Source organism: Salvelinus sp. IW2-2015, linkage group LG9 (genome assembly GCF_002910315.2).
Source record: "Salvelinus sp. IW2-2015 linkage group LG9, ASM291031v2, whole genome shotgun sequence".
Taxonomy (NCBI): domain Eukaryota; kingdom Metazoa; phylum Chordata; class Actinopteri; order Salmoniformes; family Salmonidae; genus Salvelinus; species Salvelinus sp. IW2-2015.
The window spans coordinates 2713182-2856247 of NC_036849.1; the positions used below are offsets into that span (position 1 = coordinate 2713182).

The window sequence follows — 143066 nt, forward strand, 5'->3', positions numbered from 1 at the left end:
TTCTGGTATGCCCCTGTACAAGGCTTATCATCAAGGTGTGTGTGGTGCAGATACTGTACTCAAACGGCTGACATCTGGTGGAGTGTACAGAGTTAAGTCATTGAGATTGATCATGAAGATAGTTGCATGATTTATAGGCTATGAGTGTTCCCTGAACCCTAGAACTCTGCCCCAGCTTGCTACAGCACGTACGAGTGCATTCCACCCTCCTTTAGTGGGGTCCAGGAAGTGATCACGCTTGAGTGGATTCCACTTCTCATGCATATCTGTGATTTCCACTAGAATGTATGTTTACAGGTCATCAATCCAGCCAGCCCATTCAACCAGATCATTAATGTAGGGCAGCTTTTGTTACTGCTCTTGACGCTTACAGGACAACTCACAATGGAACAAAGACCCTAATATACATGAACAACCAATTAAATGTTCTTTAAAAAAAAATGCTATTGTCGTCTGGATGTTGAAAATGCTATTGTATTCCATGATTCCATCAGTAGTATTTTTCAGAAAGTTTTACAGTACAAAATTACTTTCAATATGTTTATTGTCATCATAAACTAGTGTGCATTAAACAAACGATTCTTATGGTTTGAAACATATTTCACGATGTTATAAACAGTGTTTGAAAGACAAAAGTGTTTCTTTTTTTGCTCTTCTCTTCCTCCTACTGTACATGTTGCTTCTCTTCCTCCCAAGCCTCACTGAGTAACAGATAGCAATATGTAAGTCTATAAATGAGTGTAATACTGTGTGAAATGTACACAAATATATTAAATAGATTACATGATGTAGTCCTTTCTGTTGGAGTCTTTTTCCTTTCAAGACTTTTCTTTTTTGTGTTTTGTTTGTATCTCCTCCTGGTAACGCAAAATGGGCATATTAAGCGACTAAGGCATAAACATAAACTAACACAACCATTTAAGTTCTCCACGTCTTCTATGGTCTCAGGCAAATTGATGCCTGTCATCTCTGGTAATATCATGACCAGTCCATTGTACAGCACAGACATGACACCTACAGATACACATGGTGCAGTATTATCAAGCAGTGTAGCCGACAGTTCTGAGATGCAGAAATATGAGCTGAATATACACTGAGTATACAAAACATTAAAAACACCTGCTCTTTCCATGACACAGACTGACCGGGTGAATGCGGTTTCGACACCTTTTAGTGTTCATGCGACTCAAAATTAGGAAGGTGTTCCTAATGTCTGGTATACTCAGTGTAAACTGCCATGAGATGTCACAGTAAAATTGCCATGAAATATCAATAATTAGAAAACGTTACTGAATATGAGTCTCGATATAGAGTATACTACATCATATCAATATGAAGGAAACAAAAACATTAGTTTTTTGAACATATGTTTACACAATGTATGCAGTATAATACCTTATTATTGTATGTTACTGCGTGTATTACTACCAGTATGTAATCCAGGTTGTGAAAACAGAATTAAGCAGCATTAATGAGTTTCATTTTATTATTAGCTGAGAGGTGTTGGATACAGCTTAGTTCAGTCTCGATTCCAATGGCAACAGATAGCGTGACCAATGATCGCTATGGTTTTCATCAGCCACAGCCTACATAGTCTGTAGGGAGATGAAAAGAAAAGGTTGAATAGATTTTTATTTATTTAACCATGTAAGTTGACTGAGAACACATTCTCATTTACAGCAACAACCTGGGGAATAGTTACAGGGGAGAAATGAGACAATTGTAAGCTGGGGATGATTAGGTGACCATGATGGTATGAGGGACAGCTTGGAAATTTAGCCAGGACACCAGGGTTAACACCCCTACTCTTACAATAAGTGCCATGGGATCTTTAATGACCTCAGAGAGTCAGGACACCCATTTAACATCCCATCCAAAAGACAGCACCCTACACAGAGCAGTGTCCCCAATCACTGCCCTGGGGTATTGGGATATTTTTTTAGACTAGAGTGCCTCCTACTGGCCCTCCAACACCATCTGGCCTCCCATCCAGGGACTGACCAGGACCAACCCTGCTTAGCTTCAGAAGCAAGCCAGCAGTGGGATGCAGGGTGGTAAACTACATAATATATTTTTAACGGCCAAATGAAGCAGAATGGTCATCCCAGCATTTTTTATGATGGGATTACAACAGACAATCTCAAAATTAAAGTAAAAGATCAAAAAGAAAGAGTGAAAAACGATCATCCATAAACGGGGAAAAAGCAGCTCTCATTTCAACATGAATTTCTTCTTATCAGCTTTCCCATGTCAGTTATCATCGGGAATGGGTAACTGAGTTAAATTGGTTAACCTCACTATTCAGTTTGAATTGCCACCACCAAGAGCAAAGTGGAACCCCAGCCACGTTCTCCATTCTGCTACTGTACCCATACATCTACATTATGAGCTGTTCTAAATAAAATAGAAAAATACGGAAAAAGAATTCTCCAGTTAAACAAATAAAAAGACTTACACCTACTCACCTACTGAAACAAAGGGGACTATGAGGCAGGCGACTCCTCATATGAAGTTAGAGACAGCCATGAGGGGTCTCCGTCCCACCCTGTCCACCAGCAGTTGAAGATGAGACCAGTGGGCAGCTCCACCGCTGCAGAGATAAATACATTCAGGAAGATATTGTATCCTGTGATCCCCAGGCGTAGAACCAGCCCTTGAAAATCAACAGTGCTCTTGAACCTTAGAGAGAGAGCAGGGGAATAAAGAGAAAACAATTCATTCAAAATCCATTAGTGTATCATATCTACACCGTGTACAAAACATTAGGAACACCTTCTCTTTTCGTGACAGACTGACCAGGTGAAAGCTATGATCCCTTATTGATGTCACCTGTTATATCCTGTTCTATCCACTTCAATCGGTTTAGATGAAGGGGAGGAGGCAGATTAAAGAAGGATTTTTAACCTTGGTTTACAATGGTCGCGCCCCGCGGAAATCGAATTAACGTAATGAAAAACAACAACATCAAAATCCATCTGTTTAAGCTAGAGATATGTTTTTTTGCTTTTTCGCAATCCACCGCACCCGCCGATATCGCCCTTCCGCATCTGCGGTGAAAGGTGGCAGAGCTAGAGCGGTGTTTGTCAGACCATGAGACATCCTGAAAATCGGTCTTCTCACGAAAACATCTGTAGCGTCTGAACGGTTTGGACTACAGCTCCATTTTGGGGGTATTGTGTGAAGATTGATGAGGGGAATTTTTTTTAATAATCAATTTTAGAATAAGGCTGTAAATTGACAACATGTGGAAATAGTCAGGGGTTCTGAATAGTTCGGGAATGTACTTTATGTGCTGGTGGTGCGTAGCCTAAGCTTTAGGGCCTAACTGTAGTGCACCAAGCAGACCTAAAATTGACAAACGCTTTTGAGAACTTCGGAAGAAAAAGTTAACGTCGATCCACTAAGGCAAAAATGACAATGTCGGAGTTTAATTCAATAGGAGAAAATATGCGAAATGGAGAGTTGAAAATAAATAGAAGGGAGGGCCAGAACAGTATTCTAATGTTTTGGAAAGAGTGGTAAAAGAAGGATTATAGCAGTGCCGGCTATGTTGTGTGATGATTGTGCTATACAAATTGGGTGGGTATAATTTGTGGAACGTTCCAACAGGAATCTGTTCCAAAAACTTCATAACAAGGTTGCCAACAAACAAAGCATACAAAGTTGTAGGGAGTGGGCTATTTAATTACGTTTTTCGGCAGCTAATTAGCTAGGTGAACTGATCATGCTACTTTGTATGCTTTGCTTGTTGGCAAACCATGTACTTTCCAAAGTTTTTGGAACAGATTCCTGTTGAAACGTTCCACAAATTACACCCACCCATACAAATTCGACAGTCATGTCGTGGAAATGACCACCAGGGACGCCTGAAGTCAATATTAAATGAATAAGCTGGAGAGGTTCCAACAAATTAAATATTTACACTAGTGTTCTATTCATACAGCACATTCATTAATAGTACTCTCCTTTCATATCTGCACATACACAGATTCCCTATGTAATGTTATAAATCAAAGTCCACTGGTGAGACATGTTATCCTCTGTTGAGACATGTTATCCTCTAGTGAGACATGTGATCCTCTAGTGAGACATGTGATCCTCTCGTGAGACATGTTATCCTCTATTGAGATATGTTATCCTCTGTTGAGACATGTTATCCTCTGTTGAGACATGTTATCCTCTGTTGAGACATGTTATCCTCTAGTGAGACATGTTATCCTCTGAGACATAAAGCTGCTACATTTATCAAATTAAATCAAATCCAATTTTATTTGTCACATGCGCCGAATACAACAGGTATTTCACCTTACAGTGAAATGTTTACCTATAAGCCCTTAACCAACAATGCAGTTTTAAGAAAACTACCTACAAAAAATAAGAAATAAAAGTAACAAATAATTAAAGAGCAACAGTAAAATAACAATAGCGAGGCTATATACAGGGGGTACCGGTACAGAGTCAATGTGCGGGGGCACCGGGGTCGAGGTAATTGAGGTAATCAGCAACATTAAAGCTGATAGTATTTCAACCACATCAAATATCCATCCAAGTCAACTAAAATCTTATCAAAAGCATGTTGGGTCGTTTTAACCGCTGTTAATTTCAGTTTAAAAAAAAAGTTATTGCATTTTCTCCTCAGTCCCTAAATGTCTCTGCTGCATGAGAGAAGCAGAGATGAAAGAGGAAAGAGAAAACAAACATGACCAATGTCAACTAGGTTGAAGCATTCATACTATCGATTATTCTGGTAAGCAAGTTTTTTTTTTTTGTCTTCTAGGACAACAAGTAATGACAGAAGAGAAGCTGCATCTAATTATAGACAAGTTGACTAACAAATAGCCTACCAAAATGTCAGAAATGATAATCAGAAACATAGGCCTATCTAAAAAGGCCTGTCAGGAAATTGTTCCTCCATCTCTGACTGTACAGCACATTTTCTATATTAGAGGGTTAGGGTCAGGTGCGGGCATCAGAGTTTCACTTTATCACATATAGTCTGGCAGTTGTGTATAGGTTATTAGCAATGGCGGGCAGGTGAACAAACAGCTGACCCATGCACTAGTAGCGTCCACATCACTAAGGACTTAACATAGTCCACACACACACCCGCTCAGTCGTGAAGAGGGCATGACAGCGTCTCTTCCCCCTCAGGAGGCTGAGAAGATTTTGCACGGGCCCTGGAATCCTCAAAAGGTTCTACAGCTGCACCATCAAGAGCATCTTGACTGGCTGCGTCACCGTTTAGTATGGCAAATGCAACGCCCTCGACCGCAAAGCACCAAAAACTCCAGCCACCCAAGCCATAGACTGTTCACTCTGCTACTGTCCGGCAACCGCTGCCGGAGCATTGGCTCTCGGACCGAGACAGCTTCTACCCCCAAGTCAAAATACTGCTAAATAGCCATAAGACTACTAAATAGTTCATTAAATGGTGACCCGGATTATCTGCATGGACCCTATCTTGCACTGACTATATGTAAACGCACAGGACTAAATGCAGTACTTTAAGAAAGTATTCACATACTTAGAAAGTATTCACATATTTCCACATTTTGTTGTGTTACAACCTGAATTTAAAATGGGTTAAATTGAGATTTTGTGTCACTGGCCTACGCATAAACACCCCATAATGTCAAAGTGGAATTATGTTTAGAAATTCTTACAAATTAAATAAAAAATGAAAATATGAAATGTCATGAGTCAATAAGTATTCAACCCCTTTTTCATGGCAAGCCTAAATAAGTTCAGGAGTAAGAATTTGCTTAACAAGTCACATAATACACTACATGACCAAAAGTATGTGGACATGTGCTTGTCGAACGACTCATTCCAAAATCATGGTCATTAATATGGAGTTGGTCCCCTCATTTCTGCTTTAATAGCCTCCACTCTTCTGGGAAGGCTTTCCACTAGATCTTGGAACATTGCTGCGGGGACAAGAGTATTAGTGAGGTCGGGCACTGATTCTTAGCAATTAGGCCTGGCTCGCAGTCGGCGTTCCAATTCATCCCAAAGGTGCAGGCAAGTCAAGTTCTTCCACATAATCTCGACAAACCATTTCTTTATGGACCTCACTTTGTGCACGGGGACATTGTCATGCTGAAACAGTAAAGGGCCTTCCCCAAACTGTTGCCACAAAGTTGGAAGCACAGAACCATCTAGAATGTCATTGTATGCTGTAGCATTAAGATTTCCCTTCATTGCAACTAAGGTGCCTAGCCCGAACCATGAAAAACAGCCCCAGATCCTTATTCCTCCTCTACCAAACTTTACAGTTGACATTATGCATTGGGGCAGGTAGCGTTCTCCTTGCATCCGCCAAACCCAGATTAGTCCTTCAGACTGCCAGATGGTGAAGCGTGATTCATCACTCCAGAGAACGCATTTCCACTGCTCCAGAGTCCAATTGCGGCGAGCTTTACACCAGCCGACGCTTGCCATTGCGCATGTTGATCTTAACCTTGTGTGCAGCTGCTTGGCAATAGAAACTCATTTCATGAAGCTCCCGACGAAACACTTATTGTACTGACGTTGCTTCCGGAGGCAGTTTGGAACGCAGTAGTGAGTGTTGCCACCGAGGACAGGCGATTTTTACGCACTATGCACTTCTGTGGTCAGTCACATTCTGTGAGCTTGTGTGGCCTACCACTTCGCGGCTGAGCCGTTGTTGCTCCTAGATGTTTCCACTTCACAATAATAGCACTTACAGTTGACCGCGAAAGCTCTAGCAGGGCAGACATTTGACAAACGGACTTGTTGGAAAGTTGGCATCCTGTAACGGTGCCACGTTGAAAGTCACTGAGCTCTTCAGTAAGGCCATTATACTGCCAATGTTTGTCTATGGAGATTGCATTTATGTGTGTTTAATTTTATACACCTGTCAGCAACGAGTGTGGCTGAAATAGCCGAATCCACTAATTTGAAGGGGTGTCCACATACTTTTGTATTGCATTCCAGTATATTGTGGCTCTAACAGAGAAGGCCGATTGACCGAATTTACTGTGTTGAAAAGGGACAGCGCAATCCTCTCTAGTTACTGCCCTTGTTTTCCTGGAGGTGCTTTCCTTGAGCATGATATGGGGTGGAGGGGCAAGACCATGCAGGATCTTAAAGACAAGGCTTTCATCTGCATACTGCTTAAAACAATCCAGACTGAACAAAGTATGTTTGTGAATGAAGTGACAATGGTGGTAACTGTTTGGTTTGTTATCAAAAATCTTAAGTGTTTGTTCGTAGAGTTATTCAATTGGTTTCAGAATAGTAGCTCCTGGTTGTGACCAGCAAGTGAGGCAATATCTCAGATGTGAGCAGATTATAGCATGCATAGTAATTGTCTCTGGCCCCCTCCCAGTTAGGGGGAGTGATGAGCTCTACAGCGGAGTCTCACAACTCAATCGCTGGTTGAAAACTGTTTTCTGCCCCTCCCAAAAGATAGAGTTTGTAGATAATTGGCTCTCTTTCTGGAACTCACCCACAAACAGGACCAAGCCTGGCCTGCTGAGGAGTGACGGACTCCATCCTAGCTGGAGGGGTGCTCCCATCTTATCTACGAACATAGACAGGGCTCTAACTCCCCTAGCTCCACAATGAGATAGGGTGCAGGCCAGGCAGCAGGCTGTTAGCCAGCCTGCCACTAGCACAGTCAGTGTAGTCAGCTCAGCTATCCCCATTGAGACCGTGTCTGTGCCTCGATCTAGGTTGGGCAAAACTAAACATGGCGGTGTTCGCCTTAGAAATCTCACTGGAATAAAGACCTCCTCCATTCCAGTCATTATTGAAAGAGATTGTGATATCTTACATCTCAAAATAGGGCTACATAATGTTAGATCCCTCACTTCCAAGGCAGTTATAGTCAATGAACTAATCACTGATCATAATCTTGATGTTTTTGGCCTGACTGAAACATGAGGAATTTACTGTGTTAAATGAGGCCTGGTTACACTAGTGACCATATCCCCCGCGCATCCCGCAAAGGCGGAGGTGTTGCTAACATTCACGATAGCAAATTTCAATTTACAAAAAAAAGACTACGTTTTCGTCTTTTGAGCTTCTAGTCATGAAATCTACGCAGCCTACTCAATAATTTTTCATAGCTACTGTTTACGGGCCTTCCGGGCCATATACAGCGTTCCTCACTGAGTTCCCTGAATTCCTATCGGACCTTGTAGTCATAGCAGATAATATTCAAATTTTTGGTGACTTTAATATTCACATGGAAAAGTCCACAGACCCACTCCAAAGGCTTTCGGAGCCATCATCGACTCAGTGGGTTTTGTCCAACATGTCTCTGGACCTACTCACTGCCACAGTCATAATCTGGACCTAGTTTTGTCCCGTGTTATAAATGTTGTGGATCTTAATGTTTTTCCTCATAATCCTGGACTATCGGACCACCATTTTATTACATTTGCAATCGCAACAAATAATCTGCTCAGACCCCAACCAAGGATCATCAAAAGGCGTCCTATAAATTCTCGGACAATCCAAAGATTCCTAGATATCCTTCTAGACTCCCTCCACCTACCCAAGGACGTCAGAGTACAAAAATCAGTAAACCACCAAACTGAGGGACTCAGTTTAAACTTGCGCAATACCCAAGATGCAGTCACACCCCTGAAAACAAAAAACCTTTGTCATAAGAAAATAGCTCCCTGGTATACAGAAAATACCCGAGCTCTGAAGCAAGCCTCCAGAAAATTGGAACAGAAATGGAGCTACACCAAACTGGAAGTCTTCCGACTAGCTTGGAAAGACAGTACCGTGCAGTATCGAAGAGCCTTCACTGCTGCTCGATCATCCTATTTTTCCAACTTATTTGAGGAAAATAAGAAAAATCCAACATTTATTTTTGATACTGTCGCAAAGTTAACTGAAAAACAGCATTGCCCAAGAGAGGAGGGCTTTCACTTCAGCAGTGATAAATTCATGAACTTCTTTGACGAAAAGATCATGATCATTAGAAAGCAAATTACGGACTCCTCTTTAAATCTGCCTATTCCTCCAAAGCTCAGTTGTCCTGAGTCTGCACAACACTGCCAGGACATATGATCAATGGAGACACTCAAGTTTTTTAATATTATATCTCTTGACACATTGATGAAAATAATCATGGCCTCTAAACCTTCAAGCTGCATACTGGACCCTATTCCAACTAAACTACTGAAAGAGCTGCTTCCTGTAATTGGCCCTCCTACGTTGAACATAATAAACGGCTCTCTATCCACCGGATGTGTACCAAACTCACTAAAAGTGGCATTAATAAAGCCTCTTGAAAAAGCCAAAACTTGACCCAGAAAACATAAAAAACTATCGGCCGATATCAAATCTCCCATTCTTCTAAAACATTTCTGAAAAAGCTGTTGCGCAGCAACTCACTGCCTTCCTGAAGACAAACAATGTATATGAAACGCTTCAGTCTGGTTTTAGACCCCATCATAGCACAGAGACTGCATTTGTGAAGGTGGTAGATGACCTTTTAATGGCGTCAGACCGAGGCTCTGCATCTGTCCTCGTCCTAGACCTTAGTGCTGCTTTTGATACCATCGATCACCACATTCTTTTGGACAGATTGGAAACCCAAATTGGTCTACACGGACAAGTTCTTGCATGGTTTAGATCTTATCTGTCAGAAAGATATCAGTTTGTCTCTGTAGATGGTTTGTCCTCTGACAAATCAACTGTACATTTCGGTGTTCCTCAAGGCTCCGTTTTAGGACCACTATTGTTTTCACTATATATTTTACCTCTTGGTGATGTCATTCGGAAACATAATGTTAACTTTCACTGCTATGCGGACGACACACAGCTGTACATTTCTATGAAATATGGTGAAGCCCCAAAATTGCCCTCCCTGGAAGCCTGTGTTTCAGACATAAGGAAGTGGATGGCGGCAAATGTTCTACTTTTAAACTCGGACAAAACAGAGATGCTAGTTCTAGGTCCCAAGAAACAAAGAGATCTTCTGTTGAATCTAACACTTAATCTTGATGGTTGTACAGTCGTCTCAAATAAAACTGTGAAGGACCTCGGCGTTACTCTGGTCCCTGATCTCTCTTTTGACGAACATATCAAGACTTTTTCAAGGACAGCTTTTTTCTATCTATGTAACATTGCAAAAATCTGAAACTTTCTGTCCAAAAAATTATGCAGGAAAATGTATCCACGCTTTTGTCACTTCTAGGTTAGACTACTGCAATGCTCTAATTTCCGGCTACCTGGATAAAGCACTAAATAAACTTCAGTTAATACTAAACACGGCTGCTAGAATCTTGACTAGAACCAACAAATTTGATCATATTACTCCAGTGCTAGCCTCTCTACACTGGCTTCCTCTTAAGGCAAGGGCTGATTTCAAGGTTTTACTGCTAACCTACAAAGCATTACATGGGCTTGCTCCTACCTATCTTTCCGATTTGGTCCTGCCGTACATACCTACATGTACGCTACGGTCACAAGACGCAGGCCTCCTTACTGTCCCTAGAATTTCTAAGCAAACAGCTGGAGGCAGGGCTTTCTTCTATAGAGATCCATTTTTTATGGAATGGTCTGCCTATCCATGTGAGAGACGCAGACTCGGTCTCGACCTTTAAGTCTTTATTGAAGACTCATCTCTTCAGTAGGTCCTATGATTGAGTGTAGTCTGGCCCAGGAGTGTGAAGGTGAACGGAAAGTCCCTGGAGCAACGAACCGCCCTTGCTGTCTCTGCCTGGCCGGTTCCCCTCTCTCCACTGGGATTCTCTGCCTCAAACCCTATTACAGGGGCTGAGTCACTGGCTTACTGGTGCTCTTCCATGCCGTCCCTAGGAGGGGTGCGCCACTTGAATGGGTTGAGTCACTGACGTGATCTTCCTGTCCGGGTTGGCGCCCCCCCTTGGGTTCGTGCCGTGGGTGAGATCTTCATGGGCAATACTCGGCCTTGTCTCGGGATAGTAAGTTGGTGGTTGAAGATATCCCTCTAGTGGTGTGGGGGCTGTGCTTTGGCAAAGTGGGTGGGGTTAAATCCTGCCTGTTTGGCCCTGTCCGGGGGTATTGTCGGATTGGGCCACAGTGTCTCCCGACCCCCCTTGTCTCTGCCTACAGTATTTATGCTGCAATAGTTTATGTGTCTGGGGGCAAGGGTCAGTCTGTTATATCTGAAGTATTTCTCCTGTCTTATCCGGTGTCCTGTGTGAATTTAAGTATTCTCTCTCTCTCTCTCTCTCTCTCTCTCTCAGGACCTGAGACCTAGGACCATGCCTCAGGACTACATGGCCTGATGACTCCTTGCTGTCCCCAGTCCACCTGGTCATGCTGCTGCTCCAGTTTCAACTGTTCTGCCTGCAGCTATGGAACTCTGACCTGTTCACCGGACATGCTACCTTGTCCCAGACCTGCTGTTTTCAACTCTCTAGAGACAGCAGGAGCGGTAGAGATACTCTGAATGATCAGCTATGAAAAGCCAATTGATATTTTCTCCTGAGGTGCTGACCTGTTGCACCCTCAACAACCACTGTGATTATTATTATTTGACCCTGCTGGTCATCTATGAACATTTGAACATCTTGGCCATGTTCTGCTATAATCTCCACCCGGCACAGCCAGAAGAGGACTGGCCACCCCTCATAGCCTGGTTTCTTCCTAGGTTCTGGCCTTTCTATGGAGTTAGCCACCGTGCTTCTGCATTGCTTGCTGTTTGGGGTTTTAGGCTGAGTTTCTTTACAGCACCTTGTGACATCAGCTGATGTAAGAAGGGCTTTATAAAAAAAATTGATTGATCATAAATTTAGATATCAGATGTTGGTGGATGACATAATCAAATCCAATAACAGTGGGAGACATATGAGGGGAAAGGAAAACATTCAGCCCCATACATTCAAGGTCATTGGCATATTTCCATATGATACGATTGCATTTAAAGTTATCTTTAATGTACAGTGCCTTCGGAAAGTATTTCTTGACTTTCCCCACATTTTGTTACGTTACAGCCTTATTCTAAAATAGATTTTTTTTAAATCCTCAGCAATCTACACACAATACCCCATAATGAAAAACCGAAACATTTATGAAATATAAAAAACAGATATACCTTATTTACATTCGTATACATTCCCTTTGCTATGAGACTAGAAATTGAGGTCAGGTGCATCCTGTTTCCATTGATCATCCTTGAGATGTTTCTACAACTTGATTGGAGTCCACCTGTGGTAAATTCAATTGATTGGACATGATTTGACCCTGCTGGCCACTTCATTTTTTGCATTTTCCCTCTTATTCTTATTCTTTTTCTAGGAATGAGAGGTCATTGTTGTAGATTCTGGCTCACCAGGTACCAACTCAAATTACTCATTCACTCTGCCTTTTGCTCTTCAACCTCTGTCTCACTTTCTGTCATTTCAGCTGGGATATGTGATACGTCTGCCCTACTCATGGGGACAGGATTGTTGTCCTGCACATACTGTCGTGTGAACAACTTTCCTCTATGCACCTGATGTTGTCCAGTGTAGTAGGACTGTACACTACCGTCTCCTGACACCCTCTAGAGTGGGATTGTGTCTGCCAGTCTTGTCTACGCGCAAGGCCTTGTCCATCATAAAACACTTTGTTCCAGTGAGGACCCGTCTTTACAGACTGTGTTATGGGAGTGATGGGTGATGTTTCAACATATACAAAACGATCTCCATTGGAGCTGTTTGTGAATTGACGCTTGTATCTTATCATGTGCCTCACAACACTATCATCTGCTGATTCAGGTAGTTCTTTATTTGTAACTTGAATTGATTTCTGGTCAACCATGCGTGACTTCAAACTGAACGGATTATTCTCTTTGAACACAACATGTTTTCCTCTGACTGTTATTCCTTTGATCAGAAGCTTTACTCTTGATTCCTTACTGAGAAGATATATATGCCAGAGTGCACTTACTTTGGAGGAATTTCATGTATGAGACTGGTAGTGCTCCTCCTCCTTAATGGGGTTGGCTATGGCCTCCTCCTTTGGACTGGAAAACCCACCACCGGCCCAGGTGACAGGCCCGATAGTGGTCAAGTTCCTGAGGTTCAAGGACAAGGTAGCTGTTCTGGAAAGAGCCAAGAACTTGAGAGGAACGTATATCTTCCTCAACGAGGACTATCCTGAAGCTGTGTGCCAGAAGAGGAAAGAACTGATCACAGCCATGAAAGCTGCCAGAGCGAGTGGAGTCATTGCTTACATCCGCTACGACAGGCTCATGTAGTGTTAATGTTTAAAGTAATTTGTTTAACATTGAAATGTATCACCAAGACTATTCACCATTATACAGTGAAGATACTTCTTACTCAAGTATTGATGGACGGTTAATCCTCAAATAGACATTTGCTGGATTCAGTGTTCTCCAGCAATTGAAGCTTCTGAGTTGGGCTGAATACTTAGACAAAAGGAGATTTCAAAACATAACAAAAAATATGGATATATCTTTCCGGACCTTTCGGAGGTCAATAAATCCCCCCCACCCTAAAAAAAATTTCCTTGCTCCACGAGAGAAGCAGAAATGAAAGAAAAACTACAAATGTCAACTAGATTGTTGATGATGCATTGATCATTCTATCAATTTAAGGCATTTCTGGTGAATAAGGCTTTATTTAGTATTCTAGACGAGCATCAAGTAATGACAGAAGAGAAGCTGCATGTATCTAATTAAAGACAAGTTTACTAACAAGTAGCTTACCAAATGTTTGAAATTATAAGCAGAAAATATCTAAATGAGGCTTAAAGACAATCTTTTTCTGCACCCCCTGTCGTTCAGCAGTCCCTGAGTAACGTGTGCCGGTAGCCTACATGAGCCTTTTGAAGTAATTGTTTGACAAACAGATGAAAACATCAGGGGCGCAACTTTGGTTTTAGAAGTTTTTTTATCCAGTCGGATAAACACTCTAAACAGCCGACCCGACTGCTCGGAGGCGTCTGCATGGTCCTAAAGCACACCGTTGCCTCGTTTTGTATCACATTCATATGATAAAACTGGGGGGGGGGGGGCAAGAATACAATTTCAGAATGTGGGGGGGGATGTCCCCCTGTCCCCAGTGAAAGTTGCACCCCTGGAAAATATCATGACTGGTTGTGTTAATGCCACATTAAAAGGTAGGCTAATACATTTTAAAAGTTAAAGAACACATCTTTACTATTAGGCCCATAGAGATCCTATATGTTATTCTATGATTAGGCCCATAAAAAAAGTGTGTGCAGACATAAGAGGTCCCCTACCGGCAAGAAATGAAATCTACTTTCACCCCTGATTAGAAGTGTGATGGCTATATGGTGTGATAAAAGTGTCTGCTAAGTGACCAAAATGTGAAAATTAATACTTGCAAAGCAAACTCTAATGATCACCGTCCCCAAACAAGGCCAAGTTTAATTACATTGCGAATTATTTGGGACACCGTTCATTATAGAAATACCCAGTGTGCTTTGCAAATGTTTAGTTTTACCTTCATATTTTGGCCATTTAGCATACGCTCTTATTCAGAGCGACTTAAGGCGTCCTCATGCTTCCAAGTTCATGCATATATTATGATGACATTTTGTGAAGTTATTTCGGCTGTTCAGGCACACACATTTCTTTCTTGATGCAATCCGAAGTCCGTAGTCGAAGTCTACGCCCCTTCATTGGTGATTGGTCAAGAGTAGGGATTCTTCAATAAAGTCTTTGTTGTCATGCAACGAGAGACGACTCATTTTCATGCACATGTTTTCATTGAGAAACACTGCACCAAACATCTTAGTTAGATGTAAAATTGTGTGACTAAGATCTCCTCAGCAAAAACTTTACAATGAATGAAAGATTTCTTGAGTTATCTTAGATTAATTCGGACTATTTTGGCTATGGCGTCTCAAAATGAACAAACATTACTATTGGTGCTTCTCTCTCGTTTTTCAAGCAAAGTTTTTTTTAAGTGAGTATGCACACTTCAGGTATCACCGGCACCAAACGAGGGGTGACAACATTCAGAGGAGGTGCTAGCGAAAGAACTGCAGAGCAAGAGTGACTACATGTTCGATGCTGAAATCCAAATACTTGAGTACTCGAGTTTCATGACAATGTGCAACCACCAGAGGCGGGAATGGTGAGCAGAAAGCGATTTTGACAAAGTGTTACAGCAGCGATGAGGCAGAAACCGACTGTACCAATAAAATAGGTTTACAATGCGGAATGTTTACAATGCGGCCGGCAGGCGCAGGGAGGAGGTGACCCACCACCAAAGTCTCAGTTTAAGGTCAATCATGCAAAAGCCATAGGGTCGAGGGAACATAGGTTCGAGGGAACATAGGGCTGAGGGAACATAGGTTGAGGGAACATAGGGCCCTGAGAACAGATACATAATGGTAAGTAAAATTACATAGCGTTCTGAGGTAAATAATGTTAAGGTTATGAAAATAATTAAGAAAGGATATTCAGCATCTCGTTACATTATTTTGTAATGGGATGTAATTGTGAATTGAACTGACTCATTTGGACAATGTCCCAGTATGCCAATTGCCTACTGTTAAACTGGGACTCCTATATATCATTTTAATGGAGAAATAGTTTTTTTTGGGGGGGGGGGTCAAATGTTCAATTTAATTTTACTCAAATCTGATATCAGCTACCTTGCTAGTGAAAGCTAGCATTGCTGCATTTTCAAATCAAAGTTTATTGGTCGCATATTTTTTTTATATATTTTTTTTATTTCACCTTTATTTAACCAGGTAGGCTAGTTGAGAACAAGTTCTCATTTGCAACTGCGACCTGGCCAAGATAAAGCATAGCAGTGTGAACAGACAACACAGAGTTACACATGGAGTAAACAATAAACAAGTCAATAACATGGTAGAAAAAAAGAGAATCTATAGACAAGCTGTGCAAAAGGCATGAGGTAGGCAATAAATCGAATAATTACAATTTAGCAGATTAACACTGGAGTGATAAATCATCAGATGATCATGTGCAAGAAGAGATACTGGTGTGCAAAAGAGCAGAAAAGTAAATAAATAAAAGCAGTATGGGGGTGAGGAGGTAAATTGGGTGGTAGTTTACAGATGGACTATGTACAGCTGCAGCGATCGGTTAGCTGCTCGAATAGCAGATTTTAAAGTTGTTGAGGGAGATAAAAGTCTCCAACTTCAGAGATTTTTGCAATTCGTTCCAGTCGCAGGCAGCAGAGAACTGGAAGGAAAGGCGTCCAAATGAGGTTTTGGCTTTAGGGATGATCAGTGAGATACACCTGCTGGAGCGCGTGTTGCGGGGTGGGTGAGCCATCGTGACCAGTGAACTGAGATAAGGCGGCACTTTACCTAGCATAGCCTTGTAGATGACCTGGAGCCAGTGGGTCTGACGACGAACATGTAGCGAGGGCCAGCCGACTAGGGCATACAGGTCGCAGTGGTGGGTCGTATAAGGTGCTTTAGTACAAAACGAATGGCACTGTGATAAACTGCATCCAGTTTGCTGAGTAGAGTATTGGAAGCTATTTTGTAGATGACATCGCCGAAGTCGAGGATCGGTAGGATAGTCAGTTTACTAGGGTAAGTTTGGCGGCGTGAGTGAAGGAGGCTTTGTTGCGGAATAGAAAGCCGATTCTTGCTTTGATTTTGGATTGGAGATGTTTGATATGAGTCTGGAAGGAGAGTTTGCAGTCTAGCCAGACACCTAGGTACTTATAGATGTCCACATATTCTAGGTCGGAACCGTCCAGGGTGGTGATGCTAGTCGGGCGTGCGGGTGCAGGCAGCGAACGGTTGAAAAGCATGCATTTGGTTTTACTAGCGTTTAAGAGCAGTTGGAGGCCACGGAAGGAGTGTTGTATGGCATTGAAGCTCGTTTGGAGGTTAGATAGCACAGTGTCCAAGGAAGGGCCGGAAGTATATAGAATGGTGTCGTCTGCGTAGAGGTGGATCAGGGAATCGCCGCAGCAAGAGAAACTCATTGATGTATACAGAGAAAAGAGTCGGCCCGAGAATTGAACCCTGTGGTACCCCCATAGAGACTGCCAGAGGACCGGACAACATGCCCTCCGATTTGACACACTGAACTCTGTCTGCAAAGTAGTTGGTGAACCAGGCAAGGCAGTCATTAGAAAAACCGAGGCTACTGAGTCTGCCGATAAGAATATGGTGATTGACAGAGTCGAAAGCCTTGGCCAGGTCGATGAAGACGGCTGCACAGTAATGTCTTTTATCGATGGCGGTTATGATATCGTTTAGTACCTTGAGCGTGGCTGAGGTGCACCCATGACCGGCTCGGAAACCGGATTGCACAGCGGAGAAGGTACGGTGGGATTCGAGATGGTCAGTGATCCGTTTGTTGACTTGCTTTCGAAGACCTTAGATAGGCAGGGCAGGATGGATATAGGTCGTGTAACAGTTTGGGTCCAGGGTGTCTCCCCCTTTGAAGAGGGGGATGACCGCGGCAGCTTTCCAATCCTTGGGGATCTCAGATGATACTAAGGAGAGGTGAACAGGCTGGTGATAGGGGGTGCGACAATGGCGGCGGACAGTTTCAGAAATAGGGGGTCCAGATTGTCAAGCCCAGCTGATTTGTATGGGTCCAGGTTTCCAGCTCTTTCAGAACATCTGCTATCTGGATTTGGGTAAAGGAGAAGCTGGGGAGGCTTGGACGAGTAGCAGCGGGGGGGCGGGGCTGTTGCCAAGGTTGGAGTCGCCAGGAGGAAGGCATGGCCAGCCATTGAGAAATGCTTGTTGAAGTCTTCGATTATCACGGACTTATCGGTGGTGACCGTGTTACTGCCTCAGTGCAGTGGGCAGCTGGGAGGAGTGCTCTTGTTCTCCATGGACTTTACAGTATCCCAGAACTTTTTGGAGTTAGAGCTACAGGATGCAAATTTCTGCTTGAAAAAGCTGGCCTTTGCTTTCCTGACTGACTGCGTGTATTGGTTCCTGACTTCCCTGAACAGTTGCATATCGCGGGGGCTCTTCGATGCTATTGCAGTTCGCCACAGGATGTTTTTGTGCTGGTCGAGGGCAGTCAGGTCTGGAGTGAACCAAGGGCTATATCTGTTCTTGGTTCTGCATTTTTTGAACGGAGCATGCTTGTCTAATATGGTGAGGAAGTAACATTTAAAGAATGACCAGGCATCCTCAACTGACGGGATGAGGTCAATATCCTTCCAGGGTACCGGCCAGGTCGATTAGAAAGGCCTGCTCGCAGAAGTGTTTTAGGGAGCGTTTGACAGTGATGAGGGGTGGTCGTTTGACCGCGGACCCGTGCGGATACAGGCAATGAGGCAGTGATCGCTGAGATCTTGATTGAAGACAGCAGAGGTGTATTTGGAGGGCAGGTTGGTCAGGATAATGTCTATTAGGGTGCCCATGTTTACGGATTTAGGGTTGTACCTGGTGGGTTCCTTGATGATTTGTGTGAGATTGAGGGCATCAAGCTTGGATTTGTAGGACTGCCGGGTGTTAAGCATATCCCAGTTTAGGTCACCTAACAGAACAAACTCTGAAGCTAGATGGGGAGCGATCAATTCACAGATGGTGTCCAGGGCACAGCTGGGAGCTGAGGGGGTCGGTAGCAGGCGGCAACAGTGAGAGACTTATTTCTGGAGAGATTAATTTTTAAAATTAGAAGTTCGAACTGTTTGGCATAGACCTGGAAAGTATGACAGAACTTTTGCAGGCTATCTCTGCAGTAGATTGAACTCCTCCCCTTTGGCAGTTCTATCTTGACGGAAAGTGTTATAGTTGGGATGGAAATCTCAGAATTTTGTGGCCTTCCTAAGCCAGGATTCGGACACGGCAAGACATTAGGTTGGCAGAGTGTGCTAAAGCGGTGAGTAAGGCAAACTTAGGGAGGAGGCTTCTGATGTTGACATGATGAGGCCAAGGCTTTTTCGATCACAGAAGTCAACAAATGAGGGTGACTGGGGACATGCAGGGCCTGGGTTTACCTCCACATCACCCGAAGAACAGAGGAGTAGTAGGATGAGGGTGCGGCTAAAGGCTATCAAAACTGGTCGCCTAGAGCGTTGGGACAAAGAATAAAAGGAGCAGATTATGGGCGTGGTAGAATAGATCTGGCATAATGTGCACGACAGGGGTATGGTGGGGCGTGGTACAGCGGAGGCAAGCCCAGCACTGGGTGATGATAAGAGAGGTTGTATCTCTGGACATGCTGGTCTCAATGGGTGAGGTCACCGCATGTGTGGGGGTGGGACCAAGGAGGTATCAGAGGTACGGAGAGTGGAACTACAGGTCATTGCAAACCAAAACAATGATAATGATAACTAGCCTGAACAACAGTATGCAAGGCAATTGATATTTGAGAGAGACATACAATAAGGCATAAAGTGATTGCAGGCTTGATTGGGAGAGCTAGCTAAACAACAGGTAAAATAACAGCAGCAATAACAGGGTGCTAGTCTAACACAGCAACAACAGGTAAAAATGGCGACGACTAGGCAGAGAGGGTCGGATTAACTACACCAGATCCTGAGTTAAAGCACAGAGCCGACAGATAAAACACAAATAAACAGAATGGAGTACCGTGAATTAATGGACAGTCAAGCATGCATCAGCTATGTAGCCAAGTGATCATAGTGTCCAGGGGGCAGCCGTAGATGGAGCAGGAGGCCTCCACTAAGCTAGCACGCGCGTTTAAAGTTAGTAGCCCGGGGGTGGTCTGCTCAGACGGAGGGGGTCTGCTCAGACGTGGTCGTGTCGACAGAGAATCCAAGCCAGATGGCGATGGCGAAAGAGAGGTTGTGAATTGTAGAATGTGTTTGCTAACTGGTGCTAGCTTCGTGGCAGTGGCGCTAGCTGCGCTAGCCGCAAGCTAGCTGTGAGGATCAGAAGCAGTGGCTCAGGGATTACGCAGGAATCCGGCTTGTTGTCGAGAGACAGTCCGATGCTGGTAATTGGTGAGTAATATCCAGGCTAATAACAGGGCTGGTGTCTGTGCAGAAGGTAAAAGCTACTAGCAGCGGCAAAAAAATGGCTAAATTAGCTTGTAGCTGGTATTGTAGCCCAAGAATTCGCTGGTAGACCTCTTCAGCTAGCCGGCAGATGGGCCTAGCTCGAGGCTAGCTCAAGGCTAACTGGTGCTTGCTTCGGGACAGAGGTGTTAGCCAGTAGTAGCCACTCGGTTGCAGCTAGCTAGCTGTGATGATACGGTGTAATTGTCCAGAGCTTGCGTCAGGAATCCGGTGATGTGGTAGAGAAAAAGCAGTCCTATATGCTCTGGGTTGATATCGCGCTTGCAGACTGGCAGGTATTGGCCCGGTATTGAAGCTGGCTGTGTCCGAGTTGAGGGTGAAGACCGCAGCAGTGGCTAACTGACTACTAGCTAGTAGCTAGTTATCTGGCTAGCTTCTGATTGGGGGTACGGTTCTAAAGTATAAAAAAATAGCAGGTCCGTACCACATTGGGTGAGGCGGAATGTAGGAATGTATATTCAGTTCCTAGGTGGAAAGTGAAATTAAAATATATACGAAATGTATACGAAAAATACGAAGACTATTTACACGGGACAGGACAAGGACAAAAGACACGTCCGACTGCTACGCCATCTTGGATACTTGGATATACAGATTTGCATATGTTTTTGCAGGTGCACAACAATATTCACATAATCCAAAAAATAGAAATTAAGACAGTATATTAATAGAAAAAGGTGTGTACAGCAGTAGTTATAAAGGATGGGCCATGACTAGAATACAGTATATACATATAAAGTGGGTAAGACAATTATTTTACTTAGAATGATATTACCTCACCAAAATTAAAAACGTTTATTTTGCTGTATTTGACTCTGTTGACAATAAAACAGTCATTGAAATTGAGGGTTGAGGGGTCTTTCTGGTTGCATTTGATAAAATGTCCATTCGACTGTAGTGTTGAGAATGTTGAGCTGATGGACCTAGGTCATTTTATCGTATGTATATACAATTACATATACATCATATAATCATAATTAAGCCACCCCCTTAAGTAGACAATGGTAAATGGCTTGAGTGAACATTTATCCACCATCTTTGCTGCAGTCTGCCCTTCTAAAAGTAAAGTTTATGGTCCTTAATAGTACACTATTTCTCTTAGTGTCTATTGCAATGACATGGGGTGCTTTCCAAGAATGTACATAAGGTGAACTCCTCTTCTGCAGTGCCTTTAATAATATATTAGTAACTGGTGCGGTAGGTTATGTGTAATCATGAATTTCAACAACAACAACAGTTCGTAGAAGAACTAAGCTCAACGTTAGCGCATATGGTTACATCACCGACATATACGCCAACCAAAACACTTTCAAAAAGGTCTACAACAGCGAGCAAATAATAAGAAATCTCATTGGAAACCAATACAAATCATAATTCACAAGAAATGAGGGAATGTCATATAAGGTTTCTCTCGATTGATCAGCTACTACCTGTTAGTGTTTAGCTAGTGTCTTGTAATAGACTGTTAGAGCATGTAAGATTTGCTTCAAATTCAAATCTGGAACTTGAAGACAGTTTTTTATTCTTCCCACTCTAATCAGGGACAGATTCTGACCTTGGACAGCAGGTGGGTGCAATTAGTAGAACAGAAAACCAGCAGTAACCTCATAGGGTAAGATTGAATACCCCTGGACTATAGTCTCCAGTGCTAGAGTTGTACAGCAGCTATTGAAAGAGGCTGGCTAATATAATCTCAGTCCAGGGGTATTCAAATCTTACCCTATGGTTAACCAAAGTACTGCTGGTTTTCTGTTCTACAACCTGATAAATAATTTCACCCACCTGGTGTCCCAGGTCTAAATCAGTCTCTGATCAGGGGGGGAAGAATTTGAGTGCAATAGTCTATAGTCTTTATCTCCCTGTGATAAAGCCATTTCTGTATCAGATGAGATGGGGTCTGCTTGTTGTTTTTTTACATAATGTTGAACCTGACAGGTTTGGGTATCCCTTCTGAATGGCACCCAGCATGTCCTCTACTGCAGGTCATTCTATAGGGCTTTCAGTATGTCCTCTACAGCAGGTCTGTCTATAGGGCTGTCACAGCAGTGAGAGAACAGCACCCTCCCCTGGTCATCCAGGACAAAGTCTCCTCCAAGCTGAGAATACATGGAAAACAGAATGAACGAAAAATAGAACCATACAAGTACACTCCTTAATGAATGCATTCTTTATGTATCTGATCATCTCACAACCACACCTGAAACATATCATCTTCAATAGACGGCAGACCTCTTGGGAACTCCAGGTTTGCCACAACGTATTCAGCGTAGAGTAACATGTTGTTGAAGTTCAACACTTTCTTTAGAGATGCTCTCAAGCCAAAAGTGCTGTACACCTGCAATCCCCCAACATAACACGACTGTTCATAGTGCATTGTAAATTAATAGTAGTAGTAAATACACTACATAGTATGTATAACATACATCATTTCAGTCAGATAAGTATCAGGAAGTGAGGGAATCAAATACAGTTGACACTGCGATGCCTCGTTCTAAATCAATCAATTTGCCTGGTAACTCTAACCTTCCTGTGTGGGTCTAACACCATGTCATACTGGCAACCTGTCTCCGCTAGCCAATGCAACGCCCCCTCTCTGCAGCCAAATGACACCACCACCACTTGCACTGAACATGCATCCAGGGCAATCTGCAACACAAGGCACAGTGCTCTGTGTAATGACCTCAACTTTAATAGGTTTTTTTCTGTCCGGCACCTGAATGTGGACGTGCATATTATTCCTTTATCACAGTTCTGTGTATCCATAAAGGTTATAGGCTATGCACAGAGAACTAATGTTGATGAGAAGAGTCGACTAGGTGTATCATAAACCTTAGCTGCAACTGTCAACACATGGCTCACCTTATGGGCCTCCAGATCTTTCAGATGGATTCGACAGAGGAGGCAGGAGAACTGACGGATCAACACAAGTAGAACTTTCTCACCTCTCCCAAGGTACTTCCCTAACGTCAGAGTTCTGAACAAATACAGAAAGGCAGAGAGACAGACGAAATACGTCACTTCTGACAGACAGAAGCTAATTCCCTGGTTTGAGCTATTATCTATCGCAAAGAAGAGGCCGTGTAAGACAAAGTCATCAAACTCACGCTCCAGTCTGGGCATCAATGAGGGGTATGTCAGGCGACAGGCATTTTACTTGTGCCTCTTGACCAAAGATTCTATCGCCCAGATGTAGCTCCTTGTCCAAGTACTCCAGAAAACTATCCCACTGCATCTATTACCAAGCACATCCAGTTGATGTCAGAGGAAGGAAGTGATAAGTTAATACAAGGTAGCTGCCTCCAGAACAAGAAAAAACGCTAACCTGCTAAGCTAATACACAAGAGTTTTTACACAGAATCATGCAAGTAATATCAAACACAGGCCTAGCAACAGACATATCAGCGTACTCCCAGCTGCAAGAAGTCCTCAACAGCGTCCTGCATTTCAGCACATCTAGAGAGAGAGAGAGAACAATAACTATGTAACTTCTGTATGAGCTGTTCAAAGGTTAATCTAATGAGGTAAACAGTTAATTATTACTAAAGGCATTGGCTCTAATAAAGTTGATCTCACAAAGGTGTTGACATTCAAAGTCAATGGTTTTGATTAGGAAACATGGCTTTGCTATATGTCTTACTGGTAGCTTCTCTTCCATAGTTCCTCAGCTTCCTTTTTCTTCTTCACTGACATGCTGGTGGTGTATAATAATCAACGTCTTTTGTTATTTGCAAACATATTTGGTAGTCATTTCCAATAATAATCATTGAATCTATATAGGGTAGATTTTGCATTATTTCCAGAGTATATTTTCAGTGCCTGAGAGACTGAGTCAGTTTGACAGCAAATACGTGCTTATAGACAGATTGTAAAGGGTTAATAACTTGTTCATGTAAAACAGAACCTTGTGAATAACCTTGCCCCTGCTGGAATAAGTCCCAGTAGCGATTGGTCCAGTTCAATACGGATCTTCTTCCTGATGTAGTCTTGCAGAAGTCCTATAAATGATATACGTTTATTTAATTAACTGTCATAGCCTCTTTTGAGGACATTGCTGACTTTAACTTACTGTTGCCATTTGCCAACAGCTCATTAGCCTTCTACATATTGTCCATGTTGAGCAGGAATGAATCATGAATCTTTAATAGATAGCGCTAGCTGTAGGCCTAGTACACAACCTACCCTCTTTGCTCTCCTGTTTAGCAAGTTCCAATAGTGCTTTTCCATTTTCAACAAAACTTGTCAAGGCTTTCGCATAAGTCTGCGCATCTGTCTCCTTCTCAGCCATGTTGTATGGTTAATGATTAATGATTAACTACCAGCAAAGATGTGTAATAAATACAAGATATACAACTCCTAATCAATCCAGTGTTAGGCTTCCCATTTATACAACTCCCCCTTCTCAGCTTCTCTTCTAACATGGAGTTATAGAAAGAAGACAACAAGAGCACGTTTTTATTGTTTATTCTTAAAAAATCCAGTCAAATAAGTTATGATCACTTCATGTTCTTCATCTCTGATTGTAACTTACTGTAACTACACCATAGTCTAGTCAACTGTCTCCAGTTCCCTATCTCTCTGCTCCTGGGCCTCGTCTCCTTCAGCTGCTGCAGGAGAAGAAGAAGAATAAGAAGAAAAAGAGCCAGTGGTCTCCTCTGTCATCTTGTCTCCATTACACCCCTCTATGTGATGTTCCTCTGGGGTCTTGCTGGCCTCGCTACTGGCCTCTGGGGCCTCAGTGTGTCCATGTGGCTCTGTGGTGGTCTCCTCCTCTTCCTCGTTGTCAAAGAACTCAGGTGGCACAACGTTGGAAAGGGTGAACGACATTTGAATCTCCTGCAGACGGGACTTCTGGGCCTTCAGGTTCTCCAGCTCGCTGGTCAGGTGTGTTGCAGGAGCAGGTTTTTCCGGAGCAGGAGTTACAACTGCGAGGGTTTCTGTAGCAACAGGTACTTTGAGAGTAGGGCTTTCATTAGAGAGGTTTTCAGAGGGTGTCTCAATGGGCTTCTCAGCAGCAGGTACCTCTGAGTTCTCCTTCTCCTTTGTCTCATTTTCTTTCATCTCCGCTACACTGGTGGCAGCCGCTGGATTTGCTTCCTGGAGCTTATGAGAGAGACTGTTCCTCTCCTCCTGCAGCGCCCGGCACAGTTTTTCCAGCTTCTGGGTCTTCAGGGTGAACAGCTCAAACTCCTTTTCCTTCAAGGTTTTCTGAACGGAGTAGAAATATACAGGTTGAAAATCAGTACAGATATTCATAAAGATCACTCATAGGTATCATTCCAAATGGTATCCTATTCACTATATAGTGCATAAAGTCAATAGGGCTATGGTCAAGCGTAGGGCACTAGGGAATAGGGTGCATTTGGTATGCAGCCACTATCTCCAACATGAGTCAAAGAGTCATATTTAACTCTTTGTTGCTTGTTTGTCTTTCATCATGTCTTTGACAGAGGGTGACCGTAAAAGTAACATTCAAAAAAATGGGTGAAAAGTGTACGCCATGTTTATGGTATCTTACGTCTGTGAGCATATCAATAAGAGCCTTGTTGCAGCCCTCAAAACGGCTTTTCCATTGAATAGACTCCTTCTCCAGCTTCCTCATTCTCTTGGTCATCTACAAGACAAAACCCATCACATTTTAAAGTGTGTCAGTTCAATCGAAGAGTAAACAAAGGGAATGTATTTGTGCCATGGCAACAAAATTGACCTCCTATAAGATTATAGATAAGGTCATCATAATAGGAGATAGTAATATACGGAGAACAAGACTTAGGCTACCTTATCCATGTCCTGTTTGAAGCTGGCGTACACTCCATTGCTCTTCGACACAGTCCCCTGGAACTGATCGAACTTCTCAGAGTACATGGACAACTGGAGGGAGAAATGGGAAAGTTAAGTTTGTAAAATATAGAGACAGACACAGAGAGAGAGAGAGAGAGAGAGAGAGAGAGAGAGAGACAGAGATTTTGATTGTATTTTATTAGGATCCCTATTAGCCGACGGCAATGTTGACAGCTCGTCTTACACGGTCCGACACATAACGAAAAATACATTACAGACAAAAATACGAGGGGGGGGGGCAGACAGACAGACAGAGACAGTCTCCATTTACCTGGGCCTGCATCCCTTCCTCTTGCTCTTTCAGAATCTGCACCTTCACCTGTGACTGTGCCGCCTTATTTATCAACTTTGGAGAAATACAATTTATAAAAAAGAAATCAGTTAATAATTATTTGCTTTGTCACAGAATGGAATTTCTCAAAAATATTTTATGTCAGTGTCTAACTTATTCCATGCACTGATATATATTTCATACAGTATAAAAAATTTACTTAACATGTGATTAAACTCTTACATAACAAATACATATGAATAAAATATCTTAAATTGTGTCAAGACTTGCTGAAAGATGCTAACTTACATGATCCCTCTCTCGCTTGTGCTTCTCCTCTCCCTCTTTAATGAACATGTTTGCCTGTTCAAGTTTAGTTTCCAACAACTGCTGCTGCAGGTCTCGATGTTTGAATACCTTTTCCAGGTTCTGCAAGGTAAGACGAGGGAGACTGGGTCACTTTTCACCGAGACGAACATCACACGTTTGGACGCAACATAGCCACAGTAAGACAGGAGGCAAGGGCTAGTATTTATCATTGGTATATTGCTAGTGGTTAACATTTTTGACTTGAAAGGAGATCTATGACATTTATGCAGAGGAGATGAACAGAGCCAAGCTTATCAGACACTAACAACACTGTGGGGGGAAAAAACAACTAAAAAAACAACTTCTTTGCACAAACACTCACACTTGTCTTTTCTTACTAGCACCGACGTTGCTGATAGCTATTTGATTGAGGAACATTTACCTTACTATGACTGTGATGTGTGGTTGTCTCACCTAGCTAGCTTAAGATTCATGCACTGCTAAATGACTAAAAAGGAAACGTAAAATGAGACAAATGAACCACTGAGCATGCTCTTGAGTCTTGACTCATGGAGGAGCACGCTTTCTTTTGTCACACCGTGACTCCTGGTGTTGCATGGGCCTGTTGTGGTCAATAATGAGGGGCTCTCTATCTCAGTTGAGTACTGAATGCCGTCGCTAAGGAAATCGCAATGTGTTTGTGACATACCGTATGTTCGAGAGACGCACATAGTAACATTTGTTTTATTGTTTTAAAGCATCTTTGAGATTCTCATTGTATTGAAAAACGCTACATAAAATAAATATATTATTATAGCATGCTGATATAAGTAAACACATTCAGTTTAAACTGCACTACAAACTCCAGTCCAGAGCATCTGTAACAAGGCCCCATACCGCTTCTCTTGCGTCGTACTGGGAGATGAGGCTCTTGAGTTTCTCTGCCAGGTCGCTGTTCTCCTGACAGAGTTTGGTGTTGCGGTTACTGTGCTCCTCGATCTGGACCTGGATGTCCGTTAGCGTGCTCTGGAAGTGAGTGGTGATGTCCTTCCTCTTCAGGTCATCCTCCCTGCACCTCTGGAGGGTCTCCTCCTGCATGATCACATTATACAGGATGATGCACAGTTAGTTGGGTGGCAGGTAGCCTAGCAATGGGTTGCCAGTTAGAATCCCGGGAAGTGAGCTAGCAACCGGAGCGTTCCTGGTATCAAATCCTAGATACCATTGCCTGTCGTTGTGCCCTTGAGCAAGGCACTAAACCCCCACAACAGCTCCCCGAGCGCCCAGTGTGGCAGCCCCCGCACCTCTCCAAAACATCTATATGTATGTGTGTCTTTCGGGGGGGTTGGGTTAAAAGCGGAAGTCAAATTTAGGTTGGACCGTGTGTGCAATTGACCAATAAAGTTATCTTAATCTTCATCTCACACTCACAGACACCTGATGCACAGTAAGTTACACTCACAGATATACTCATAATGCAAGGAAATATGTACTGTAATGTCGCTGCACATACAAGCAGACACACAGACCGTGTACGCACATACTAAGGGCTCTATTCAACCCGCATCCCGGAAGTTCAGCTTTACAGCATCATTTAAATTTAAAGGCAATGTTCCCGCTTGAGTGGAGACTGCATTCCGAGGAAATGTTGCATATGTCAGCTCAATCGGAAATGACCTTTACATTTCTAACAGCGGAATCTGTAACGCTTCAGCTTTACAAATTGAATAGAGCCCTAACTGTAGCCTAACCATACACATGCCACACAATTTGAACTTAGTGAGCGCCGCTGGTTGTTGCATCAGACCTGGGTCAGTATTTGAGCTTGGAGTTTGCACTGGATTTAGCTTGGGAGTTTGAACTTTCGGGACTATTCCATTGGTTCCACTGTATAGGGAATATGAAATCAAGCACAGTTTAGGTATTTAAAAGTACTATTTGATATATGCATTTGATTAAGTCTGGTTGGCTGTAAACAGTGAGAAGAGAGCCTCACCTAGGACGTTAGACAGAGCAGTCTGTGTACTACAGTATATGCTACAACGAGAGGCTCACCTTCAGTGTCTTGTTGTGTCTCTGCAGCTCCCTACACAGAGATTCCAGTTTGCTGCGGGCCAGAACCGCTCTGCTGTGTTCACTCTGAAGCTGGTCCTTCTCCTTCATCACCTGAAGAAGCTTCTTCTGCAGAACCTTCAGCTGCTTCTGGTCACCCCGGTGCTCCTCCAGCTACCAACACACACACACATCATTTTTGTTCTTCACAAATCAAATATATGTAGAATAAGCAAATACTGTGGGCATAGGTGTAGACTAATTATATGGTACTGGTTAGCAGCCAGTTAGATAAATATAACTATATGCTTCACTATGAATAATATAAAACATATTTAGCATGAACAGAAAATACAAATGTACATGGGCAAAGACCACATCTAGTTCCCTACTAGACACCACGGCATACTACCTCCGGTGTATAATTCGGCATGGTCCACTCACCAGCTCAGCGTGCTTCTTGATGATGGCCTCCAGTTTTTGCTCTGGAGTGCCGAGCTTGTTCAAGCTCTGCATCAATAGCATGGCCTCTCTGCCTGAATCGAGATCATGTCGCAGGACAGTTAATACCACTAAAACTATTGATACACTGTAACACAAACAACTATTGATGCTGAATAGATGCTAAATAGAACAGAAGAGGAAAGATGAGGAAGAACACACAACCCACCGAGGCTTTTCAGCATCTTCTTCTCTAGTTTCTGGTCCTTGGCGGAGCTCTTGGTGACCTGCTCTGTCAGAACCTCCTCCTCCACCTCTTCCTGCTCAGCAGGCTCCTCACTGGCCTCCTGGTAGGTACTGATGATGTCCTCTAGCTGCTTGCTCAGGTCCTCTGTCAGGTCCACCTGACCCTGACACTGGGCTGGATCCCCCTGGTCACTCACCTGACATGTCTCCATTCTGATAGGCTTGCACTAAGATACAATGATACAGCATAGAATTAGAATTACTTGAACTAATATGGACATATTCTTGTTCCAAGTTCAATGTTTCTGTGAAGGATGACAGTTAATGAGACGAATCTTATAGCCCTATTTCACACACTCACAAAGAAAACGCCCTGATTAGTTTCTCAAGCTTGGAAATTAAAAGCAGTGCTATGTACTAATAGTATTTGATATACTACTGTATAAGAAAAGCCAAGGTCAAACCAATCTTTATCAGAATAGCTGAAATAATATTTTCCAATTTTATTTCAACTGTTTTCTCTTGTTTATGTATTTTATTACCCTTAATGACATAGTCGATCAGATTAGCAATTTATAATCTGTCAACCTCCACTGTCTGTTTGACTATTGAAGTCTGGTAGTGCTTGACTGTGGCCTGTTTACGTGCATATAATTAGCCTGCTGCCTGGGTGCATACCCTCTACTCAGTCTCAACTCACAGGCAGAGCAGAGTAGTCAGAGCACATGGCACCTGTTCTGGGCCCATATGCTATTTTAGGAACTTCTTAATATGGGCATGTTTTTGTTTTTTTTACAATCTTACGCTTGTTGTTGTAAATTGTAGATAGATTAATGACACTTAAAAAGATCACTTTAAATATCCAGCAAAGTACTTAAGTGACTACTTAACTGAGTTTTAATTTCTTCTGAGTAAATGTAAATTCTGACATACTGTATCTCTTTCTATTGCCTAATACATTCCAAGAAAAACTTTGAACAGAACATTAATTTGATACAACGGGACATGTAAAAATGCATTTGGCCTATACTGTAGCTGACAACTTCTCATAAAACACCAAAGAACAAGAGGTTCCATCACGATAGAAACATTACACTGCTTCAACGAGTGTGACAAGTCACCCATTCCCCCCCAAAAGTAAGCTTATCCTAAATACATTCAAACGTACAATGCAAACTTACAATGCACAAGACAGAAAACACATACCCATGAATATATTTCATTCTACACCATCCAAAACTCAAATATCTGCAAATAAACGCATAGAAGATATTGAACTGCTTCTTACCAAAAGGTCCAGGATCTAGGAGAGGGGAAAGGAGACGTGAAGAGGGGGGTAAGAGAGAGAGGGGGAGCTCTAACTCTGGCCCCACAAATTTAACAGCTGTGAAGAAGACCTCAAAATAAACCACCGGGACATAACAGAGAGACAGGGGAACAAATTGACAGCAACACAGAAAGAGAGAGGCCATAGAGAAATAATAACATATAAATCGCATCCCCTGTTCAGAACGTCCCACAATGAAACCACACAAACCTTATGCCTCTAAGCTTGTAATGACCTACCGACAAGAGTTATGTTGATGTTTACCAAGAAACGTTAAGGACTTTGTAACAGTATTATCAGGGGTCGCGTTAACGCAGGATTCGCATTTGTCACGCAGAAAAGGAAAGACAGAACGCAGAAAATAGGCTACATCTTGTTGCGTTTTATAAAATGCTTCTTATTGTAAATTCTGCTCGGTTTTCAGTCAGGGTTCGCTCCAAATCGTTCATGTAAAAGGACTACTTTTTTGCTTTTTTTTTGTTGCACTTCTACACTCCGATGAAATGTTTTTGCTCTGACTGATGTGCAGACTATTGTAGACTACTTTTGTCCGGTACTTTCCTCCTGTTTAGTATTTCTCTGGTAGCTAGTTAAAATGCTAGATTCTTCAAGCAAAACATTAGGAAATGTATCTGGCTACATTCTTTCTACGATAAACATTGAGAAATATGATGGCCATGCATCGTTTAGTTATTGCACGCCCCAATCACTTCATTTATGCAAAACACCACTGTTGACTTTCAATATAAAACGCAGGTGAAATGGTTTAAAACGCATGTGTTTTATGGTCTGCGTTTTAAAAATGCTGATTTCTGAAAGCTATTGCGACCCATAGTACTATGTAGATTCATAAACTATACAACCAGCAATCATATTTTGCTCACCCTCCAGCATATTAGAACTGAATTAATAGACAGCGAATACATTTTATGACTAAACGACACACGAAATCCATTGTATAATTGATCATGGTATTCTTAGTAACAGTGCCTGGAATGTGAAGGATTGTGTTTATGTGCAATTGACGTTCTCCCCTTTCTCAAAGTAACAGTTGCCTGTACTGATCATTCATCACCAGAAGATGTCAGTAGAATATAAATCTCTATTCACTTCATTCTGGAGAGTTCTCCCGCCCAGGACAAATATGATATAATCTGAAACATCACTGTGTTTTCTCTATCCTGACTGTCCTGTAACGATGTCAATAACTAATCAAGGGAATTAGCGACTGCTTTAATAAGAGGTAAATAGTCTGTAACTTGGTGAGTTAACACTAACACTGCCTTTTAGTTAGTTAAATAGTTCTTCAAAGTTCTTGAAATGTTCCGGATTGACTGACCTTCATGTCTTAAAGTATTGATGGACTATCGTTTTTCTTTGCTTATTTGAGGTGTTCTTGCCATAATATGGACTTGGTCTTTTACCAAATATGGCTATCTTCTGTATACCACCCGTACCTTGTCACAACACAACTGATTGGCTCAAACACATTAAGAAGAAAATAAATTCCATAAATTAACTTTTAACAAGGCACACCTGTTAATTGAAATGCATTCCAGGTAACTACCTCATGAAGCTGGTTGAGAGAATGCCAAGAGTGTGTAAAGGTATCATCAAGATAGAGGGTGGCTGCTTTAAACAATCTAAAATCTATTTTGATTTGTTTAACACTTCCTTAGTTACTACATGATTCAATGTGTTATTTCATAGTTTTGATGTCTTCACTATTATCCTACAATGTAGAAAATAGTAAAAATAAAGAAAAACCCTTGAATGAGTAGGTGTGTCCAAACTTTTGACTGGTACTGTATGTATATATACAGTGGGGCAAAAAAGTATTTAGTCAGCCACCAACTGTGCAAGTTCTCCCACTTAAAAAGATGAGAGAGGCCTGTAATTTTCATCATAGGTACACTTCAAATATGACAGACAAAATGAGAAAAAAAAATCCAGAAAATCACATTGTAGGATTTTTAATGAATTTATTTGCAAATTATGGTGGAAAATAAGTATTTGGTCAATAACAAAAGTTTATCTCAATACTTTGTTATATACCCTTTTTTGGCAATGACAGAGGTCAAACGTTTTCTGTAAGTCTTCACAAGGTTTTCACACACTGTTGCTGGTATTTTGGCCCATTCCTCAATGCAGATCTCCTCTAGAGCAGTGATGTTTTGGGGCTGTTGCTGGGCAACACGGACTTTCAACTCCCTCCAAAGATTTTCTATGGGGTTGAGATCTGGAGACTGGCTAGGCCACTCCAGGACCTTGAAATGCTTCTTACGAAGCCACTCCTTCGTTGCCCGGGCGGTGTGTTTGGGATCATTGTCATGCTGACTAAATACTTTTTTGCCCCACTGTATATATATATCATTTGTAAGTCCAAAGATGGATGTAGCATCTACAGATTGCCCCTTTAAGTCTATCAAAAGTGTGCGAGTTTGAGCATGTGTCTATTAGGTCTATGGATATTTTTTTATCAGCATGAATTAGATTGAGCAATAAAAGACCCACTTTTATTCCATAGGCTGGGATCCATGCTATGCAGCTATTGCAAAAGCACAATTTCACTGGCTGTCAACTGGTTTCAAAAACAATGATTGATCGGCAGCTTAAACTTCTTGCATTCAACGATTATTGGGTTCAAATACACATTTAGATTTGTGAACAGCCATCCACTTCAATCCGTAAGGCGCAAATAGTTAAATGAGAGAGCAGCAGTGATTCACATCAATGCGCTATCTAGTTATCAATTATAAATTATATCCGTATCGCCGTAGGCTACACCACTGCAGTCATTCTTACCTCCAAGCGTTTATTCGAGTTGGATCATCTTTGGATGCCGACATTAGTCGCACCATTGGAAGACATAGCTTGGACTGTAGCCTGCAAAAGCCTATTCCTGCTCCTTTCCAGCAATCCATCAAACACATTTGGTGTGTCATCATAGTGGTCTCTGACTTGTGGTCAGACTCGCTCAGGTGGAACAAACTTATAATTGTGCCTTTTTTCAATGCTGATTTGAATGTCATTGAGTAAACAGAGAAGGGTTTTCCCAAGCATCCTTTCTGAATTTGAAAGTAATCCTCGAAGTAATCATCTAGTTTTTCAAAAGTATCTATAATCTGATTATAATATTTTTTGCTGGTAACGTCACGGATTACAGTTACAGTTTTTTTGTAATCCCTTACATGTAACGGATTACATGTAATCCGATACTCGCCAACCCTGCTCATGGGGACACTACGTCACTGCAAAATCTACTGGTAGAGCTCGAAACTTCAAGCCCCTTGGGTGCTGCCATAGAGTTACATTAGAACTGCCCATCCAAGAAGGCTCAAGATCATTGGCCATAGATAAAATGACATCATATTATATCTACCGTAGCTTTGATTGGAGTGATCATGTCAACATCATACTTTCAAAATCTTAGCTAGCAAGCTAGCAGTCATCATCATGAATCAAGTCAGCAGGGTGGCAGGTAGCCTAGTGGTTAGAGTGTTGGACTTGTAACCGAAAGTTTGCAAGATCGAATCCATGAGCTGATGAGGTAAAAATCTGTCGTTTTGCCCCTGAACAAGGCACTTAACCCACTGTTCCTAGGCCATCATTGAAATAAGAATTTGTTCTTAACTGACCTGCCTAGTTAAATAAAGGTAAAATAAAATAAAAAAGTCAACAATCTACTGGCAAATCCTTTTCAGATTAAGAGAAATTCTAGATAAAACATATCGGTGCTCATCAACCATTGGACATAAACATTACACAACAAGTTGGAAATCGCAAATTCAACAATGAGTGGTTTGGAAGGAATCAGTGGCTAACTGCAAGCATTGCAAAGCAATCACTATCCTGCTATTCAGTGGAGTGGGTGTGTGGTCCAAGTCTGGGTTTAATGGTCTCTTTTCCAAGCTTAAAAGGATAAACATTCAACACGATGGGCCAGAAAAGGTTGAATACATTGGCCATGCAGTCAATCCAGTATGATTTCTGCTCTGTTCAAAACAACTGGGAAGTGGGAAATCTCAGACTTCAGTGAGTTCAAGACAACTGGCAACTCTGAAAAAAACTTGCACCGACTGGAAAAATACGTTTTGAATGGTCATCCAATTCAGAATTCAAAGTCGGGGACTTGGGTCTTGTATGCTGCTACATAAATTATGTAATATGTCAGGGAGATATGTATACTGTAGCTAAGAACGTAATACTAAGTGTATGTTGTGTAGAAAGCTGTTAGTAGCCCATGTGCCTCACCCTAATAATTTGGTGCCTTTCCCCCTCCTAACTTAGCCTACTGTTCTGACTTGGTGGTGCACATGTAGCCAATAGCCTGTTTTAGAGAAATTGTACCATTGAATATTATAAGAACTTTGTCTGCTTATATGCACCCCTTTATTTATCCTACGGTTCTGACTTGGTATACAGGGAGAATACTGTAAGAATGGCCCATGTCTTAAATTCTGTCGCTGTACATTTAAAAAGTGCTGACCAAATAGTTATGTCCATCATAGCTCGCTCATTAATGTCTTAATCGAAATGACAGATTACCTCTTATCCGCTCGCCGTCACCTTATGCCATAGTTTGTTCATCTCAATTGTCAGTAGAAACGACATTTGTTTAAGCAAGTCAGCCATATCAGCTGTTTTTTTTAAAAGACAGTAAATCATTTCATGTTGTTTTGCTACCATGCTGTGTTGTCATGTGTTGCTGCCTTGCTATGTTGTCTTAGGTCTCTGATAATTGTAGTGTTGTGTTGTCTCTCTTGTCGTGATGTGTTTTGTCCTATATTTATTTATTTTAATCCCAGCCCCTATCCCCGCAGGAGACCTTTTGCCTTTTGGTAGGCCGCCATTGTAAATAAGAATTTGTTCTTAACTGACTTGCCTAGTTAATTAAAGGTTAATTCAATTTAAAAAAGAAATGAGGCTGTTTCGCTGCCAGGCAAGGCTCTGCTGATAGCCAGGTGTAGCAGTGGTAAGGATTCACTCTATGATGCTGAAAAGAAAGCTCAGCTTTATGTAGGCCCTAACAGTTTGTGGGCACCGCAAGTCACCATTATAGTGTAATTCATGTATAGTTTAGTGTTGTGTTGTGCAGTGGCTTTGCTGGCATGCATCTAAAAAAAAAAAATTGGGGGGAGTTTGCCCAACCAAGATTTACATGCTAAAATCGCCCCTGCCATACAGTATGACCTGTGATAGCATGTAAATGGAGTCGGTAAAGTGATAGCTACCCCAGACATCATGGTGAGAGTTAAAGCTGAGTATAACGTATTTTAAATCAATCTACACTCATGTCTCAGCTGTGAAACTGTAAATGTCAAGTCAATTTGCTAACGTCATGTTAACTTCAATATTTAAAATGCAGCCATTATTTTTTACCTCTTAAAAGATATCTACAATCCACATAAAAAGTTGTGAATTCAACACTGAAAATTCAACCCAGAAAAAAAACTGCACATTAAGGAAATATGAATTTCAGTGTACAAGTATTTACATTTGTAACGGAAACAAATGAATTAATCCACCCATCTTCTTCACCTAAAACCTAAAAGAACATTCACACTTAAAATTAAAGGGAAGAAAATTGTAAAACTTAAATGCACTGTACATGCATACCCCTTTACTTATTTCACATTTTGGTGTGTTACAGCCTGAATTCAAAATGGATTAGATAGATTTTTTTTCACCCATCTACACACAATACCCTATAATGACAAATTGAAAACATTTTTTTCATTTCTTTCTTCTAAATGTATTGAAAATTAAATACAGAAACATCTCATTTACATATCTATTCACACCCCTGAGTCAATACATGTTTGAATCACATTTGGCAGTGACTACAGCTTTGAATCTTTCTTGGTAAGTTTCTAAGAGCTTTGCACACCTGGATTGTACAATATTTGCACATGATTATTTTTTTAATTCTTCAAGCTCTGTCAAGTTGGTTGTTGATCATTGCTAGACAGCCATTTTAAAGTTTTACCATAGATTTTCCAGACAATTTAATTTAAAACTGTAACTAAGCCACTCAGGAACATTCAATATTGTCTTGCTAAGCAACTCCAGGTTATATTTCCCCTCGTGTTTTAGGACATTGTCCTGATGAAAGGGGAATTTGTCTCCCAGTGTCTGTTGGAAAGGAGACTGAACCAGGTTTTCCTCTAGGATCTTGCCTGTGCTTAGCTCAATTCCATTTATTTTATCCCCCAAAAAACTCCCTTGCCAATAACAAGCATACCCATAACATGATGCAGCCACCACCATGCTTGAAAATATGAAGAGTGGTACTCAGTGATGTGTTGTGTTGGATTTGCCCCAAACATAACGTATTCAGGATATAAAGTACATCTCTTTACCACATTTTTTGCAGTTTTACTTTATTTCCATATTGCAAACATGATGCATGTTTTGAAATATTTATATTCTGTACTCTGTCATTTAGGTTAGTACTGTGGAGTAAATACAATATTGTTGATCCATCCACAGTTTTCTCCTATCACAGCCATTAAACTCTGTAACTGTTTTAAAGTCACCATTGGCCTCACGGTGAAACCCCTGAGTGGTCTCCTACCACTCCGGCAACTGAGTTAGGAATGACACGTGTATCTTTGTAGTGACTGGGTGTATTGACACACCATTCAAAGTGTAATTAATAACTTCACCATGCTCAAATGGATATTCAATGTCTGCTTTTTTAAATTTTAACCCATCTACCAATAGGTGCCCTTCTTTGCGAGTCACCGGAAAAACTCCCTGGTCTTAGTGGTTGAATCTGTGTTTGAAATTCACTGCTCGACTGAGGGACCTTACAAATAATTAAGTGTGGGGTACAGAGATGAGGTAGTCATTTAAAAATCATGTTAAACACTATTATTGTTCACAGAGTCTATGCAACTTATTATATGGCTTGTTAAGCACATTTTTACTCCTGAACATACTTAGGCTTGCCATAATAAAGGGGTTGAATACTTATTGACTCAAGACTCATTTCAGCTTTTCATTTTAAATTAATTTGTAAACATTTCTAAAAACAGAATTCCTTTTTGACATTAATGGGGTATTGCGTGTAGGCCAGTGACACAACATCCAAATGTAATACATTTTGGCTGTAACACAACAAAATGTGGAAAAAGTCAAAGGGTGTGACTACTTTCTGAAGACACTGTAGATAAGGATCACTTAAAAGAAGTGGAATGTTTGAACTCACAATAGCTCACACGATTGTTTTTATTTCTCCTCACTAACCATCTCAGTCAGTTATCAAAGTTAGGATGAAAGTGCTTATTTCAATTCATAAAGGTTTCAAAGGCCAGAATAACAAAAACAAGTTTTTGATCAAGCCATAAGTTATAAAGCAATGACATGACATCATAAGGATCTCATAATTATCGGTCAGTGGGACACACTGTTGCATAAGTGGAGATAATATACAGCATATAAATAGTAGTCAAATATTTTCCATCATCAATAAGAGAGTACTTTTCTAATATATAAAGACATCTCGCAAGTATACATAATATTCACTTCTCTATTTGTGCAATAGCATAAAGATAAAAACACAACGTTGAGAATCTGCAACATAAAACATGTCAAATAGATACATTTACATTAAACGTAGCTGCACAAATCAGCAATTTAATTATTCCACAAAGTAAAAGCTATGTTTTAGTGCAATATTCATTGATGGTAAATAACACTGTCACGTCAGACAATTCTGATTAAAAGTTCCTTCAAAATGATATTCACTTTTCCCTTGCTTAATATGCTCGTTCAAAACATAGGTGGAAAGCAAAGAAAAGGCACGGACAGACCTTTGCTGTTCAATCAAAAGCACCAAACTGGACAAGAAGCAAGTCTACGCTAAATTTGGTCAGACTCAATTTTCAAATACTTTCATATTTCAGATACTTTTGTTGTTATTTCCCCTCCAATTTTTTCAATAATCAAACCCTTAACTATCATCACTCGATATGAATACAATAACAGCCTATATTCAAAGTAGTCAAATCAAATCAAATGTTATTGGTCACACACACACATATTTAGCAGATGTTATTGCGGTGGTAGCGAAATGCTTGTCCACGTATACATGTCCACATATACATGTGTATGCACATACTGTATGTGTTAAGAGTGGGTTATGGAGTATAATCAACATCAATAAGTATGTTTGTGTGCAAGTGTATGCAAGCTTAATTAATATATAAGCATTTACTTTGATACCATGTTTTGCACCTGTGGCCACCACTTCAACTGACTTCTTGCTTGTCCTTCGCTATGAATATTCATGCTGACCTACATGTTCAAAAACTCTTAATTCATAGAGAAATTCATAGAGAGCATGAAGTCTGTGTCGTTTCTGTATTTCAAGGTTTGTTCTTGGCTCAGATATAGATATAGTCTGTGGGAGGGAGACAGGAGGGAAGGGGCTTGTTAGATGATTGGCCTTTACACTACTTGCATGCAGAAACCTGAACCGACTGAGAGGAGAGCCTCCAACACCCAACCAAAAGGGCCTGGATGAAGTCATTTTGTATGTCTGACTGCCTGTCTGTCTGTCTAGAGGAAGGAGATTGAGAGGGACTGTGGGTGTATTCTGGTCCCAGATCTGCTTGTGCTGTCTTGCCAACTCCTATGTGACCATAGAAGTTGGCAAGACAGCATAAACAGATCTAGGACCAGGCAAGCTGGGGACTGGACGATGGATGAGAGGCTCAGCTGCTCCTGGAGGAAGCGCCAAGGTACACTATATGTACAAAAGTATGTGGACACCCCTTCAAATTATTCGGCTATTTCAACCACACCCGTTGCTGACAGGTGTATAAAATCGAGCACACAGCCATGCAATCTCCCTAGACAAACATTGGCAGTGGAATGGCCTTACTGAAGAGCTCAGTGACTTTCAACATGGCACCGTAATGGGATGCCACCTTTCCAACAAGTCAGTTCATCACATTTCTGCCCTGCTAGAGCTGCCCCGGTCAACTGAAAGTGCTGTTATTGTGAAGTGGAAACATCTAGGAGCAACAACGGCTCAGCCGCGAAGTGGTAGGCCACACAAGCTCACAGAACGGGACCGCCGAGTGCTGAAGTGCGTAAAAATCGTCTGTCCTCGGTTGCAACACTCACTACCGACTTCCAAACTGCCTCTGGAAGCAACGTCATCACAAGAACTGTTCGTCGGGAGCTTCATGAAATGGGTTTCCATGGCCGAGCAGCTGCACACAAGCCTAAGATCACGATGTGCAATGCCAAGCGTCAGTTGGAGTGGTGTAAATGTCACCGCCATTGTACTCTGGAACAGTGGAAATGCATTCTCCAGAGTGATGAATCACACTTTATCATCTGGCAGTCCGAAGGACAAATCTGGGGTTGGTGGATGCCAGGAGAACGCTACCTGCCCCAATGCATAGTGCCAACTGTAAAGTTTGGTGGAGGAGGATTAATGGTCTGGGGCCGTTTTTCATGGTTCAGGCTAGGCCCCTTAGTTCCAGTGAAGGGGAATCTTAATGCCACAGCATACAATGACATTCTAGACGATTCTGTGCTTCCAACTTTGTGGCAACAGTTTGGGGAAGACCCTTTCCTGTTTCAGTATGACAATGCCCCCGTGCACAAAGCGAGGTCCATACAGAAATGGTTTGTCGAGATCGGTGTTGAAGAACTTGACTGGCCTGCACAGAGCCCTGACCTCAACCCCATCGAACACCTTTGGGATGAATTGGAACGCCGACTGCGAACCAGGCCTAATCACCCAACATCAGTGGCCAACCTCACTAATGATCTTGTGGCTGAATGGAAGCAAGTCCAGTGGAGGCTGTTATAGCAGCAATGGGGGGACCAACTCCATATTAATGCTCATGATTTTGGAATGAGATGTTAGACGAGCAGGTGTCCACATACTTTTGGTCATGTAGTGTATGTCCCAAATGGTACCCTATTCCCTATAGAGTGCATTACTTTTGACCAGAGCCCTATGCAACCCCAGTCTATAGATGCTCCTCAGAAGTGATCCTGAGGGAGGCGATGGCCTTGGTGCAGGTCTGAAGACCCTCTTCCTGCTTAGGGTCCCTGACCGTGAGGACAGAGACAGGATCTTTCTCCTCCTCAGAGTCCCAGGGTGTCTGGTGGGGGGACGGCCTCTCCCTTTCCCGCTCCTTCTCCTGCTGCTGGGCTACTGTGTCCTCTGCACCTGGGCCCGCCACACAGGCAGATCCCTCCTTATTGCTGTCCTGGTGGAGCTCAGTCTTCTGATGGGACAGGGCTGACAGATGGGTCCGGTCAGAGCTGCAGGAGGGCAAAGAGCGCAGTACCTGGATCCCCCCGATAGGGACCATGGGGAGAAGAGTTCGAGCCTGCTGCTGGGAGTGTAGGGGAAGGTGGCTGAGGACGTTATGATGGGTACAACTGGAGCTGGAGGGACCAGGCAGGTTGGGGAGCGTGCTTCTCCTCTGATCCTAAAAACAAAAAGTTATAGTGACTACCAGAATAAACTTTTCTACAGTTTAATGCAGGGACTCCAGCGGTGGGAGAAAAAAAATGAATAAATGTTTTATATCAAGAAATGAAGTCAGTGTAACTAGTTTTGCATGGACAAGCATACTAGTCAATCTAAACATGTGTGTATAATATAGTGTATACAACTACATTACATACCAAATCCATTTCAATGGATCCTCCCTTGTGGACAAGTTCAGCCTTGGCTTGTTGCATGGATTTATCGCCAGACCCTCTGTGTTGCGAGCCCCCTCTACGTGGAGACACAGCCCTCAGCACCACCCTCTGTCTGCCCCGGGCCGATGGCTCCCTCCTCCCAGGCAGGTCCACTCCGCCTGGGGACATGGGCCTCTCCATGCAGGCCGGGGAGAGGTGCTGGATGGGGGTGACGTTGGGGGAGCTGGGCCTCAGCTGGGAGGTGTCCCATCGAGGTGAGGAGCGACCCCGGGGAGAGAGGTCTCTACGGGGTGATGGGTAGCGGAGCTGGGAGGGGGACGGTTCCCTCAGAGGGGACTCCCAGCCAGTGGACAGCAGACCGGTGAACAGACATCCCTGGTCAGGAGACAGCATGGCCAGGCTACAGTCCTCCTCCACAAGCCTCGCTCTCTCACTCTGCTCCTTGTCCAGGCTGGAGGCCAAGACAGTCCTCCGGTCTGGCCCTGTCCTCTTGCCTGAGATGGAGGTATGGGGATGGCACGATGGAGGCACGATGGAGTTGGTGAGGCAGCTGGGGAGAGAACGGAAGGTACTGAGGGTACAGCCATGGAGAGCTGACGACACAACCTGGGTGACGGTGGTAGCGGTGACCGACGGAGAGGCTATGTCACAGGGCTGAGGGCTGGTGCTCCGGGAGCGGATCTTTGGAGTGGAGCCACCGTCGTAATCATCATCGTCATCTTCGTCGATGTCATCTATCTCTTCATCCATGCCATCGGAGTCGTCTGCGTCTGAGAACTGGTGTTTGGCTGTGCTCAAGATCCCGGTCTTCGAGTCTTGCTGGATGTCATCTGTATTGTTTGAAAGAACAGAAAAAATTATGACAAATATAATATCAAATTCCTTTCTGTCATTAATTCAGTGTTACATATTTGAATAATTCATATTAGGGAGTAAAGTATAGTATACTGGTCATTGGACAATATTTTACCAGATTCCTGTGTGTCTGTATCATCCACTGTGACTGACACACCAAGCTCAAGACACTTCTTCATGTGAGCCTTTGACTTCATATGCTTGGTCAGGTTTCCTGTAGGACAACAAACATTTAAAGATGAATCTTGTTGAGCTTACTATATTCATTACCATTCAATTGTACATTTTGGAAATAAATGTTCCTATTGTCATCAATCAATCAAATGTATAAATCCCTTTTCAAATCATCAGTTGTCACAAAGTGCGTCCGTACCTCTCGTTTCATTCATTTCAATGGAATAAAAAGACGGGACACCCACCTTTCGTTTTGAAAGCGAAGTTGCAGACCCTGCAGACGTAGGGTCTGACGTCAGTGTGGGTGCGTATGTGTTTCTTCAGCATACTAGGTTTCTTACAGCGGATGCCACACTCCTCACAGATATACTTTCCCCGGCCTCTGCCCCTCACGTACACATAGTCCTCATTAGACTTGAACCTGAGGGAAGGGAAACAATCCTTCATGTGATGTTCTATAAAAAGCTTTAGACATGCAAGGTAAGTGAAAAAACATATATTTCATCTAATTCCAGGTCACCCTTGGGAAAGGGGTCTTCTGACCTCAATAGGACTACCGGGTTAAATAAATAAAGTTACAAATCGTTTGTACCACCAGGCGTCACCCCTATATAAAACATTACAAACTGACATTATAATGAACACTCTATTGCTTACTGATTAATGTGATAGTATCATAACTGACCCTCCTTCAAAGATTTTGATCTGGGTTGGCGTTGGTGTTAGCGCTGCTGTTTGTTTCGAGGAGACCTCCAGGTCTTTCCAGTCCTCCTTCGCTGCTTTTACCCTGCAGCTGGCATCCTTCACTTTCCTTCCATGGCAGATCACATCCAGCTCTTTGAGCTCCGGTTTGCTCTGTAGCTAAATGAGATAGATACATAAACATTCATACGAAGAAAGAATAAAAAATAAAAATGTAACCCCGTTTTCTCTCCCCACGATCTTGTCTCATCGCTGCAATTCCCCGATGGGTTCGGGAGAGGAGAAGGTCGAGTAATGCGTTCCCCAGAAACCGCCAAACCGTTTGCTTAACCCGGAAGCCAGCCGCACCAATGTTTCGGAGGAAACACCGTTCAACTGACGACCAAAGTCAGAGTGATGAGCCAAGTAAAGCCCCCCCGGCCAAACCCTCCCCTAACCCGGACGACGCTGGGCCAGCTGCGCTATGGGACTCCCGGTGGGATCGAACCACAGGCTGTAGTGACGCTGCCTTAGACCGCTGCGCCACTCGGGAGTTCAAGAATAAACATTCTGTTAACATGCAGTTTAGATATGTTTAGGTAATGGAGTGAGGTAATACAGGATATTAACAATGTAATATGGTTACAATATTATACAATATTAGATCGTTTATGATGTAACCTGAGTCAAGGATTGTATACATACATTCAATATGGAAATGTAAGGGTGATTTGGACTAAATCAAACACTAACAATAAAGGTTCTCACCAGCTCAAGCCTCTGCCTCCATAAGAGTGAGGAGGAGACCAGTTTCCCAGTCCCAGGTTGGTACATGGCAGCCATGGTGTACACCCATGTGTTAGTCTTCTGTTTGGAGCGGAGCAGAGCCAGGGTTGCACTGGTGTTGAGGTTAGGAGGGTTGGGGTTATGGGAACTGACGCACCACGTAGTGTACACAGAGGACATAGGAGAAGTGTCGGGAGTGCTGTTCGGCTTGGTGTAGTTCAGATAGCACCAACTCACAACTGTCGTTGTGCGAAGACTTGGAAACTGAGATATCAGTTTGGTGTTTTCACCGTCAGAGATGAGGATGCCCTGACCTTTGACTAACTGCACCATCATTTCCATCTGTGCCTTGCAGTCCATGCCAGACTCTTTGAAATCATTTAGAGACATCAGAGAGGGTGGATGTAGGCTTGTTTCGGTTGAGGAGTTGTCCATAGGGGAATCAGAACATTCTGACCCTTGTTGCTGAGGTGAGATGAAGCTTCCACTTGCTCGGGCGTCTTGAGAATGATGTGAGGATGACACAGACAAAGAGGATATAGAAGAAAGGCCTGACAGTGATGCTCCCTGGTTGGTGTCACTTTTAAACTCTGTCTTTAAACTGTACTTGCTCTCTTCGGTCACATTACAGTTCCCTAACTCCACAGCGCCCAACTCCTCCACTATCTCACCGTACATTTTCTCCTCTTTGACACGTTTCTGCTGTTTGACCTCCATTAACAGGTCCAAGCTGCTGGCCGGAGATAGCATGCGCTTGTTGGATCCACCACTGGATCCACAGTTGGTGGTGGAGATAGTCCTGGAGGTCAGGGTTAGAGGGATGCCTGTCTTAAACTTAGCTGGTGACAGATCTAGAACTTGAATCTGGGCTGGGTTGGTCAACAGTCCTCGGGGGTGTCCTAATAATGCATCTAAATTTGTGGATAAATGTGCAAAGTGAGAAGTGAGAGAGTTTTCGTATGGATCGTCTACAACCTGTGACACAGTGGTGTATGTAATGCTACCGTAAGACGGCACGTGAGCCTGTATTCTAACAGGAACTAAGAGACCGGAGTGTGGTGGCTGAGGGGCAAACATTGGCAGAGACTGCGAGAGCAGAGAAGTGGTTGAGAACGACAGGGCATTGCTGAGGTACTGAGGAAGAATATTTAGCGGAAGGACTGGATGTGTAAATTCAGGGTCAACATTCAAGGACGCCTGTCTTACCAAGTTACCCCGTCTGGGTTCTGAGTAACTGGCGCCGAGTTCTGCATGTCTAACTTTGGCCATTGGAGAGAGACTGCCGTAGTCAAATGATACGCTTCGGACCTCTGGGAGCTCTCTGCGCTGAGAGTTGCATGGTGCCTGTTCTGAAGAGGAGCGTCTCATTTCATGTTGTTGACGCTGGTTCAGGACAGAGAGGGAGTGGGCGCTTCCTGGCACCGCTAAGAACTCCAACGCTTTTCCAAACTCATCCTGTCTAGCTGCCAGGGAAGCTGGCTTGGGGATAAACTCTCGCTCTCTCTCTTCTCGGTCAAACGAGAAGCTGGAGCAGTAGGATAGGTTGCTATCCTGACTAGGGCTTCGGGAGAGGCTCGTACAGGCCGACTCGAAGCTAGACTCACCAGAAGAGTGCTCCAAGTCAGCTAAGCGGAGTCTCTTCTTCTTTGGAGGGAGTTTTTCTGGGGGGAACTGAGACAGGGTTTCACTCCTCTGAGGCCATTGGAACTCCTCTACATATCTATCGGGCTCCTTCGCCTTCACCTGTTTCACCTCAGCTGCTTTCTCTTTCTCTGGACTGTCAGGTTCTACAGTCACCCTGATCTCTGGGACCTGTATGTTGGACTGGCGGACTAGCTTAGGTGTCATTTGATATGATTGATCTAACAATCTACTGTCACTCAATTGGTGTGCAAAGATCTCAGTCCTTTTATCTCGAGTTTCGGTTTGCTCCACCACTTCCATTGAGGAAGGCTTTTCCCGTCTCTGGTAGTTGTAAGACTCGTCAGAGTGAGACTTGCTTAGGGAGTTTGTGTGTTGAATCACAGAGATGACATTACCTAAAGTTCTCTTCTCTGAGGTGTCTTCCAACATTTCCATGTGCAGTCTATCACACTGTACTCTATCCTGTGTATTCACGCTTTGGGCATGTACTTTCACTGAAGGAGTAGTGGTTAGAGCACCTTGAGAGGCTTGCTTTGAATCATAGTCCCTCATCTCTTCAGAGTGGTCGTAGTCTGTGTGATACTGGCTTGCTGCATCCTCCTCCTCCCTAATACATTTTTCCTTCCGCCGTTTCCTCGTCGCAAATTCCATCTCTACTCCAAGGTTGGAAATTTCAGAGATGTTTCCATAGTGGTCAGGAAGTTCTGTGTGTCCATCGTGTGCAGAGTGTTCAAAGGCAGCCTGTCGCCTAAGTCTCCTAATACCTCCAGGGGACGCCCTCTCATCAAAGGAGTGGCTGCCTCGCAGGCCTTGTGGCATGTCCAGACACGAAGCTGAGGACGTGGGCATCGAGTTGCTCCGCACCAGCTGCCCAGAATCAGAGAGCTCTAGTTGAGCCTCTTTCATTTCTTCCCTTGTAAATGAATGTGTGTTTATTCTGATCGATTCTATCATTGATTCCTTTTCTTGTGTGAACACGCGGGAAACACCTCGCTCTGAAGACTTACGATCACTTATTAAGTCTGTAGTGCAAGTCACAACAGTTATGGCCTGTTTCGGGTTCGGTTTGTAACACTTCCCAAACATAATCTCTTGATAGGACTTGGCATTTGTGTTGGGAGGACCACCCGTTTGGTGTTCTGCGCTCTCGGAGCGTGAGAAGTAGCCTGAGTCTGTGCTGCCTTTGCTTCCCTGGCTAGGCAGGGAGAGAGATGTGTCAGTGTCACTGCTCCTTTTCTCTGAGAGCCGGAGTGCCAGTCGCTGCTTGATGGCGCTGGATTGAATTGCACGACTGACCTGAGAAACGGCTGGAGCTTGAGCATCATTGATCTCCGGGAGCCTGGCTGAACGCTCCTCAGATAATGTCGATGTAACTCCCTGTTTCTGGGCAACGAGATGCAGTACTCTTACAGCAGTGGTGCTATCTGGTTCCTCGACTGAAACAGAGTCCAAGAACGATGAATAGTCATCATCCGTGTCAGAGCTCTGCTCAGCGTCAGAGTATAACTCTCCTTCTCCTTCTAAAGATCCCCGGTCCTCTGTGTTGGCATTGTAAGAACCCAGTTCTGAAATTGGCACTGTCCCAGCTTTGACAGAGTGAGCATGAGATTTTCTGTGTTTGTATAAATTGCTCTTGGTTTTGAAAGAGAAGCCGCAGGGAACGCAGGGGTAGGGTCGCTCCCCAGTATGTGAGCGAATATGCTTTTTAAGTACGCTGGGTTTGGCACATGCCCTCCCACAATAATCACACACATACTTCCCAGGCTTCTGCTGCTGCTTCTGCTCCATCTTACTACACACGTCCTTGGATAGCTCCTCTATCCCTGACTGGGAACAGTGTTGAAGAGACGCAGGTAAACTGGGGGAGCTCCTCTGAGGAGAGGGCCCTTCACAGTTGCCATGGGATAGCGGAAGTGCAGAAACCAAGCCATCTGCCGTTTTCTGTCTTGCAAAGGGAACTGTCTGTCTCTCCTGTGGTGGATATGATGTTAATACATTGTAATGAGGATGACTGCAGGCTTGATCCTGTAATTGGCGTAGTGATTTCCCTAATTGTCTTAGGTTCCCTGAGTCAGACTTTTCTGTTGAACCACATGTGGTTCTACTCTGGTCCTCCTCAGGTTGTGGGCATAGGTGCCACCCCTCCCCCTCCGAATCAGCCGAAGGGGGCATTTTAGTTTGGGCAGTTGTAGGCTCTGGTGCTGCCCACTTTTTCTGTGTAACTGTCTTTTTTAGACCCTCTTTAGAGCATTTCACCTCCACAGTAGTTTCTAGTGACTCCATGACGATTCCTCTTCAGGGTTGATATCCAACAGACAATAATGTCTGTTATGTAAATGTAGTAATATATGGAGATAAAGGGTCATCTGAAAGATATCAGAAAACTGAAATTATTATTCGTGAAATTGCATACCTCAAAATATTACCTCAAGGACACCCAAGTATTATCCCTACCAAAGACAGAATACACGATTCATCAGTAGATGCAAAGATAGCTTACTTACAAAAATACCGTACTTTATGTTCCTTCCTCAAATAAACGTGGTACATAATGACCAGTGTTCACAGCAGGAAATAAAAATCTGTCTCTTTACTAGACTCTCTCAAATACTGTTACCTCATAGTACCTCATATTACACACACACATTGTGCACCACAATCACAATGTGTGTGTGTGTGTGCGTACTGTATTTGTGTGCACTTGGACTCTAAACTCAAAGACATTGGATGTGCGTACTGTATATTATCCTGTCCTATATCTCAGCTCCATACCATGGGGCTATCTGGATCTTGGCACTATTACTATGCCTTCATCACAAATGGCACCCTATCCCTTACATAGTGCACTACTTTTGACCAGGGCCTGTAGAATGGGATGTAATCTTGTCCTATACCTCAGCTCTATACCATGGGGCTCCACAATATGCTGCGTCTCAGAGGGAACATCATTCTCATCTTCTCAGTATCAAAGGCTGTGTGCTCTTTAACGAGGTTATGTAAGATTATCTGGTTCAAACCCACTGAGCTACTCTTAATTAGGACATTCTATGAGTGACGCTCTCTCTTTTTGTTACTTCCTACCGCTCTCTTTCTTACAACCATCCTAGTATTCGCTCTCTCTCTCTCTCTCTCTCTCCCTCTCTCTCTCTGTCTCTCTCGGGGATGATACAAATCCAAGGTGACTCAAGATGCAGAGATAAAACATGCATTAAATCAAAGAGGCTGTGCTTATACTGCAAGTATGTCCAACTAATATTCAAATGAGAAGTGCTTTATCCTCCCACTTGACATATGGCTAAAGACTACAGTAATCAGATAGAGTTTTGCAACCCTCACTTAGACAGACAGACCAAAAAGGAGAATCCAGTATATACTGTGTACTGTAAAAGGTGGCTTTTTGGAACATTCTATGAGAGAAGGTTTCCAGAGGTATCGGGGCAGAGGTGACAACGTTGTAAGCCTTGAGAGGGAGGGGACAGGGGATCTATCTCTCCTCAAGGTCATTCTGACCTCATAGCTGGGTATTTTTCCATCCTTCCCAACTAAAGCAATGAGAGGAGGAACTACAAGTGCAGGGTGTCAGGGAGATAAGCCTGCCTCATTGAAACAATGCATACCTCGCCTCTGAACTGCACCACAGAGAGAGAGAGCGGGAAGGGAACAGACCCTTTAGTATGTACACTTCACAACCTCTTTTAAGTCTATTCCTCATGTAGGTAAAGCTAATGGTCGTGTCGCACGTTACAGTAATATATCTCATTCATGGTATATCAAAACTGTTCACAGAAAGATGCTACTGTACCACTGGTGTGCATAGCCAAAGAGCTCTATTTTGATTTAATCTGACCACATTTTTTTTTGTTACCTTTATTTAACTAGGCAAGTCAGTTAAGAACAAATTCTCATTTACAATGACGGCCTACCCGGCCAAACCCTAACAACACTGGGCCAATTGTGCGCCGCCCTGTGGGACTCCCAATCACAGCCGGTTGTGATACAGCCTGGAATCAAACCAGGGTCTGTAGTGACGCCTCTAGCACTGAGATGCAGTGCCTTAGACCGCTCCGCCACTTGGGAGCCCCTGGTAAATAGCATTGTCACTTGGATTGGAACCGGTGCTATGGTTAGATGACCTGAAGATAGAGCTCTTTGGCCACACACACACACACCAGTGGTGGGTTTGAAGTTGAAAAATGAAAGCAAATGCAGAAAAGTACTTCATACCTACGGTAAAATATGGTGGTGGATCTTTGCTGTTATGGGGCTATTTTGCTTCAACTGGTCTTGGCGCCCTTGCTAAGGTCAACGGCATCATGAACTTTAACAAGTACCAGGACATTTTAGACAAAAACCTGGTTGTCTCTACCAGGAGGCTGACACTTGGCCGCAAGTGGATCCAGCAAGACATTAACCCCAAGCACTAATCAAAATCCACAAAGAAATTGTTCATTTACCACAAAATCCACATTTTGCTATGACCATCTCAGTCTCTGGACTTGAACCCCATTAAAAACCTGTGGTTTGAATTGAATTGGGCAATCCATGCAGACGAAGGATATCAAGGATCTGTAAATATTCTGTTTGGAGGACTGGTCTAAGATCCCTCCCAATGTGTTCTCCAATCTCATAACACATTTAGAAAAAGGATCAGTGTGGTTATCCTTGCAAGTGGTGGGTGCTAGAGTATTTTTTTTGAATGTATTACTCATTAAACAAAATCTCTTTCTCTGAGCAATTGTATTAACATAATATAATCTACCCATTTTTTTTTTTTTGCATACAATATAGCTCAGTATTTGTATTATCTGTTTTATACAGCCTTTTTTGCAAATATTTATCAAGGATGCCAATCATTATGGATCTGACCGTACATGCTGATAAGACATGGATGATACAGCAGCTGAAGCATGTTGAATGGAGACATTGGGAAGTATACTGTATGTAGGTTATGGAAAACGACTTTATAATACCACTGCATCATATCACGTTCAAGCTATACAGAACATATCCCATAACAGGGATGACAGTCATGTAGGCCAAAACTTGCCCCTCATCCATACATCTTATAAGGACAATACATAGCGCCAGGGACACTGAGGCAGAAAGCCCATGGCATGACAGCACACAGCATGCAGAATGAACACCAATGCAAGATGAGACTGTTTTCTACTAAAGATGCATGCAGTTAAAGCACAAGATCTGTGGTAAGAAAATAGTATCTCCTTAAGCAACAGACAGACATGCAAATATAATCCTCATACAAACCTGACACTCGTATACTCCCTTCTTGTCCCATATCGCCAGTCACATGTGACATACCTCATTTTGCAAATTCCAGCGGTCCATTCTCCATCCCTGGGTTATAGTAATAACAACAATGATCAGATTTAGCGAGGAGTAAAATCTCATCAATCTTACGTTTCTGCCGCTGCTGTTGGCTGACTGAGTATTCATTCGAATATCTATTGACGTGAGCTAGTCAACAGAGAAAATACCCAAGCATGACGCGGACAGACCCAGGCACAAAAATAGCAAATGGGGCCCTGTGAGGGATTATACAACAGCCCACGTTTAAAGACATTTTCTCAAACACAGCATTTACACTTTTTTAGTGTGGGTCCAAAACACAGCAGATAGATACACTTTCTCAGTGTGGGGGCAAAACAATGTTTAAACCCTTCATATACCAAAACGCTGCTTTTACCAGCGACCTGAACACAACAGACAGCAACATTTTCTTAGCTAGAGGTTCATTTCTCAGCGGGTCCAGGAGGGAATAGAATAGAATATTCAGCTACACTTTCCCGGGGTGGGTCCTTTATACACCTAAAGGGATTCTACCAGGGTCTGGGATCCCTGATTACACTAGTCTGATAACCTGGGATGACCCAAATACACAGAAGACAGACCTAAGTAAAATCAGGGTACAATTCACTGTGATCACTGACAACTACAAACACATACAGTACCAGTCAAAAGTTTGAACACACCTACTCATTCAAGGGTTTTTCTTTATTTTGACAATTCTCTACATTGTAGAAGAATAGTGAAGACATCAAAATTATGAAATAACACATATGGAATCATGTAGTAACCCAAAAAAGTGTTAAATCAAAATATATTTTAGATTTTAGATTCTTCAAAGTAGCCACCTTTTGCCTTGATGACAGCTTTGCACACTCTTGACATTCTCTCATCCAGCATCACCTGGAATGTTTTTCCAACATTCTTGAAGGAGTTCCCACATATGCTGAGCATTTGTTGGCTGCTTTTCCTTCACTCTGTAGTCCAACTCATCCCAAACCATCTCAATTGGGTTGAGGTCGGGTGATTGTGACCAAGGCGCAGCGTGATTGAAGTTCCACATCTTTATTACAGTGAAACTTTAAACAAAAACAATAAACCAATAACGAAATGTGAAAGTAGTGGTGCGGGTCGTAGCCCCCCCCCCAGACCCCGGGTCCGACCATGGCGCCGGGCTGAACGCCGTGCCTGGACTGTGCACCGGAGCAGAGGAGGGCTCCGGCCCTTAAGCTGGGTTGGACGCCGTGCCTGGGCATCGGCGCAGAAGAAGGCTCCGGGCATGGAGCTGGGCTGGCCGCCGTGCCTGGACTGGGCACCGGCGCTGAGGAAGGCTCCGGCCATGGAGCTGGGCTGGCCGCCGTGCCTGGACTGGGCACCGGCGCTGAGGAAGGCTCCGGCCATGGAGCCGGGCTGAACGCCGTGCCTGGACTGGTCACCGGCGCAGAGGAAGGCTCCGGCCTTGGAGCTGGACTGGACACCGTGCCTGGACTGGGCACCGGCGCAGAGGAAGGCTCCGGCCTTGGAGCTGGACTGGACACCGTGCCTGGACTGGGCACCGGCGCAGATGGCACCGGACTGGTGACACACACTACAGGGCTAGTGCGGGGAGCTGGCACAGGACGTACCGGGCTGGGGAGACGCACTGGAGGCCTGGTGTGTGGAGCCGGCACAGGTGGTACCGGACTGGTGACACGCACTTCAGGGAAAGTGTGGGGAGCTGGCACAGGACGTACCGGACTGGGGAGACGCACTGGAGTCCAGATGTGGAGCCGGCACAGGTTTCACCAGACTGATAACCGGATTCTCTGGTCGAATGTTGAGCAGAACACACTTGCACAACATCTTTCTCCTCTCTCTCTACCAACTTCTCCATTGCCTCCCTGACGGTCTCTGGCTCTTTAGGGCGATTGCAGGGAACCGGCACATGACGTACCGGGCTGGGGAGGCGCACTGGAGATCTGATGTGTGGAGCCAGCACAGGTTTCACCAGACTGCTAACCGGATCTTCTGGTCAAATGTTGAGCAGAACACACTTGCACAACATCTCTTTCATCTCTCTCTCTCTCCCAACTTCTCCATTGCCTCCCTGACGGTCTCTGGCTCTTGCCTCGGCTCGACCGGCCACCCCTTGTGCTCCCCCCAAAAAATATTTTGGGGTTGTCCTTGGGCTTTCTGTGGCCGCAAACCCTGGCGTCGTCGCTGTCCTCAATTATTACCGTCCGTCTGCCGCCAAGGAAGGGTTTTGCATCCACCCATCACTTCTTCCCATGTCCAAAACTCCTTTATCTTGTGAACATGCTGCTTGGTCCTCTTGTGGTGGGATATTCTGTCACGATCGTCGTAATGAGCAGACCAAGGCGCAGCGTGATTGAAGTTCCACATCTTTATTACGGTGAAACTTTAAACAAAAACAATAAACCAGTAACGAAATGTGAAAGTAGTGGTGCACATGCACAAACACAAAACAATATCCCACAAACACAGGTGGGAAAAATAGCTACTTAAATATGATCCCCAATTAGAGGCAACGATTACCAGCTGCCTCTAATTGGGAACCACACCAAAACACCAACATAGAAATGTTAAACTAGAACACCCCCTAGTCACGCCTTGACCTACTACACCATAGAGAAACAAGGGCTCTCTATGGTCAGGGCGTGACAGGTTGGGTGATTGTGGAGGCCAGGTCATCTGATGCAGCACTCCATCCCTCTCCTTCTTGGTCAAATAGCCCTTACACAGCCTGGAGGTGTGTTGGGTCATTGTCCTGTTGAAAAACAAATGATAGTCCCACTAAGCACAAACTAGATGGGATGGTGTATCGCTGCAGAATGCTGTGGTAGGCATGCTGGTCAAGTGTGCCTTGAATTATAAATAAATCACAGACAGTGTCACTAGCAAAGCACCCCCACACCATCACACCTCCTCATCCATGCTTTACGGTGGGAACCACACATGCAGAGGTCATCCGTTTACCTACTCTGCGTCTCAAAAAGATACGGCGGTTGGAACCAAAAACACAAATCTGGACTCATCAGACCAAAGGACAGATTTCCACCGGTCTAATATCCATTGCTCATGTTTCTTGGCCCAAGCAAGTCTCTTCTTCTTATTGGTGTCCTTTAGTAGTGGTTTCTTTGCAGCAATTCGACCATAAAGGCCTGATTCACGCAGTCTTCTCTGAACAGTTGATGTTGAGATGTGTCTGTTACTTGAACTCCGTGAAGCATTTATTTGGGCTGCAATCTGAAGTGCAGTTAACTCTAATGAACTTATCCTCTGCAGGAGAGAACTCTGGATCTTCCATTTCTGTGGCGGTCCTCATGAGAGATAGTTTCATCACAGCGCTTGATGGTTTTTGCGACTGCACTTGAAGAAACTTAAAGTTCTTGAAATGTTCCAGATTGACTGACCTTCATGTCTTAAAGTATTGATGGACTGTCATTTCTCTTTGCTTATTTGAGCTGTTCTTGCCATAATATGGACTTGGTCTTTGACCAAATTTGACCAATCTTCTGTATACCACCCCTACCTTGTCACAACAACTGATTGGCTCAAACACATTAAGAAGGAAAGAAATTCCACAAATGAACTTTTAACAAGGCGCACTTGTTAATTGAAATGCATTCCAGGTGAATACATCATGAAGCTGGTTGAGAGGATTCCAAGAGTGTGGAAAGGGTGGCTACTTTGAAGAATCTCAAATAAAAAATATATTTAGATTTGTTTAACACTTTTTTGGTTACTACATGATTCCATGTGTGTTATTTCATAGTTTTGATGTTTTCACTGTATTCTACAATGTAGAAAATAGTAAAAATAAAGAAAAACCCTTGAATGAGTAGGTGTCCAAACATTTGACTGGTACTGTATATCCTCATCATATATAGGTATGCACTTGTACAGTATAAAGAGGGGGTTGCAATTTGAATGAGATTGAATCACTATAGCCTAACACCACTCTTCCACGGTCTGGTTAGCTCCTATGCCATGCTCTTTCTATCTTCCGAACCTGGTGGTTAAACTGTTTGAATTCAGAAGTGGACCAACGACGGTGAAAATGTCCCAAAGCATAATTTGTTGGCTAAAATTAGGACACCAACCGCAGGAGAGCAAACTGTCTTATTATATAGAAGTGCAGCATACAGCTTGTAAAGTGATGTCAAAGGAACTTTTCCATCCTTGGTTGGGCAATAAAGCTCTGTTCTGTTCTGTTCCCTTATCAATGCTTTGTTCAGTCTGAGCTGGCTGTATGCTGTGCAGCCTTTATACTACTGCAGTCACATCTACACCCACAGTCATTTTTAAGCATTAATTGTTTATCAACATAATTATAATTATTTCTTTCATCTTTTAAAAAAGTTCTAATTTAAACTGAATTTGATCTACACTAGATGACCAAAAGTATGTGGACGCCTTCTCATTGAACATCTTATTCCAAAATCATGGACATTAATATGGAGTTGGTCCCCCGTTTGCTGCTATAACAGCCTCCACTCTTCCAGGAAGGCTTTCCACTAGATGTTGGAACATTGCTGTGGGGACTTGCTTCCATTCAGCCACAAGAGTATTAGTGAAGTCGGGCAATGATGTTGGGCATTTAGGCCTGGCTCGCAGTCGGCGTTCCAATTCATCCCAAAAACGAGTTTGATGGGGTTGAGGTCAAGGCTCTGTGCAGGCCAGTCAAGTTCTTCCACACCAATCTCGACAAACCATTTCTGTATGGACCTAGCTTTGTGCACGGGGCATTGTCATGCTGAAACAGGAAAGGGCCTTTCCCAAACTGTTGGCACAAAGTTGGAAGCACAGAATAATCTAGAATGCTGTAGCATTAAGATTTCCCTTCACTGGAACTAAGGGGCTTAACCCGAACCATGATAAACAGCCCCAGACCATTAATCCTCCTCCACCAAACTTTACAGTTGGCACTATGCATTGGGGCAGGTATCATTCTCCTGGAATCTGCCAAACCCAGATCAGTCCGTTGGACTGCCAGATGGTGTTGCGTGATTCATCACTCCAGAGAGCGCGTTTCCACTGCTCCAGAGGCCAATGGCGGCGAGCTTTACACCACTCCAGCTGACGCTTGGCATTGCGCATGGTGATCTTAGGCTTGTGTGGAAAGGTGGCATCCTATAATGGTGCCACATTGAAAGTCACTGAGCTCTTCAATACGGCCACTCAACTGCCAGTGTTTGTCTATGGAGATTGCATGGTTGTGCGATCGATTTTGTACACTTGTCAGTAACAGGTGTGGCTGAAATAGCCCGAATCCACTTATTTGAATGGGTGTCCACATACTTTTGTATATATAGTATATTTGAACACTGTGCACAAATCATTACATGTACCATAACTATGGATACAATATGTGCATCTCTGTTATTTGTGTGAATCTTTGCCCTTTTAATACAATACAATTAACACAACTATGAATAACTGCCATGACTCCCCCTCTTCAGTTTCAGTAGGTGTTATTGGGTGAGAACAACTGGATGCTGCTATGAGAAGGAGTCCTTGGCAGGGTTTGCACCAGTTATGTACTGTAGTTAAAAACATTTTAGGAGAGGCTTAATTGTTAACATAAAACCTACACAGCATAGCAAAGGGTTGCTTACTAAACGTATGTAACAGTTTTATGAAAATAATATAAATGCCCTTATCTTGACACATAAACTTCACAGTTCTGTCCAGATATTAGACATTAAATTCCTCTTTTAAAACATACCCATAAAACAACTTACATTCACTCTAAATTATATTAATCCAAATGCAACATATCAAGAAGAAAAAACGTCGATATATATGGGACTGCTTTACTAAGTGTAGTACGAGTACAGCTAGGGATAATAATTTAGGCTTGAAGCTAAACATGAGTGCACTGCATTGCAGCTAAATCCATGATGCTACCTGTCGGTATTCAGTATCTGGAGGAGCGACACTAAAATGGCTGATACTGTGCAGTGAAGGTCAAGTTGCCAATCTATAAATATAATGCTCTGTCACAAATGGCACCCTACTCCCTATATTGTGCACTACTTTTGACCAGGACCCATATAGGGAATAGGGTACCAGTTGGGACGCACACATGGTCTGTCCCCTAGACCTTCCACACACACTGCTTGGCATTCCCAATATCTGTGCTCTGTGCACACAAACACACGTTTGTTTTACTATCCTTGTTGATTGATTCCCATTCAATTGATTCCCATTCAAAATCCTATTTTCCCTAAACCTTAACCTAACCCTAACCTTAACACCAAACGCCTAACCCTAATTTTAACCCAAACCCTAAGCCTAAAATAGCCTTTTTCCTTGTGGAGACCGGTAAAATGTCCCAATTTTCCTTGTTTTACAATCCTTGTGAGGATTTCTGGTCACCACAAGGATAGTAAAACCAAACACACACACAAATCCTCTAGTAGTGAGCCAATAATGATATAAGTAATACAGTGCATTTGTATTCAGACCCCTTGACTTTTTCCACATTTTGTTACGTTACGGCCTTATTCTAAAATTGATTCCAAAAAAATGTCCCCCTCATCAATCAACACACAATACCCCATAATGACATAGCAAAAACAGGTTTCTAGAAAATTGTACAAATGTATACTTTTTATTTTTAAGAAATATGACATTTACATAAGTATTCAGACCCCTTTACTCAGACTTTGCTGAAGCACCTTTGGCAGTGACTACAGCCACGAGGCTTCTTGGGTATGAAGCTACAATCTTGGCACACCTGTATTTGGGGAGTTTCTCCCATTCTTTGCAGATCCTCTCAAGCTCATTCAGGTTGGATGGGGAGAGTCGCTGTACAGCTACTTTCAGGACTCTCCAGACATGTTAGATCGGGTTCAAGTACGAGCACTGGCTAGGCCACTCAAGGACATTCAGAGACTTATCCCGAAGCCACTCCTGTGTTGTCTTGGCTGTGTGCTTAGGGTCGTTGTCCTGTTGAAGGGTGAACCTTTACCCCAGTCTCATGTCCTGAGCATTCTGGAGCTGATTTTCATTAAGGATCTCTCTGTACTTTGCTCCGTTACACTTTCCCTCAATCCTGACTAGTCTCCCAGTCCCTGCAGCTGAAAAACATCCCCACAACATGATGCTGTCACCACCATGCTTCACCGTAGGGATGGTCCCAGGTTTCCTCCAGACATGACGCTTTGCATTCAGGGTAAAGAGTTCAATCTTTGTTTCATCAGACCAGAGAATCTTGTTTCTCATGGTCTCAGAGTCCTTTAGGTGCCTTTTGGAAAACTCCAAGCAGGCTGTCATGTGCCTTTTACTGAGGAGTGGCTTCTGTCTGGCCACTCTACCATAAAGGCCTGATTGGTAGAGTGCTGCAGAGATGGTTGTCCTTCTGGAAGGTTCTCCCATCTCCACAGAGGAACTCTGGAGCTCTGTCAGAGTGACCATTGAGTTCTTGGTAACCTCCCTGACCAAGGCCCTTCTCCCCGATTGCTCAGTTTGGCTGGGCGGCCAGCTCTAGGAAGAGTCTTGGTGGTTCCAAACTTCTTCCATTTAAGAATGATGGAGGCCACTGTATTCTTGGGGACCTTCAATGCTGTAAAAAAATTTTGATACCCTTCCCAGATCTGTGCCTCGATACAATCCTGTCTGTCTCTGAGCTCTACAGACAATTCCTTCGACCTCATGGCTTGGTTTTTGCTCTGACATACACTGTCAACCTTGGAACCTTATCAAATCAAATTTTATTAGTCACATGGGCCGAATACAACAGGTTACACCTTACAGTGAAATGCTTACTTACGAGCCCCTAACCAACAATGCAGTTAAAAGAAATACGGATAAGAATAAGAGATAAAAGTAACAAGTAAAGAGCAGCAGTGAAATAACAATAGCAAGACTATATACAGGGGGGGGTACCGATACAGAGTCAATGTGCGGGGGCACCGGTTATTTGAGGTAGTATGTACATGTAGGTAGAGTTATTAAAGTGGCTATGCATAGATGACAACAAATAGTAGCAGTGGTGTAAAGAGGGGTGTGGGAGGGTGGGGCACTGCAAATAGTCTGGGTATCCATTTGACTAGATGTTCATGAGTCTTATGGTTTGGGGGTAGAAGCTGTTTAGAACCCTCTTGGACCTAGACTTGGCGCTCCGGTGCCGCTTGCCGTGCGGTAGCAGAGAGAACAGTTTATGACTAGGGTGGCTGGAGTATTTGACAATTTTTAGGGCCTTCCTCTGACACCGCCTCTGATACCTCTGTAGTGCCTTGCGGTTGCAGGCCGAGCAGTTGCCATACCAGGCAGTGATGAAACCAGTCAGGATCCTCTCGACGGTGCAGCTGTTGAACCTTTTGAGGATCTGAGGACCCATGCCAAATCTTTTCAGTCTCCTGAGGGGAATAGGTTTTGTTGTGCCCTCTTCACGACTGTCTTGATGTGCTTGGACCATGTTAGTTTGTTGGTGATGTGGACACCAAGGAACATGAAGCTCTCAGCCTGCTCCACTGTAACCCTGTCGATGCTCTGTCCTCTTTTTCCTGTAGTTCACAATCATCTCCTTTGTCTTGATCACGTTGAGGGAGAGGTTGTTGTCCTGGCACCACACGGTCAGGTCTCTGACCTCCTCCCTATAGGCTGTCTCATCGTTGTCGGTGATCAGGCCACAACCACTGTTGTGTCATTAGCAAATGTAATGATGGTGTTGGAGTCGTGCCTGGCCGTGCAGTCATGAGTGAACAAGGAGTACAGGAGGGGACTGAGCACACACCCCTGAGGGGTCCCTGTGTTTAGGATCAGCGTGCGGATGTGTTGTTACCTACCCTTACCACCTAGGGGCGTCCCGTCAGGAAGTCCAGGATCCAGTTGCAGAGGGAGGTGTTTAGTCCCAGGGTCCTTAGCTTATTGATGAGCTTTGAGGGCACTATGGTGTTGAACGCTGAGCTGTAGTCAATGAATAGCATTCTCACATAGGTGTTCCTTTTGTCCAGGTGTGAAAGGGCAGTGTGGAGTGCAATGGAGATTGCATCATCTGTGGATATGTTGGGGCGGTGTGAAAATTTGAGTGGGTCTAGGGTTTCTGGGATGGTGGTGTTGATGTGAGCCATGACCAGCCATGACCAGAACTTCATGGCTACAGACATGAGTGCTACGGGTCGGTAGTCATTTAGGCAGGTTACCTTAGTGTTCTTGGGCCCAGGGACTATGATGGTCTGCTTAAAACATGTTAGTATTACAGACTCAGACAGGGAGAGTTTGAAAATGTAATTGAAGACACTTGCCAGTTGGTCAGCGCATGCTCGCAGTACACGTCCTGGTAATCCATCTGGCCCTGCGGCCTTGTGAATGTTGACCTGTTTAAAGGTCTTACTCACATCGGCTGCGGAGAGCGTGATCACAGTCTTTCGGAACAGCTGGAGCGCTCATGCATATTTCAGTGTTATTTGCCTCGAAGCGAGCATAGAAGTAGTTTAGCTCGTCTGGTATGCTCGTGTCACTGGGCAGCTCTCGGCTGTGCTTCCCCTTGTAGTCTGTAATAGTTTGCAAGCCCTGCCACATCCGACGAGCGTCAGAGCCGGTGTAGTACAATTCGATCTTAGTCCTGTATTCACGCTTTGCCTGTTTGATTGTTCTTTGGAGGGCATAGCAGGATTTCTTATAAGCTTCCGGGTTAGAGTCCCTTATATAGACAGGTGTGTACCTTTCCAAATCATGTCCATCCATTGAATTTACCACAAGATGCACCTGAACTCAATTCCGAGTCTCATAGCAAAAGGGTCTGAATAGTTGTGAAAAGTGTTTTTTTTATTTTTAATACATTTGCTAAAAAGAAATCTAAACCTCTTTTCACTTTGTCATTATGGGGTATTGTGTGTAGATTGAGGAGGAACACTTATTTAATCCATACGTCTGCAATGGGAGAAATAGAATGAAAAAGGAAGGGGTCTGAAAGAGAGAAACGATGTGGGATTCCCATGGCAACAAAATGCTCATCTCTGCTAAGGTTCCTCATCTTCTTAACAATTTCTCCTAGCCTGGGAGCCAAGGTGTTTGTGCTCTGTTGCCGGTGTCACACCTGTAGGAGCAGGAAACAGAGCAGTGACAGCCAGGCTCTCAGGCTACTATTCTCCAAGTAAAGGTACAATGGGTTCTACATGTACAGTTGAAGTCAGAAGTTTACATACACCTTAGCCAAATAAACTGAGTGTAAATGTTTCTCAATTCCTGACATTTAATCCTCGTAAAAATTCCCTGTCTTAGGTCAGTTAGGATCACCACTTTATTTTAAGAATGTGAAATGTCAGAATAATAGTAGAGAAAATGATTTATTTCAGCTTTTATTTCTTTCATCACATTACCAGTGGGTCAGAAGTTTATATACACCCAATTAGTATTTGGTAGCATTGCCTTTAAATTGTTTAACTTGGGTCAAATGTTTCGGGTAGCCTTCCACAAGCTTCCCACAATAAGTTGGGTGAATTTTGGCCCATTCCTCCTGACAGAGCTGGTGTAACTGAGTCAGGTTTGTAGGCCTCCTTGTACGCACTCGGTTTTTCAGTTCTGCCCACAAATGTTCTATAGGCTTGAGGTCAGGGCTTTGTGATGGGCACTCCAATACCTTGACTTTGTTGTCCTTAAGCAATTTTGGAAGTATGCTTGGGGTCATTGTCCATTTGGAAGACCCATTTGCGACCAAGCTTTAACTTCCTGACTGATGTCTTGAGATGTTGCGTCAATATATCCACATAATTTTCCTCCTCATGATGCCATCTATTTTGTGAAGTGCACCAGTCCCTCCTGCAGCAAAGCACCCCCACAACATGATGCTGCCACCCCCTTGCTTCACGGTTGGGATGGTGTTCTTCGGCTTGCAAACCTCCACCTTCTTCCTCCAAACATAATGATGGTCATTATGGCCAAACAGTTCTATATTTGTTTCATCAGACCAGAGGACATTTTTCCAAAAAGTACAATCTTTGTCCCCATGTGCAGTGGCAAACCATAGTCTGGGTTTTTTATGGCGGTGACTTCTTCCTTGCTGAGCGGCCTTTCAGGTTATGTCGATATAGGACACATTTTACTGTTGATATAGATACTTCTGCTCCGGTTTCCTCCAGCATCTTCACAAGGTCCTTTGCTGTTGTTCTGGGATTGATTTGCACTTTTCGCACCAAAGTACATTCATCTCTAGGAGATAGAACGCGTCTCCTTCCTGAGCGGTATAACAGCTGTGTGGTCCCATGGTGTTTATACTTGCGTACTATTGTTTGTACAGATGAACGTGGTACCTTCAGGCATTTGGAAATTGCTCCCAAGGATGACCCAGACTTGTGGAGGTCTACAATTCTTTTTCTGAGGTCGTGGCTGATTTCTTTTGATTTTCCCATGATGTCAAGCAAAGAGGCACTGAGTTTGAAGGTAGGCCTTGAAATACATCCACAGGTACACCTCCAATTGACTCAAAGGAGGTCAATTAGCCTATCAGAAGCTTCTAAAGCCATGACATGATTTTCTGGGTTTTTCCAATTTGTTTAAAGACACAGTCAACTTAGTGTATGTAAACTTCTGGCCCACTGGAATTGTGATGCAGTGAATTATAAGTGAAATAATATGTCTGTAAACAATTGTTGTAAAAATGACTTGTGTCATGCACAAAGTAGCTGTCCTAACCGACTTGCCAAAACTATAGTTTGTTAACAAGAAATTTGTGGAGTGGTTGAAAAACGAGTTTTAATGACTCCAACCTAAGTGTATGTAAACTTCCGACTTCAACTGAAACATTCTCTGGTATAAAAAAAAAGTTCCTAAAAAGGATTCTACATAGATCCATAAGGGTTCTTCAATAGAAACAAGCCTTTTAAAAATATGAATGAATAAATATCTTCATGTCCACCTTCAAGATATGGCTTGATCAGAGAAAACCTTTCCTGTCTTGGCATCCTGGCTGGAATCAAATGCCCTCCTCTCGGTGATAAGAGAAAGAACAGATATGACCAGTCTAACATACATCAGCAGTGTGCTTTCTCTTGCGGAACTAGTGTCTCCTATGGTCTAAGTATCCTATCCTGAGAATTAGACCGATGGAACATGAGAACCCCTTGCTCACCCCCTATTTAACGTCATGGAACTTTTTCGTAACAATTCCGGAGCACCTCCCATCTCCTAAAGGCACAGGCCAAGCGCGTGCATTACAGATAGGAGTAGACAGACAACATTGAGACACGTTGCAATGCTCACAGACTGGACATATAGATATCGTTCACAATTGAAGGCTTAGAATTAAGAAATGTGCCTTTTTACTTCTGGACATTAAATTAAAATTAGGCTACAACGACTGACGGTTGAATTTAAGCGCATGCTGACCAACAAAAAAAGACCGCATAGCCTATACCGTAAATCGGAATACAGGACCTGTGTTGGAATCGTGTGCTTGACTCGTTCTACACTAGTTGTAATCGTATCCTATTCAAGGTTGCGTTTACAGTCGGAGAGAAATGCAGTGGATATTTGCCTCCATTCTCTATAGCTGAACGCGCTGGTGTGTCGAATTGTGACATGCATCGGTGCGTTAGACATGTTACCACATGTTGCTCAGCTAGTGGCTGACGTTAGGCTGTAGAGGGGGCTCGCGTACCGCTGATCGGCCAAGCATTTGACAGACGAGAAACTTTGTTCTCTCCCGAAACTGGAAGAGGCTATGCTATGTATCATTACTGTTTTACAATAACCTGTGGCATTTATGGATACAATTCTGTTGGCCAAAATATATGATAACAGTTAGAGGTTAATTCAATTCAAATGAATTTTATTTATATAATTTGTAAAGCCATACAACACAATTAAAACGTATCAAATGCATTCAATTCCTAATAAAATTACATATGGATTGGCATTAGTTTAAGAAGTTGCTGTGATGGTCAGTCACAATCCTGAAAACAAAAAACAAATCTGATAAAAGCCTTTGAAATTCACATGTTCAATTTCAGTGCATACAGTATCAATCCCTTATAGAAAAAGTGCAAAAATCATTATGAAAACACCCATCACAAGAATTATTCAAGTAATTTAAAATCAATTTCATTAGCCTTAACTAAAATAAAAAACAGATGAAACAATTTTGTTTACATTCAGGATCTATACTGGCCTCAGTTTCAGAATTACCATCGTTCTCCACAAAGAAAGGTCCTCCCCACACACACTTTTTTTTAAACTTGTGAACTTTTGGTTTAAACAATTGGTCTAAAATGACCAATTGGCTAGGTTGGGTTGATAAAAGCTAGCAGCTAGCCATTTTAGACCAATGGTTTAAACAATAGTCTAAGCAAAAGTATATCCCTTCTGTAAAGGAGTGGCACATGACCTGCAAGCTCTTTGACTTCCTCGCAATTATATAAACTGAGTGTGCTCATTTGAATTGACCGGTGCCCCAGGTGGGTGGAGGTTTCACTTCAGGACCATTGGAATGGTCTAAAATGTGCAAACTCACCAGGCAATGCAAAACAAATGCACCCATAGTTGAGAAGCAAGAAAAAACAGCTCATCCAACATTGATTGAAGCCCTCCCGCCAGGTCTGCAGTGGCCTTGCACTGCACCCCTCTGCTTAAAACTGGGTCATATTCAGTAGGCACAGAACAGAAGAAAAAGGACAAACAAACTATCTGAACTTGTTCAATAAGAAGCACTTGTTATTGTTTTCTGTTTGTAATTTGTTTTGCTAATAAACACGACCCTGCATTCTTTCCTATGCGGCACCTGTCAGGCGTAGGGTCCAGGCCCAGTGACATGGCATCTGACTGTAAGACAGTTGAGGCAGAAACACCTTCAGACCACGAGGCTTCACCGGCTCCCAGTACAGTGGCTTGTGACCAAGCAGCACCACCTGTGCAAATAACAGGTGATCAGAGTGGAAATGCAGATTTGGTAGCTGTTCTACCAGTCTGTCCTGTTTTCCAGATGTTAAAAAAGAAACTGGTGCATTGTTCACTTTCATCAACTGTAAACCAACACTACCTGGTTGTATATACTTAAATGGACATTCAGTCAGTATATCATACATTTTCTTTTCGCTAATAATAATACAATATTTTCAATCTAATTACACATTCTACATGTGAAAAGGTATACAAAAAGTAGCGGTGTGATCCTGTATCTTACCTGAGTCTTTCCTGTAGAAACAATAGGTTCATTCAGAACAACATATCCACTTGGAGGCCAGTCCAGGAGAACTGCATAGATGGCCTTGTCCTGTGGTTTAGCAGTGTACCTATTGGAACGCAGTCAAAAGCAATAATGAGCCGTTTATTAGTGAAAAGCTGTGCCTTTTTTTTTTAATAAGAAATGTTAACTTTGATTTAAACTAGAGGACAAACAAGTTTTGGAACATATGGTTCCTTTTGTGGGCTTATATCAAAAGCCTGTCATGAGAGTGTCTGGTAGGCATACTGTGCCCATAGAACATATAGGCCTATCCTTTCTGCCACACGAATCGGGGAACTAAATGACTTGCTAAGAACTAGACGCCAGGGGTGATGCTGTCATTCTGGTCTCCTGCTGTGGTGTTAATAATAATAAATTATTATTATTAGCTTTAGGAATCACACTTTAAATCTTGTATTTATTACTGACTTGAAATGCCATTCAAACGTTAAAAAACAGGCAGACTGGTCCGGACTAGGTTGCTTGTTTACAACTTTTTGGTAACATGTATACTTTTTACAGGAGTGAGTGATGGGATTTCCTCAACATTCTAAAGCTCCCATTGTTAAAAACTCCCCTTCTTAAGATGTGACTTCCAACATTCCATTCAGTGTAAACTGATTTGACACAAATCAGCTACTTTGACCATTCCCACCAAGCTAGGAAAAAAACTTTAAATGTAAGGGAAAACTTGGTATAGTTATATTCTCTGCTGTTCAAATCTTAAAATTAGAACAGAAATATATTCCACCAATCAAACGACACAGCTGTTTTAGTAAAGGCGTCAAACTACTTTTTATCTCAACTTTTAAACACAACTGAAAATGTGACCACTTTTCCAACAACTTAGACAGTATGACTTAGTCTACTTCTCTGCTTTACAAAATCAGCAATCATAATATAAATATATTCTACCAAATCAGGAGATACAGCTGTGTTAGTATTATTTCAGTAATCTATTCCTCTATTTTTATTAAACCTTTGTTTCCTCATATATCTCTCAAAACATGAATGTTTTTAACCCTTTCCACCTTGCATCGATTTTTGGGGGTTACATTTATCTGCGCACAGTGCTTCTGTTGGAAGTAAGCATCATGTGTTGAATTTGCCATCACGTTGAAAGAGCCTGCGTGCTGGCTGCTCTGATGAACTCTCCTTTTGCTACGGAGTAATTACTTAAGAACTACAGATGTGTCGCGTAAATCAAGTGCTATTTGCATGAGAAAAGGTCATAGAATGCATTTGCTCCATTGTTAACATTTTTGTTGGTGGCCCAGTCTGAGGGTATTGACAAATTAAGGAGTGTGGCTTTAAGCATCCTCATCACAAGCTCCACAAACACTGCTTGTTTGCCAACTTAACTCTAGAATCTACCCCTCTTGTTAATAAACATGTTTCCTCATATCTCTCAGAACCTTAAAAAGTATTTTAAGACTAAACATAACGTGGGGCTTTGGCCTTGTTCTTGGATCCTGAAATGCTGATAAAGCTTTGATTAAGGGTCCTAGCACATTTTACTAAACAGTATGTTGTAAATAGTATGTAGTACGATTAGTACACAGTATGTAGTTTTAGTAAGTAGTGGGCATGACAGATTTCAGACACAGTCTCTTTACTAGTCTGACAGTTTGTGACGGAATAGTCATTGCGGTCAAATTGCCACTCCATTTAGGGCAACAACGGCCATTTCCAATATGTCAAATTTGATAAAACTTGTCAGGATTGTAGAACCCACCAACAGTAACTGTCAGTAATATTACACTCAATCTACATACAGTAGACTGAGAAACCAAGATGGCAGCATGTCAGGCTTTGTCTGTGGTAGTGTTTGTAGTCCAATGTTCGTAAGTCAAATTGACCATTTTATCGTGCCGTGACCTATCCCAAAATGTAATTTTTTAAATGTATTGTTGTGCAGCAACACTGAAAAAGGCCTTTGCTGAACTGCAATGTGCCTTTACTATTGTCCAGGCTCAGCTCTGTCAGCTGAAGTCGCTTTGAAATGCTGATAAAAAAAAGTTGATGGTTTTCAGGAAATTTAAGATGAAACTTCCATGTATATTCACCATGCAGGGCAAGCACATAGAAAGGGTATCAACTTACAAATACCTGGGTTTCTTGTTACCTGTCTTACTTTTAGGTCTTGTGAAAAAGCTCAATCTCAAGTTGAGTTTTTATTTTCGAAATAAGTCATGTGTCATTACGTAAGCTGGACACTGTACCATGGGGCGCTGAGGCTTGTTACAAACGCCAAAGCTCTCACCCATTAAAAAAATTACTAAAATAGCCTCTAACTTCTAAACTTCTTCTACTAACATAAAACTACTTCTGGACAGCTGAAGAAAGTAAAAAAAAAATCTTAATGATAAAAAAGAAGAAGAATCTAGTTACTATTATCATTATGAACTTACCAGATGCCAGGTATGATGCTGTCGTTCTGGGCCCTCCATGCGGTGGTGTTGTAGATGGCCTCTCCATTGACCCCCAGCCACTGACCCATCTGCCTCAGACGCTCCTCAAAGATGGGGGCGATGCGTCCGTCGTGCGTAGGTCCGACGTTCAGCAGCAGATTCCCTCCACAGGACACAGTCTCCACCAACGTCTGAATCACGTAAGACACAAGTATGCACTCATAAAGCCTTTATGACAGCTATATGAAATATTATAACATCTTCCATAGGCAGGAATGCAGCCGACCCTGCACTGCTCCCAGCAACATTTTGTCGCGGAGTTTAGTTGTGTGGGGCTGGAAAAGTAACCACATTTCAGTCTATAACAAAATACATTTCTACTAGTTTCGTACATATTCTACTGTAGTGTACAATTATTAGTCTAGCAGAGAAGAATGAAGCCAAGCAAGTCATGCTGTAGAGTAGAGCATTTAGGTTACCCCCAAAAAACTGTTGTAAAGTGTTATACAAGAAACATTACAGGACCAGCAGCATTTCAAAAACAAGTCAAAAGACTTTAGACTGAGTGCACTTTACAGTTAAATTATGCTGTTTATGAGGTCATACTAAACAGGATTATGACCGATTCAGCTACAAAAAGTTTGTTATGGTATTGGAAGAAGTTTTATTGGGTAGTAAGAGATCTTAACGATCTGAATCTCCTGTTTACCATAAAATAAAGTGCTTTCAGAACCATTTCAAACTGACCGCCACAAGCTGCTCGATAGTGAAGTAGTCTTTAAGCTGGGCGTTTCTCCTGTAACCCCAGGAACCTTTGTCTATCGAAAAGCAGTTCTCCCATTTGTGTTTGAGCAGGTGTCCGGGCTGGTAGCGATCATCGCAGGTGTAGTAGCCTCCATGGGTGCAGATGCTTCCATAGCCCCAACGATCATTGGTCACCACGGTCTCTCGCACTGGGCTTTGGGGGGGGGCACATTCAATGAAATCATATCATGACGCATGTGATGTTTATACTGTTGGTGCATACATACATCATACTCCATAGCATTAACTGACACATTAAATAGACCTATAAACTTCTAAAAGACATTGGTGTAGATTTGTATACATTTACGGCCAGTTTCCCTGGACACTACTGTAATAATTTGTAGTTACAGTGTAATACCATGTAACTGGTGTTAAATGCAGTCTGTAATTACAGGAGTGTAACAACGAATGCTTGTTACAAATGTTAAAGTTTCTGATCCCAACGCACCATATTTCAGCCTGCGTAAAACACGTGAGAAGTGTAAGCCAATTGAAAACCGACCACCTCATTGACAACTCTGCAATTAAGATCTGGAGTCTGATGCCCAGGCCCAATGGCAAAAAATGGGTTCACATCAAACAAATAAAAAGTTATAATTTAGTGGTGCAATTGACAATGGGTCAATTACTTTAACCATCAATTAACCATTTTTAGACACATTAATAAAGAGCTATGGTTCAAACTGTGAGATAGGCTTACAATTTGGCAAGCACGAATGGCTATTAAGCGTGGTTGAATAATGGTTTATAAATGCATTTAAAAATGGTCATAAGACAAACTTTTATTCCATCATGTAACCTTGCAAGGGTTTCACTGATGAGGAGCACTCCCTTTGGATGGGATGCATTGGTGCAATTATTTATTTATACCAGGAATTATTGCATCATGTCAAGATCTGTCCATTTGCGCAACACGCTCAACATAACGACGACCTCGAACGTGCCTACATGTGTTGACACTGACATGTAACAGTGCGAAAAGAGAGGCGGTCGAGTAGATGGTCAGTGTGCAAAATCCAGACATGAAAGATTGCCGTGAAAGAAACATATGCGTTGTAGGTCAAAAACGTAAACACAGGAGAGAAAGTTTCCCATGCAATTTGTTTTGCTTTTTTGGATACAATAATTGTGCTAGACGATTTAACATTGGTAGTTAGCTACTCCTTAAAAAAACGTTCAAAACTGGTTCTATCAAACCCGATGGCATAAACAAACATTGCCCACTTTTTATTGTCGATATACATCTCGCACTATTTTAAATTATTTATTTACATTTTTACATTTCAATTGCTCCTTGGTCATGTGACCTACTGGACCCAAAGAAGGTTCAAAATGTCCACCGACTACCCTTCTATATTGCACACCCTTTAGTTTGTCCATTTTCATCTCACACGATTTTACATACATTTTTCAAACGTTATAATTTCAATAGCTCCTTGGTAATGAGACCTACTGACCTCAAACTACTTTCAGAATGTCCACGGACTGGCGGAGACGGGCGCCACGAGGCATCCAGTGAGGTAACGCAACTGGTCCCAAATAAGCTGGCGGGAGCCCCGGGGAGAGTTCTCTTTTCTTTGTGAAGGACAGGGCGCCCTGGAATGGGTTCGCCCCGAGAGAGGGGCCCAAGACCTGGAAATCATTGCGGTTTCGGTGGCGTCCGGTGAGCTTTCCCTGGCCCTTGAAATTCCGGGGGAGAGGGTGTAAATCTCATGCCGGGCCGTACCCATATCCGGAGCAGGTCTCCAAGGTGAACAGCCTCTGGCATGTTATAACAATGTAATTAAGGGAAGTTGGCAAAAAAGATCCGTAATTTCGGGATAAGGATTGGCTCTAAGGGCTGGGTCGGTCGGGCTGTGGTGCGAAGCGGGGCTGGGCTCGAGCCGCGGCTGTGGGAGCAGTCGCTCCATCATCCTCCGCTCGCAACCACTGGAAGTTCGTTGTGCGGCGCATCTCGCAGTCTCTCGTGCGTGGTCTCGCAAGGGGCTGCGTGCGGGGGTTCGTCGGGGTGGTGTCCGTCGGCGGGCCGAAGGCGGTGGGGGGGGGGTTGGGTCCGGCAACTCTGGACACGTGCCGGGCCCTTCTCGCGGATCTCCCCAGCTACGGCGCTCGCCGGGGAGGTCTCATCTACGCTCACTAGACTTGAGGCAGAGACTAAACCCATTGGCTCCGCAGTGATAGGGCATTGCATGGATCTGTCTCATGCCCTACGAAGTGGGGAGAGGTATCTCCAGCTTGTCTGGGGAGGGAGGCCTACATCTGATGTGGGTAGTACCATCCACGCTCATTGATTTGCTGCGGAACCATAAAACGGACGGAAGAAGCCTAGGTTCCCACTGGGCACGGATCACTGAATGTCAAATTTAACGGTGCGTGCCCACCTGCTGCGGTTGCACTCAAATCACCCGTGGGGTGACTGTGACCCCCTCATGTCAAGGTGAGGAAAGGGGATGATTATTTTCTGTTGCTTCTTCTGGCACCCGGTCGATGGTGCCGCTAGATACTGCATTGGGTATTTGGTTCTCAAGCCTATAAGTATTGCGCTGGCACTTGATTTTGATTGGGTGTAAGAACACCCAACTGATGTCCAGTTTGTAAGGCAGAAAAGCCTCTGATGAAACCACCTTCGGCGTGGCTGTGACCCCCCCCCCCCCATGTCAAAGCGAGGAAATTCGATGAAGCTGGGGTAAACGGCGGGAGATAATTAAGAGTCTCTTGAGGCATCCAAATTCATCGTAATCTAGTGACGAACATGAATGGATGAAAGAGACTACCACTGTCCCTACCTACCATCTGATGAAACCACAGCCAAGGGAACGGGCTTGACGGAATCAGCGGGGAAAGCAGACCCTGTTGAGCTTGCTGCCCCTCTCCTGATGCACACCGCATGTTTGTGGGTAACCTGGTGCTAAATCACTCATAGACAACCTGATTCTGGGTCAAGGTTTCGTACGTAGCAGCTCACTCGCTGCGATCTATTGAAAGTCAGCCCTTGATCCAAGCTTTTGTCGGGGACGGAAGGCATCTTCCTACAACATCCTCCTTCTTTACTTACGGGTTACCAGGTACACGGAGAAGGGCCAAGGGCCAGACACAGAGTGTGAGAGAGCCTAGGCAGGCAGGTAGAAGGCATAAGACGTTGGACTCTGGATAGTTAGGGGGCTAGGTGGTGGTCGTCCATCCGCCCGGGCCCGTCCTCTGGTGGGACTGAGTCAGGTTGGGACTCTGTGGAAGTCAAAAGGTCACCAGGTGCACAAGGAGGCCTCCCCCAAGGCGGGTGGCACTCAGAGTCCGAGCTGGGGCGGCCGGACTCAGGGGCTGGGGGCAACACTCAGGCTGTGGAGGTTGGGGACTTCGTTTCTGAGTGGATAAAAGCGGACGGGTCACCAGGTGCACAGAGCTTGTTTCAGGTTACCAGGTGTACAAGGAGGCCTCCATCAAGGTGGGGGGGCACTCCGAGTCCAAGCAGGGGCCGCCAAATTTGGGGGCTGGGGGCAGCACTCACGCCATGGAGGTTGGAGTGGGGACTTAGTCTGTGAGCAGTAAATAGGTGGGCGGGTCACCAGGAGCACAGTGCCTGTTTCGAATAAACAGGTTTACAGAGCCTGTTTCGGGTTACCGGGTGCACGTGGTTCCTGACAGCGGGACTATAGACGTTTTAGTAATTCCAGGGAGTAAGTTATACTCTAAGGCCAATGGAGAGGGGTGTTGACCATGTAGGGAGAGTAGGTCTGGAGGTCTGTAGTTCCAGGGAGTAAGCTACACACGCTCAGGGAGAGGGCAGGTAAGCGGGCAGGAAGTTTAGGCCTAGAGTTCAGGAGTCAGAGGTCAATGGGGTTCTATCTGGAGGTCAGGAAGGCCCCAGGGAGAAGGCCCAAGTGAATAGGTGTGTGAGTGACACTGTCCTTCAGGGGGGCATGGCAGGCAAATTCATTTTAAATCGTGGGAGATGAAAATGGACAAACTAAAGGGTGTGCAATATAGAAGGGTAGTCAGTGGACATTCTGAACCTTGTTTGAGGTCAGTAGGTCACATCACCAAGGAGATATTGAAATTCTAAACATTGAAAATTCATGTAAAAGTGAGTGAGATGAAAATGGACAAACTAAAGGGTGTGCAATGTGTAGGCCCACCGAGTGTACATTCTGAACCTTGTTTGAAGTCAGTGACCAAGGAGCTTTTGAAATTCAAATGTAAAAAAAAGTTTGTACTTTGTTTATGCTCCCTAACTAATTCAACTAGGAATATTTTTTTATTTTATTTATCCGTTATTTTACCAGGTAAGTTGACTGAGAACACGTTCTCATTTGCAGCAACGACCTGGGGAATAGTTACAGGGGAGAGGAGGGGGATGAATGAGCCAATTGTAAACTGGGGATGATTAGGTGACCGTGATGGTTGAGGGCCAGATTGGGAATTTAGCCAGGACACCGGGGTTAACACCCCTACTCTTACGATAAGTGCCATGGGATCTTTAATGACCTCAGAGAGTCAGGACACCCANTTTAATGACCTCAGAGAGTCAGGACACCCATTTAACGTCCCATCCGAAAGACGGCACCCTACACAGAGCAGTGTCCCCAATCACTGCCCTGGGGCATTGGGATCTTTTGTTTAGACCAGAGGAAAGAGTGCCTCCTACTGGCCCTCCAACACCACTTCCAGCAGCATCTGGTCTCCCATCCAGGGACTGACCAGGACCAACCCTGCTTAGCTTCAGAAGCAAGCCAGCAGTGGTATGCAGGGTGGTATGCTGCTGGCACAAAGAAATGCTGCTCACATTTCCACATGTTTATTAGCTTTGCAAAGCGAATGAATGTCCAAATCGTGAAAATAAGACCTGTGCAATGTTGTGCGCAATTTTTCCAACATCGTGACACTTATTTGGAGTCTGGTTCAAGTGGTTTGAAAGCGTGAATATCCGTCGAATATCCAACCTGAAACTGTCTTTACCTCAGTTAGTTAGCTAGGGTTTTCTAGCTAGCTAGCCTAGTGTTGGCTAGCTAAAGTTAGCTAAATGTAGCTAGCTAGCAAATGTTAGCTGCCGTTTTTGTTGGGCCTACCAACTAGACTAACTAGCTAATTACCATCCACAGAATAGACTTTCAATGCAATCTGTTGATTTTGGGGTGCTAACGTTAACTAGCTAGCTAGCCATGTGTCAAGACAAGCACTATTATTGCTAACTGAATAACACAACAACTAGCTAGGCCTAGCTAGCTATATGCCTCAACTATAAAATGTATAGTGCCTATGCTAAGTTGTCATACATTCTATTCTCTACCATAGATTCCCACAAGATCTCAGACTCCAGGATGGGAAAATGCTTACAAGAAAAAAAAACAGATGAAGATAGTCAGAGACGTTTGCGATTTCCATTGTTAAAAAGAAAAAGACAATCCCATTTTTCTAAATTAGCTAGCAATCTAGACTACTTGCCATACTATAGGCTACAAATTTGAGTCACCACTAGAATAGTTATTTTTATGTTATTGAGTAGGCACACACACATGCCTTTGTTTGATCTAATTATCAATCTAACAATAAAATTCCTTATTATTTTGTAAGAAGTGACAGGCATTTTTACATGTTGCAATTAAGTTGACTAAAGTTGAAGCTCATCTTTTGTTTCTAGGTATTTTCATATGGTAATGAGTAATTATATAGAAATTGCCCATAGGTAACTATAAAAAGTTACACTTCACTTTAAATAGCTAAATCCTGGTAAGAACTAACGAAAAACTTGTACTTATGCAGATATTACATATATGTATTCTGTGGTATATTATTGTGTTTATTTTTTCACTTGGATGGCGCTTTTAGAAGCTGATGATTAGATTGTCAGAATGGGTAACTTATTTTGTAGATACACAATAATTACAAGTAAGGACACCAAGTAATTACATTGTGTTGTACTAGTGAGTTTATTTTCTCACTTGGATGGTGCTTCAGGAAGCCTTAAAATAAGGGTCAGGATGGATAATGTACTATATAAGTACACATTAAGTACCCCTCAACATACACTTCATTTTAACTAGCTAAATCCTGTGTAACACCTAGTAATTACATTGTACTTTTGTAGATATTACATGCACTTTGTGGTGTACTAGTGTGTCTATCCTCCAACTTGGATGGCACTTCCGGAAGCCTTAAAATAAAGGCCAGGTTGTCAGGATGGGTAATGTACAATATAAGTACACATTAATGACAAGTAAGTATTCCTCAAGATACACAGGATTTAGCTTCTTAGAATGAAGTGTAACACCTAGTAATTACATTGTACTTATGCAGATATGACATGTACTCTGTGGTGTAGTTGTGGATCACTTGGATGGCAAGGAGGTACACGTTGTTATAATGGGTAACGTACACATTAAATATACGTTTTTTATTAATAGAATCTGGGATTACACCCATACGGTAGGCCCCAGTTAGTAATGTTGACCTATTTCTGATCTGTTATTGTAAACTCAACCAAGTTAACCCAGATGGTACACTTTTGGGGGGCAAGTCCTAGCAACAACATCTTGAAGAGTGCCCATTCACGGGTAGTTAATTAGAGCCCATTGAGCCTCCAACAGTTGTAATCTCGGACACCCAGTGCATCGGTCCACAAGAGATTTCAACATTGTGACAGTTATTACTGAATCTGATGCAACAATGAAGAAACTCAACACTAAATTGAAGAATTTAGTGGAAACTTGTCCATTTGTAACAAGCATTACAGACTGCAATTACCACCAATTACATGATAATACAGTGTAACTATGAGTTATTACAATTAACTACAATACTTGTTACAGTGTAATTACACTAATAAGGACCCCTTAAAATGAAGAGTTACCGAAATTTGCATCAACTGGAAGTGTGCAGATTTTTTCTGCTTTCTCCAGTTTTGCCTCTAGCACTTTCACAAATATGTTTTGGGAGTGTGGTAGATTCTGTCTATTATCTCTATGACTGTACCTCTCGTTGTATAGCCAAGCCAGGAATCCGGTGCTGTTCCAGTATTTATCAGGAGCATCCCCATCTCCATCGGACCACAGCAGCTCCGGCTTGTACTTGTTGATGATCTCATACAGCTCGGGCAGCGTCTTAGTGGTGGGGAAGAGGTTGGTAGTGTACAGGTTGGCAGCATCCTGCTTGTAAAGCGGGTTAAACCACTCAAACAGAGAGTGGTACAGTCCCAGACGCAGGTCGCTGTTGGCTCTGAGTGCTCCAGCCATTTCTCCGACAAGGTCACGTTTTGGACCCACGTCCACTGCGTTCCAGTTCCAGGAGTTCTCCGAACCCCACAGAGTGAAGCCTGCAGATAGAACAATAACAATAAACCACAAATACATTTTTATAGGCCTAATCTAGTGGAATCATATGTATTACTTTATTAAGATGGCTACAGCTTATCAGTGGATAATGCATCACACACACACACACACACAACACCACACACACACCACACCACACACACACACACACACCACCACACACACACAACCTACCTACCTACACACATACCTACACACACCTACTACCTACACACACCTACCTACACACACACCTACCTACACACACACACACCTACACACACACCTACCTACACACACACCTACCTTCATGGTGTTTCGTGGTGAGGACAATATATTTTGCCCCGGATGAGGCAAAGATGTCAGTCCATTCTTTGGCATCAAAGAACTCAGCTGTAAACTGTGGTGCAAAGTCTTGGTACTTGAAGTCTGGAGGATAATTCTTCTGCATGAAGTCAACATAGGACTTTATCTTCTGCCCCTGCCAAAACCACCTGTAATAAACATCCACACAAATGATAAAACATAATTTTTTAAATATGGGCTTGGGGAGTGAGGTACAGTTGATCAAAAACATTTAAATTCTTCAGTAATGTATATCATTTATTGAATTGACCACAGCAGGAAATGTAGATTGTGCATTTAAAGTAGGACTAATGATGAAGAAACAGCGTATTACTTTCTGTACTGCACAAAAGTATAGGCTAACCAGCTTACCAGAACCACTCGCTACCAAAGCTTGGAACAGAAAACACTCCCCAGTGAATGAATATTCCGAACTTGGCCTGGTCATACCACTCTGGCAAAGGTCGGGAGTCGATGGATTCCCAGGTAGGCTCATATTTACAACTGCATACAGTAATCATCAGGAGCAGTGCGACAGAAATGAGGGCTAACTTTGAAGAAGCCATAACTCCTACGAAGTCAGGTAACCGAAATCAGCGTTCAGTTGAGTTTTGCAACTAAAATAGCTTGCTGATATCACATGATGCTTCCGCAAATTAATCACATGAGAAAAACAGGAACACCTTTGCTAAAAAAAACAATAGACTCCGCTCATTGGACGCTGATTGGATAATGAAAACGGTGACGAACCAGGAAGTGGAATCCACAATATTTTCTTTACGTGACAATTTGGGGAGAGCTTTTGCAGAGCATGTTTCTATGAAAATTATAGCCTATTTAGTCTCAATTTCTCCACCTTTAAATAACTAAAATTATCCATGAAGGGCTTTATTGACTGCCACTGTCACATCTCTGCAGGAGATTTCGACAATGTAGGACTTTTACGTAACGCATATTGTATTAAAGCTTTACCAATTGTTGGTTCTGTATTAGATATGACAGTCTGTTTGTTTTGTCTAATGCTTTAATCAATTTATTGTATTTTCTTTCAGGACATAGAAGATGTGATTGAGAATTCTAAAAAGGTAACTGTAACTTGATCAGTTGTTGTTGCTAATGTCGTAGTCCAGGGGAGGGCCCCTAGTCATTGGCGTGTCCTAATGGTATACATTTTACCACTAGCCGGCCTCTGCCAAGTACCCTGCCCAGAACTTTATTACTTTTACTAGCCGGCTACCACCCGGTCCTCAACTATGCACCTTAGAGACTGCTGCACTATGTACATAGTCATTGAACACTGGTCACTTTAATAATGTTTACGTTACTGTTTTACCCACTTCATATGTATATACAGTATTCTAGACAAGGCTAATTCTATATAACTACTGTTGTACACACCTTTTCTATTCATATACTGTCCATAATGTATAATGTCTAATGTCTACACACTATGAGCATTTTGAATGTGTGTATTGTTAGGTATTACTGCACTGTTGGAGTTAGGAACATAAGCATTTTGCTACACCTGCAAAATATGTTTACGTGACCAATACAACATTCTTTTTTTTCAGGCTGGGCTTTTAGCACTACTAGCAGTAGCAGAACATGTCGGAGAGTTTGAAAAGATTATTCAGCTGTCACAGAGGTTCCCAGGCTTTATTTTCCCTTGTTTAGGAGTCCATCCTATACAGGGTACAGCTCCTGAGCCACAGAGAGGAGCCTTACTCCAGGTATGTGCCCCAAACAAAGATCATAATCTTCATCGCCACCACCATCATCAACATAATGCATGTCTACTACGGCACTGTTTGTTAAATGGTCATATTTTCTCTATGCAGGATTTAGATGCTGCTTTGCCCCTGATAGAGAAATATAAAGACCATCTTGTTGCTATTGGGGAGGTAAGTAGTCTTTGTATTGATTTTGTGTGTAAATTGATACAGATCCACACTATTCTCGTCCAGCAGGCAAAACTCTCTATATACACTGCCTTTCAAAAGTATTCTTACCCCTTGGATTTCTTCACATTTTATCATGTTACAAAGTGGGATTAAAATACATTTCATTTGATTTTGTTTGTCAACAATCTACTAAAAATACTCTAATGTCAAAGTGGAAGAAAATGTATATTTGTTTAAAAGATTAATCAAATTTACATAACTAAAATATAGTTCTTACATAAATATTCAGCCCTTTTGTTTAGGCAACCCTAAATTAGTTCAGGAGTTGAATTTGACTTAATAAATCACATAAGTTGCATGGACTCACTCTTTGTGAAATAATAGGCGTTGACATGTTTTTTTTTCATGACTAACCCTTCCTCTGTCCCCCATACATACAACATCTGTAAGGTCCCTCAGTCAAGTATTGAATTTCAAGCACAGATTCAACTACAAAGACCAGGGAGCATTTCAAATTAGTAGATGGGTAACAATAATAAATCAGACATTGAATATCTCTTTAAGCATGGTCAAGTTAATAATTATGTTGTAGATTATGTATTAAAACACCCAGACACGGCCTCCTGGGTGGCGCAGTGGTCTAGGGCATTGCATCGCAGCGCTAGCTGCGCCACCAGAGACTCTGGGTTCGCGCCCAGGCTCTGTCGCAGCCGGCCGCGACCGGGAGGTCCGTGGGGCGACGCACAATTGGCCTAGCGTCGTCCGGGTTAGGGAGGGTTTGGCCGGTAGGGATATCCTTGTCTCATCGCGCACCAGCGACTCCTGTGGCGGGCCGGGCCAGTGCGTGCTAACCAAGGGAGCCAGGTGCACGGTGTTTCCTCCGACACATTGGTGCGGCTGGCTCCCGGGTTGGAGGCGCGCTGTGTTAAGAAGCAGTGCGGCTTCGTTGGGTTGTGTTTCGGAGGACGCATGGCTTTCGACCTTCATCTCTCCCGAGCCCGTACGGGAGTTGTAGCGATGAGACAAGATAGTAATTACTAGCAATTGGATACCACAAAAATTGGGGAGAAAAGGGGTTAAAATTTAAAAAATTTAAATTAAAAAAACACCCAGACACATCGAAGATACAGTCGTCCTTCTGAACTAAGCTGCAGGACAGAAATGAAGGGATCAGGGGTGTTACCATGAGGCCATTGGTGATTTTAAAACAGTTACAGAGTTCAATGGCTGTGATAGGAAAAAACTGAGGATGGATCAACAACATTGCAGTGACTACACAATAATGACTTCAATGACAGAGTGAAAGAATACAAATATACAGAATACAAATATTTCAAAACATGCATTTTGAATGCAACAAGGTGCTAAAGTAATACTGCAAAAAGACACGGCAAAGGAATACACTTTTCGGCCTGAATGCAAAGCTTTATGTTTCGGGTAAATCCAACACAACACGTCACTGAGTAACTGCCTTCTTATTTTCAAGCATGGTGGTGGCTGCATCATGGTATGGGTATGCTTGACATCGGCAAAGACTGGGGAGTTTTCAGGATAAAAAGAGACCGGATGGAGCTAGACACAGGCAAAATCCTAGAGGAGAACCTGCTTCAGTCTGCTTTACACCAGACACTGGAAGAGTAGTTCACCATTCAGCAGGACAATAACCTACAACACAAGGTTAAATCTACACTGGAGTGACTCACAGCTGTAGTCGCTGTATTGAAGAAATCCAAGGGGTATGAATACTTTTGCAATGCACTGTATGTGGTAATAAGCCTGGGGCTGGGGTTAGATCCACACTAGACAGTAACTAAGTGGTTGGTTGAGGATCTTACATCACTGATAATCAGTCATCATTGTAGGTAGGCTTGGATTTCACCCCCAGATTTGTCAGTGGTGACGCAGACAAAGACAGTCAAAGACAGGTGCTTATTCGGCAGGCAGAGATTGCAAAACAACTGGACCTTCCGCTGTGAGTCCTACACTAATATAAACCAAATCAAAATTATTGATCATGCGTTGTTGTTGGCATTGATACATTTTCCTCGCAGTCCATTTGTTTTAATCAATATATCTTGTCAGATGTTTTTTGTAACATGGTGTATCAATTGTTTAGAAATGTCCATTCAAGATCTGCAGGCAGACCTACTATACACCTGCTAAAGGAACAAGGTAATTTCATATATTTCTATGTACACTACATGACCAGAAGTATGTGGACACCTGCTCGTTGAACATCTTATTCCAAAATCATGGGCATTAATAGAGCATTAATGGAGTTGGTTCCCCCTTTGCTGCTATAACAGCCTCCACTCTTCTGGGAAGGCTTTCCACTGTTGGAACATTGCTGCAGGGACTTGCTTCCATTCAGCCACAAGAGCATTAGTGAGGTTGGTCATTGATGTTGGGAAATTAGGCCTGGCTTGCAGTCAGTGTTCCAATTCATCCCAAAGGTGTTTGATGGGGTTGAGGTCAGGGCTCTGTGCCGGCCAGTCAAGTTCTTCCACACCGATCTCAACAAACCATTTCTGTATGGACTTCGCTTTGTGCACAGGGGAATTGGAAACGCATGGAAACCCATTTCATGAAGCTCCAGATGAACAGTTATTGTGCTGACGTTGCTTCCAGAGGCAGTTTGGAACTCTGTAGTGAGTGTTGCAACTGAGGACAGATGATTTTTTACACGCTTCAGCATATGGCGGTCCCGTTTTGTGAGCTTGTGTGGCCTAGCACTTCACGGATGAGCTGTTGTTGCTCCTCTACGTTACCACTTCACAATAACAGCTGTCGTGGAAATTCTAACCAGAAGAAGAGAGACTAGTTTCTTCAAACAACAACTTTATTATAAGATTTGCAAAAATGGAGCGGTTAACAATCACTCAAAGGTGCAGAATTAAGAGCCTAACGAACAGAGTTGGCTCTTAGCTTTTATGGTAAAGTCCAACCTCTTTGTCTATGTGGCAGTTAGCAGATATGTGCAAACGGGTGGGGAACATAGTGTATAAAAGGCGTTTTGCTTGTCTGTGCAAATTGATAGCTGACGTTGCCACCATTGTATGTTCCTTCCTGCAAGTTTCCACACAGATGAGTTCCTACAGTTAGTACAAATGGGATGTCACAGAATTAAACATCGGTACACGCTTCATCACCACACGCAAGGCAATCGCTTCGTTTGGTGTTTGTTTGCGAGATCACTGATGAGCTCTTTCAGATGTTCCACTACAATAGTCAAGTTACCCTCACCCTGTGGTATGAATGTACAGCAATGGTCACTTATCCTTCGGCACACTCTGCAGAAGATGTGATGCTACTACTACAGCGAACTTCCCTTCTGGTAAGATGGCCTCCTGTATACAGGGATCTTTGGCTATTTCAAGCATTGTACATTATTTGGCAAACCCCTCACTGAAAGTTGACAATAATGTCTGAAATGAAAACACTATCTCCGCTAGAATCTACAACTAACACCCCTGTGCAGCAAACATTCTGTCTCAAACACATTTGCACATAAATCATTCCATCTAACCCATAACATGTTAGTCACTACTGCTAGTCCACTTATATAGTTATTAACATACTAAAACATGCTCATATCAATTGTACTGTATCATCCAGAAAGCCATATGTATTGATGCGCTTTAACATTAGAATACTGATAACATGGTAAAACAAAACCCCTACTATCAATGGTTATAAAACCCATCAAGGTTATACAACCCAAATTTAGAATGACAGTCCTTAGTGTTTCACGTTGAGTCTATCACTCAAATTCAAGACCCTCGATTTAGCACACGCCGACACAGTTATAATGTACATTTACAAACAGGGGACCATGTATATACAGTTTATACTACTTATATTACCAGTATTAACTTTTCTCATTACAGACCCCATTAGTATCTGTTTTACTGTCGCGAGTCGCATTTTAATGACAGATCGGTATCTCAATGCATTTTAATTTAAATTACAATACGCTTCCCAGTGTGTAGACCTCCAAAATCAACATGATACTCAAAATAAACAGTTTAGGGCAACTCTAAATCAATTTACAGGCACAGTTAACCACCCCCTCCTTACTGGAACTCTTCTCCTGATGTTTCTTCCCTTTCTGAAAGTCACTGAGCTCTTCAGTAAAGCCATTCTAATGCCAATGTTTTTCTATGGAGATTGCATGGCTGTGTGCTCAATTTTATACACCTGTTAGCAACGGGTGTGATTGAAATAGCCGAATCCACTAATTTGAAGGAGTGTCCACATACTTTTGTATACAGTGCATTCGGAAAGTATTCAGACCACTGGACTTTTTCCACATTTTGTTACGTTTGTTACGTTTCACACTACGTAGTACTAACACGACAACACTTGTTTGCTTGTTGTGTAATTTTTTAAATAATAATATGCATTTTATCTGAACAGATGTGAGGCTTGTACTGTCTGAACTATGTCACTTAATGTGCTAATTTGAACTTGTCTCTTCCTTTTAAAAAAATATTTTCCCACAAAAAAATGTGTTACGTTACAGCCTTATTCTAAAATGTATTACATTGTTTTTTCCCCCATCAATCTACACACGATAACCCATCGTGACAAAGCGAAAAACGTTTTTTGTAATTTTTTGCTAATTATTTAAAAATAAGAAATTGAAATACCTTATTTACATAACTATTCATTGAATTTCAAACACAGATTCAACCACAAAGACCAGGGAGGTTTTCCAATGCCATGCAAAGAAGGGGACCAATGGGTACATGGGTAAAAAAAAAAAAAAACGGACATTAAATATCCCTTTGAGCATGGTGAAGTTGCTAATTACACTTTGTATGGCGTATCGATACAACCAGTTACTACAAAGATAGAGCCATCCTTCATAACTCCGTTGCCAGAGAGGAAGGAAACTGTTTTGGGATTTCACCACGAGGCCAATGGTGACTTTAAAACAGTTAGAGTTTAATAGCTGTAATAGAAAACTGAGGATGGATCAACAACATTGTAGTTACTCCACAAAACTAACCTAAATGACAGAGTGAAAAGAAGGAAGCCTGTACACAGTAAAAATATTCCAAAACATACATCCTGTTTGCAACAAGGCATTTAAGTAATACTGCAAGAAAGGAACTTCATGTCCTGAATACAAAGTGTTATGTTTGGGGCAAATACAACCCAACTCATCACAGAGTAGGGCTCTTCATATTTTCATCGGCAAGGACTAGGGAGTTTTTTGGGATGAAAAGAAATGGAATAGAACTAAGCACAGGCAGAATCCAAGAAGAAAACCTGGTTCAGTCTGCTTTCCAACAGACCCTGGGAGTTGCTTACCAAGCAAGACGACATTGAATATTCCTGAGTGGCCTAGCTACAGTTTTGACTTAAATTGGCTTGAAAATCTACGGTAAGACTTGAAAATGGCCGAATAGCAATGATCAACAACCAACTTCAGAGTTTGAAGAATTTTTTAAAAGAATGATTTGCAAATATTGTACAATCCAGGTGTGCTAAGCTTTTAGACTTACCCACAAAGACTCAGAGCTGGAATCACTGCCAAAGGTGACTCTAACATGTATTGACTCAGGGGTTGAATCCATATATAATATATTAGTGTTTTATTTTTAGTATATATATATTTTTTTTTTTATATTTTTTTTTTTACAAAGGTTCACATTTTTCTTACACTTTGACAGAGTATTTTGTGTAGATCGTTGACAAAAAATGACAAATCCATTTTAATCCCACCTTGTAACACAACAAAATGTGGAAAAAGTCAAGGGGTGTGAATACTTTCTGAAGGCACGGAATCTGCCAAGTTAATTCATATAGTAAACAATGCATGTCTCAGGACTACCTGGCCTGATGACTCCTTGCTGTCCCCACTCCACCTGGCCGTGCTGCTGCTCCAGTTTCAACTGTTCTGCCTGCACCTTACAAGAACCCTGACCTGTTCACCGGACGTGCTACCTGTCCCAGACCTGCTGTTTTCAACTCAATAGAGACAGCAGGAGCGGTAGAGATACTCTGAATGATCGGCTATGAAAAGCCAACTGACATTTACTCCTGAGGTGCTGACCTGTTGCACCCTCGACAACCACTGTGATTATTATTATTTGACCCTGCTGGTCATCTATGAACATTTGAACATCTTGGCCATGTTCTGTTATAATCTCCAACCGGCATAGCCAGAAGAGGACTGGCCACCCCTCGTAGCCTGGTTCCTCTCTAGGTTTCTTCCTAGATTCCGGCCTTTCTAGGGAGTTTTTCCTAGCCTTCGTGCTTCTACACCTGCATTGCTTGCATTGCATTGCTTGGGGTTTTTAGGCTGGGTTTCTGTACTGCACTTTGTGACATCAGCTGATATAAGAAGGGCTTTATAAATACATTTGATTGATTTTGACTTTCCACTAGGTGTTGAGAAAGCTCTTCTTCATGCTTTTGATGGGAAACCCTCAGTTGCCATGGAGGGAGTGAAGGCTGGGTATTACTTCTCCATTCCTCCATCTATAGTAAGAAGTGAACAGGTAAAGAGTTTTTTAATTATTATTTTTCTGTAAGTGTATTAAGGCTTTTGTTAAATTCACTTTAAATGAATTGTGATTTGATTTGATTTCTCACACTAAGTAGTACTAGCACTACAGCACTTGTTCGCTCGTTGTTAAAAAAAAAAATTGTTGATGCATTTTATCTGAACAGATGTGAGTCTTGTACTGTCTGAACTATGTCACTATGTCATGTGCTAATTTGAACTTATGTCACTTCCTTAAAAATAAAATAAAAATCCCACAAGAAGCAGAAGCTAGTGAAACAGCTGCCGTTGGAGAGCATGTGTCTAGAAACCGATTCACCTGCCTTGGGTCCAGAGAAACAGGTAGGATTGTTAACTTATTTATTTATTTACACTCAAAAACAAAATGCAATATACACTAGTGTTCAAAAGTTTGGGGTCACTTAGAAATGTCCTTGTTTTTGAAAGAAAAGCTCATTTTTTGTCCATTAAATAACATCAAATTGATCAGAAATACAGTGTAGACATTGTTAATTACTGTTGTAAATGACTATTGTAGCTGGAAACGGCAGATAAAAAAAAAAAAAATGGAATATCGACACAGGCGTACAGAGGCCCATTATCAGCAACCATCTCTCCTGTGTTCCAATGGCACGTTGTGTTAGCTAATCCAAGTTCATCATTTTAAAAGGCTAATTGATCATTAGAAACCCCTTTTTCAATTATGTTAGCACAGCTGAAAACTGTTGTCCTGATATAAAAAACAATAAAACTGACCTTTAGACAAGTTGAGTATCTGGTGCATCAGCATTTGTGGGCTCGATTACAGGCTCCAAATGTTCCGAAACAAAGACCTTTCTTCTGAAACTAGTCAGGCTATTCTTGTTCTGAGAAATGAAGGCTATTCCATGTGAGAAATTGCCAAGAAACGGAAGATCTCGTACAACGCTGTGTACTATTCCCTTCACAGAACTGCGCGAACTGTCTCTAACCAGAATAGAAAGAGGAGTGGGAGGCCCCGGTCCACATCTGAGCAAGAGGACAAGTACATTAGAGTGTCTAGTTTGAGAAACAGACGCTTCACAAATCCTCAACTGGCAGCTTCATTAAATAGTAGTAAATAGACTCCGGGATGCTATTTTAATGGACAAAAATGTTGCTTTTCTTTCAAAAACAAGGACATTTCTAAGTGACCCCAAACTTTTGAACATTAGTGTACATAAAACATGACAATGTATATATACTGAACAAAAATATAAATGCAACATAGAAATGTCCTTGTTTTATAAGTGACCCCATATTTCATGAGCTGAACTTAAAGATCCCAGAAATTTTCCAAACACACTAAAATTAGATTTCTCTCAGTTGTTGTGCACAAATGTTTTTACATCCCTGTTAGTGAGCATTTCTCCTTTGCCAAGATAATCCATCCACCGGACAGGTGTGGCAGATCAAGAAGCGGATTAAACGGCATGATCATTACACAGTTGCACCTTGTGCTGGGTACAATAAAAGGCATCTCTAAAATGTGCAGTTTTGTCACACAAAACAATGAACACAATGCCACAGATGTCTCAAGTTTTGAGGGAGCGTGCAATTGACATGCTGACTGCAGAGCTGTTGCCAGGTAATTTAATGTTAATTTCTCTACCATTTGGCAGTAGGTCCAACTGGCCTCACATCCGCAGACCACGTGTATGGCGTTGTGTGGGTTTGCTGATGTCAAAGTTGTGAACAGAGTGCCCCATGGTGGGGTTATGGTATGGGCAGGTATACAGTGCCTCCAGAAAGTATTCAGACCCCTTGACTTTTTCCAAATTTTGTTACGTTAGTCTTATTCTAAAATATATATTTTTTTTAATCCTCTTCAATTTACACACAATATCCCATAATGACAAAGTGAAAACAGGTGTGCTAAGCTTGTAGCATCATACCCAAGAAGACTTGAGGCTGTAAATGCTGCCAAAGGTGCTTCAACAAAGTCCTGAGTAAAGGGTCTGAATACTTATGTAAATGTGATATTTCAGGGTTTTATATTTTATACATTTGCAAACATTTATAAAACCTGTTATTTGCTTTGTCATTATGGGGTATTGTGTGTAGATTGATGAGAAGGAAAAAAATATATCGATTTTAGATTAAGGCCGTAATGTAACAAAATGTGGAAAAATTCAAGGGGTCTGAATAGTTTCCAAATGCACCGTAAGCTACGGACAACAAACACAATTGCATTTTGTCAAAGGCTATTTGAATGCACAGAGATACCATGACGAGATCCTGAGGCCCAGTGTTGTGCCATTCATCAGCCGCCATCACCTCATGTTTCAGCATGATAATGCATGCCCCATGTCGCAAGGATCTGTACACAATTCCTGGAAGCTGAAAATGTCCCAGTTCTTCCATGGCTTGCATACTCACCAGACATGTCACCCATTGAGCATGTGTGGGATGCTCTGGATCGACGTGTACGACAGCGTGTTCCAGTTCCCGCCAATATCCAGCAACTTCACACAGCCATTGAAGAGGATTGGGACAACATTCCACAGGCCACAGTCAACAGCCTGATCAACTCTATGAAAAGGAGATGTCGCGCTGCATGAGGCAAATGGTGGTCACACCAGATACTGACTGATTTTCTGATCCACACCCCTACCTTTTTTTTAAGGTATCTGTGACCAAAGGATGCATATCTGTATTCACAGTCATGTGAAATCTGTATATTAGGCCCTAATGAAATTATTTCAATTGACTGATTTACTTATATGAACTATAACTCAGTAAAATATTTGAAATTGTTGTCTGTTGCATTTATATTTTTGTTCAGTGTAGATTGAAATCCATATGCCATTGACTTTATCCTGGTTTGAAAGTGGTTGTACATCAAATAATGTTTGCATCTAAGAATATATTTTAGAGATGGTGTTACTAACACTAGTCATGCTTTTGCATCTTGAACATAGGTGAGAAATGAGCCAAAGAATATCTCTGTCTGCGCTGAGTACATCAGTAAGATCAAAGGGGTTCCCTTGGAAACGGTGATGGAGGTGACGACACAGAATGCCCTGCGCCTGTTCCCTAGGCTCAAGACATTACTCAGAGCCTGAACAACCAAGTCCGGGTTTCAATCCAAGGCATGTTATATAGCAGTGCATGGCTCTTGACCTTTTTAAAGGTAATTTACGCTTGAGGGAAAGGGAAAGGGGGACACTTAGTCAGTTGTACAACTGAATGCATTCAACTGAAATGTGTCTTCCGCATTTAACCCAACCCCTCTGAATCAGAGAGGTGTGGGGGGTCTGCCATAATCGACATCCACGTCTTCGGCGCCCGGGGAGCTGACATGCACAGTGTTTACCGTGAATGTGATCTCCGCGAACGTCAGGGAAATTTTCTTTCAGTGGAGCATGGTCAGTGCTCTGCTCTATAAGAGGCCTTGGATTGAATCTCACCCTCTTGGGTGAAGTTCCTGAAAGTCACCACTGTCTCACTTTGGTGTTATATCAGCAAGAAGTTAGAGGGAAATAAGGCAACAAAAAGGCCTACAAACTGAACAGCATTTATAAAGACTTTCAAGTTAGAGCTGCTTTTGGACTCTGTATGCCTTGGAGTTGAGGTGTAGAGTTTAAAAAACAAACTTTGAGATTTAAATGTTTCAGTATTTCTGTTCATATCCATCATCTGTTATATAACAAACTAAATAAATATGACAAATGTATTTCTTTAAGTAAATATCATCAGATTTCTTGTGCTACATTCCTTGTGCTACATGTAAATTATGTGTTACAACGACACCAGACAATATATTTCGTTTTGGTAGACCTTGTCTGTTATCTTAATAGGAAAAACAATATTGAAAGAAACAGGAGCTTTCCCACAGAAGTGCTACACCAGGAACACAAAAGCACGTCACTACACAGGAGAGTCATTTGAACAGTGGCGTGCCGTGGGCCTGGGGCCTAGGCCTTCAGTGAGGTACTACACAGTCCCACCCGAATTAATCCACCTCTTATTATCATCAATTATGCCATGGCTCTAGACACTATACATTTAGACAGAAACGCAGTATAACCAGGCGTTGCGTCACCTTGAAATTGACAAATTGAAATTTTTGGGTAAACAGTGTTTAACAGACAACTCAAGTTTGCAAAGCCAGTGTGGCTCCAAACACCAAATCGATCACTTGCAAATAATAGGTATTCCCAGCAGTACAGTTTGCAGTGCTTCTCGGAGCCTTTGAGCCATTGACAGCGCTCGTAGTTGAAACTTTGAAAGTGGGGCCGAGCGAACGAACCCCTTTCCCGCCTGTGACAGGCTTTGTGGCTCGGGCGACCTCTCCTTACAATGTCTAACTTTTCTTGAAAAGTTCGTCTTGAGAATGGCGTTATAATTATATCCTCGACGAAATCGATATCTTCTCCTCCTTCGCCATTGTTGGGTTCAAAAAACAGCTTAGTAGAGTTTCCTAGATCTGCATAGACCTGCCCATAGGACCCCCTCTCAATATTGGTAATCCAATCAAAAGACGTGGACGCCCTAGGCTGCTAGCTGGCTCCTGTGTAACACTGGAGCCAGCCAGCAGGCGTACAATAGCCAACTCTAAAGCTGATTGGTTGACACAAAATTTTAATTTCATTCACTTTAAGCTACAAGCGCCCGCACTGTTGATTCTGAAGGCCTGAGAGCAGATTTTAGACCCTGCAACACATGATGGCTGAATATGATTGGATAAAAGATCTAACATAAAGACCAGCCTCCAAATCTCAACCTGGGGCTGGAAGCAGTGCAACCAAGAGGAAAGCTATGAAATGAAGAGTATAACTCTTACTCTGGGGAATAATTTAATACATATTTGTGGGAAAATATATTTAAAAAAAATTATATTCTGATGATGTTTAGGCCAGCAGAGAAGGCCTTGCAGGCCCTGACGGCCCACACTGCATTTGAACATATTTCTAAAAAATCTAAATGCATTTTTTTGGCAGAAATGCTTCTGGAACATGTGAACTTTCATGTGCCTTAATAACAAACTTGTATTCCATCTGTAAATTGTTAAATTACGAGCCTAGTTAGTTTAGTGAAGGAAAGACAGGAACCTTCCGCTAGCCATGATTGGCTGAGATAATGGATGGTCCTTCTTTTGACCTCACCCTCTCACCTTCCCCCCCTACTCACAAGGCAGGCAATACGCTTGACCTCATCTTTACTAGATGCTGTTCTTCCACTAATCCATTGCAACTCCCCTCCAAGTCTCTGACCACTACCTTGTATCCTTTTCCCTCTCGCTCTCATCCAACACTTCCCACACTGCCCCTACTCGGATGGTATCGCGCCGTCCCAACCTTCGCTCTCTCTCCCCCGCTACTCTCTCCTCTTCCATCCTATCATCTCTTCCCTCTGCTCAAACCTTCTCCAACCTATCTCCTGATTCTGCCTCCTCAACACTCCTCTCCTCCCTTTCTGCATCCTTTGACTCTCTATGTCCCTATCCTCCAGGCCGGCTCGGTCCTCCCTCCTGCTCCGTGGCTCGACGACTCATTGCGAGCTCACAGAACAGGGCTCCGGGCAGCCGAGCGGAAATGGAGGAAAACTCGCCTCCCTGCGGACCTGGCATCCTTTCACTCCCTCCTCTCTACATTCTCCTCTTCTGTCTCTGCTGCTAAAGCCATTTTACCACTCTAAATTCCAAGCATCTGCCTCTAACCCTAGGAAGCTCTTTGCCACCTTCTCCTCCCTCCTGAATCCTCTCCCCCTCCTCCCTCTCTGCTGATGACTTCGTCAACCATTTTGAAAAGAAGGTCGACGACATCCGATCCTCGTTTGCTAAGTCAAACGACACCGCTGGTTCTGCTCACACTACCCTACCCTGTGCTTGACCTCTTTCTCCCCTCTCTCTCCAGATGAAATCTCGCGCGCTTGTGACGGCCGGCCGCCCAACAACCTGCCCGCTTGACCCTATCCCCTCCTCTCTTCTCCAGACCATTTCCGGAGACCTTCTCCCTTACCTCACCTCGCTCATCAACTCATCCTTGACCGCTGGCTATGTCCCTTCCGTCTTCAAGAGAGCGAGAGTTGCACCCCTTCTGAAAAAACCTACACTCGATCCCTCCGATGTCAACAACTACAGACCAGTATCCCTTCTTTCTTTTCTCTCCAAAACTCTTGAACGTGCCGTCCTTGGCCAGCTCTCCTGCTATCTCTCTCAGAATGACCTTCTTGATCCAAATCAGTCAGGTTTCAAGACTAGTCATTCAACTTAGACTGCTCTTCTCTGTGTCACGGAGGCGCTCCGCACTGCTAAAGCTAACTCTCTCTCCTCTGCTCTCATCCTTCTAGACCTATCGGCTGCCTTTGATACTGTGAACCATCAGATCCTCCTCTCCACCTCTCCGAGCTGGGCATCTCCGGCGCGGCCCACGCTTGGATTGCGTCCTACCTGACAGGTCGCTCCTACCAGGTGGCGTGGCGAGAATCTGTCTCCGCACCACGTGCTCTCACCACTGGTGTCCCCCAGGGCTCTGTTCTAGGCCCTCTCCTATTCTCGCATACACCAAGTCACTTGGCTCTGTCATATCCTCACATGGTCTCTCCTATCATTGCTATGCAGACGACACACAATTAATCTTCTCCTTTCCCCCTCTGATAACCAGGTGGTGAATCGCATCTCTCCATGTCTGGCAGACATATCAGTGTGGATGACGGATCACCACCTCAAGCTGAACCTCGGCAAGACAGAGCTGCTCTTCCTCCCGGGGAAGGACTGCCCGTTCCATGATCTCGCCATCACGGTTGACAACTCCATTGTGTCCTCCTCCCAGAGTGCTAAGAACCTTGGCGTGATCCTGGACAACACCCTGTCGTTCTCAACTAACATCAAGGCGGGTGACCCGTTCCTGTAGGTTCATGCTCTACAACATTCGCAGAGTACCGACCCTGCCTCACGCAGGAAGCGGCGCAGGTCCTAATCCAGGCACTTGTCATCTCCCGTCTGGATTACTGCAACTCGCTGTTGGCTGGGCTCCCTGCCTGTGCCATTAAACCCCTACAACTCATCCAGAACGCCGCAGCCCGTCTGGTGTTCAACTTTCCAAAGTTCTCTCACGTCACCCGCTCCTGCCGCTCTCTCCACTGGCTTCCAGTTGAAGCTCGCATCCGTTACAAGACCATGGTGCTTGCCTACGGAGCTGTGAGGGAACGGGCACCTCCGTACCTTCAGGCTCTGATCAGGCCCTACACCCAAACAAGGGCACTGCGTTCATCCACCTCTGGCCTGCTCGCCTCCCTACCTCTGAGGAAGTACAGTTCCCGCTCAGCCCAGTCAAAACTGTTCGCTGCTCTGGCACCCCAATGGTGGAACAAACTCCCTCACGACGCCAGGTCAGCGGAGTCAATCACCACCTTCCGGAGACACCTGAAACCCCACCTCTTTAAGGAATACCTAGGATAGGATAAAGTAATCCTTCTAACCCCCCCCCCCTTAAAAGAGTTAGATGCACTATTGTAAAGTGGTTGTTCCACCTGGGATTACATAAGGTGAATGCACCAATTTGTAAGTCGCTCTGGATAAGAGCGTCTGCTAAATGACTTAAATGTAAATGTAAATGTAAATGTCTGGACATGCCGGGAGATGAGTTTGGATTGGTCTGCCATGTAGCTTGCTTCTGTTTATGACGTGAGCTGCTCTGTATGTGTTGATAATACTTTCTACCGCAGTTTTTGAAATATATAACGTTAGCCATTGAGAACTACAAAAGTTTTGCTACTTTTCTAAATATTGATGCCCTGAATTTAGCAGGCGCTATCGACAGATCAGTTGGAAAAAAGTGATTTGGTACTTTCTGCATACGCCACGGTCAGTGTGATCTGGAGTAACTTGACACAATGCTGGCAAAACAAGATGTAGCTGCAAGAGTTAAATGTTTCCAGTCTGTCGTGAAGCGTTCATCCATGTATACGGGTAAGAGTCTAGCTATATTTTCAGATATTATATGTTTCTAGTTTTGTCAGAAAGTCGTTTTCATGGCAAGTTAAATTGTACTGTTAGCTAGCTAGCGAACGTTAGCTTGCTGGCTCGCAAGTGAACATTATGTGTATGATCTGTGTAGTAATATTATTCGAATCAGAAACCGTTTGCATTCTTAGTTATAGCCTTATGTTAGCTAGCTAACATTGAACCTGGTTGGTTAGCTTTAGCTACTTGCAGATTCATACTACATCTATGACAATGTTTGTATTGGTTGGTAGTAGTATGAGTTGGGATTATGCCGGTTCATTGTTTAGCGAGCTACATCTGAACAAAAGATAAGACTATATGTCTAAACAAAACACTTTTCCAGATGATTACATGACCCATCAAGTTAGCTAAGTGTGTCTGGGGTGATTCATATTTGGTTGTTTACTAAACTAAACTAATCACTCTGTTTAGCAAATGGTCTCACATGTGAATCCTTAAAGAGATGGGTGGAGCTAACGGTTAAGAGGGTGTAAACGATGCTGAATGGGTGTAGACAAAGAAGAGCGCTCCAGTAGGTGTACCAAAACATTCAAGGGCCATTTTCTCAAGTGGGATTAGAAGTTTATCAACTTTCAAAGCAGAATTACTTTCCTTTTGTTCTTCAACTGCAGTGTATGAAATACAATTTTGTAGCTCTGAGTCTCTACTTTTATCCAATGTAAAAAATAAAAAATAAAAATTACATTCAAATTTTGCTACATAAGACCGAATCATGGCGGTCGTTCAGAAATGTTCCTGCTTTTAAACAGCAATTTTACAGAGATTGAATTCTATATTTTACATTCAGGAGGTATACAACAAAGTATTAGAGAATAACTTGTCACTCACTGTTAACATAAATGTTTTTCAAGCAGCTGGCCAGTACATGCTAGATTTTGTTCTGGGTTCGTGCTGAGTACAGCAGTAAGATCTCCCTATGACAAAACCCATAATGCGTTAAGTCATTCCCCCATAGTGGTCCCTTTAGTTCAGTCTCAACCCTCATAGTGATAGTGGTGTCAGTCCAAGGGGTCCTGGTACTACATGCAGTAGACTAGCAATTCTCAACGGGTGGGTCACGACCCTAATTTGGGTCGCAGGAGGTTTTTAATGGGTTGCGGGTGTTATGAAAGAATACTACAGTCTAAACTTAACCCAGTTAGAAAGTGTTGTTGTAATGAGAGCCCACGAATGGACAGAGTACCACATTCCAGGCCAAGATTTACAGTTCTGTAATTGACGCCGCCCCCTTTCAACAAGACCAATAAACTGCTATCCCTTTATCTCTTTATGACTCTGAATGGCCCTGAGTAGGTCAGGAAACATAAACCAGACCCTTCTGCAAGTCAGCAGACCACCTGGTGATCTGCATGTGTATCCCAAGAGGACAGTCAGGAATTGTTACTCTTTGTAACGAAGAGAAAATGGCACCAAGAGTACAAAAGGACATTTAAACATGTTTTCTTCACTGTATTAAAACTGAAGGACTCATGACACGTTGATGTAACCTGAAACAATGTGATATCTTTCTTCTGATTATCCTATGTCATACAGTAAGTTTAATTGGTATTTTAGTGTAACATAAAATATATGGATTTTACACAAGAAGTGTTGTACAGGCTACATATCCTATGTTAAAGATTATGAAACGGTCTTCTGTACAAGAAAAACATGAGGCTCAGGTTTATCTCATAAGAACATTAATTTGCGGGGTTTTCCTGAACAACAGGGCGTTCGCGTTTCACACTGTCCGGCTGTTAGAGCCGGCAGGCTCTAAGTCAGATCCAGTTTTGCAAGGCGAGGCCACGCCCGTGGGACGAATGATCCCAACTCCTTGGAAATTCAAAATACAGATCAAGGAAGCCTTATTCAACTCAAACAGAAGAATCACCTGAGAGGAACTTTGCCGAACAACACACTCTGCTCACTCACGATGAAATGCTGAGTTGCATCCGTGGCCTCCAACTGCTCTTAAATACAAGTAAAACTAAATGCATGCTATTCAACCGATCGCTGCCTGCACCTGCCCGCCCGTCCAGCATTACTACTCTGGACGGTTCTGACTTAGAATATGTGGACAACTACAAATACCTAGGTGTCTGGTTAGACTGTAAACTCTCCTTCCAGACTCAAATCAAACATCTCCAATCCAAAGTTAATTCTAGAATTGGCTTCCTATTTCGCAACAAAGCATCCTTCACTCATGTTGCCAAACATACCCTCGTAAAACTGACCATCCTACCGATCCTCGACTTCGGCGATGTCATTTACAAAATAGCCTCCAATACCCTACTCAATAAATTGGATGCAGTCTATCACAGTGCCATCTGTTATGTCACCAAAGCCCCATATACTACCCACCGCTGCGACCTGTACGCTCTCGTTGGCTGGCCCTCGCTTCATACTCGTCGCCAAACCCACTGGCTCCAGGTCATCTACAAGACCCTGCTAGGTAAAGTCCCCCCTTATCTCAGCTCGCTGGTCACCATAGCAGCACCCACCTGTAGCACGCTCTCCAGCAGGTATTTCTCTCTGGTCACCCCCAAAACCAATTCCTCCTTTGGCCGCCTCTCCTTCCAGTTCTCTGCTGCCAATGACTGGAACGAACTACAAAAATCTCTGAAACTGGAAACACTTACCTCCCTCATTAGCTTTAAGCACCAGCTGTCAGAGCAGCTCACAGATTACTGCACCTGTACATAGCCCATCTATAATTTAGCCCAAACAACTACCTCTTCCCCTACTGTATTTATTTATTTATTTATTTTGCTCCTTTGCACCCCATTATTTCTACTTCTACTTTGCACATTCTTCCACTGCAAATCTACCATTCCAGTGTTTTACTTGCTATGTTGTATTTACTTCGCCACCATGGCCTTTTTTTGCCTTTACCTCCCTTATCTCACCTCATTTGCTCACATTGTCTAGAGACTTATTTTTCTACTGTGTTATTGACTGTATGTTTGTTTTACTCCATGTGTAACTCTGTGTTGTATGTATGTGTCGAGCTGCTTTGCTTTATCTTGGCCAGGTCGCAATTGTAAATGAGAACTTGTTCTCAACTTGCCTACCTGGTTAAATAAAGGTGAAATAAAAAAATCTCCCTAAGGGGACCGAAACATTCCACTGCACCCTAGTGCCTGAACAAGCTTTATTTCTTTGGACTGAACGGAATTGAGGACTGAGTCTGAGAAAGAAAGAGAACGTCTCCTATGCGTGTGAGCTCTGACGAAGGAAGATGCTTCTTCAGCTGTATGCTCCAACGCCAGGACCACTGGCCTTTTTCTTGTTTCATCTCTGTCATAACGGAAACCCAACTGAACCAGACGACACTCAGCCAAAAATACACGTAGATACACTTCCGGTCAAAAGTTTTAGAACACCTAATCATTCAAGGGTTTTTCTATTTTTACTATTTTCTACATTTTAGAATAATAGTGAAGACATCAAAACTATGAAATAACACACATGGAATCATGTAGTAACCAAAAAAGTGTTAAACAAATCAAAATATATTTTATATTTGAGATTCTTCAAATAGCCACGCTTTGCCATGATGACAGCTTTGCACACTCTTGCACACACTTTTAGCTGAGTGTCGGACAGATGCCGAGCAGTTGCCATACCAGGCGGTGGTGCAACCGGACAGGATGCTCTCGATGGTGCAGCTGTAGAACCTTTTGAGGATCTGGTGAGCCATGCCAAATCTTTTCAGTCTCCTGAGGGGGAAAAGGGGTTGTCGTGCCCTCTTCACGACTGTCTTGGTGTGTTTGGACCATGATAGTTTGTTTGATGTGAACACCAAGGAACTTGAAACTCTCGAACCCGCTCCACTGCAGCCTCGTTGATGTTAATGGGGGCCTGTTCGGCCCTCCTTTTCCTGTAGTCCACGATCACCTCCTTTGTTGTCCTTGCACCACACTGCCAGATCTCTGATCTCCTCCCTATAGGCTGTCTCATCGTTATCGTGATCAGGCTGATCAGGCTGATGACACTGTTGTGTCATCAGCAAACGTAATGATGGTGTCGTGCTTGGCCACGCAGTCGTGGGTGAACAGGGAGTACAGGAGGGGACTGACCACGCACCCCTGAGGAGCCCCAGTGTTGAGGATCAGCGTGGCAGATGTGTTGTTGACTACCCTTACCACCTGGGGGTGGCACATCAGGAAGTCCAGGATCCAGTTGCAGAGGGAGGTGTTTAGTCCCAGGGTCCTTAGCTTAGTGATGAGCTTTGTGGTCACTATGGTGTTGAACGCTGTTGTCAATGAACAGCATTCTCACATAGGTGTTCCTTTTGTCCTGGTGGAAAGGACAGTGTGGAGTGCAGTTTAAATTGCGTCATCTGTGGATATGTTGGGGCAGTATGCGAATTGGGGTGGGCCTAGGGTCTGGTGTTGATGTGAGCCATGACCAGCCTTTCAAAGCACTTCATGGCTACTGACGTGAGTGCTACGGGGCGGTAGTCATTTAGGCAGGTTACCTTTGCTTTCTTGGGCACGGGGACTATGGTGGTCTGCTTGAAACATGTTAGTATTACAGACTCGGTCAGGGAGAGGTTGAAAATGTCAGTGAAGACACTTGCCAGTTGGTCCGCGCATGCTCGCAGTACACGTCCTGGTAATCCGTCTGGCCCAGCGACCTTGTGAATGTTGACCTGTTTAAAGGTCTTGTTCACATCGCCTACGGAGAGCTTGATCACACAGTCATCCGGAACAGCTGGTGCTCTCATGCATGCTTCAGTGTTGCTTGGCTCGAAGCGAGCATAGAAGGCATTTAGCTCGTCTGGTAGTACTTGTAGGAGATGACTACCTCAAGCTCTAAACCCTCAGAGCTATTAATCACACCTGTGGGGAGAGGGGCATTCTTTTTACCAAACCACGTGACCTTTGTTTTGGAGGTGTTCAGAACAAGGTTAAGGGTAGAGAAAGCATGTTGGACACTAAGAAAGCTTTGTTGTAGAGCATTTAACACAAAATCCCAGGCGTGGCCAGCTGAGTATAAGACTGTATCATCTGCATATAAATAGATGAGCGAGCTTCCTACTGCCTGAGCTATGTTGTTGATGTAAATTGAGAAGAGCGTGGGGCCTAGGATCGAGCCTTGGGGTACTCCCTTGGTGACAGGCAGTGGCTGAGACAACAGATGTTCTGACTTTATACACTGCACTCTTTGAGAGAGGTAGTTAGCAAACCAGGCCAAAGATCCCTCAGAGACACCAATACTCCTTAGCCAGCCCACAAGAGTGGAATGGTCTACCGTATCAAAAGCGTTGGCCAAGTCAATAAAAATAGCAGCACAACATTGCTTAGAATCAAGGGCAATGGTAAGAGGACCTTTAAGGTTACAGTGACATATCCATAACCTGAGCGGAAACCAGATTGCATACTAGAGAGAATACTATAGACATCAAGAAAGCCAGTCAGTTGATTATTGACAAGTTTTTCCAACACTTTTGATAAATAGGGCAAAATAGAAATAGGCCTATAACAGTTAGGATTAGCTTGATCTCCCCCTTTAAATAAAGAACGCACCGTGGCTGCCTTCCACGCAATGGGAACCTCCCCAGAGAGGAGAGACAGGTTAGGTCTCTCCTCTAGGCTTGGCAATGATAGGCTTGGCAATGATGGGGGCAGCAACCTTAAAGAAGAAAGGGTCTAAACCATCTGGCCCAGATGTTTTTTGGGGGTCAAGTTTCAGGAGCTCTTTTAGCACCTCGGACTCAGTGACTGCCTGCAGGGAGAAACTGTGTAGCGGGGCAGGGGGAAAAGAGGAAGACGCATCTGGGATAGTTGCATTAGAAGGGGTGGGAGATGAGGAAATGTTGAATGGGCAAGGAGGCATGGCTGAGTCAAATAGGAATCCTGAATCACATTGACTCTGTACTTGTACCCCCTATATATAGCCTCGCTTGATATTTTACTGCTAATGTTGAATTATTTGTTACATTTCAATTTTTTACTTAACATCAAGTTAAAGCATTGTTGGTTAAGGGCTTGTAAGTAAGCATTTCACCTGTTGTATTCGGCGCATGTGACAATTTGTTTTGTTGATTTGATTCTGGAAGGTTATCCCATCCCCACAGAGGAACTCTGTAGCTCTGTCAGAGTGACCACCGGGTTCTTGGTCACCTCCCTGACCAAGGCCCTTTTCCTCCGATTGCTCATTTTGACCGGAATACTTTCAGAATGCACTATATGTCCATTGCGCTGCACACAATTTAATCTTAGTCTTGAATGATGAATGACAAGATATACCAGAGATAAGAGACTGTTGATATTGCAACCACACAACTCAAACGGCAGTTCACCAGTTTGAAAGAAATCGCAAACATCTTTTTATGTTCAAGTTCTCAAGAACTGTTTTCTGCTAAGGATAACCGGTTTGTATCTGCCAATTTATTGGCTGTCCAGTATCCAGACAATCTGTCCCCAGAGCTTCCTATACAGTTACTCTTTCCGCAACGTGTCGAGGCCGGCAATTAAGGAGAATGAGAGCCTCAATTAAAGATGTTACGGAACTGCTGTATTTGAAGCACCACTCCCTTCTGCCCAGTTTCCCTGTTGTTGCTACGGCAATCAAGCTGTTTTTACCACACCTGAAACGGTCACTTCTGCGGAGAGATCGTTTTCTAAAGGAAAACTCATAAAGAACTACCTAAGAAGCACTTAGGCTCTCTGTGTTTTTGAACACCTCTGTAAGCTCCACTCATTGCACTGGCCCCGTCGTAGCGTTGGCCACGTTTGTTCACTGACATCCACTCATACTGTACTTTCAATTAGTTTATTTTTTAGTCCCATTCTTGAAGCCCAAGAAACAAACACTTATCTTCCTAGTACATATGGAAATTAAAAAGGTTTATGAATTACTTTTGAGGGTTACTGTCAAAACGGTTTATTAAATAAAAATAGACATCGTGACAGGCGCATGGGCCCCCAGAGCTTGTGGGCTCCCCTCATTGCGGGGGGGGGGGGGGTCCGGTACGCCAGTGCTACATACCCCAGTAATGTAATTGAGTATGTAGTATCATCCTCAATGAGATGGTGTTTCTCAAATCCATCATCGGAACATTTCATTCTCCTCCTAAAACAGCTACTGAAAGTTTAGAAAGAATCAAACAGGCTAAAAGGTGCCTGCTTAAACGAAAAGGAAACACCACTGTCCTTATGGCATTGCTACCTCTAAGTTTACAACACAAATCTCCAAATGAACTCTGCCAGTCTCTTAACATTGGTCTGGTTCATGCCTGCGTCTGTTGAAAACCTGCCACCTGTTCATCAGGTGTGGTTTTCAACAAGGATCATTACATGCTGTAGAAGTATGGTATTTTCCTGAAAAATAAGTTTGTAGAACTTCTGTGAGAAATGAATAGGCAGACAATTCTTTACATAACCCCCAATTTATTCAATATACATTTATATAAATATTTTACAGTATCAACAGTATATAAAGTAGAAAGTAGCATCAAAACAAAAAGGAAACATTTTTATTAAAGGTGAATGTTAGTAACACATTAATTCAAAAATAAAGCCTTTGAGGAATCCTGCATATTAGGTTGGGGAAATTAAAGAGCTATGGATTAAATATCATATCAACAGCATTTGACACAAAGCCACCACAGTTAAATCCTCAGGGAGAAATTAAAGTCAATGGACAAATAATCACAGCAATGTTTAAACTGCATTATATATTTTTTTTTCTTCAGTTTTCACTGAATGTGATACTGCTGAACTACAAAAGAAACCCACTTTAAAATCTGAGAATTGCTGGTATGTGAGAGAATGACTTTCAACAAATGGCATTATTTGGTGTCCAAGTGTTTAAAAAAGTTGAGCAGGTGTGCTCAGGAAGTGCTCCATATAAAAATAGAATGTGCACTATACTGCACAGAAACAGAATTTGACACTGACTCCAGATCACACAAGAGGACAGACATCAGAAGAAATGGGAAGTCATATGGGTCAGGAAGACATTTTTAAATGACAAGAACTCCAATATTATTCCATGTAAAGAGAGGGAGGTATAAGAGAGGCATATGAGAAAATGAAAAAAGTAAGCACATGTATGGAATCATAAGCTTCGGAAAATTGAAAATAAAGCTTGACAGCACAAAAATATTGCCTAAAACAAACATATAAACACATTTAAACTTTTGGCGTCTCTTCACATTGGTTCATAGGTTGCAGCGATTGGCTCCCACACAAGGGGTCGTGACAGTCCACAGCGGCCCTTATTATAACTGGATCATTATGCTTAGAAGGGTCGTTCCACAAAATGAGTCTCTTTTGCATTCCTTTAATATTTAAAGTAGAAATTGTGCACCAATATTTACCAAAAAAAAGTGCCATTTAATGTAGACCACAACTTTCAATACAGCTGATTATTCATATTAATAAAGACTTTCTAAAGTGCAAAGATTCAGCATTTTGGTATGTCCCTTTGTGCACCCTCTGTGACTTCCACGAAGATTTTAACCCATTTAACCTCAATGGTAAAATGTGTTTTTTATTAAAGTTGAACATGTGCTCTTTATGACAGAATTATGTGAACGTTTTTACCAAGTTACCCTACCCAAAATTGACACATTTTGTTGAATGACCCACAAGGCGTTTAAAGTGCACATTAATTTACAACTTCAGACTCAGGCTGCGCTTTCCCTTCTTTCACAAATAGCTTCCTGTTCCCTATATAGTGCACTACTTTGGACCAGAGACCTATGGGTCCTGGTCAAAAGTAGTGCACTACATAGCTCTGGTCAAAAGTAGTGCATTACACATAGGGAATATGGTGTCATTTGGGAGGCACATCAGTTTCTATTCAAACACCCTCCCTACACTCGCCATTGAGCATGCATAGAAGCCATTACTCTGCACATATTGTTCTGTACTATTAAAAAAATGCTAAATTTTTCAATCTACAAAGAAAGATCCCCTCAGCATTAAGGTCAACTTGGCAGTTGGCACAATCATAAGAATGTACGATTCTTGTAAACACAGACCCCAATTTATAATTAAAATGAGCCACAAATATAAGGCTTTGGCCACATATAGTACGGTGGGTCGACTGCATGAATTAAGCACCAGCCACTGATTAAAAAACAAACCACAGAAACTGATCACAGTAATGTTCGCTGTTTTTCCAGAAATCCTGGATGGAGGATTCCAGATTTCCTGCTTATTCCCTCCTTATTTCGGGAAAACCTGTGAATTTTGGGAAAGTTACCAGAATTTTGCAACCCTAGTTGGGAGTAACCAGAGTGGGCAGACTAGCCTGGTCCCATATCAGTTTGTGCTGTCTTGCCAAGTCCTAATGACCATACGAGTTGGCAAGACAGCACAAACAGATCTGGGACCAGGCTATGGGAAGACATCTCGCTGACAGGTTTTTACTGGTCCGCTGTGGTGAGTATAGGGTCAGAGTGGTTTGGCTGCAGATTGCTCGTGGTCGAACTAGGTCTTCTCATTAGCAGCAGCATGAGGCTGGATCACAATGGGTTCGTGTTCCCCTGCAGGGAGAACAGAGATGTACTGTTAATTCACTGAGCGCTTATCTTTAAGTCCAAGCCAGGACACAAGCAGGCAGAAATCACCTATTAGAAAAATATACTTTTATTAGTCCATATGAAATAAAAATGTGTATTCTGCTTTTTTGAACCAACCCTTCCTATTAGTAATGATAATAAACATTTTCAAAACATGTTTTGTAAACATAGGCTGCGTTCTTTTCCCACTAATTGGTCTTTTGACCAATCAGATCAGCTTTTTGCCAATAATTGGGTTGCCTGTGTAAACAGCCATTGATTAACAGAACAAAATTAAAGCATGGCCTTAATCATGTCAACATCACAAAGAACGCATGGTTGGCAATGGGGGAAAGAATTGGAATTGGAATGAGTTCAGCTAGTGGTGTGAAGGGACACGAAAAGCTTTTTAGATAGAGCTGGAGCATGAAAGACTAAAGAAAGCTCCCAACAACAAAAGTAATCACAGTGATAAGCACACTAGCATAGTTCGAGTTAGTGAGCACATTCGGAGCTCAATTTCCAATTGCCAAAAGCATATGGGTTAATAAGTTGCTAGCCCACAATAGCATTAATCAACGGGCGTAAGCAGTAAGCACGATATACAGTATACAAAATGCACAAAGAGTGTTAAAGCCGACCCAGTTTGGAGTTTCAACTGAGTTGCCAGAGGTTGCCCTAGGGCCTGGCTGAGCCATTATTATTATAGTCTCACCACCGGCTGTGAAATGAAAAAACATTTTCAGACTCCTTCTACTTCATCCCTTTAAGCATGTGCACTGGACCATCTTTAAAGTGATGTCCTGGTTGCTCTAAACAAAGAGGCGGATTCTAAAACTAGCTTCTAAAGATGTATTGTTCAACACATTGACCCACACAGACGTCATACGTACGGAGTGGCTGCAGATCGGACTTTTCTGAACCCCTCTTGCCAATTTGTATTTATTTATTTTACTTACTAGGCAAGTCAGTTAGGAACAAATTGTTATTTACAATGACGGCCTAGGAACAGTGGGTTAACTGCCTTGTTCAGGGGCAGAATGACAGATTTTGGCAGCTCAGGGATTCGATCCACCAACCTTTCGGTTACTGGCCCAACGCTCTAACCACTAGGCTACCTGCCGCGCCAAAATGGCTAAAGGCCCCAAAGGTTTTGCGCATATGCAGGATTCTCTACTTTACGCACTACAGGCTACTGGTGGCAAATAGTGCTTGTTTAATACAGTTGAAAAAAAGACATGTCTGCAAAATCACATGATGATAGTATTCTACATAACAGAACCAAATATAATAGCATAGTGTAACATTACTGTAAGACAAAAAACACCACCTAATTTCTTATGAGATTTTAGGATGGTTGTGCGATTGGTCGCATTTTTCTCATGTGGCCAAAACTCAACAGCATGCCCCAGTAGCAAAATATGTGCTTTAATCACAGGTAGGTTATGCTACAGTTTGCTCTAAAATTAATTCCCTGTACATCATTCAAAACAACACTGTATAACTCAAGATCTAAATGGATATCCCCATAAAACTGACTGAGATCAAATGGTTGGTATGTAGATGCTGCATGGACGTTTCACCGGTAAAACTTGGAGAATTATAATTCACGATTGACAGTGAGAAATGGGAAGGGAGGGTAACCCCAAAAAATGTGTGTGTAAAGTAGAGGTAATGATACACATGCGCAGAACATGAATCGGATCTTCAGTTCTGAGAAAATGGATCCAAGGAGCGGGGCGAGGTGGTTGCCTATATGGATCCGCAGCCTCTGCCTAATACTTAAAGGATTATCTCGTACTCCCCCAGGCCTTGCCTCCCCCAGGCCTTGCCCCCACTCACCCCTGTCCTGCTCAGCTCTGATCTGAGCCTCCAGGTCGTCTGGGTCTACGTATCCGTGCTCCCCCTCCTGTGGCTTGCACCTGCCACAGCAGAAAAAGCAGCAGCAACAGCAGCAGCAGAGGGTGAAGATCCCACAGCACACCATCAGGGTCTGGGAAATAAAGAAGGAATTTGTTTCACACAGGGCATAATTGACATAAGTTGTCATGCATACACTTGTGAGTGTTAGAAAACTATAATAACCCGATTTTTGATTTCTGTGAACCCTAATGACCTTAATGATTAACATGCAGTACAATTTAGCAATGCCTAGGTCGTGAGTTAATTTCTAACGGGATCACATACACTTAGTAAAAATGTACAGTATGCACTCACTGTACAATAAGTCACTTTTGGGTATAAGCGTCTGCAAAGTGTATGCATATGAAAATGTGTAAGCCCTAAAAGACTTCTCACCTTAAACCAGCACTTGTGAATGAGGAAGTAATATTTAACGCTCTCGTCTCCAAACTGCTCGGCCACATAGAGGCCCATGGAGCCGTACTCGTCGTAGACCTTCCTCTTGGTCTCGTCGTTGAGGATGGAGTTGGCATTGTTGATCTCCTTAAACTTCTCAGCTGCCTCGGGGTTGTCTGGGTTCTTGTCAGGATGATGCCTCAGTGCTAGTTTCCTGGGAGGAGGAGGACTTTTATTTATATTGTCACGGGGAAACGTAAAGTCGTGCGCTGCTTTTATTCACATGAGTAAGTCACGGGAGAGTTTGAGTTTAGAAATATAATACACGAGAATCATTTGACCTCATTTGCAAAAACCACAGAGCAGGTAATCAGGTTACCAGTATGCAAATATGTCTTTTGTTTTATATCTACTAGAAATCTTCCAAAAAGAGTAAGGACCGCCTATGCTATCGTTTCAGTTAATGGTGCTTTCATTAAGAAAACAGATGTGTTTTTAACTGTTCTGTAGTCTTTCTCAAAGCATTTGTCTGTGGTTGAGAGTTTTATAACCAGGGGTGAAAGTAAGGCGGTATGGTCCGGCAAAATAAATAGTGGGTGTATGCCGTACCAGTAAAACATCACAATAATTAAATCGAAGTGTCAAGAAGACCGTAGGCTATTACACCACTATTTATCATTCCCGTATGTCAGAGGCATGACAAATGAGCTACTGACAACAGGTGGTATAGCCTACACTCTAAAATGTGACAAGAACACTGACATTTTGCCATGGCAGAGATGAGTATGCGACACAGACCTGAGTGTGGACGCATGCATTTTGGCCTAATGACAATCGCCTCTTTCCATTCACCACTGTTTGGAGGCTGGAAATATGTTGTGAGTGGATGAACATACCTAGTAAAGGCCTAGTAAAGGAGCCCTTTGAAGTGATCGTTTGGCAATCAGATAAAAAGCATCGTGACCGGTTGTGTTTATGCCACAATAAAAGGTCATACATTTTAAAAGTTAAATGACAAATCTTTACGACTAGGCCCACAGAGATCCTATTGAATTAACAGGGATTCTATATGTAGTTCTATGATTAGGCCCAGAAAATCTTTTGGTGCACATATAGGAGGTCCCGTACCAAGAAGAAATGTGATCTACTTTCACCCGTTTATACCTGTATGCCTTCTTTATTTCTTCTGCGGATGCCCCCTTCTCCAGTCCTAGTATATTGTATAGACTGTCACCTGCGGTGGACATCTTACGTTGAGGCCTTTGGTTTGGTTCCGCCATGTTTTAGATCTGCAACAATGATAAAGACAACAGCTATGACTGGTATGCCATGAGGATATAGTGAAAGATCATAGGCTTTGCTTGTGTTTTAGCTCATGACACAAGGATGCAAAAAATGTGCCACATTACGTTTCTGTCTGCCACCAGCCTGCATTCGACCCCATCAACTACGCATTAACCCCACCCGGCACCAGTGTGTGTTAGAGATGTTGACGATAAGCATGGCCTGACTCTTCTCTCTTAACTTCCTTCATACTGGACACAGAGACATAAAAACGGTCTCCACTAGTTCATCTGACTCTGGGGAAGTAGATAAAGGGCCTCGTTGCCAAAATCCCGAAGAATCCCTTTAAATAAACACCATCATAAACATAATTAATTATTACTTTGTTAAGGGCAGGTCTTTGGGAATTCATTTATGAATTTAAGAAAATGCATTTCAAAGGAACAGAATGGCATATTTTGAGTTTAAATACACAACTGTGCTTTGAGTGTTTGTTGCAAGTAATGGCAGTAATTCAGCCACCAAAAATATATATTTTTTTAAATAGAGCTCAAGGGTTAATATTTAAGAGTTGTTTGGCAAGGATAGGCTATGTCATGGAAAGAACAGGTGTTCTTAATGTTTTGTAATCTCAGTGTACGTGTGAAATTAGTTTCGATATAGTTTTGGTGTAGTCAGGGGCGCGCCACGAGGGATTTTGGGCCCCATGAAAAGATATCACATTGGGCCCCACCACCAAAGGCCACACCAACCCTGCGCAATTGCTGTAACCACACACCTCCAGAACCCAATCGACCCATTCAAAGCTTTAAATAACTCTACCTTTGCAGGCTTGCAACTCTCTTGTAGTCCAATATTTATTGTACGATATTTACTGACAGTGAGCTGTGAAAATATAACACTGTGCAGACAGACATGCAACATTCTGCATAAAGTGGAATTCACTATTTGATGCAAGACTGATATCCTCTATAAGAAATGTGCTGAAGGCCATCTTTTACAGTCTAAATGGTAAAATTCTTGAATGGAAAATTCTCTTAAAATGAATAAATAACTTAAAATAAATATAACTTAAATATACATTAACCTCTTCAATTAAAATAAATTAACATTATCATCTATAGAATGACATAACAAACAAAATAAAATCAAAAGCAGATTTTTGAACTAAGTATACATACCAACTAGACAATAAGCAGCTGTAAAAGTGGAAAAGGAAAACAAAATGGAAATGAAAAGGCCTGATGGTGGCGCTAGAGGAAAGGTCAAGAGGTCATCAAATCAATAGGTTTCTTCCACTTGGGATCTTGATTGTGCATAACTAATTTTATGGCAATCCAGCCATTACTTTGAGATATATCTTGTTCTCAGTCTGTGGGCATCATGTGTGTAGTGATCCAATATCCATAGCAATGCAATTTAACAGTTAATCACTGGCCTTTGCTCAGCCTTACTCACCAAGAGCCCAGCGCCGAGCCTTCTTGCTAGCAAAGTCACTGATCAAGTCTTTGAAGTCCAGCTTCCTAGCTAACTGACTTTCAATGGACAGCATGGCAAGACTGCAAAGCCTGTCCTGGGACCTCAAATAGTTCATCAGTTTTAGCTTACTGAAAGCTCTATCGCCAACAGCAACAGTCACAGACAGTGTGCAAAATATACTACAGCAATGCACACTTCTTCAAAAATGCTTTACAGCTGCATCTTACAAATTGTATTCAGGTGACCAAGAGGGGACAAGTTAGTGGGGAAAGTGGCAGCATATACAGTGTCCAGGTGTCTTACTTAATTTTGAAACTAAGGTGTAAGATCTCTGGGATACTTCATGATCAGTGGTTGGTACACAGCAGGGACTTTATCCTCACTAATCTGTCCAACTTTCAGAACAGCAGAAAATTATTCTACCATTTTTTGCAGTGGTGTGGAACCTAGTGTCCAAGTCATTTATGATGTTGTCCATAGCAGTAAAAAACACTGTGTTCCCAAAACATCGTTGCTGCACTGTCCTGAGCTGTCTCCTCTTCAGAGGTCTCATCATGGAATATCTTCCTTTTCCTCTGGCGGCTGTGTTCCTTGCTAAATTGAGGTGCAACATCCATTTGCGTAGCAATCAGTGTTGCCTCAGACAGGACAGAATCCCATCCATCCCCCCTGTGCCCGCATGTTCTAAACAATGGCGAACCAGTTACCAACACCTGCGCCGAACGTTGTGCAACAGGTCATTCATATGTTTACCTAATTACCTAAGTTTAGAAGGGTCAGAGCCAGTGACACAATCAAATCATTGATTGGGTTAAGACGAACCGTCACTCCAAAACTAGCGGACTCATTGTCTACGCCTCCCTCTAAACCCCGCCCTAAATAATGCCAAAACTCGCAATCGAAAAGACTGGCTGTGAAAACAAAGATACGAGTAGCGTAACCAAAAGGTAGTACATGCGGGCAAGAGCGTAGGCAAAATGTATTCAATAGGATTGGTTGCTGGGAAAGTTTAACCGAAAACGGTTTTTGCATTTGTTTTCAAATATATATTTTTTTAATAATTTGACATTTAAAATTATTTGCTTACAAGTTTTGGGGTTTTGCTTTAGATGTCTTACTTTTGCTTACAATTCTATACATTTTGCTTTCAGTTGTTTGGTTTTTGATTTCAACATCCATTATTTCACCCATCCACAAAAATATATTTACATTCTCAACTTTATTTTTCATGTTAACGATATATTTTATTTTGAATTCAATACATATGGCGTGAAATTGGGGGGGGGGTGACATGTCCTCTTAATCTTAAACTGCTTATAACATAAATTATGTTTGTGATATTAAGATTCTAACAAATTATGTTTGTGATATTAAGATTCTAACAAAGATAGTGTGTTAGGCTTATTTAGGAAAGGTCAAGGACAGGGAGGACATAACTTTAAAAATGGCAGAGTACTTTCGTTTTGAGTCAATATGATGCTCTCAGCTCTCCTAGTGTTAAATGGTTACGTCTGTGGCTGCCTAGCCTACTATCTCCTGGTCGCTGAGCCTTGCCTAGCCTACTATCTCCTGGTCGCTGAACCTTGCCTAGCCTACTATCTCCTGGTTGAGCCAGTAAGAGATTGCCAAGCCTATTGTGATTATTACTCTTACATCAGGGTATTATGTTCTATTCTCATTAATTATAGGCCTATGGCGTATTATGTGTAGGTCTATGTGAGTCGCATGTTTTGTAATAGTAACGGATTTACGTAGGCCTACACGACTATTGGTCTGTAATGCGAAATCCCATTTTAGATGGTTTGTTGGGTGCGATCGATTACAGTAGAGTATAGCGTGGGCTATGCTTTTATGATAATTTGAGTGCCCACATTTTGGCACACCTATATTTTTGCTGGCCCTGACATGAACGAGACCACTGCTTTTGACATTATAATGCTTGTAGAAAATAAATAAATTTGATTTGATTTAGAGCAGTCTAATGGGAGTTTGAATAGGAGCTTCCTGGGCGTTAGCGAACAAACACTTGATACTCATCGTCGACATCTCTAACGCACCCAGTACTGACCTACAGCATAACCATTCACACATGCTCGTTGAATGAACCTCCGTAGTTTATTAATTTGAGACAATGAAAACATCGATGAGAAAATAAAATAATCGATCCGCCATTAAAGACTGATCCTGAAACAGATTGTGGGAAAGGTACGCTTTCAGTTGGTTAGATAAACTATGCATGAGGAAGTCAAGTGCATAAAACACAAATAATCACACACAGCCACATTCTACCCACTTTGTTTCGACGGGGGTCGATAGTCTCCTGGTGTCCGTGCACAATTATTATTGACGCATTTGCCAATAAAAAAAAAGAACAAGTGTAGACTCAAAGAAACAAAATCTCCCAAAACAAAACTTGCCGGTGACTTCAGGAAGTAGAACATGCATTATAGCCTGCCAATTCCGGTTTGTAGTGACCGGGTTCGCTTGTGGCGGGTTTGCGCATAAAATCACACACGCGCTCTAGTTGTACTGGAATGTAATTGCGGCCATATGCATAGAATCTTTGCCATATGTTTCTATCCGCGACACATGGAAAATGAACACATATAGTGGAACATGTAACAGCATTACATTATTACAAACAGTGTTGATTGTTCTTGTTGAAAAAAATACTGTTTATTCTTGATGCCTTATGAAAACACAGATGCGCCAAACTATTTGTATTATACCAATAACAACCCATTTCTGTTTCAGCCTACTAAGTAAAAATAAGAATAATTTGATTGAACACTAAATAGAATGTAATACAAATATCAACATAATAAGAATCACATAACATTCAGGTCATATGCATTGTCAACCAAGCTGATCAACCAAATGTTAAATTTGGTGTGAAACAACTATGTTCAGTTTGGTAGTAGATGGAGAGATGTCACTGGAGGTCCCATCATTGTGGGTTCATGACATTGATGACAATCTTTCCCTTGTTTCTATTGGCTTCTATGTGTCTGTGAGCATCAGCTATCTTCTCCAGGGTAAACATGCTGTCGATCACAGGTCTCAGCAGGCAGGGGGAGGTGATAGGGTCTGAGAAGTGAGGTAGTGCCCTTTCTGAGAAGGCTCTCACCAGATCTGCACAGGAAAAAACACACTTTACATTCAGGAAGTATTAACAAATACATTGCTGTCGGGGAAAGGCATAATTATTTAATTGCATGCTGTGAGAGTTAGAGGTTTGAGAGCAGCAGGTTGCTTAGCAGTTAAGAACGTTGGACCAGTAACCGAAAGGTTGCTAGTTCAAATCCCCGAGCTGACTAAGTGAAAAATATATCGGTGTGCCCTTGAGCAAGCCACTTAACCCTAATTACATTAGGGTCGCTGTCAATAATGGCTAATCAGGGGGAGTAGGATATGCAAAAAACTGTACTGTACTCATTGCTTAGAGAGACTTGGTCATTTCTTCAAACAATCATTTTTATTTAATATTGATTAATTATTGCAATAATGAAACCGTCAACCCAACAGTCTTGACTGTTAGGCTGAGAGCCTACCCTTTACAGACAATGCACAGTTTATATAGCTGATACCCAGAATGCTTGGTTCCACCCCTCCCATATAGATTGGGGGGCACCATAAGCCACTTTGGGTTCATCCTCTGGTCGTCTGCCTCTGGTGCTGTCTCCCAGATGCTAGGATAATTAGGAATACTGAGGCCTTTGGTCTGTTCCTCCAGGCTCTCTCTATCTTGGTGACTCTCACCATATTTTATCTATGGAATGCCAGCTGTAGCTTTTTAATCACCAAGCCATCACTTAATCAGTTGCCAGCCCAAGCTCCATAAAGAACCCTCTCAGTTAACTCAGAAAGGAGAGAGTCCTAAGAACATTTACATTTTTACATTTAAGTCATTTAGCAGACGCTCTTATCCAGAGCGACTTACTCTATTAAATAAAACAACAATTTGGTGCATAAATAACATAATCTTGTAATCCTGCTACCACAACCTCTCCCAGTTGGACCCACCAACTGGGTCCAACTGGATGACATCTGCTAAAAAAAAAAATCTCTTAAGTCTATGTTGATTAAATGTTTTCTCTGTATATATTTATCTCTCTGTATGTGTAAGATTTGAATACACACACTGAATTGTTTGCATATAATAGACATATTATCAAATACTCATTCGATGTTGCAAGCACAAACCCTTGATTCATAATTAAACCGCATGGAATGGCAAATGCTCTGCATCAGACCGCAAGGCGCTACAGAGGGAAAGTGAGTACAGCCCAGTACATCACTGGGGCCAAACTTCCTGTCATCCAGGACCTCTATACCAGGCGGTGTCAGAGTAAGGCACTAAAAATGTTCAAAGACTCCAGCCACCCATAGATTGTTCTCTCTGCTGCTGCACGGCAAGCAGTACTGCTGAACAGTTAATCAAATGTCTATCCGGACTATTTACATTGACCCCCTTTATTATTGTTGTTTATTGAATTCATGCATTGACTGTCTTGCGCTGGCTCTATGCGCACTCACTAAACTCTACCCACACACTCACACATACTACACTGACACTCCAACAAACACACACACTACATACGCTCACACACATGCATATTGGTGCCACACACAGACACACTTTTCCACACAGGCTGTTGCTACTCTATTATCTATCCTGAATGCCTAGTCACTTTTACCCCTACATATACTGAACAAAAATATAAATGCATCATGCAACAATTTCATTGGTTTTACTGAGTTACAGTTCATATGAGGAAATCAGTCAATTGGCCCTAATCTATGGATTCCACATGACTGGGAATACAGATATGCATCTGTTGGTCACAGAAAAAAATGGGCCTCACAATGGGCCTCAGGATCTCATCACTGTATTTTTGTGCATTCCAATTGCCATCGATAAAATGCAATTGTGTTCATGGTCTGTAGCTTATGCCTGCCCATACCATAACACCGCTGCCACCATGGGGCACTCTGTTCACAACGTTGACATCAGCAAACCGCTCGTCCACATGATGCCATACACATGGTCTGCGGTTGTGAGGCCGGTTGGACGCCAAATTCTCTAAAACGACATTGGAGGTGGTTTATGGTAAAGAAATTAGCATTCACTTCCCTGGCAAAGCTCTGGTGGAAATTCTTGCAGTCTGCATCCCAATTGGACACTCCATCAAAACTTCAGACATCTGTGGCATTGTGTCGTGTGACAAAACTGCACATTTTGGAGTGGCCTTTTATTGTCCCCAGCACAAGGTGCACCTGTGTAATGATTAGTAATGACAGTCAAGACAACACAGGAGTGGCTTCGGGACAAGTCTCTGAATGACCTTGAGTGGCCCAGCCAGAGCTCGGAATTGAACCCGATTAAACATCTCTGGAGAGACCTGAAAATAGCTGTTGAGCATCCAACCTGACAGAGCTTGAGAGGATCTGCAGAGAATGGGAGAAATTCCCCAAACACAGGTGTGCGAGCTTGTAGCGTCATACCCAAGAAGACTCAAGGCTGTAATTGCAGCCAAAAGTGCTTCAACAAAGTCTGAGTAAAGGGTCTGAATACTTATGTAAATGGAATATTTTTAGGTCAACGGGGCTCATAGTGTGGCATATGGTGGGTGTGAGGCAATGAAGCAGGCAATGGAGGTGCAACAAGTGAGAGTGCAAAGAAAGGTGTCATATGCTGAGCCAGTGAGTGTGGTCCAGGTCCAGGGAGATACAGGACCATGGGAGAGATGGGTAGGATCTAGACCGGGGATTACGGGGAAGGTGGGCAGCGATATGTTATACATAGATAAGATAAAGCTGGTGACGTTCATAGCAGCAGCTATCAATAGCACAGCGAAAGAAGAGTCTAAAACAGAGAGGATTCAGCTAATAGTGAAAGCTGCTGGGAGACATCGGAGTATGACAGGGTTGGCATGGGAAGAGGTTCGAGATGACCTCAATCAGCCGAGGGTGGAGTCATGTATTACTGGATCTTAGTTATGGTAGTAGTACTACAATGGAATGCTCCAAGCCTGTCGGCTAATGGGCAGGAGTTCAAGCAGTTCATTGTACAGTAGATGTGCCAACTAAGCCTGAAGTGATTTGTGTGCAGGAAACATGGCTCCAACCGACTGTGGAGTTTATCATACAGGGATATGTAGGGGTTCGTAGGGACAGAGATGTAGGGGAGGGGGGATGTGCCACTTTCATAATGCAAGGACTTCCTTACAGGATGCTAGGCAAAGGTATTGAACAGGAATATGTGGTGGTGGAGGTGTGGTTGAGAGGAGGGGTGCTAGTGGTAGAGAACTTCTATAATCTGTGTCAGATATTGGACCTGGAAGTGCTGGAGAGGGTGGAGGGCCAGGATAGAAGTAAGGTCATGTGGTGTGGAGATTTTAATGCGCACAACACACTGTGAATGGGGAAATGGATGGATGGAAATGGCTAAGTGATGGAAAATCTGATAAATTAAAGATCCGGTGTGCCTGAATGATGGCCGAGGGACCAGGATTGATGTAGCCACAGGGAAAGAGTCTGCCTTGGACCTCACTCTGGTATCTAGTGTGATGGCCGAAATCTGTGAGTGGGAGGTATGGGAGGAGTCGACAGTAGGGAGTGATCATTACCCCATAGTATGGACAGTAAGCCGGAGGGAGTAGGAGGTGTCAGTGGATGGAGTAGGCAGGTGGGTGTTTGGCAAAAGGGGATCCGTTTCAGGAGCTGAGTGAGCAGGTGATGGCTCGGGTGGATATGAGAGGGGATGTGGGTAGTATGAATAACTGGGTGAGAACAGCGTTAGTGGGGGCAGCTACTGAGGCTATACCTAGGAGTTTAGGGAGGAGGACTGGGAAAGCAGTCCCATGGTGGATGGAGGAGTGTGTGGCAATGGTGAGGAGTAGGAACAGGGCACTTAGAGTACTGAAAAGGACGCATAACATCCAACATCTGATTCAGTATAACAAGCTATCGGCCAATAGCTTTAACATCAAATGTATGTAAGATTATGGAATGTATGATTACGGAGAGGCTAACTTACTTCCTGGAGAGGAGGGGGCTAGTATCACAACACCAGAGTGGGTTCAGGAAGGATAGGGGAACTATGGACCCAGTGCTCTGCTTAGAAGTCACCTCATTTGAAAGGCTAGATGTCATACACGGGCAAGGACTCAGAATATGTAGTGGAGCGTTTCAGACCTACCCAGTGTCTACCCTATAGGTGGAGATGGCGGATATGAATTATTGGGTCAACCTTCAGGGACATGGGGTTTCTCATCCTGCGAAAGGGATTTTACAGGCGTGATGGGAACATGAGCGAAGACAAAACACAAGCTTTGGGTGGGTGGGTAATACCCAGGCGAAGGAGATGGGACTGTATGGAAGGGAGTTTAGTCCAATGGTAGCTATACCTGTAAATCCACCATGGCTACTCCCGCCTCCAGTAGTTGTCTAGAAGTGTTGGAGAGAATTAAGATAGGGAGGGTGTTGAGCCATTTGATTTGTTTAAGAGATGTCTAGATACTGTGGGTAGTATGAATACCATCAGGATTTTGTGACCATTTACACAGATGGTTCTAAAGATCCAAGGATAAAACATACTGGGTCAGCATTTGTAGTGCAGGAATGTGGGGTGGCAGTCAGGAAACGTATTACAGATCATCTGGCTGTATATACGGCGGAGCTGAATGGACATACTGTTGGCCTTGCAGTGGGTGGAGGAAGTCAAGCCAGACAGAGTAGTTATTTGCTCGATTCATGTGCGTTGTTGATGAGTCTCCAGTCCTTTAGCTCACATAGCAGACAAAATTATGAGGTGCTACAAACCCATTGCAGGATTAGACAGATGGGTATACAGATAAGATTTACTTGGGTCCAAGCCCATGTCAGGGTGGAGGGGAACAAGGCAGTTGATGTACTGGCTAAACAAGCACTTAGTAGTGGGGATGTGAGGTTGTAGTTTCAATGAGCATGGCAGAGGCAAAAAGCCTGATATGGACCGTGATGGTGCAGAGATGGCAGGAGCAGTGGAATGGAGATACTAAGGGCAGGCATTTATTTCAAGTACAGAGGAAAGTCAAGGAGGGGACGATGGCAGGAAGGGACAGAAGAGGAGGCTATTTTTACCAGATTAAGGGTGGGACACAGCCAGGTGAATAAGACCTTAAATGTAATAGGAAAGCATCCAATAGGAAGGTGTGATTATTGCCGGAAACAGATACGGTGGAGCATGTATTGCTACAGTGTGGAGAGTATCAGAGGGAAAGAGAGAGGCTGAGATCTAGTATGAGGGAAAAGGGGATACAGGAAATGAGTTTAAAGAGTATATTGAGTAGAACATCATTAGATATAGTCTCAAATATTTTTATATATTTTTTAAGAGCAACGGGGTGGCAGGTAGGACTTAGTTTCTGTCACACCCTGATCAGTTTCACTGGTCCTCGTTATTGTCTCCACCCCCTCCAGGTGTCGCTTGTTTTCCCCAGTGTATTTATCCCTGTGTTTCCTGTCTCTCTGTGCCAGTTTGTCTTGTATGTTTCAAAATCAACCAGCGGTTTTCCTGTTTTTTGCTTTCTCTTTTTACCAGTCCTCCCGGTTTTGACCCTTGCCTGTTTTCTGGATTTTGTACCTGCCTGCCTGACCATTCTGCCTGCCTTGACCATGAGCCTGTCTGCCACTCTGATCTGGTTTTGACCTTTTGCCTGTCCACAACTATTCTCTTGCCTACCCCTTTGGATTAATAAACATTTTAAGACTCCAACCATCTGCATCTGGGTCTCGCCTTGTGCCATGATAGTTTCTCCCTGTCTAATGCACCATAACGTTGGATGCCAACTGCCGATAAACCCCACTGAAGAGAAGGTCAATGGGCAAATAGGTCGAATCCCAACCGGGACGGATGATCAATGGTGATCGAGGGAAGATGGCGGAAGAGGATGCTGAGTTCGAATTAAGCATCGAGTCAAATAAATTTGGTGAAGATGAATGTTCTGAATGGACAACAGTAGTATTGAAAACTGGAACAAAAAGGAAATGGTCTAAAATTGGAGTAGAGAATACTTGTGTAAATGATCATTTTGATTAATTGTATTTCTGGAGAGCAGAGGAAGATTGCAGTGGGCCTCAAAAGAATCCGGACAACAGAAGTTTTGTGTTTTGAACTTCGGAGTAGAACAGCCATCAAAGGAATCATCTCAGGGGTGACAACGTATGTTCAGGTTGAATACCTGAAGAGAATTCCTGGTGTGGTTGGTGCCCGGCGTCTGACCCGCTGGGTGAATGGAGAAAAAAAGAAAGTCTGTCGGTCCTGTTGTTTTTTGATAAATAGCAAATACCTACGCATATGAAGCTTGGTTATGTAAGATACGCTGTAAGAGTTTTCGTCCCCAAACCACTGCAGTGTAAGAATTGTAAAGGATTTGGTCCTGTTTCAAGTGTGTGATGACGAACAGAGTATATTGAAGAAAGGTATGTAGAAGGATGACAGTGTTGCAATTGTGGTGGGGATCATGATCCCGAGTTCCTGGAGTGCCCTGTGAGGGTGAAGGATACTAAGGTGGCAAAAAGTTAGAGCGGTCAACCTCAATCTCCTATGCAGGCAATTAAAATAATTGAGAAAACAAAAGATGCTAGTGAAGAGATGGTAGTGGATACACCACAGCCTGTAGTAAATGTTTGCTGCCAGACAAAATATACCCTGTGTGTTAAAAAGGTGGATGTTGTTGTGTTCATTGCCACAGTTATAAACTGTACAGCACAAGTCGCAAAGAAGTAGAAGAAACTAGACATTATTGTGGCTACAGCACAAAAGTTTTTGGCACTCAAGGATTTTATGTCGTAAGGGGTACTGGCACAGGAAGACCTGCCCTCCCAGGTTCCCCTTGAGCCTGTGTAGGGATCAGATCTGTTATATTTATTTATTTTGAACAGCAAAGTTGTTTGATTAATTTTATAATTTTTTTGGTAGTTCAGTTTTTTGGTTGTGTAATCGCCAATATACCAAAGAAGAAAAATCTCAACCGGCAAGATGGCGGAAGCAGAAGCAGGTGTGTATCTTGAAACTAATGACGGTGGAATCGAGGAAGATTAGCCTGTTGTCCAAAACAATCAAACTGAGCAAAGTATTGTTAGAAAATAAAACGTCCAGTTCTGTGAATGTCCCCTCGTCTTACAGGAGGAGTACGGCTTGTTGAAGAGGAGCGGATCAAGTGGCCAAATCTGAGGAACCCATTTGAGATATCCAGACCGGTGGAAAGAGTGATCCGTAAAATAAATTCTGTGAGGATTACGAGAAGTGGACTTGTTCTGATTTCTTGTACTTCTGAGGAACGGAAGGATTGTGTTTTTTGTTTCACCCGATTTTAGAAGGTTGCCATGTAGTCAGTGGCGGAACTAGAGTTTTATACGTGGGGTGGCCAAGGCTACTTCAGGGGGTCCATAGACCATGACAGAAAATGAGTGTGTAACCTTAACCTGGCATCTAAGGAGCATGAATGAATCCGATGATTTCTGATTAGAGGTAGAAGTGATAATCCACTTAATCAGGAGTTCTTCAATGTGACAGATAGTGTGGTCCAAAAGGGTTACTTCACTAGGATTCTTTAACATACTATGAAATCAGTGTCTCTACCTCAGAACTGCAGCTCAATTTCTTTCTCTCTCTCAAACACCTATTTATTGCCTTACCTCCCTTATCTCATCTCATTTGCACACATTGTATATAGACTTGTTTTTCAACTGTATTATTGACTGTATGTTTGTTTACTCCATGTGTAACTCTATGTTGTTGTATGTGTCGAACTGCTTTGCTTTATCTTGGCCAGGTCGCARTTGTAAATGAGAACTTGTTCTCAACCTGCCTACCTGGTTAAATAAAGGTGAAATAAATAAAATAGTCAGTTATACATCAGGGTAATTACCACACCTGAAGGTGTTACGCAATTGGGTAACTTTGACAATCAAATGGGTGGGTATAAAAAGGCATTCAATTACAATCCTTAATAACCTGTTGGAAGATTTGGTGAATGGAAGAATTCGGAGAGAGCGAATTTTCAGAGACCAGCAAGATTTACTGGCCAATGATGAGTGGCTTATGAGCCGGTTCCGATTACCAAGAGCTGTTCTCTTGGATCTCTGTGCTGTAGTGGGCCCAGCGTTACAGAGAAGCACCCGCAGAAACGAAGCCGTGTTGCTATAAGGGCACCGAGTGAGAATGAATTTGTTTCATTAATCGAAAGCATTATCATTCCATCCAAATCATAAGTGATGCGGACATGGTACTGACTAATGTGGTGGCTCGGTGGCCTGGGTCAACCCATGACTCAGGCCACCGAGCTGTGTGTGATGGCTGGCTTCTAGGTACGGATGAGTAGTGTAGAAATTCTGAATCAATTGCAATTTCTCTCTACTGCAGTGCCTAACCCATTCACCATGGAGGCGTGAGACCCCTACCTCCATGGGTTCAGGTTCTGATCCAGAGTGTTCCCTGAGGGAAGGAGAGAAGTGATGAGTACCTACAATCCCGTAGTAGGTTATCCAGATGGCCATCGAAATGAGTGCGTCCAAAGAGAGGTTGTCGTCTCGACAGGCCAAATCTGTCTGGACCTCTTCACGTAGACCTCTTCGGAATAGCGTACGAAGCGCCGGCTCGTTCCATCCACTGAATGCTGCTACGGTCCGGAAGGTGAGTTCGTACTCGGCAGGCTTCTGGCCCCCCTGCCGTAATTGGGGTAGACGCTCACCTCCCTCTCTGCCCTCCGGGGGATGATCGAAGATGCATTTGAACAGAGCCACGAACTCCTAATATGAATCTAGCTCCTCCTCTCCTCTCTCCCAGATGGCCGTGGCCCATTCCAAAGCCCGCCCAGTCAGCAGAGAAATAACCGTGACAACCTTGGACCTCTCAGTGGTGGGGGCTCCCCTCTGGTGCATAAACTAGAGGGAGCACTGAAGTAGGAAACCACTGCATTTAGATAGAGTGCTATCATATTTATCCAGGAGGGACAAACAGGCATGGAAGACCTGAGCGGGTTGCAGAATGGGCTGTTGTGCTGGCTCGACTGGTTGCAGAGTATCCTCTGCTAGTTGACGCAACACCTCCCGGGTATGTCCGAGACGTTGCACACTGCGAGGAACCTCTCCCATAGCCATCCCGTTGTGCCAGCTGGTCCTGGTGTTGACGTAGAAGGTATCCCTGCTCGTAAATCGTCTGGGAGATATTTTGTTCTCCTGCTGCTTCCATTGTTTGAGTCAGTATTATGTAACGAAGACGCTGTGTGTTGAGAAGCAGGTGAAACTTTTAATAAAACAACAAACATGGCATGAGACAACATAACAGTAGCGTCTTTGCATAAACACAGGATCAATACTGACTGGAGAAAGAACCTAAGCGATTGCCAGATATAGGGGAGGTAATAAGTGAGGTAATGGAGTCCAGGTGTGCCTCATGAGGACGTACAGGTGCATGTAATGGTTGATGCCAGGTGTGCGTAATGATGGATCCCAGGACCGGTGGTTAGCATACAGGCAACGTCAAACGCCGGAGGGGAGGAGCGGGAGTAGACGTGACACTTCTCTACCAATAACAGCTCATTTTCAGCTTTCCCCTCCCCATTCAGATCACTCCGACAGTCAATACAAAATTCTTGCTTGAGTAACTACCATTTGCTAAGAAGCTATATATATTTTTTTTTTTACCATTTTAATTGAAAACAAGGTACTTAATTGTTACCCAGAAATGATTTGATATTGAGATATAAACGGCTGCATTGGACCTTTAATTTAGTTGAATAAGCGATATAAACAAAAAAATAGGAACAGACTGTTTATGCTGCCCTGGGGGCAGAAATGTTAGTTTGGGTCAAGGTCATTTGAGGCCAAGCACAAAAAGTAATAAAAAAAAGTCTCAACAGCCCTCGGTGCAACCATTTGAATGCGCTCTTTAAAGCTGCAATATGTAACTTTTTGGGTAACCCAAACAAATTCAAATAAATGTGTGTTATAGATCTGTCATTTTCATTGAAAGCAAGTCTAAGAAGCAGTAGATCTGTTCTGTGAGTGCTACAGTGCCTTCAGAAAGTATTCATACCTCTTAACTTATTACACATTTTGTTGTGTTACAGCCTGAATTCAAAATTCATGAAATTGATATTTTTTTCTCACCAATTTACACAATACCCCTTAATGACATTTACATTTACATTTTAGTCATTTAGCAGACGCTCTTATCCGGAGCGTCTTACAGTAGAGTGCATACATTTTTTTTTTACATACTGAGACAAGGATATCCCTACCGGCCAAGAGCAGACGCTCTTATCCAGAGCGACTTACAGTAGAGTGCATACATTTTATTACATTTATTTATTTATTTATTTTTTTACATACTGAGACAAGGATATCCCTACCGGCCAAACCCTCCCTACCGGCCAAACCCTCCCTAACCCGGACGCTATGCCAATTGTGCGTCGCCCCACGGATCTCCCGGTTGCGGCCGGCTGCGACAGAGCCTGGGCGCGAACCCAGAGACTCTGGTGGCGCAGCTAGCACTGCGATGCAGTGCCCTAGACCACTGCGCGGTGGCGGGTGTCTCCCGGGTGCTAATTTATCCCGGGTGCTAATTTATTGAAAATGAAATACAGAAATGCCTAATTTACACAAGGGTTCAATACTTTGTAGAAGAACCTTTGGCAGCTAAACTCAGCAAAAAAAGAAACGTCCCTTTTTCAGGACCTTGTCTTTCAAAGATAATTCGTAAAAATCCAAATAACTTCACAGATCTTCATTGTGAAGGGTTGTAACACTGTCTCCCATGTTTGTTCAATGAACCATAAACAATTAATGAACATGCACCTGTGGAACGGTCATTAAGACACTAACAGCTTACAGACGGTAGACAATTAACGTCACAGTTATGAAAACTTAGGACACTAAAGAGGCCTTTCTACTAACTCTGAAAAACACCAAAAGAAAGATGCCCAGGGTCCCTGCTCATCTGCGTGAACGTGCCTTAGGCATGCTGCAAGGAGGCATGAGGACTGCAGATGTGGCCAGGGCAATTAATTGCAATGTCTGTACTGTGAGACGCCTAAGACAGCACTACAGGGAGACAGGACGGACAGCTGATCATCCTCACAGTGGCAGACCACGTGTAACAACACCTGTACAGGATCGGTACATCCGAACATCACACCTGCGGGACAGGAACAGGATGGCAACAACAACTGTCCGAGTTACACCAGGAACGCACAATTCCTCCATCAGTGCTCAAACTGTCCGCAATAGGCTGAGAGAGGCTGGACTGAGGGCTTGTAGGCCTGTTGTAAGGCAGGTCCTCACCAAACGGAAACAACGTCGCCTATGGGCACAAACCCACCGTTGCTGGACCAGACACGACTGGCAAAAAGCGCTCTTCACTGATGAGTCGTGGTTTTGTCTCACCAGGGGTGATGGTCGGATTCGCGTTTATAGTCGAAGGAATGAGCGTTACACCGAGGCCTGTACTCTGGAGCGGGATCGATTTGGAGGTGGAGGGTCCGTCATGGTCTGGGGTGGTGTGTCCCAGCATCATCGTACTGAGCTTGTTGTCAATGCAGGCAATCTCAACGCTGTGCGTTACAGGGAAGACATCCTCCTCCCTCGTGTGGTACCCTTCCTGCAGGCTCATCCTGACATGACCCTCTAGCATGACAATGCCACCAGCCATACTGGTCGTTCTATGCGTGATTTCTTGCAAGACAGGAAAGTCAGTGCTCTGCCATGGCCAGCGAAGAGCCCGGATCTCAATCCCACCGAGCACGTCTGGGACCTGTTGGATCAGAGGGTGGGGGCAAGGGCCATTCCACCCAGACATGTCCGGGAACTTGCAGGTGCCTTGGTGGAAGAGTGGGTTAACATCTTACTGCAAGAACTGGCAAATCTGGTGCAGTCCATGAGGAGGAGATGCACTGCAGTACTTAATGCAGCTGGTGGCCACACCAGATACTGATTGTTACTTTTGATTTTGACTCCCCCTTTGTTCAGGGACACATTATTCAATTTCTGTTAGTCACGACTGTGGAACTTGTTCAGTTTATGTCTCAGTTGTTGAATCTTGTTACGTTCATACAAATATTTACACGTGAAGTTTGTTGAAAATAAACGCAGTTGACAGTGAGAGGACGTTTCTTTTTTTGCTGAGTTTATTACAGCTGTTTCTGGATAAGTCTTTAAGAGCTTTCCACACCTGGATTGTGCAACATTTGCCCATTATTATTTTCAAAATTCTTCAAGCTCTGTCAAATTGGTTGTTGATGATTACTAGACAACCATTCTCAAGTCTTGCCATATATTTTCAAGTAGATTAAAGTCCAAACTGTAACTTGGAACATTACCCCTCTTCTTGGTAAGCAACACCAGTGTAGATTTAAAATCACATTTTATTTGGCACATGTGCCGAATACAACAGGTGTAGACCTTACCGTGAAATGCTTACTTACAAGCCCTTAAACAACAATGCAGTTTTATGAAAATTTAAGAGTTAAGAAAACATTTATTAAATATTAATTATAAATGTTTGTAGGCCTAAGTAGTAAAATTGTATCTATGATCGCATGCTATCCATTCATGTTTTTGTATGTTCTATTTGTATCTGAAAATTAACCAATGATATCAAGCCACACCCGGCCATGATTAGACACCTGTTAATGCAAATAGTCCAGGTATCCATTTGATTAACTGTTCAGCAGTCCTATGGCTAGGGGGTAGAAGCTGTTAAAGAGCCTTTTGGACATAGACATGCCGCTTGCCGTGCGGTAGCAGAGAGAACAGTCTATGACTAGGGGGGATGGAGTCTTAGACAATTTTTAGGGCCTTCCTCTGACACTGCCTGGTATAGAGGTCCTGGATGGCAGGAAGCTTGGCCCCAGTGATGTACTGGGCCGTACGCACACCCTCTGTAGGGCGTTGCGGTCGAGAGCAGTTGCCATACTAGGCGGTGATGCAACCATTCAGGAAGCTCTCGATTGTGCAGCTGCAGAACATTGGGAGGATCTGAGGACCCAGTCAGTCTCCTGAGTGGGAATAGGTGTTGTCATGCCCTCATCAAAACTGTCTTGGTGTGTTGGGACCATGATAGTTTGTTGGCGATCTGGACACCAAGGAACTTAAAACTCTCGACCTGCTCCACTACAGCCCTGTCGATGTGAATCGGGGCGTGCACTGCCCTCCTTTTCCTGTAGTCCACGATCATCTCCTTCGTCTTCATCACATTGAGGGAGAGGTTGTTGTCCTGGCACCACACTGCCAGGTCTCTGACCTCCCTATAGGCTGTCTCATCGTTGTCGGTAATCAGGCTTACCATCGTTGTGTCGTCGGAAAACGTAATGATGGTGGTTGAGTCGTGCTTGGGCACGCAGTCGTGGGTGAACAGGGAATACAGGGGGGCTCTAAGCACTCACTCCTGAGGGGCCCCTATGTTTTGGATCAGCGTGGCAGATGTGTTGTTGCCTACCCTTACCACCTGGGGGCAGCCCGTCAAGAAGTCCAGGATCCAGTTGCAGAGGGAGGTGTTTAGTCCCAGGGTCTTTAGCTTCGTGATTAGCTTTGAGGGCACAATAGTGTTGAACGCTGAGCTGTAGTCAATTAACAGCATTCTCATGTAGGCGTTTGTTTTGTCCAGGTGGGAAAGGGCAGTGTGGAGTGCTATAAAGATTGCGTCATCTGTGGATCTGTTGGGGCGGTATTCAAATTGGAGTGGGTCTAGGGTTTCCAGGATGATGGTGTTGTTGTGAGCCATGACCAGCCTTTCAAAGCACTTCATGGTTACAAACGTGAGTGCTACAGGACGGTAGTTATTTAGGCAGGTTACCTTGGTGTTCTTGGGCACAGGGACTATGGTGGTCTGCTAGAAACATGTAGGTATTACAGACTCGGTCAGGGACAGGTTGAAAATGTCAGTGAAGACACTTGCCAGTTGGTCAGCGCATGCTCTGAGTACACGTCCTGGTAATCTGTCTGGTCTTGCGGCCTTGTGAATGTTGACCTTTTTAAAAGGTCTTACTCACATCGGCTACGGAGAGCGTGATGACACAGTCGTCCGCAACAGCTGGTGCTCTCATGCATGCATCAGTGTTGCTTGCCTCGAAGCGCGCATAGAAGTAATTTAGCTCGTCTGCTAGGCTCGTGTCACTAGGTAGCTCGGGGCTGGGCTTCCCTTTGTAGTCCGTAATAGTTTGCAAGCCCTGCCACATCTGACAAGCGTCAGAGCCGGTGTAGTAGGATTCAATCTTAGTCCTGTATTGACACTTTGCCTGTTTAATGGTTCATCGGAGGGCATAGCGGGATTTCTCATAAGCGTCTGGGTTAAGAGTCCCACTCCTTGAAAGCGGCAGCTCTAGCCTTTAGCTCAGTGCGGATGTTGCCTGTAATCCATGGCTTCTGGTTGGGATATGTACGTACGGTCACTGTGGGGACGACGTCATCAATGCACTTATGATGAAGCCGGTGACTGATGTGGTATACTCCTCAATGCCATCGGATGAATCCCAGGAACATATTCCAGTCTGTGCTAGCAAAACAGTCCTGTAGCTTAGTGTAACGGATGTGAAATGGCTAGCTAGTTAGCGGGTATGCGCTACTAGCATTTCAATCAGTTACGTCACTTGCTCTGAGACTTAAGTAGGGTTTCCCCTTGCTCTGCAAGGGCCGTGGCTTTTGTGGAGCGATGGGTAACGATGCTTCGTGGGTGACTGTTGTCGATGTGTGCAGAGGGTCCCTGGTTCGCNTGCTTCGTGGGTGACTGTTGTCGATGTGTGCAGAGGGTCCCTGGTTCGCGCCCGTGTCGGGGCGAGGGGACGGTTTAAAGTTATACTGTTACATTAGCATCTGCGTCATCTGACCACTTCCATATTGAGCGAGTCACTGGTACTTCCTGCTTTCGTTTTTGCTTGTAAACAGGAATTAGTAGGATATAATTCTGGTCAGATTTCCCAAATGGAGGGCGAGGGAAACTTTGTATGCGTCTCTGTGTGGAGTAAAGGTAGTCTAGTTTTTCCCCTCTGGTTGCACATGTGACATGCTGGTAGAAATTAGGTAAAACGGATTTAAGTTTTCCTTTATTAAAGTCCCCAGCTACGAGGAGCGCCGCCTCTGGATGAGCATTTTGTTGTTTGCTTACGGCCTTATACAGCTCATTGAGTGCGGTGTTAGTTCCAGCATCGGTTTGTGGTGGTAAATAGACAGCTACGAAAAATATATGGTAAATAGTGTGGCCTACAGCTTATTATGAGGTACTCTACCTCAGGCGAGAAAAACCTCAAGACTTCTTTAATTTTAGATTTTGCGCACCAGCTGTTATTGACAAATAGACACAGACCACCACTCCTCCTCTTACTGGAGGTAGCTGTTCGGTCTTGCCGATGCACGGAAGACCCATCCAACTATATATTATCCATGTCATCATTCCGCCACAAGTCCTTTTGTGCTTTAAGTCTGTTTTTAACGCACCAAAATTATTTAACCAAATTAAAAGCCCCCCCCAGAAGAAGTTGCTGCCACTTTTTCGACGTAATTTCCTGTCCTAGAGATGAAATGCACGTTTAGGTTACTTATATATATTCACAAATTGGGTGTGGGAATTTCCAACAGCATGCTAACCTTATCTAGCTAGCTAATGTTGTTGAGGTCTTTTTTACTACACCGTATTCCAAATATTAGCCAGCTGGCTCGATGGCTGGATTTGTCATAAGCATTAGGAAAAACGTTGCCACAGATGGTAACCACTGAAGTGTTTGACTTCACCATCTATTGCTATCGCCAAAGTTTAGCCATCTTCCATAAATTGCAGCTGCGAATCCACCATAGAAATACTTGAATAAGATGGAGCTCTGGTAATACGGATAACTATTGAAAGTCAGCTGATGTGCTTTATTCTACATTGTAATAGACAGTTCAACATTTGGTAGGCTGTTGGCAGGCTTCAGCAAAGCCAAGTTGGTTTCTACTATTATAATATTTAAAACTTATTTTTAAGATACATACCAACGGAGTTCAACAATTCCCAGAGAACTATAAAGTCTGTTTTGGATGTGAAGTTTATGAAATCACCAGGAGAACGTTACTCTTCAACACATACTGAACCTGCTAGACATGAGGCACAGGTACATTCTCAGGAGACACTGATGACGGAACACAAAAAAACGACTACTTCTCAAAGTCTGAACCTCGCGCCGCTATCTACAAAACCATGAAAGAGATCAGAAACTAAAAAGGCAAGGGTGGGTTGTGCCGCCTCGGTCTCTGACAACAGAAGATTGACTCCAGTTAATCTCTTTCCAATGACGGAGGAAAACTAGTCTCACATTGCCAGACATTGCACAGTAATCTCATTCTAGAGAAACCTAGAACGGCTGGGGTCGAGGCTAGAGGAACACCACTGCTGAGCTCGAAGAGATCTCAGTCAGTGCAGGCCAAAACCGTACATTCTGCCAAGCAGAGACACAGGCAGGGGCAGTGCACTCTGTGAAGTACAGAGAGAGACAGCAAGGCAGGGGTGTTTTCTATTATGAAACTGAGGCAAATGTCCACTATTGACTGTATCTCTAAAAAGGAGCTGGCCAGCCAACAACAACATGCTATAGAGGAGAGAAGGAGAGACTCAAACAATGTCAGGGGGATAAGCTAATCCAGAAAATAAACACCTTTCTGAAAACACTTAAAGTGAGCAAATGGAGAACAACCCTATGAAAGTAGTATTGCATTCAAGTCAGGTTAAAAAAGCAGTTATATTATTTTGGGGGGGAGGAACCTGATCTTCTCGTCTTGTTTCATGTACACGGTTTCCTAGTAACCTTTGTGAAGTAATTATACACTTTTGAAGGACTGTAAATGTAGACCATCAGGTTTACTCTGAGGTCTATATGCTCAGGGGAATAGTACCACTGCCTTAAGTTAACTGATGCAGTCAAATGAGTCAACACTATGCCAGTTTAGTTTAACAACATACTGTATTATTGTCATTATATTACAAACAGGGTTGTCAGACTAGATTAAAACAACAATATATACAGTACATGTATAGGTATCTGACAATTACTAGCCTAGATAGTGACTGACATAAATTAGTATAAAAAACAAATGTAAAATAAACTTCATACACTGACATAAACAACTGTTCAGTCTGGAGTATATTTACAGCATACTGTGTGTTCAGACTAAGCGATACTGCTGGTCTTTTTAATGGTCACTAAGGCTGTGTGTACTGGGGTCTCCAGGAGTAGGGCGTGGTTCTTCTTCCATTGTGGAGAACTGGCCAGCGCGATGTCTACACACACACATCAAATCAAACTTTATTGGTCACATACACATGGTTAGCAGATGTTAATGTGAGTGTGGCGAAATGCTTCACTCGCATCAAGCAAGGTATCAATCATTTTACAGAAGCAACAGGCATGCACATGGCTAAAGATAACATTCTCCAGAAAAGCATAGTACATATTGTCCTGTGTTGTATCAACAACAACCCTTAAAAGGTAATTAAATATTAAGTATCTAGATGGTATTTATGAATTCTACCTTCAGACTATGTTGACCCGGTTGGGCAGGCATCGTGTGTGGTCGGCATACTCCAGTGTACACAGTGCAGCCCCGGCTTTCTCTCCTGGTATAGTGAACATCAGCACCAGTATAGTATAGAGAGTATTACTCTCCATCACCTGAACAGAGCTATGAAGCTCCTGGAAGCAGACAGGGAAAAGGGGGAGAAGACTGGTCTGAGCGATGGTGTATACATTTTGTCTATAGGAGCTTTCAGAGCAAGGATCTCAAAATGCCATGAAAAACAAATAGCATGATCTAACATACTGTATACAGCCATTATCACAACAAAAGTTTCTTATACTATATTATTCAAAGACTATTACACCTCTCTTACATTGAGCAGACAAACGCATATTTTTACTTCTGCAAAAGACAAATAACATGAATATTCTATTTCAGATATCAATGTGGATGGCTGGTACTCTGATACCTTGATGAGGTGCAGCTGCTGCTTGTGTAACAGTATAACTTTAGTACGTCCCCTCGCCCCGACACGGGCGCGAACCAGGGACCTTCTGCACACATCAACAACGGTCGCCCACGAAGCATCGTTACCCATCGCGCCACAAAGGCCGCGGCCCTTGCAGAGCAAGGGGAAACCCTACTTAAGTCTCAGAGCAAGTGACGTAACTGATTGAAATGCTAGTAGCGCGTACCCGCTAACTAGCTAGCCATTTCACATCCGTTACACTCACCCCCCTTTCAACCTCCTCCTTTTCCGCAGCAACCAGTGATCCGGGTCAACAGCATCAATGTAACAGTATAACTTTAGTACCGTCCCCTCGCCCCGACACGGGCGCGAACCAGGGACCCTCTGCACACATCAACAACTGACACCCACGAAGCGTCGTTACCCATCGCTCCACAAAAGCCGCGGCCCTTGCAGAGCAAGGGGAAACCCTACTTCAGGTCTCAGAGCAAGTGACGTAACCGATTGAAATGCTATTAGCGCGTACCCGCTAACTAGCTAGCCATTTCACATCCGTTACACTTGCGGCCAACGTAGGCATTGAGATATTGGCTGAGGGTATACAGGAAAGCCCTGACGTCTGTCTGCATGTTGCTCTGCTTGACCAGCCTCTCCAGGGGTATGAATGGAGGGATGTTGTGGCGACAAATTCTCAGATTAGACCCCAGGTTCATCTCCAGGTTATATGTCTCAAGGTAGACGCCTATATCATACCCACCTGAGAAAGACAACGAAGGCAAAAGAGGTGTGGATAGATGGTTGGTGATAATGTCTAAACCAGTGGTTCCCAACCCTTTTCAATTACCGTACCACTAACTGAATTTTGCTATGCCTGGAGTAGCCCTGAAGTACCCCCTCGTGTACATTTTACCAGTAGGCCTATGGTAACGAGTCGTTTGTTGTCACTGGCTATATCATAAAAATTTATGAAAACAAAAATGCTTTTTTGGTCTTAATTTAAGGGTAGGCATAAGGTTAGCAGTGTGGTTAAGGTTAGGTTTAATTTTGATTTATTATGATTTTTTAAGATAAATTGTACAAATAAGCAGGGTTTAGTGACCATAATCATGACTCTGTGGCTGTGATAACTAGTGACGACCTAAGTCTTAAGTACCCCCTGTGGATAGGCCAAGTTGGGAACCAATGGTCTAAACTAAAGAAGCGATATACAACACACACACACACACACACAAATAGATTGTTGATCAAGTTTGGATTATAGGTACCGATAAGGTGGTGACCATGAAGCAGGTCCTGCAGTTGTGTGTGTCTGGCCATCAACAGCAGAAGTCGTGAGTTCTCTGAGCCATCCTCCAGGTCATCCTCATCCCTCTCACATGGAACACCTGTTTTGTCCAGTAGAGTTCTCAGCTTCTGGAGGGACTAGAAAGAAATACATAATGTTGAACTACTGTAAGAGCTCTAAGCAGCAGCCTACAACCACACATTGACTTCTCAGATACATCTGCTGCACCCTCTATGTTAACCTTGGTTTTAAGTAGCATCAAACAGGTTTGCAAAATTTTAAACACCTCCACATAATAGTATGTTTAAAGGACGTCACACTGCTTTCTTAGCGACTACCGCTTCCCCCGATTCAGTTCATACCGAGGGTCGAATTCAGGACCTCTGCCTCGCAAACACACGTGACCGCCCTCCTGAAGCGTCAAGTGGGGACACTTCAGTCTGCGGAGTGAGTTTCACAGATGCCCATCTGCTATATAAGCATCCATTGATTCAGACCACAACTGATAGGTAATGTGACATCCGTATAATTGATCTCAGAAAATGAACTAGCTAACTTACTTAGTGTATTTGCTTTTATTTAAACTTTTAACTGGTCTTTTAGCGAGGAGTTCCTGTGGTGTTGCATTCAGCTCTTCCTCGCGACTAATCTGCCGGAATTCCTGCTGCTTCACTGCCAAGTTGTTCGCTTCCATTTCCAATATGTTCAAGTACCCCAAAACATCTGTGGAAATAAAAGATTTGGATAATACATTTTATACCATGGCATTGTTGAATACTCGTTTCTGATTGGTTTGAAGGGCATTCTAGCGCATGCATTATTTCCCTATAAACGCACCTGCAAGTAGAATTCAATGTCTATAGTGCTTACATGTTCCATGTTTGAGCTGCTTTTGAAAGCAAAAGTCAAATTAAAAACATTATTGGCATAGCTAAATTCGATTTTAATAATAGCAAGTGTGTTCGTAAATTCATCAGTTATTCTGCGCTCTGCCACACTCGTATGAGTGCTCTGAAATCGGAATAGATAGCCAGAGTGAATTTACGAACACACCCCTAGTAAACTTGCTAACTAGCTACTTCAGTGGATGTTGAATACATTTCTAGCGGTACATTTGTTAAATTATGGACATGGTATAAAAGGGATAATCAACTCGGCGCTCTATGCGTTCTCTGGAAAATAATAAAACTCTGTGGAAGGGTATGCTGCGTTCAAAACTGGGAACAGGTCGTAAGGCCGAAGCTCTAGAAAGAACACCGAGTTGGATGACCATATCGATTTTTCCCAGTCGGAGTTTGTTTTTTCAGAGTTTCCAGTTGTTTTAAACGCACTGAATAATTCCCAGTTGTTTTTATAACAAACTAGGAAGATAAATGACGCACATTTGACACAACTGTATTCAAACATGAAAACTGTATAAACTATTGATAATGCACACGCAGTTATGTTAGCTTCCTGGTTTGGCTAGCTAGCTAAAGTTACCTTTTCACGGCTCGTCCATTGTGTCCGCCGTGTGAGATAACACGTTAGCTAGCTATGGTAACGTTAGTTTTTTTTAATTTTATTCAGCCATTGTTGGATATGCGTTAGCGAATGGCAATATAAAAAACACAAATTAAGTGCATTAGCGATATCTAACGCTAACACATTAATGCGCCTTGGATAATTTCAATTTGGCGGCTAGATTTCCTCCACCCGGAAGAAAATCAAAACAAAGCTAAATTGAGTACCAACAAAAAAATGTTTATAACTAAACCAAGATAGACAACAGCCTGTCTCTTCCAATGTGGGCAGAACAAGCAAGGCGGGCAGAGCCAACAACGAGCTAGCGCGATCCTATTGGCGCGTTCAAGCATCATCTGCATATTTCCGTGAGGGAACGCCTTTTCTGTTAAGTGCGCGTGTGCAATAAGACAATTCGCCTTTGCAGTCCTAAACGCGATTTTTTTTTTACATTTCAACGGGTAAAGTATACAAACCGTAGTTCACTCTGTTCATAACATATTGTAGTTTGGGGAATAGACAACTGTATTGAGATCAAATGTTTCATCGATGAGAAAATGTGCAGAATGTAGGCCAAAATCCATCTTCTCCCACTGCCCGCCAGTGGTGTCCCTCTCACTACCATATTTGGAATTGAGTGGAAACGCCAGGCGGATGCTTCACATTTATACATCCAGTGAAATATCTGCCTCGTTGTTCTATCTGTGGTACCACCGAATATTTAACACAGAATCAGTGCGTTCGACTACCCATACTAACATAGTGTATACTACATACTTAATGAGTATATACTACATACTATTAGTTAATTTTAGTATACTGTAAACGAACGGTATGGTTTCAGTTGAGCGTACTAGCGCTTCGCCTGTCTACTGAAAGTTGATGCTGTTTTTATGCAATCTCTTACTAGCTTGTTAGCATAACAAATTACTAGTTAGACATTTTACGATGTCTGGTGTCTTTGTAAATTCAGTCTGGTGTGCCAGAGTCAGATTGTCAGTTCATAAATTCAGAGAGCTTTGCTCTTGGATGCTCTGGCCGAGGAGTAGGGTTGCAGGTAACCTAGTGGTTAGAGCGTTGGGCCGGTAACCGTAAAGGTTGCTAGATCGAGTCCCCGAGCTGACAAGGTAAAAATGTGTAATTCTGCCCCTGAGCAAGGCAGCTAAACCCACTGTTCAGAGGCCGTCATTGTAAATAAGAATTTGTTCTTAACTGACTTGCCTAAAAGGTTAAATACAATCCAGTGGTCAAGCACTCAAGCTAACGTTGGCTAGCTACTTCCAGACACAAATGAGAGAACACCTCATTCTGACCATTTTTCTTGCCCTAGCAGAGCTGGTTAGGCTGTTTTCATGTTATCCATTGTGTTGGTGACTGTAACTGTGCTGCTGGCAACAGGCCATATTCAACAGGTGTTGAGCATTCGTAAATTCATCAGTTATTCTGCGCTCTGGCACTCAGAAGAGAGTGCTCTGAAATTGAAGTAGAAATCCAGAATTAACAATGTCCATATTCAGACCCTTTGCTGTGAAACTCAAAATTGAGCTCAGGTGTATCCTGTTTCCATTGATCATTCTTGAGATGTTTCAATAACTTGATTTGAGTCAAACTATGGTAAATTCAATTGATTGGACATGATTTGGAAAGGCACACACCTGTCTATATAAGGTCCCACAGTTGACAGTGTATGTCAGAGCAAAAACCAAGAAATGAGGTTAAAGGAATTGTCTGTAGAGCTCCGAGACAGGATTGTGTCGAGGCACAGATAAGGGGAAGGGTACCAAAGCATTTCTGCAGCATTGAAAGTCTCCAAGAACAGTGGGCTCCATCATTCTTAAATGGAAGAAGTTTGGAACCCCCAAGACTCTTCCTAGAGCTAGCCGCCCAGCCAAACTGAGCAATCGGGGGAGAAGCCCCTTGGTCAGGGAGGTGACCAAGAACCTGATGGTCACTCTGACAGAGCTCCAGTGTTCCTCTGGAGATGGGAGAACCTTCCAGAATGACAACCATCTCTGCAGCACTCCACCAATCAGGTCTTTCTGGTAGTGTGGCCAGACGGAAGCCACTCCTCAGTAAAAGGCACATGATAGCTCGCTTGGAGTTTGCCTAAAGACTCGCAGACCATGAGAAATAAGATTCTCTGGTCTGATGAAACCAATATTGAACTCTTTGGCCTGAATGCCAAGATTCACGTCTGGAGGAAACCTCTTGTTCTGGGATAGATTTGCACTTTTAACACCAAAGTACATTCATCTCTAGGAGACAGAACGTGTCTCCTTCCTGAGCAGTATGACGGCTGAGTGGTCCCATGGTGTTTATACTTGCGTACTATTGTTCGTACAGATGAACGTGCTACCTTCAGGCGTTTGGAAATTGCTCCCAAGGATAAACCAGACTTGTGGAGGTCCACCATTTCTTTTCTGAAGTCTTGGCTGATTTCTTTTGATTTTTCCATGATGTGAAGCAAAGAGGCACTGAGTTTGAAGGTAGGCCTTGAAATACATCCACAGGTACACCTCCAATTGACTCAAATGATGTCAATTAGCCTATCAGAGCTTCTAAAGCCATGACATAATTTTCGGTATTTTTCCAAGCTGTTTAAAGGCACAGTCAACTTAGTGTATGTAAACTTCTGACCCACTAGAATGGTGATACAGTGAATTATAAGTGAAATAATCTGTCTGTAAACAATTGTTGGAAAAAATTACTTGTGTCATGCACAAGTAGATGTCCTAACCGACTTGCCAAAAACTATAGTTTGTTAACAAGAAATTTGTGGAGTGGTTGAAAAACGAGTTTTAATGACGCCAACCTAAGTGTATGTAAACTTCCGACTTCAACTGTATATATTAGTGTAGTTTTAGTTATAAAAAATTGTTTGCGAATGCGCCTAACGTTCGCAATTAGCGCTAACTAGCTAATGTTAAATATCCCTGCCCTCGTGGACTTTTTTTTTTTTTATTTATTTCACCTTTATTTAACCAGGTAGGCTAGTTGAGAACAAGTTCTCATTTACAACTGCAACCTGGGCAAGATAAAGCATAGCAGTGTGAACAGAGAACAACACAGAGTTACACATGGAGTAAACAATAAACAAGTCAATAACACAGTAGGGGGGGAAAAATGAGTCTATATACATTATGTGCAAAAGGCATGAGGAGGTAGGCAATAAATAGGCCATAGGAGCGAATAATTACAATTAACACTGGAGTGATAAATCATCAGATGATCATGTGCAAGTAGAGATACTGGTGTGCAAAAGAGCAGAAAAGTAAATAAATAAAACAGTAAGGGATGAGGTAGGTAAATTGGGTGGGCTGTTTACAGTTGGGACTATGTACAGCTGCAGCGATCGGTTAGCTGCTCAGATAGCAGATGTTTAAAGTTGGCGAGGGAAATAAAAAGTCTCCAACTTCAGCGATTTTTGCATTTCGTTCCAGTCACAGGCAGCAGAGAACTGGAAGGAAAGGCGGCCAAATGAGGTGTTGACTTTTGGGATGATCAGTGAGATATACCTGCTGGAGCGCGTGCTACGGGTGGGTGTTGTTATCGTGACCAGTGAACTGAGATAAGGCGGAGCTTTACCTAGCATGGACTTATAGATGACCTGGAGCCAGTGGGTCTGGCAACGAATATGTAGCGAGGACTAGCCGACTAGAGCATACAGGTCGCAGTGGTGGGTGGTATTTACATTTAAGTCATTTAGCAGACGCTCTTATCCAGAGCGACTTACAAATTGGTATAAGGTGTTTTAGTAACAAAACGGATGGCACTATGATAAACTGCATCTAGTTTGCTGAGTAGAGTATTGGAAGCTATTTTGTAGATGACATCGCCGAAGTCGAGGATCGGTAGGATAGTCAGTTTTACTAGGGTAAGTTTGGCGGCGTGACTAGTTAGCATGTCACCGTCCGTGGCTCTGGAGAAAAGCCTTACTACACAAACTATGAGCTAACGTAACTAGGTAGCTAAACGTCAGATAAATACTCCTGCCCTGCTGGGATAACATTAGCTAGCATCTCACCACGTGGAAAAGTGACTACACGAACGGTGAGCTAACATTAACTAGCTGGCTAACTAGCGCTCAAAGGACTTATGGGCTCAATGTTTTCCAATACAAACCATAAACATGACTAATCAAATGACCTGTGAAGTCAGTTATACATGTCAGCAGGGATGGAAATTAAGCTAGCCCGAGTCTAGTACCTTTCAGTCTGGACTAGTAGACAATATGCCAAACCAGCCTGACACAGCAAACATTGCATGCCACCGATTTAGGAACTGAATGTAGAAATTGTGGTCTGCTGGTTAGTGCCTAAAATCTTTATGTTTACATCCCTGCACATCAGTCCCTTTCAGACGATCCCCCTATCACTGTTAGCCTTGAGGTCACTGAGGAGGACCGAGAGTTTTACCTTTCCTCTTGAGAATTTGAGTCAGAAGTACAGTCGCATAACTCATCGCAATGCTTCACCTCTTCTGGCAAATAGTACCCTAAACTGTCCTGATTATCTAGTTGAGCATTCCAGATAATTCCTCCATCCCAGCAGAAATGTCCCATCCACATAGTAGGACTTTAGATGTGCAGATAGACCAAAGCCCAGTCTATTTTACTGTTACTGTAGTCAAGTTGTTGGGTTATAGTATTTAAATATAGATATACCATTTCAGTAATCAACATGGCTAGCTAGTAAATGTAACTATTTTTGGTGGTCTTTCAGACGGGCGAACCTGAAACCGAGTGACAATGCTCGGGTCTGCAGTTGCCATTTTCCGTTGGGAAAGAGAAATGGCCCTGTATTTACCAGAAAAGGAAGCTCCACACAACAAAGGGGGTAAGCAATAATTTAAACATCAGATATATACATTTCTGCGATAAAATGCAATGTGAATTGTTTTACTGAATGAAACTGGGGAGATGCACTCAGACCAGCCTTTGTGATTTAACTTATGAACAGGCAGGAATGACCGGGGCTTTCAGCAAGTAAGACACGGGGTAAGATATAATTTGAACATCACAGATATAAATTCCCAATGTGCCCATGATACAGTTAACTACATTACTTTAGTTGGCTGCTTTGAGCAAAACATATGTTATATAACCTATTCTGGGAGCCTAATTTTTGTGTATGAACTATGTGTAATATTTTTGGGTCCATAGCCTTCCCTGAAAACAGGTACTGACAGGAGGCACGACTAGAACACTGATCCAGTGTACCCTCAAATAAAGGTAAGAACGGAAACTGACTTGTGCAAAAACAATTTACAAGATATTTACAGATGTTCACTGTTGCAGTTGACAAACTCTAATCCAGCAATATAAATCTGCCAGAGGTTGTCATGCTGGATGGGGATGAAGCAAGTGTCCCTTCCAGAGATGTGGAGCTGCCCTTGGACCTGGTGCCAGTAAGGATAGTCTTCACTGAGCCTGTAAGACCCTCCCTCCTCCTGGATATAAAAATCATTCAACTTCACTGCCTCTTCAACGGTAAGGTCCCTTGCACCATATGGACACTTGACCTCCACCACTGCTGTGGTGCCCATCAGACCATCCGGTGAGGCACCCAGGATCCCAGACCATGTGACCCAAAGTCCTGACTCCTGCACATCCATCCTTGTAGCCATATTGAATGCCTTGATGCCCTCCTCTTCTTTATCTGTGCCCCACTTTGCAGACAACACCCCATCTAATGACTAAACACCTTGAAATCAAATCAAATTTTATTGGTCACATACACATGGTTAGCAGATGTTATTGCAAGTGTAGCGAAATGCATTTGTTGTAAGAAATGTGCTATATAAATAGTTTGATTTGATTGATGACATTAGTTTTAGAATATTAATAAACTGTCATTTTCACATGAGAACAAACGCAGTTTTTCCATAAACTTTGAATTGACACCTTGGATTTTATCACTTGACATCAATCATATAGTGGGAAGGATTCTATAAATCAAGACTGTGAATGCATTTACCACTCTGAATAAATAAATGCTGTGCCTTTTGAAGATTTGTCTCGTCATGAAACTACAATACAGGCTAGATGTCTAAAAGTCAATTTTTTGAATGTGAATAGATTTTTAGATTCATTTTCAATGACATTCCAGAACTGAGTAATCACTCATCGACGTCTGGTATCCGGTATTCAATAATTGATTAAGTGGCTCTTTTATTTTAGAATGTTGACAGATGTGTAGAAAACATTGTATTGCTAAGATGCTCAAACTTAATTTAAGAGCTACACTCACCGACACAGGATACACTTTATCCCTCCATGCTGGCCCTGACGAAACTGGTTAATCGCCCTTCACTATAGCTGCACTTCTCAAAATGGCCAGACTTCTAGTGGTCTTCTCCCCTTTTAATGCTCTTATGCTCACCCTTGAAAGATGCCATAAGGTCTGAACTAGACACCAAAGTCGACATACTGTACAAAGACTTATCTAGTCTAAGTAAAACAAAATATTTTTTTTATCTACTGCTCTGCTAACTAGCTAGCTAAAGTGTAGTCAGTGGCTAGCTAAGACATACAAAGGGGACGCACATTCATGGATTGAGCACAAACGTCTCTCTGATCGCGCTGGTGAATGGTAGCTGACAGTGTGATTAGAGATGAGGAGCTCCCTGCAGGAATTCGTAGTCTTGCTGAAGTCTTCTCTGTTGCTAATTAGCATTTTCGAGGAGAATATATTGAGAACACTCGATTTGTCCTAGAGAATTACATGGCTATCAAAACATCACGCCAGGGTAAGCCTACACGAAACACAGACCGTATATGAAGTATTCTAAAATTTAAAAATGATTGGAACCATTACCGGGTTTTCCCGCTAGGTTTTATGGGTATTATATAGTGTCCACTGTGCTATCGATGACCCAGCCCACCTTCTTGGCGTGAGTAATTGCAAGAGAAAAGCGCTATAATCATCATGTACAACAAATGTTTACAAAGGATTGCATTTAATGAACTAAAACATTCTTATGATCAAAGAGGTACATTTAAATGATAAAAGTGAAGAGTTATGGTGTACCTTTTAGATGCTAATTTATCATATTTTAGGTGTTTGTTAACAAACCAAAACGTGACATTCTTGAACAACGGAGACGTGGATGAGTCATCCCCATGTGTCGTTTTGCAGATAACCATCTCTAGATAACTTCAGAAAAAGTTTGAATTTCTGAAGCTTGTGAGAGGCTTTTGATTTTCGCTTATGGGACAATTATCATCAGATTTGGAGATGATGCCTGGTCCAAAGTAAACCACGTTTCCAACGCATACAACCTTGTCGCGATGCACGATGACAGGACATAGATTTACAAAAGTGTTGGATTGGACAGTGTGACTGTCATTGTATACAGGTAAGATGTACAGTCAATGGTACGTGACCGTAAATACGTATGAGTACACCGGTCCGGACCTCGGTCATTTTTAATAATTTGCTAAAAATAAATGTATTTTGTACACAAAGAAAATAAATTACAGGTCAACATATAAATATTGCTCCGAGTATTGATTAAACAAACCTCAGAACGCTAATTTTCTTGATCTGACCGATTTCTAATCGCGCCTGACTCTTTGCTAACGAGTGGAATCATGAACAGTGATTTTTGTTCATTATGTTCGTCTGCGTCCCCGATATATGTGCCTTTTTAGCCGCACATTCACACCAAAGACTACAATATGAAGATAGGCTAAAAGTGCTTCTCCAATACAAATCCCGATCACACTTGTAGGCGATGTCATGGCGTGGTTGGCTAGCTAAACTCATGCGCAGAGACACGTCATCGGGGCAAACGGCCGTTTCGCGCCGAACTGCGCATGTGTAGGCCGTCAAATCAAAGTCACATATGAAGTTGTTTTTGACGAAAAATGTAAGTGTCACTTTCACATGGTTGGAGTAATAACATGTCAAACTACGTAAAACATTGTCTCGAAGCTAGGTTGTACATTTAAGATTTCGAGAAAATTAACAACTAAGGAAGAATGCTTTACTTTCCTCATTGACTTCTCAAACCCCTGGTCTGTTTCGCAAGCGTTCCCTGAAGGTTTAGAACGTCTTTGCTCACGGGCTTTCAAAAGGCTAACTCCGCCCTCTCGGAGAAGGGTGCAATTGCGGCTTGTAATTCGGGGCGTTCCTGCATGTGGCTATTTCTGCATCTACAGGAACCACTCTTTATCCCTATATTGGTATTTTTTTTTAAAGATATATCAGGCGGGGGGGAGTGTATCTTGGGAAATGGCGACTGTGCTTGAATCTGAAAGTGCGGCAAGTGAAGTGTGTGTGATAATGAATGAAAAATAGTGAAATCAAAGAATGGAACAAAATGAGCAAAAGTTGTAGTAGAAGAAAAGTACCGGTCCAATAATACATTTCTTATTGGACTGTGATTTCTGGACAAGACGGTTCATTTGGGAAATCCATTTGTAATACTGAGGACTGTGAAGAAAGCAGCGGGAAAGGTGGATTCAATAAAGGTGACTAGAAGCGGCCTTGTTTTGGTTAATTGTGTCGATGAAGAAGAGAAGAAGCGTGCAATGGATCTGGCAAAATTGCACACGTCAGAAGTACCTGTATTCCTCTTCGGAGTAGGGCGCCTGCCAAAGGAGTTATAGCTGGAGTTTCGTTGTATTTTTTTTTTTAACCTTTATTTAACAAGGCAAGTCAGTTAAGAACAAATTCTTATTTACAATGACAGCCTACCCCAGACAAACCTGGAAGGCACTGGGCCAATTGTGCACCGGTCTATGGGACTCCCGATCACAGCCGGTTGTGATACAGCCCAGGATCAAACCAGGGTCTGTAGTGACGACTCTAGCACTGAGATGCAGTGCCTTAGACCGCTGCGCCACTCGGGAGCCACCGATGAGTACCTTAGTCAGAAAATCCTAGAAGTGGTCAGTGCACTTCGCATGACCCGTATGGTAAATAGAACAAAGGAGAAAAGCCTATCAATATTATTGTGGTTTGAGGAGACTCTACCTGAACATGTGAAACTTGGAAATGTGTGGTGAGAGCATTTGTCCAAACCATTACAGTGTGGTAATTGTAAAGGATATGGTCACGTATCAAATGTTTGCAGATGGGACAAGTATGGTATTGAAGAATCAGGGAATGGAAAATGTGGTGGGGTTCATACTCCGGACTTCCTTGAGTGCCCTGTTAGGCTGAAGGAGGTCAAGGTGTCAAGGATCAGGACTGTGCACCGGATCTCCTATGTGGAGGCGGTGAAGAGAGTTGAAGGGGCAAGAGGAAAGTGTTGAAGATATGGCGGTGGATGCATTGCAACCAGTTGCTAGTGTTTTAAGTCAATTGATTTATCTGGATACAGTCATTGTGAAGAAAGAGGATTCTGTGGCATTTATAGCCACAGTGATTTAATTGTAGAGCACAAGTGTCCAAGAAGCTGAACATCATATCTGCAGCCAATAAGTTTTTGTGGCTCCAAGAGTTCATGGCAAGGACTATTGTAGCTAGGATATGTTCCACCTCACAGGAGTCTTCAGAGACCATGTAGGGACCTGATTTAGATTTTTTGATAGATGGTATGATATTTTATTCATTTTTACCCACATTATTTCATTTTTTTAAATCCTTATTATCATGATCCAATTGTTGCGAACGCCATTACACCATAGAAGAAGAACGGCGACAGGCGGGGGCGCTCCAGTACAGTAGGTGGCGTTAATGTCTATAACGTTGGATGGCAGTAGAAGGGCGACAGCGGTAACGAGTTAGCCGTACAGTGTCCTTCGTCCCCGCATTTCTGTTAACGACAGCGAGGGCAGGTGGGAGTGAAGGACACTGTGTGCTAGCTAAGGCAGCTAGTCCGGTACAATGCAGGTGGGGGCGACACTGTGTGCTAACTAACTAGCAACTTGTTAACTAACACACGGTGTCGCCCCAGCCTCCCGTCTGCTGTGCTAGCGGGAAGCAGGAGCGACATTCGCACCCGCCTGTTACAGTTTTCTCCGGTACGCAGCCGGCCGGAGGCGTGTGCGACACCGTGTGCTAGCTAACTAGTAAGCTAGTATGCTGTCTCCCCAGCCTCCCACCTGCTCTGGTAGCGGTAAGCGGTAGCGACACCGGTAGACCGTGTCCTTCGCCCCTGCCTGTCGCGCACTGTTTTCCGTATTTCAGGTAACGACGTTGAGAGCAGGTTTATTTCCCTTTTGACCCACATTTAAAAGTGTCACAAACATGTAGATTTGGGGAATGCCGACATGCAGGAACGCCCCAAATTGCAGGCTGCAGTTGCACAATATTGCCCTCTAGCACATTGTTTCCCAACCAGGGGTACTATCACCCCTGAATACATGGCCTATCAACGGGGTACCTGAGAAGACTCATGAGACCATAGGCCTACTGGTAAAATGCACACGACGACGGTACTCCAGGCATAGCAAAACTCAGTTGGTCTTACACTAACCGAAAAGGGTTGGGAACCACTGCTCTAGCAGCACAGACGTGAAACGAACTACCCCATCTCCCAGTCGGTGAAGTAGGCAACAAGAGACGCTGCTGAAAGTGTTTTGGTAGATGCTGGACGAGGCAATTTTAAAACCGCACCGCAACAGCGGCCGTGTCAACAGATATCCAAAAACAAACAATATCCGACTCTCGGAGAATGAGTACACAACTGGTAAATAGTCGCTTATATACAGGATACGCAGGGGTGAAAGTACTCTGGTACGGCACCACAGTCAAATAAATAGTTGGGGTACGCCGTACCAATAATACACGAGCCTATCACTAAACAGAATGTAAAGAAAAATGTAGGCTATTACACTATTTTTTTAAATCATTACCGCATGAAAATGAGCGATTGTTCTTGAAAACGGATATAGCCTACGCTCCCAAATGCGATGTGGTTCGAAGAGGACACTTAACATTTTTCCAAGGCAGAGATTAGGTGGCGCCACCGAGACGCGTGCGTACAGCAGTAGATTCTGGCCAAATGTCATTGCACTTTTTGGTGTTTTGTGTAATATGTCTATTTCCATTTACCACTGTTTGGAGGCTGGATATGTTGCGAGTGGTTGAACGTGCGCAGGTAGCCTAGTAAAGGAGCCTTTTGAAGTGATTGTTTGACAATCAGATAACATCATGACTGGTTGTGTTTATGCCACGGTAAATGTAATACGTTAAAAAAATGTAATGACAGATCTTTACGACTAGGCCCACAGAGATGCTATTGAATGAATAGGGATTAATCTACCTTCACCCCTGTAGGTCAGTTCAGTGGCTAGCTGCCAACAGATATTTCTATTGCAGTAACGTTGAAGGGCTTTGGCTAGTATTACATAATCCGTTAGAAGGATGAAGTATGTCTAACGTTAAATGGCGCATACCTCAGCAGGAGAAAAAAAGACGCAAAATTCTCATAACTTTACTTTACAGAAAGTAGGCAACTGAGACAAACAGTGATGTGGGCATGTGGTGCTCATTGGTGAGGTTGAGGCAGCAATGCATGCAGAGGAGACAGTTTAGTACAGTGATTCCCAAACTTGGTGTCGGGGCCCCATGTGTGGTCCCCTGAGAAACCGGGTTAAACAAAGAACTTAAATATCTCCACATGGCCCATCTTCCTTATAGGCCTACATTAAAATGCAATCAATTCTCGCGATCACCCATACGTAAAATGTATGCACGCATGACTGTAAGTCACTTTGGATAAAAGCGTCTGCTAAATGCCATATATATTAATATGAAAATCTCCACATGGCCCATCGTTTTATAGGCCTACATTAAAATGCAAACAATACAGCTCTAAAAATGTCCTACGTATTTGTTTCCGCGCTAATGCTACATGTCAGTGTGAATAATTTCTCATATTTCCACCGTTTCAGGGCTATAACATTACAGCTGTATAGCTAATAGGCTATGTGTTTGTAGTTCAACTGAGGTGAATTAACCTATGGCAGTCTAGGTGATAATGGCTGGGATCATTTTTGCTTGTTTTTGTTGTTCTCCAAATAGCGTTTTAAAAGTTTTCTAATTGTTTAGAAATGCAGTTAAGCTGACAACTGCAATGCAATGGCAGTAATGGAAAATCTCTTCTGACTTGCCCTTTGTAAAGATGGGGATCTGAAAGATTGTGGAGGCAATTTATCCTGCTCGTCAAATTGTCTTTTCCAGACGGATGTCTTGGACTGAAGGAGAGGTATGTGAAAGCTTATTGAAATGACATTGTGCTTTCATATAGATTTATTGTGGCAAACAATAACGTAGACCTAATTCATCATACTCAAACCAAGTTCTATTTTCTTAAAGGAGTAGTTAGGTAGGTAGTTACCAATAAAGGCGGCATTCCGAGTTAATCAACGTTTCCCCCCATATTTTATTACAGTGTATCTGAAATCTGCAAGGCTGTTGGGATCTCCTTACGGATGGGTGTGGGCAAAGACTCTCCCCTTACGCCGCTGAGCCGTCCTACTTGGAGTCCCCTCCACGTCCATCTCCATCCCATTTAGCCACAGTAGCCATATCCTGATCGCTGGCTCCAAGATGGATCCTTTGGGAACAATGCACTTCACCACTATCGACTATGTCATATTTGCCCTTTTGCTGGTGGCATCCATGGGCATAGGGCTGTATTACGCCCTGTCAGGGGGTCGACAGCGCACCACTCAGGAGTTCCTGCTAGCGGACCGGAGCATGAGCTGCCTTCCTGTATCCCTGTCACTTATCGCTACATTTCAGTCAGCGGTGGCTATAGTGGGCGTGCCGGCAGA

At 43.0% G+C, this 143066-nt stretch overlaps 8 protein-coding genes and 1 long non-coding RNA gene across 18 annotated transcripts in view; 2 read left to right on the top strand and 7 right to left on the bottom strand.

The window, feature by feature from the left end:
- Positions 1 to 21844: 21844 nt before the first annotated feature.
- On the bottom strand, positions 21845 to 24249 carry LOC111968429 (peroxiredoxin-like 2C). Its single transcript, XM_023993958.2, has 9 exons — positions 24123 to 24249; positions 23845 to 23938; positions 23581 to 23634; positions 23351 to 23396; positions 23048 to 23175; positions 22803 to 22917; positions 22467 to 22589; positions 22141 to 22278; positions 21845 to 22039 (listed from the first exon to the last, which is right to left on the bottom strand). The coding sequence occupies exons 1-9, from the start codon at positions 24226 to 24228 to the stop codon at positions 21932 to 21934; spliced, it is 912 nt and encodes a 303-aa protein (XP_023849726.2). The 5' UTR covers positions 24229 to 24249; the 3' UTR covers positions 21845 to 21931.
- Positions 24250 to 24388: 139 nt separating this feature from the next.
- Positions 24389 to 30477, bottom strand: LOC111968430 (beta-taxilin-like). 3 transcript variants are annotated; one of them, XM_023993959.2, is made up of 10 exons: positions 30389 to 30477; positions 29084 to 29327; positions 28858 to 28949; positions 28417 to 28587; positions 27259 to 27453; positions 26362 to 26481; positions 26053 to 26127; positions 25719 to 25811; positions 25459 to 25554; positions 24389 to 25148 (listed from the first exon to the last, which is right to left on the bottom strand). In XM_023993959.2, the coding sequence occupies exons 2-10, from the start codon at positions 29310 to 29312 to the stop codon at positions 24489 to 24491; spliced, it is 1731 nt and encodes a 576-aa protein (XP_023849727.1). In that variant the 5' UTR covers positions 29313 to 29327; positions 30389 to 30477; the 3' UTR covers positions 24389 to 24488. The 3 variants fall into 3 exon arrangements, with proteins under 3 accessions (XP_023849727.1, XP_070301183.1, XP_023849728.1); XM_070445082.1 differs by having other exon boundaries at positions 28858 to 28945; positions 29080 to 29327; XM_023993960.2 differs by lacking the exon at positions 30389 to 30477 and adding an exon at positions 30307 to 30385.
- Positions 30478 to 37642: 7165 nt separating this feature from the next.
- LOC111968431 (transcription factor HIVEP2-like) lies at positions 37643 to 50758 on the bottom strand. Of its 2 annotated transcripts, none has more exons than XM_023993962.2 (7): positions 50567 to 50758; positions 43586 to 47613; positions 42822 to 42997; positions 42382 to 42557; positions 42078 to 42176; positions 41090 to 41937; positions 37643 to 40890 (listed from the first exon to the last, which is right to left on the bottom strand). In XM_023993962.2, the coding sequence occupies exons 2-7, from the start codon at positions 47528 to 47530 to the stop codon at positions 40423 to 40425; spliced, it is 5712 nt and encodes a 1903-aa protein (XP_023849730.1). In that variant the 5' UTR covers positions 47531 to 47613; positions 50567 to 50758; the 3' UTR covers positions 37643 to 40422. The 2 variants fall into 2 exon arrangements, with proteins under 2 accessions (XP_023849730.1, XP_023849729.1); XM_023993961.2 differs by having other exon boundaries at positions 50513 to 50758.
- LOC139028223 (uncharacterized) lies at positions 37643 to 78319 on the bottom strand. Its single transcript, XR_011480407.1, has 2 exons — positions 78107 to 78319; positions 37643 to 39544 (listed from the first exon to the last, which is right to left on the bottom strand). It is a non-coding gene; the product is annotated as an uncharacterized lncRNA (long non-coding RNA).
- LOC111968432 (plasma alpha-L-fucosidase-like) lies at positions 63313 to 76282 on the bottom strand. Its single transcript, XM_023993964.2, has 7 exons — positions 75961 to 76282; positions 75550 to 75737; positions 74906 to 75245; positions 67880 to 68090; positions 67133 to 67323; positions 64680 to 64788; positions 63313 to 64404 (listed from the first exon to the last, which is right to left on the bottom strand). Exons 1-7 carry the CDS (start codon positions 76152 to 76154, stop codon positions 64267 to 64269), a joined length of 1371 nt encoding a protein of 456 aa, XP_023849732.1. The 5' UTR covers positions 76155 to 76282; the 3' UTR covers positions 63313 to 64266.
- On the top strand, positions 76337 to 87714 carry LOC111968433 (putative deoxyribonuclease TATDN3). 2 transcript variants are annotated; one of them, XM_023993965.2, is made up of 9 exons: positions 76337 to 76520; positions 76641 to 76673; positions 77160 to 77318; positions 77427 to 77489; positions 79352 to 79461; positions 79606 to 79661; positions 83886 to 83998; positions 84265 to 84345; positions 86943 to 87714. In XM_023993965.2, exons 1-9 carry the CDS (start codon positions 76467 to 76469, stop codon positions 87084 to 87086), a joined length of 813 nt encoding a protein of 270 aa, XP_023849733.1. In that variant the 5' UTR covers positions 76337 to 76466; the 3' UTR covers positions 87087 to 87714. The 2 variants fall into 2 exon arrangements, with proteins under 2 accessions (XP_023849733.1, XP_023849734.1); XM_023993966.2 differs by having other exon boundaries at positions 76338 to 76520; positions 84268 to 84345.
- Positions 87715 to 101043: 13329 nt separating this feature from the next.
- LOC111968434 (dnaJ homolog subfamily C member 5B) lies at positions 101044 to 108995 on the bottom strand. Its single transcript, XM_023993967.2, has 5 exons — positions 108844 to 108995; positions 104952 to 105076; positions 103788 to 104001; positions 103332 to 103482; positions 101044 to 101474 (listed from the first exon to the last, which is right to left on the bottom strand). The coding sequence occupies exons 2-5, from the start codon at positions 105065 to 105067 to the stop codon at positions 101419 to 101421; spliced, it is 537 nt and encodes a 178-aa protein (XP_023849735.1). The 5' UTR covers positions 105068 to 105076; positions 108844 to 108995; the 3' UTR covers positions 101044 to 101418.
- Positions 108996 to 126507: 17512 nt separating this feature from the next.
- LOC111968436 (centromere protein O-like) lies at positions 126508 to 129527 on the bottom strand. Its single transcript, XM_070445272.1, has 7 exons — positions 129426 to 129527; positions 128814 to 128970; positions 128109 to 128305; positions 127549 to 127569; positions 127103 to 127255; positions 126958 to 127021; positions 126508 to 126843 (listed from the first exon to the last, which is right to left on the bottom strand). The coding sequence occupies exons 1-7, from the start codon at positions 129525 to 129527 to the stop codon at positions 126734 to 126736; spliced, it is 804 nt and encodes a 267-aa protein (XP_070301373.1). The 3' UTR covers positions 126508 to 126733.
- Positions 129528 to 136995: 7468 nt separating this feature from the next.
- The window catches only part of LOC111968435 (sodium-dependent multivitamin transporter), a 13749-nt gene continuing 7678 nt past the window's right edge, over positions 136996 to 143066 (top strand). For 2 of the 6 annotated variants that reach the window (XM_023993968.2, XM_023993974.2), the window contains exons 1-3: positions 136996 to 137083; positions 142412 to 142495; positions 142682 to 143066. The exon at positions 142682 to 143066 is cut by the window's right edge and continues 121 nt beyond it. In XM_023993968.2, coding sequence (XP_023849736.1) covers positions 142840 to 143066 — 227 coding nt within the window. In that variant the 5' untranslated portion in view covers positions 136996 to 137083; positions 142412 to 142495; positions 142682 to 142839. Of the gene's footprint in view, positions 137084 to 137566; positions 137693 to 138047; positions 138810 to 140400; positions 140975 to 142411; positions 142496 to 142681 lie in introns of those variants that run through there. The other 4 variants (XM_023993969.2, XM_023993973.2, XM_023993970.2 and 1 more) reach the window with 4 other exon arrangements.

Coding starts and splice junctions, on each gene's coding strand:
- LOC111968429 (XM_023993958.2), bottom strand. CDS start 24,228: ATGGCTGAGAAGGAGACAGATGCGCAGACTTATGCGAAAGCCTTGACA. Junction 22,918..23,047: donor ATTGATGCCCAGACTGGAGC/GTGAGTTTGATG, acceptor GTATTTGTTCAG/AACTCTGACGTTAGGGAAGT. Junction 22,279..22,466: donor TGTTAGACCCACACAGGAAG/GTTAGAGTTACC, acceptor GGGGGATTGCAG/GTGTACAGCACTTTTGGCTT.
- LOC111968430 (XM_023993959.2), bottom strand. CDS start 29,312: ATGGAGACATGTCAGGTGAGTGACCAGGGGGATCCAGCCCAGTGTCAG. Junction 25,812..26,052: donor AGGAAGGGATGCAGGCCCAG/GTAAATGGAGAC, acceptor TTCTCCCTCCAG/TTGTCCATGTACTCTGAGAA. Junction 25,149..25,458: donor TTATTGATATGCTCACAGAC/GTAAGATACCAT, acceptor TACTCCGTTCAG/AAAACCTTGAAGGAAAAGGA.
- LOC111968431 (XM_023993962.2), bottom strand. CDS start 47,530: ATGGAGTCACTAGAAACTACTGTGGAGGTGAAATGCTCTAAAGAGGGT. Junction 42,998..43,585: donor GGAGGCAGAGGCTTGAGCTG/GTGAGAACCTTT, acceptor TATCTCATTTAG/CTACAGAGCAAACCGGAGCT. Junction 41,938..42,077: donor TACAGACACACAGGAATCTG/GTAAAATATTGT, acceptor CAAACAATACAG/ATGACATCCAGCAAGACTCG.
- LOC111968432 (XM_023993964.2), bottom strand. CDS start 76,154: ATGGCTTCTTCAAAGTTAGCCCTCATTTCTGTCGCACTGCTCCTGATG. Junction 67,324..67,879: donor CTATCGAGCAGCTTGTGGCG/GTCAGTTTGAAA, acceptor TACGTGATTCAG/ACGTTGGTGGAGACTGTGTC. Junction 64,789..67,132: donor AGCATCATACCTGGCATCTG/GTAAGTTCATAA, acceptor GCGTTCCAATAG/GTACACTGCTAAACCACAGG.
- LOC111968433 (XM_023993965.2), top strand. CDS start 76,467: ATGAAGGGCTTTATTGACTGCCACTGTCACATCTCTGCAGGAGATTTC. Junction 76,521..76,640: donor CTGCAGGAGATTTCGACAAT/GTAGGACTTTTA, acceptor ATTTTCTTTCAG/GACATAGAAGATGTGATTGA. Junction 76,674..77,159: donor TGATTGAGAATTCTAAAAAG/GTAACTGTAACT, acceptor CTTTTTTTTCAG/GCTGGGCTTTTAGCACTACT.
- LOC111968434 (XM_023993967.2), bottom strand. CDS start 105,067: ATGGCGGAACCAAACCAAAGGCCTCAACGTAAGATGTCCACCGCAGGT. Junction 104,002..104,951: donor GAAATAAAGAAGGCATACAG/GTATAAACGGGT, acceptor TCCTCCTCCCAG/GAAACTAGCACTGAGGCATC. Junction 103,483..103,787: donor TTCACAAGTGCTGGTTTAAG/GTGAGAAGTCTT, acceptor TTTATTTCCCAG/ACCCTGATGGTGTGCTGTGG.
- LOC111968436 (XM_070445272.1), bottom strand. CDS start 129,527: ATGGAAGCGAACAACTTGGCAGTGAAGCAGCAGGAATTCCGGCAGATT. Junction 128,306..128,813: donor TCATGGTCACCACCTTATCG/GTACCTATAATC, acceptor TGTCTTTCTCAG/GTGGGTATGATATAGGCGTC. Junction 126,844..126,957: donor TGTGCATGCCTGTTGCTTCT/GTAAAATGATTG, acceptor GTGTGTGTGTAG/ACATCGCGCTGGCCAGTTCT.